We start from the raw sequence: 144,179 nt of genomic DNA, 5'->3' as shown, positions 1-144,179 counted from the left end.
TAGTATTTAATTTTATGCAAAAATAATTATTTTTTGCTCGGGATAAGGATTGAGTCAACTCGTATCGCAGATGTAGATGAGCTCATCTTACATGAGACGTACTCCATATATAAATTATCATCATCATAATTAATGTCTCACATGAGTTGTATATTTGTGCCATCTTTTTTTTAAAAAAAATATTTTCTTAGGATCTTAAACATTTTTGTAATTGGTTTGATTTATATCATAAAATAGATGTAAAAATACATTTATAAAATTTGTTTTGGTTATATTATATTTCTTCATCTCAAAAGTTTTTAACTATTTCACCACTCTTATCTATGAGATTAAGTTTATGATTATCAAGAATAACTTCTTCTTAATTGAATCATAATTAATAAATGTAAAAAAAGAGAAAAAAATTAAAATAAATTTGTTAAAAGCAAAATAGATAACTTTTTTTTTAAACTAACGACAATTATAGCAATTAGTTCATCACATTAAATAGAGCATTCAATTTCTTAAACCATATTTGGTTGAATGATAAAATGTACAAGGTGACAATATGACATCTAAAATGGAGTTTTGAAAACATGAAATAATAAATCTTTAAAATGGAAAATAAATAAATGTAGCCTATGTATGGAAATGTACATATAACTCCAATGTTTGCAAATTTGTTTAACCTATTTTGTAATTTATTTACAAATCCAAAATACACTTGAAATCATCAAAATTACACATTGTACACCATCCCCACTTCTAAAGTAGACGCATGAGGCACACTCAATGCATACGTAGAAGCTCTACTATTCCTTCTTAAGAAATCATAACCAAAATTTATCACAATTTTCTTGACCAAACTTGATCCTTGCTTTGTTTTGACATATGAATGTCCCAGAATATAGGCTATACCGCCTTCTCTAGCTTCCATCAGTTCTCTCAACTCTTCGCGTGCGCCTCTGTCCATTGTCGGGCTCTCGGGTATGACGAAGCTAACCCGTTTCCTCGGCTGAACACACCGTGGGGACCGTATCTCTCTGACCTCTGATGTGCCAGGCTTCTCAGGATCAATTTCGTTTTCCTCACGTAGCCGAACCCAGTCTAGATGAGTCGAGGGTGTTCCGACTACAACCATTTTTTCATTTTGCTGATTACCCAAATTTTTCATGGAATCGTTTATACCTGCATTCCCCGTACGGATGTACTCAGCGATGCTGCATATAAGGTCGTTCTCAAACTGTATATCATCCTTGTGTGCATCACGATAGCCATAACGAACGACACATCTATAAATACGGTACTCTCTGGGGCCAATGTGTCCAACAAGAAACCGTTCTTCATGTTTAACATGAGGGATAGGGACAGATTTGACACAAAGGAAAATAAGTACCTGGTGGAATGCTGGAAGATTGGTGACGAAATGGGAGAAAATGGCAGGGATTCCGGATACCAGTTCTGTATGTATAAGACCAATCCCTTTAACACGTACAATCCCCAAACTCGGGCCCAATTCAAGTAGCCAGTCGACAGAAACTTTGTTTTGAACATCATACTCGTACTTTTTAAGCGTTCCATAATGCCACACACACATCACAATCATGAAAATGAATGAAAGGGCGATTGGCACCCATGCTCCTTCAAGAAACTTCATCAGAGACGCGGAGAAATATAAAGCCTCGAGTGCCCCAAAGAATACAACAAAGCAAACTGCAAGGGCAACACTTCGGTGCCAACATATCACGATGACAAGAGACATCAGACATGTTGTAACAAGCATGACGGTTATAGCTGCCAAACCTAAAAGAAACATTGAAAAGGAACAGAATTTAAGATCCAAAATATCGTTTCTTTACAAGAACAATTTTTATTTTATGCAGGTTTTTAATCAGGTCCCACCAGAGGCGTTGCCTAAACGTTTCGTGTCTCTGAAACCAACAGTGACAGCTAAACATAGAATCATTAAAATCCAGTTGATCTCTGGAATGTATATCTGTCCATGAATTTTTGAGGATGTGTGCACGATTTTCACTTTTGGAAAGCACCCTAAGGAGGAGCACTGCTTAATGATGGAAAAAGTTCCAGTAATAATGGCTTGGCTTCCAACTACCTGCGGCCAGTATTGCAATCACAAGTACCGGCCATCTTAATATCTCTGAAATAATAACACTAATGTTTAGTTCATTACAGAAAAAAAGATACTAGAGAAACAATTAAGTTACATACCAGGCACAGACACATAAAACCCTACACGATAATCATTCTGAATTTCATGATGCCGGGAAATATAGGCAGCTTGCCCCATATATGCAAGAACTAGGGACGGATAGACAATGGATGTGAAAGCTATCTGTAAATTCATGAATAAAGGACGTTGCATAACAGTGACAAATTAAAAAGAGTTCCGGAGAAACTTAGTCGACTACAAAAGTGTGGTGTGTGAGTATTATACATATTACCTTTATTGATAGCTGGGAAAAATGCCCGAGATCAGCAAACATTGCCTCAGAACCTGGAATATTTTAAAACTATATTGTAGTAAATGAAAGAAAAAACTAATCTATTCTAGTAATTAAATAAACTTCATTGTACGTATAAATTATCAAGCACTTTCTTGCCTGTTATGCATAGTAGGATTCCTCCCAAGGACATCCAGCCACTTCTTTGAGTTTTCTTTAGAAATATGTACATGTAGTATGGAGATAGAGCTTGATACACATGGGGATTCCAGTGCAAAATATTGTATACACCGATGACACTAATACACAAAAGCCACAGTATGACCACAGGCTGCGAACAAGAATCCGACCCTGTGGGTGCCGTAATGTTGAAGGCTAAACAAAGCTATCAATATGACACAGGTGACTGGGACCTCCACATCTGCAAGAATATAGTGTTTTGGATAGGAAATAAGCATGTCAGCTAGTGTTATCATATCAAAAAGAAAATGCATCCGATGACCATAAATGACAAAAATTAGTAGGATCAAATGCTGCAGCTAGTGTTAAGGACTCTCATCATACAATTGGCAGCCCATTATGTTGTTTCTAAATAATCAAGATTTTACAGTCACCAATTTGTGATCATTTGCCTTCCCATCTGCAGTTAACTATCTTTGATTCGATCCCATCTCATAGGTCACATGCCCCATTTAGTTGGATAGAAATCTTCGTGAAAAGTGACATTATATTTCAAACTGAAACTTATCGCCCTTTTTATACAAAACAACCCAAGTTTAATCATTCTAGACCGAGGTGGCTAATTCTAAGTCTCTACTTAGGAAAAATAAAGGTCTTCGATAATGGTCATAATTGGCACCCTTTCCATACAGAACTCCAAGATTTTCTCAGGTCATACTCAAATCAATGTTCTGCAACCTTTCAAAATTATAGTGGATTCCTAATGTTTCCGTTCACGACTTCAAAAATCTCAGTGTGATACAAAAAATAAATTGAGGTGGTACACAGATAAAAAAAAATAAAAACCAGATTTACCTCCAGAATTTTTATTTTCTTTTGTTGCTTTTATAGTCATTATTGATTAAGATTATGGGGACAATGATCATTTGACATCTAACAATAAATTACATCTCTTGGATTTTTTCTAATTTTCACGCAGGCTAATTCATGCAACAATTGTACTAGAAATTTCAAATATGAAAAGACAAAACAAAAATAGAGTAACTGATAGGGGAAGATTGGAGTCTTACATTTGTGATGCTCTTTTGCCATCGCAAGTTCGACACCAGAAACCGCAGAAAAAACTGCCCAAAATGAAACAAAAATCAATCCAACATCATTTAAACTGGAAAACGCGGAACAAAGATTTTTGATCAAAATCCAAGAGACACTGGAAGCATACCTGAAATTGCTGGAGTTAATATACCATCTCCAATCACCATACAAGCACCCAGAAGAGACAACAAAAGCAAAAATCTTTGCAAAACTCTATATTTTTCCAAAGTAGATTTAAGCTTCGCCCCAAAGGTTGAGGGTGCATGACTTATAATATCCTTTTTGTACGACGATAAATCCTCATCTGCTAATTGAAAACTAGGCAATGAATTTAACTTAGCATGTCTACATAAGAGTGAATACAATGCAAAAGTGCCTCCTTCACCATTATCATCAGCCCTCAGAACAATGAACACATACTTCAAAAGTGGGACTAAAGTTAAAGTCCAAAACACAAAGGAAAGAACCCCAAAAATTTCTTCATTAGTCTCGGAATGTTCAATATCATCTGCAAAAGTACTAGTGTACACATATAATGGTGATGTACTCAAATCCCCATACACAACACCTAAACTCTGATAAGCCAATGTCAATACTGTTCTCCAAGACTCTTTCTGCAATAATCAGATGGAGGGAAAAAATTTTAAAACGACCCCAAAAATGCCTTAAATCCCTCAAAAACAATAATTACCAGAAATAACTCACTTTTACATGATTCTGAAAATTTCCACTTTCGGGATCCATTGAAAACCCACTCAGGACCCCAGGAAATTCATCACCGCTGCAAATTCAAGAACTTTAAGAACAACCCATTTGCCAAAACACCCAGCCGAGTAAAGAACTTTCAAGAAAACGCATACTGAAACACCCAAAACAAGATTTTATACACCGAGAAAATGGATAAATTTATTGGGAGACTGTAGCTAAAAATGTGGCACATCCAGCAGTTCGACAACCTCCATAGAAAAAACAATCAAACAAAGAATGAGGAATATTACGCTGGTCGCCTGAAAAGATACCTCAACTTTAACTACTATAAAAATGTGAGATAACTGAGAAAGGTTTACACTTTATGCGAGCAGCTAGTTTTTCTTGGGTTTCTTTATTTATTCCCAAATTGTTTATTCAGTGATTAATTTGGTTTTCTCTTCAGTTTAGTTTATTGATTGAAGTGATCTCACATACCACATCACATATATTTTGCCCCCTATTGCCAGCGCGCGTGTGGGAGAGAGAGAGAGTGAACGTGTAAACGTGTGCTCTGAAATTAAGCAGACAACTGGGATTGAGATATACAGATTGTGGCAAAGTTGTGCTTATCTAAATTTAATATTTCTTGTAATTCAACTTTTCGTTTCTTGATTGATAGTGGCTGATTATACACATTACAGGGTGTCTTGTAATAATATTTTCATAATTTGTATTTAAGATTATTTTTCAAAAGAGAAGAGTTATAGATGAATCAATAAAGAAAGAATTTTAAAATCATAAAATAGATAAGTATATATTTAGTGATTATCGATAATATTTATTTATATCCTATTATCATTTTTTAAAGAATATGGAATCAACAACAGTTATTTTTTGGAGTGCACAGGATAAATCATCGTGCGACGCAGCAGTTTAGAAAACACATGACACTTCTCAAGCAAATTGCATTAGAAAACATGTATGACAAGCTCGCTGATAAAATGTTTGTAGAGAAAATCGAACACATAGATATTAGCCAAACGCTTGCTTACTGTACCAATTCAAATATTCCAATGAGTTGTTATCTTTTTTCTTTTATGTGAAGTAACTGAAATAAATTGATTTTTGAAATAATAGGTGTAAAAATTGATTTTAAGATATTTCCAATATCATATTTGTTAGACGTTGATTATAATTTATATGATGATTTTAAAAAGTACCTCTCATATATATTTTTCTTATATAAAATCGACATTATCAATAAATTAATCGACATTCTTAATCATTTAATCACGATAAGAGACATCCATGACGGTTCAACGTTAGCAAATGGTTTCAAAAAGAGAAATTATATTTTTGACATGTAATTTAAGGCAAAAACTTGTGTGAGACGGTCTCACGGGTCGTATTTGTAAGACAGATCTCTTATTTGGGTCACCCATGAAAAAGTATTACTTTTTATGCTAAAAGTATTACTTTTTATTGTGAATATGGGTAGGGTTGACCCGTCTTACAGATTATGATCCGTGAGACGGTCTCACATAAGACCCACGAATCTTTATCTGTGATACGAGTCAACCTTACCGATATTTACAATAAAAATTAATACTCTTAGCTAGCATAAAAAGTAATATTTTTTCATGGATGATCTAAATAAGATATCCGTCTCACAAAATACGACATGTAAGATCGTCTCACACAAGTTTTTGCCTTTATAAAATAGACTAACAATGAAAATAAGTAACAACTTATATGACTAAAAATGCAGTTTAAAACTTACATAACTAAAAATTAAAAATAATTAAGTGACATGATAAATTTATAATTTTCATGTTTCCATTGGAAGAAATGTAGACAAAATAGACGAGAAAATTAGGTAAGACTTTTAGGTTTAATCTTTTATACAATTAAAATCCTGATTTTTTTTTATAAAGTTGCCCGACCTATAGAAAAATATGGTTCGAGAGGGATATTCGTTGCTTATTCTTTTATATAAAATAATTTTATTCAAATATTAAGACTTGAACATGTATTACGCACGTCAGGTTCTAGTTACAATGAGTGCATATATACATTTGTTAAAAGACAATTAATATACATGCTCATTTTATAAATTAGTTTGATATATAATCTTGTAAATTTTTTTTAACATATGATTTTAAAATTGTTAAATGTATTTTAAAATATCTAATAGATATTATTCTGCATATGACTTAGGTTATCCCAGTATTAATTGAATAAAATGACTGTCTATATTTTTTATGAGTATAGAACTCACGGTCACTATTTTTTTGTGTACGCCGGATAAATTATATGGTTAATATAATAACATACAAATCACATTAGTAAAATAAACTATATTAGAAAAATAATGCATGAGAAGATCATTCAAAATAATATTAATAAAGAAAATAAAACTTCCTACCATTGAAAGCGATGGGTTGTCTATATTAATTTTCATTTTGAGGTCTTTCGTGTTGCCCACTTAATAAGAATTGCATTTAATATTTTCTAAAGTTACTTGGAGAGATATTCATAATTTGATAAAAATACGACTGTCTCACGGATCATATTTTGTAAGACGGATCTTTTATTTGAGTTATCAATGAAAAAGTATTAATTTTTATGCTACTAATATTGTGAATATCGGTATGGTTGACTCGTCTCACAGATAAAAATTCGTAAAACCGTCTTACAGAATACCTACTCTCATAATTTTCATGTTGTTTTTTAGAAGCCATATAGAGACACTTACTTCCTCGAAGCTTCGTTGATTTTTGACTCTGTCAAAATATAAAATAAAAAAAACAACATGAAAATTAAAAAACAACATGAAAATTATGAATCTCTCTCCAAGTAACTATATAAATATATATATATATATATATATATATATATATATATATATATATACTAGTACACCGACGCACGCGTTGCGTACTTGTACGATAATTTTTTATAATTTATTTGGTTTATATTTAAATGAGGATCAAAATATATTTATAAGATATATTTAGTGATTATATTGTAATTTTGATATATAAATTAAAAAAATAAATAAAAAAAGGAATAAAAAAGACCCAAATAGGAATTGAACCTACAACCTCATGACTTAGAAACATAAACTTTATCCACTAAACTATATGTAACTTACATTAATTTTTTAACAATTTATTAATATATATAATTAGTAAAACAGACCATGACACCAAAAGTTAGTTACTCTAAGTGCCTCAACCTTAATAGATAGTATATATATATATATATATATATATATATATATATATATATATATATATATATATATATATATATATATATACTACAATTTATTTGAAAGAAAATGAAGAGGTTGAGTGATGCCTTCATCTTCTTTTTGCCTTGGTATTTGTGGAAGTCCCTTTCGGATTTGAATTCCGAACTTCAAAATCTTGAAATAACTTTTTCCCTATTGCCTTTCAGCTATGGTGGGCATTATCTTTCGAGTAGGTGGTTGAGTGGTCCCTTCACTTTCTTGAGTTGTCTTTTGTAAATAATTAATCTTGAAACATCACTTTCTTCTAGCTTTATCTCTTGGCATAATCAGTAGATATGTGTTTGGATAATATCCACTAAGATTTCATTTCCTGCTTCTTTTAATTTTTTTATAAAGATCTTTGAAAATCTTCAGTTTCTTTCTTATCGCCTCGATCCGTCTCTTGGAAACCTTAAAATATGTAAAATATTTTTTTTTGGTTCCAAACTACGTTTTAGTTTTGTGAGATTTTCTTGTTCTCAATTATGCTTTAATTATAGGTGTATTTGGGTCCAAGTCTTTTTGTATTGGGAAAATCACATGCCCACTTCTTTTGTCGTAGAATATTTAACTTTTGGTGACGCCGAGAAAAACGTTATTGTGGTCACATGTCCATCTAGTTTTGTTAGGGAATCTTAAACTTTTGGTTTCCTCGAGGAAAAGGCGACTATGCTTCTTCACCACTTGGTCTTATTTATGTTAGATGCTTCCTGTCTGATCTAGGTCTGAAACCCTTGCCAAACTCTGGCTCCTTTTGATTCGGGCATTCCGGGCAGATTTTTTCTGACCATATTCCTACATGAGCCATGTTACAAAATTTCAGACGAGTTTCTTTACTACCCGACAGCTTCCTATTCCACAAAAGATTTCTTTTCTTTTCAAATAAGTCTTCTGTAAAACTTGTTGTTTTTCCTGTCATAATGGTTAACATGAATGATCCATTTACAGAATTGTGATAAAACTTATATGGAAACTTAACTTTGTTCATTTCAGTTAGATAGACACCATGCTCTTATGGTAGAAATGTCATCTTCAGTTATTGAAGCAACAAGGGGTGTTCTTCTGTTGGATGGTCCTTGATAAATTTTTGAACATTTATCTCTAGCCTCCTTAACTTGATAAAATGAAAAGCTTCGTGAGAGCCTTTTCCTGCTGGGTCTGGTGTTATACTGAAAAAGTATAACTCTAGAATGTTTCCTCTGGACAAATAGTCGTTGTTTTCCCGTGTTTCATGAACAGCTTTCTGAATCCATTTAGGTAATCCTGAGATTTCTGGGAAGCTATGTGATGTAGTATAAACAGAGGCAAGAGCCCAAAATTCATACCAATATTTTACCTTTTTTAGATATGAATTTGGTTTCATCTATACCCTAGGATATTTTACTAGAGAAGCGAATGTTGAGGCAAACACCCTGACAAAAATGGCAGCTTCCTTGCCAGATGTCAATACCCGAGAGGTATTATACTTCTCCCGGTTGGTTCTCTCCATTGATGAAGATGTACCACTTCCCTGAGAAGGCTCATGGATGACGCCTCTGATTGAATTCATAACACATGGTAAATTACTAGAGGAGCAAGCCCAAGCTCGGAAGATCAAAAAGCAAGCTCTTAAGTTCGTTCTTCTAAATAAATTATTGTACAGGAGGTCGTACCAGGGACCTTTATTGAAATGAATTGCCATGGGAGAGGTAGAATATGTCCTCCGAGAAATTCATGAAGGGTGTGGTGGGGAACATTTCGGAGGAACAACATTGGCCCGGAAGCAATGCTGGCTAGATTCTGGTGGCCTAGCATGAGCCAAGATTCTTCCCGGATGGTCCGGGCATGTGAAGGGTGTCAACATCGTTCCAAATTTCAGCACAGCTCAGCCACTCCTATGAAGCATATCTGGGTATCATGTCCCTTTGATCAATGGGGCATGGATATTGTGTGACCTTTCCCAATCGCTCGAGCTCAAAATAAGTTTCTCTTGGTCGCAGTAGACTACTTCTCCAAATAGGGTCGAAGCTGAACATTTGGCTAAAATCACTCTGGAAGAACATTGTATGCCGTTTGGGATTCCCAGAAGATTAATTTCAGACAATGGAAGGCAGTTTTAAGGAAAGAAGATAACGGCCCGGTGCCAAGAAATGAATATCGCTCAGTTTTTCACCTCGGTTGCTTATCCCCAAGCAAATGGGCAAACAGAGGTAATAAACATAGTTATTTTATAGGCCTTGAAACCCGGACTACAAGGAAAAGGAATATACTAGGTGGAAGAACTACCTAGTGTTCTCTGGGCATACAGGACAACACCCCGAGCACCCATTCAAGAAACTTCTTTCAATTTGGTGTATGGTTCTGAAGCAGTCCTACCTGTGGAAATCATACAATCTTCTGCCCGGGTAGAAGCTTACCCAGACGATAATGATCAAAGCTGGGCAATGGAACTCGATCTGGTGGATGAGGAGAGAGATCAGGCAATGATTCAGATGGAAGCTTATCGGGGTCATATTATGAAATCATAGAATAAGCGAGTCTAGATCCGATATTTTCAAGTAGGTGATTTGGTTACGAAAAAAGTCAATACATGTGGAGAAGTGGTAAAACTTGAAGCACGATGGGACGGGCCATTCAAGATTACCCGGAAGGTTAGCTCGAGAACATTTTATCTAGAAGCTCTTAAGCGACCATGGAATATCTTTCACTCGAAAAAGTATTATGCTTGAAATGTATCTATTATTTGAAGTGATAATGAAACTCTTTTCTTCCTAAAAAGTGCGTAAAATATATATCTAAACTCGAGAGGCATGAGGCCCCGACTAGTCTATAAGTTTAGGGATCTGTACCCTAGGATAGGGGCTCCGTACCCTAGTTATTCTGTAATTTCAGGGACCCGTACTGTAACGAACCGTACTTTTACTACTTAAAATTTGCGGAAAAATTTAAAATTTTCTTTTAAACTAAAAGGAATGCGGAAATGAAATCAAATACGGTCGTCACTACATCCTTCATCAATAAAAATGTTTGAAATCGACATCACCAATAAAATTTGCTAAAAAAAAACACTTGCTCCAAAAGTCTTGAAATGAAACATAACATCAGAGTATTTTGAACTTGCATAAAAATCGTAAAATAACATGGGCGGTCCTCGGGTTTAGCCTGCCGCTCAGTCCAAGCCTGCCCCTTGGTCGCCACCTCCTGTCTCTTCATCAACATACTCACCTGGATCGATCAAGTCTAGTGAGTCTAAAGACTCAACACGTATAAACTGAATAACGAGTACTACATAATAAAATCACATGCAACTTTAAAATAGGACATACATAACTTGAAACTTGAACTTGCGTATTAAAACTTGAACATACGTACATACATACTTCGACGTGCCATAACTTAAACTTTTCATAAACATGCTGCATACTTGAACATACGTAACTTCATCATTTTGCGTAGAGGATGTTTCAAAGCAAGTGACCCATACATAATAAACGCCTGATCAGACAAACCACAGTACTGGGCTGACAGGGACGTATCCACTGCCACATACATGAGATCCCCGTTCATAATTTAACGGACTGGTTGGTCCCCGTTCATAATTTAACGCTTTTCAACCACGATCTAACCCGTTCATAATTTAACGGGGTGGAGAGGTCCTCGGCCACGTTCACCGACTTCCAAACCCATTCAATTTGGTCACAAGACATTTAGCATACATCAAAACTTAAAATATTTTCTTTCTTGCACGTCTACATACTTACTTGGTGTTGAGGGATTCGCTGGACTTCGATCGGGGCCGTTGCTGCGCATACTGACATGAAATTGCATACTTAACTTGCATCACTTAGACGTAGAAATCATACTTACTCTCAAGTTCAATCATTACTTAGGACATTCTAAAATTTCCCATAACACAACCCTGAATAATCCTTGCACTAAACCATGACCTCAAACCCCAAAAACAACTTTCAAATCTTTCCCAAACAGTGAGTACCCGGACCCCTACCCCGGGTCCGTGTATGGGTCCGTCTAGGTGCGGTGAAGGGATACTCGGAAGAAGGAGGGGGGCACGGACCCCGTGCATGGGTCCGTCAAGGGGTCCGTGTAGACTCGAGTTTTGGACGCTACTGAGGAACAAAGGCACGGACCCCGTGTGGGGGTCCGGATGAGGGTCCGTGTATTCGCGGGACAAGAAAACTCACGAAAATTCTGTAAATGTTTTGTTTAGCGCTCTCGACTCGATTGTACGGACTATGAGTGGACGCCTCGAGACCCATCCTAGCTTGCCATAACCTTAAAAACACATTCGTATAGACTCCCAAAGCAACAATGTTCACCTTACGACGCATATCATTCAAAAACGTGGCAATTGACACCGAAACGTTTCCTACGACTTTAATGTAGTCGAGTGCCTATCGACACTAAACGACCTATCAAATAACAACCCAACAACATACTAAGCATACCTAGACGCAACAACAATCACCCGTCGATCCCCAACGAAGCCTGCAACCATAAAATCTCAAGAACGCATCAATACATAATTTTCTTAAAAACGCAGTTTGAGCAGTCCCACTAAAAACGCCATAACTCACTCAATTTTTGTCCAAAAATTTCGAATTTTATATCAAATCGAATGTATAAAAAATTTCTACAACTTTTTAGTTGAAAGTTTTCTCAAATTCCTGACGGAAAAATCGCAGTTTCGAGAAGAACAGAGAAAAACGAGTTTTAGATCTAAAATTCTTCCTTCAAAATCGAACCAAGCAAATAACCGCTCAAACTACTACACTTCATACATGGATTTACGCATAAAAACAACGCAACGCATACTATGACATGATCGATGCATCAAGAACAGAATATACGTGCCTTTTTGATGATGAATTTTACCGAAACGGCGTCACCGAGGCGGAGATGGAAGCGAGGTTGATCCGGGACGATCGTGGCACCAAAAAAAAAATCTTGAAGAAACGCACCGAAACCTGCTGGATAAATTAAGGGAGAGGGGTGGCTGCTATAAGAGTGGAGAACCCTAGTTTCTCTTTCTTTTAAAATCTGAAAATAAGATGTGTAGGGCGTGTTGTGTGTTTTAGTGTGTGTAAAAACGTGTAATTGTGTGTGAGTGTGTGTAACGTGTGTGTGTTTTTAATTAGGAGAAATTTGTGCTAAATTAACTAAATTAAATATTAATTAAAAGTTAACACACACTAGTCTAGTCAAACTCTACAATTAAAATAATTACACACCAATTTTAAAAGTTTCAAACTCTTAATTCACTAAATACATAATAATACTTTAAAATATTAGAACTTGATAACTTATTAAAATACCCCATCCTCAACTTAAAATAAATACCATAATTAAAAATTGCCAAAAATCGTCACCGGGTCTTTTCCTCAATCCCGCCTCGAATGATCGCCTGAAACATGAAACTCGAAAAACATCTTAACGTGCATCACATAAACATAATTAATTTAAAATAGTGTATTTAAATAAATCATGCATGACTAAAACTCCACTTAAATTAATATAAATGATTTAATAATAATTAAATAAATGCATGGGCTTTACGTGTACTAAATTTGGGCACTACACGTACCCTGGTCCAGGCTCTGTACCTTGGTTATTTAATAAGTTCAGGGTCTCATAGCCTGGCCCAGGCCTCCGTACCCTGGATATCCAATAAGTACAGGGACCCGCACCCTGGCCCGCGGCTTCGTACCCTGGTTATGCAGTAAGTCCATGGACACGTACCATGGCCTAAGGCTCCGAACTTTGGTTATTTATTAAGCCTAAAGACCCGTACCTGGCCCGGGGCTCCTTACCCTGGTTATCTATTAAAGCCCAGGAACTATATCCTAGCTCGGGGCACCGCACCCACTCATCTACTAAGCCCAGGGATCCGTACCTTCGCTCGGGGATCCGCACCCTGGTTATTCAATATGACTAAGGATTCGTATGTAAGCCCGGGAAAGAAGAGGCCCCAACATCTTATCTAAAGTTCGGGAGATATGAGATATCGACATCTTATCTAAAGCCCGGGATATATGAGGCCCCGACACTTTATCCTATATCTGGGAGACATGAAGCCCCCAATGCTTTTATAGCCAGGACTGATCATCTTTCTGTTGGATTCCAAGTATGACTGTCGGGACAGCAAGTATGATTCTAGCCCGACTATTTAAGGAGGGACTGGTGATACCCCAGAAGAACTCGGGTCATGGTTAACCCGGGAAAGTAAATGGAGAGCCCGAATCATAGTGGGATTGCAGAAAGAGCTCATAAGTTGCCAAGCAAGTAAGCGCCCAGGAAGTCATTCCGTCAGGCAACCAGAGGCCCAAGCCTCTCGGGCGAATTCCCAGATGATGGCTCACTGCCTGGGAAGCCTCGGTAACAGTACCACACTCAAGTGCGAGAGCAGGTAATATATTTTCTCGATTAACGTACCTGACAGTATCTGACTGATTTTACACAATGGGAAAGTCAAGGGGGAGAGACAGCAAGTAGGTGGCAGCTAAAAGTGATAAGTAGACACTGAAAACAAGGAAAAGTCGTCATCTTCCTTCATATAAATAACATGTTTTCTTTGCATTTATTTCATTCAGATACATTGACACATATCCATACCAGTAACATTTATTTCTCTACACTGGTTTTCTGCATCTTCAACCTGCTGACTTAAGCATCGGAGTGACCACGTCGGACACTTCTCTGGTGCTCATTCACGAGTTCATCTTCTTGTTTGCAGGACACGGTTGCAGCCATAACGTACAAATATATCTTTATCTCAAGATATATTTCTTTGCTCATTTTTCCCTTCAAACAAAACTATTCTCAGATCTGATGGACTGCCCGACTCAGCTCACCCAATTCACCCGGATCACATCAATTCCTATCATTATTATAACCACTATTTATATTATTATAGAGATGTATAGAATCTTCTTATGTCAATGACATCTTAAGTAAATAAATGTTGCTTATTATGTAATATACACATTTAAGCAGCTCAAGCGTTATTATCTTAACAAATGTTGCACACACACATATAATTGAATAGGACGTTAAATAAAAAAAAAACAAGGAGTGGCAAAGATTATGAAGGAACGGAGATATCTTGTTTCATTAGGCGTCCAATAATTTGATAATGATTGAGTATTTCATTCTGCAAATATCTTGGCCTTGAATTTGATTATATTATTTCATCTATTTAATTAAAAAGTTATCAGTATTTACGGTTTGTATTTCTTTAATACTCATACCCTAATTAAGCCATTGAGTTAATATATACATACACAATATATATATATATATATATATATATATATATATATATATATATTGTGTATGTATATATATAAGTGCAATTCATTCCTAAACAACATAATATATACAAATGAAGATTATTGCGTTAATCTAAAAATTTATCCAATACACGTGAAAAGATAACGGATAATAGTTTTCATTATCATAAATATATATGTAATATGTACAAGTGATTAATTATATTCTTAACAAAATATGACAATGATTGTCATCCGTCAATCCTATGTATGTATGTCGTTTTACACGCATTGATGTATCTGCCCGAGAATTACATTATCATACAATTATATCAATTATTGTCTTTATATTCCAACGAAGAAAAAGCAATATGTTTCTTGATTTTTATGGGGTTCTTTTGATTTAGTTTTACTAATAAATATAAATGAATAAGCTTTCGATTATTGCGTGGGCCAAACTAGCTACACGAGATTTATTTTACATTCTTTATATTTGGATGAGAAACTTGGAATCATTATATCGGTAATTAGCTAATTAAATAATCACACCAATTGCTGATTTTTATTTAATTATTATGACTTGGATATAAATATATGTAAAACAATGTTTGGTTCTAAAATTTGTATATTTTTCATTTTGATCATGTTATCAATTAATTCAGAATTTCAGTCCACTAATTTGCAAATTTTTTGTTCAATTTTGGTTATTTTTCATCGAAATGTTGATGTGACATCGAACACGTGAGTAATGTTCGCGACCATGTCAGCGATATTTGGCGTCATGTCATCATTTTTCATTGTAACGTTAGCATTCGGATGAAAAATTAGCAAAAGTTAAAATGTGTGCAAAGATATTAGACTAAAATTGAGAATTTATTAATAATATAATCAAAATTATAAAATATACCAAAATGTTGTTATCCCTATACATATAACATGAAAACCAATATCACATGTTTGATTTAGCTTAAACTGATAATATGGTTCAAAAAGTTGAATTATATCTCTATGACAGATTATCTTTTTTTTGTTAGAATAACTTTATTTCGTCCTAAAATCGTTAGGATGGTAAAAAGATTTGTCAAAGAAAAATTTTATGTGGTTTTTTAAATAATAAAAAAATTACTCGTCGAATTTTAAAATTTCAAAACTATAAAAGATCATTAAATAGAAAATTAACGTAGTTATTAAACTTCGAATGAACTCAAAGCCATGAAGCCATTCCGAATCCGATCCGTACATATCCAAGACTTGAGTTGAAATTTCTCGTTTTATCGCCATAAAAAAAATCCTTCGAGACATGCCATCTACTTAATGAGGATATTAATTAGTAATTGTTCGTAGCACATTTTCTCGCAACCAAGACGCAACAAAAGTTTTAAAATTTTATTTTGACGTTCAAAACATTCTCGGATGTCGTATGATTTAAAAGCATTCATAAGACGTTTAGATTTGATTTAATTTTACGTATTTAACGCAGACTCTAGCTATTCCAATGTTTAGGTGGTAATAGCTCCTCTTGCAAATCTCTACGAGCTTTTTCAAATCTTTTAATCAGATTCACGATAAAAAAATTTGTGTTCCTCTTCTATATTGCATTATAAAATTATGAGAAATTTGCGTCGAGATGATCACCAATAGGCTGTGGAATCACAACGATGTGATGACAACAAGGCAGCGGCGAATGATGGCATGTGGAGCTGACTTTTTCAAATGAAGGAAGAGGTATTTTGTCAAATTTTTGGTGAACAAAATTTTTGAACAAAAGACTTGTATATCTTATCAACTTTTAACAACATGTATTTAATAAACATGATATTTTCATCCAAAGAAGATTCTCCTTTAATCAATATTTTATATTATCATTATTTAAAAACTCTCATATGATATTTTTCTCTCTTGAAAATACCATTCATAATCAACTTTTGATAATACATGATATATATAAATATACATATATATAAAATTAATTAACAATTATTTAATTACTTAATTAAGTATTAATACTAATTAATTATTAAATTAATATATTCTAAATTTACTAAATAAATAATTGTGAACTCATTATAATCTCGATCGACGATTAGATAGCGCAGATGTATCAAGAGTAAAAATCTCGTTCATATAATTAAAAATGATATTTTCGAATGAAAATTTTTCGCTGATACATTTTTGTCAACCACAAATTTTTTGAACTCATTACTAAAAAAGGTAGTTCCACTCTTCTCATTTAATTAGCAGTTAAGCTAATTCCCAAAACTTCCAATATATGGAATCAACTTATAAACTCCTTTATAAGCAATTTTTTTGATCTTTATCAAACTACAGTCGCAAAATTCAACTATCTGAATTCTACTATCTCAACAAAAACATATTGAAAGGATCGGTTAGAAGGTGATAAGTGTTTAGAAGGGGGGTTGAGTAAATACTCACAGATTATATATATTTTTCGAAGATTGGGTTTAGTTTAGTGACAAACTGACTCTCGGTATCTCTTAAGTCGATAACAATCAGTTTAACTGAACTACAGTTTCGGAAAGTAAACTGACTGAAAGATAGAATAACTGACTGACAATAATAACTGAAGTAAAATGCACACAGTTTGTTTCTGGATGTTCGGAGAATAGAATAACTCCTACGTCATCCCTTCTATCACGAAGATAGGATTTCCACTAAAAGAATTTGATCGAATACAAAAGTTGTAATGTACAATTCAGTTCGGACTTAACACTGGCAAAACTGAAACTCTTAGTTAACAAAAACTTTTACAGTGCGTGACTGAATTTAACAAGATTGGATGAATCTAACAAAGATTTCAAAGTGCTAACAAGCTCGTAAATGTAGCCTCGATTGCTACTGATAAATCTGATCAGAGTGAGCTTTTGATATTTGAATACGAGTACTGATTTTAAGCAACGTAACAGCAAGCTTGAATATAATAGTTGTTCATGTTTTTCTTTCGACTGCTCTTCTCGCCTATTTATAGGCTTCTCTTCCAACGGTAACGTTAAATAATATTTGAATCTTTATATCCATTGATTGCCACGTCAATATTCCTCTGACAACCGTACACTGCAATATCTGAAATGCGGTGTTCCACTAAGTAACAGTATGCTGTGTACTACTGTCGGTTGAATGTACTTTCCCGATAGCTGTGACGTGTTGAGCTGAAGAATCAGTTGCTGGGCAATAGCTGGTAAGGTTTACAACTGATGTTAGTTGACTGCTCGTTCAGTTGCGTAATCAGTTGCGTAGTTCAGTTGCGGCTTCACGCGTTCAGTTATTATATAATCAGTTGGTGCGAGCTTTTGTCCTTCAGTTTGTCAAACACCGAAACTTAGTTTCCAACAATTTCCTCTTTTTAGGTGTTTGACAAAACTAAGCAAGTAATAACTGAACAACTTAACTCATTGTAGATAAGATAAAAATTCGATTAACTGAACTTCTTCTTAGAGAATAATAATCTTCAAACAATAAAAACTACTACTCGAGACAGTTGACTTTTGACTGCTCTTCAATGAGATTCTGACTGCTTGGTTGATATATCTAGCTGAGCTTTAATCTCTTCCCCATTTTTGTCAAATACAACTATCTTATTTGATAACCTCCGAATATCAACTGATAAGAGGCCGACAGTAGTGGACATGTTTAAGATTGCATTAAGCACCGTGGTTTGCAGCAAATCTATTTTCCTTGAGACAGACGTTTGCTTATTGTGTATTGAGTTAGGGAGAGACTCTCAACTAAGCCTCTGTTCTTTCTAAGTTCCTCTATTGTAAGAGAGATAGAGGTCACAGCAACTTGAATTTTCTTCAGCCTCTCTGAATTGAATTCAATGAAGAGTCTAGTTTCAGAGAATGAGCAAGTTAAGGGTTTTTTTTTAAAACTAATTTAAAATTAAATTTTTTTTTCAAAAATAATGCAAAAAAAAAAGTGTTGCAAAATTACGGCAAACCGTGTTTATAAAGCACGGACGCTGCACATGTGGAGCAGCATCCGTGCTTAGTAAGCAAGGATTGAGTCCACGTTGGCTAATTAGCGACGGTTTTACAATTCCGTCGATCATAGCGATGGTTAATAAACCGTCGCCAATAGCGACGGTTTACACAACTGTCGCCAAATCAAATGTTGCGACGGTTTTAAAAAACCGTCGATATATTTTGCCGTACCAAAATTTTTCCATACTGATACCGATACCGAAAATCCGGTATGCCGAATGTGAAAAAAGTTTATACCGATACCGTACCGATAGCGACAGTTTATAAACCGTCGCCGATTCAAAAATGGCGACGGTTTTGTTAATACCGTCGCTATATAACAACACCGTCGCCATATTTGTCGTGAATAATAATATTGACGGCGTGCGATTAATGTACGCCGTTAATATCCTGACATAATGTTTTTAAAAATATTTTACTATTAACAGCGCATATAAACATGAACGTCGTTATTAGTACTATTAACGGTGTGTCTTTATTGTGCGCTGCGAAAATTGCATATATTATTAACAGCACACATAAATGCAAGCTGCAGATGGTACTATAAATGCACTCCTCGGATAGTAATATTTGCAGCATGCATTTAAGTGTGCTGTTAATAACATATGCAATTTTAGCAGCGTACAATAAAGACACGCCACGCCGTTCATAGTATTATCAACGACGTGCATCTTTATGTGCGCTGTTAATAGTAAAATATTTTTAAAAACATTATGTCTGGACATTAACGGCGTACATTAATCGCACGCCGTCATTTATTATTCACGGCTACGGCTGGGAAAAAAATATCGAAATACCGAAAAACCGTACCGAAATATCGAACTTACCGAAAAAATCGGTATACCGAAAATGATACCGTACCGAAATTTAGGTATCGGTATCGGTATGAAATATTTTTTTTCGGTATTTCAGTATATACCGAAAAATAATTTTTTTTATTATTATTTTTTAAATTTAAGTCGGTATACCAAAAATATTTTCGGTGTCGGTACGGTACCGGTATAAATTTTTTTCACATTCGGCATACCGAATTTTCGGTATCGGTATCGGATGGAAAATTTTTCGGTACGACAACATTTGATTTGGCGACGGTTGTGTAAACCGTCGCGATTGGCGACGGGTTGGTAACCGTCACTATGCGCGATGGAATTGTAAAACCGTCGCTAATTAGCCAACGTGGACTCATTCAGTGCTTACTAAGCACGGACGGTGCTCCACGTGTGCAGCGTCCGTGCTTACTAAGGACGGTTTGCCGTAATTTTGCAACACTTTTTTTTTGCATTATTTTTGAAAAAAAATTTAAAATTTAAATTAGTTTTTAAAAAAACCCGCAAGTTAAGTGTTTTGAATTTTCTTGATTTCATCCATCAACTGTGACATGTTATTCAGGATGTCCTGAATCTCTTCAAGTACTAAATCCATGTCTGAGGATGGATGAGGAGATACAGGTTCAGTCATCCTTGGTTCTTGTTCCCTGGTAGTTTGATCAAAGACCACCATAGTCCTGTCAGATACTACCGTTTCAGCATGTATTCTGCTCTGGAACATCTTGCATACTGGCTTCTTCTTGAATAGGAGGAGATGAAGATCGATTCAGAGCAGTAGATGAACTGTCCTGCTGATTAAGTTGATGATCTGTGGGAATTTCAGTTGGAGGGTCAGTGACTTGTGCTTCTGATTGTTGGTCAACTGAAACTTGTTGTGGCTCGTCAGTTGGAAAATTTTCAATAGCATGCAACTGATCCTCCACAGTGTCAACAGTTTCTAGATTTGTCACGACAGGTGATCGAATGGGCACATCAGTTTGAAAAATTTGTTCAGCAGAGACAAAAGGCTAAACTGGTTCCTCAGTGAAAGAGATAGGAGCATCTGTAGCTGCTTGATCTGTTGGGAGATCAACTGATTCAGTTGAAGGCACATTCGTATGAAATTCTTGGGCTACTGACTGAATGATTTCATTGATATTAGCAAGTGTCAAGTCAGCGTCGGAATATAGTTGAGGATCAGCAGCAGAAGAAGATTGTGGCACATCCTGAATTGGCTCTACAGTTGTAGCAACAACTTGTTCTGGGGATGGATCTTTGTGCTGTGATGAAGGTTCGTCTTCTTCTTCTTCTGAAAGGCCTTCATGATTGACTAATTCCTGATCCATTTCTCAGTACTTTATCTGCGCTTTCAAAGCAATAAGATCTGTGTCCAACTGAGTAAGCACAACTCGATCATTGTAAGGAGTTTGATTTGTAGGAATGTAGTTGCTCTTGAGCTTCTCAATCAGTTGAGCCAACTTTTTGGCTCTTACTTGATCAAATAAATATTTTCTCCTCTCCAGTGTCTGAACAATGGTAGCAGCTTTGACCACTTTAAGAATAGCTACTTTAAGTTTGCTGAATTTATGCAGTTGAGACTTCCTTTTCAACTCTTTGGCAAAGATGTGAGTTCTGAAACTCGTCCAAGCATAATAAGTTTTCAGTTTGGATTCAGCAAATGCATTGACCTATTCCCAGATAAGGTCAATGTGAGTTTGAATCGCATTTGTTGGCCTGGGATCTTCGATCAATTTGTCCCTGCCTTTCTCATTAGAGAGAATGTGCGGAATGTTCAGTCTAGAATGAATAGAACCCACCAGTTCCTGAAACTTGATTCCTTTGGGTCGAGCAGGAGCAAGGATGGTAGGGCGGTTGATATTGATCAAAGGAGATGTAACTCTAGCTGATTCATTCTTTTTATTAGCTGTGATGATGACCTTTTTGGATAGATCAATTGATGGAGGTACATGATCTTTTGCTGAAACTTCAGCTGGAATGGCTTTCAGAGAAATAGCCAGAATAGGCTGTTGGACATCTGATTGCGTAACGCTTTCAGCTGGGGTGGATTCCAATATTGCTGCTGACTTGGTTTTCTGGGTCCTTGGTTTCTTTGCAATCTTCTGAGAAGGTGTCTTCTCAGATCTGATTCACTGACAATCAATTTCTTCTTGATTGTCTTCAGCTGAGCCAAAGTTTTTCCCTTCTTTACTGACTTGGGAGCATCCTGCTGCGTCCCTATTTCCTTTTTGATTTTTACAAGCTGATCAGGAGAGATGTCCAGTTTAGTCTTGGGTGGCTGGACGTTCTTGGTGTTGAAGACTTTGAACTTGACTAATTTTTCAGCTTTATCGGCCACTAGCCCTTTGGCCTTCAAAAAATAACTGATTTGAACTGCATAACCCCTTGACTGCTTGGTTGCTTGGAGCATGTTGCGCATAACACTGAAGATGATACGCCTTTAATTCACCTTCTTTTCAGCCATAATCACAATTATCGCTTGAAATTTTTCAAGAGTAAAGGGCAGCAAAGGAACCGGTCTTAGCTAAGATCCCCTTAGCCACAATATTAGCCAACAGTTGAATTTCTGGCTTCAACTCTTTCTTGAGATCGGAAACTTTGATTTTCCGACCATCAGCTGACAACAACGATTGCATCTCCTCAATATCTGATGTATTAACCTCAGAAACGTCGTTGAGCCCATCAGTAGGCAATAAGAACAGTTCTCCAAAAGATTCTTCAAAAATGGTCAACAACTGACCATTGACAGTAGTGATGATGTTTCCATCAGAATTGACATACCCATTTGAGTAGAAATCATGAAGCTCCTTCGGGTAGATTTCCTGAGAAGATTGTCCCAGAAACGTCCTCAAACCAGCTGCTTCCAATTTCAGAAATACGCTTTTGATATCTGCCTCGTTGACTAATAGAACTGTTTCAAAGTCAATAGTCATAGCATTCAAAATGTGTGCTGGAATTTGATTTGCCATTTATGAGAATACGAAAACCTGAAAGTTTGCAAGATATAAGCTCTGAGTATGAATTTGCTCTGAAAATGGATATTCGCATAAGGAAAAACTGAATTGGGGCGGGAAAGGTACATATGTAGGTGACTGTTCAATTTCTGGACATGTGTCAGTCCACGAAAAATTTGAGTTAAAAACGTGTGTACGTGTGCTGCAAGCGTGTGTACAATTTTGAATGGTTCAAATGAGGCCACATTTTAAAGATGCTATTTAGCAATTAATAAAAAACAGTCACATCACTTGATTTGGAATATAATGTGGTTAATTAGTTAACTTATGTGAGAGGATTAGTAAAATAATCAGCTGAACGATCAGCTGAAACTGTGTCTTTTCAGTTGATGATTTACTAACTGCTGTCTTCTCAGTTAACCTTTTAAAACCAATATCCCTCCTTAATAAATGCATATATAAATTACGAGAATTTAAGCATGATATAATAATGATGAATTAAAATAAATCTGATGCTTAGTAGGTCAATAGTCTGCCGTAATGATTTCGTCCCTTCAGCTTCCTTGACCCTGGGCTATAAATGAGAATAGCTTGGTTAGTCTCAATCATATTAGCAAATAATTATTCAAAAGCTGTAATGGCAGGTGCAAGTAACTCGAAGACTCCTGATATGGCCGAAGCATTTAAGGACTCAACTCTGGAGAAAATAAATACTGCTATAGAAGATGAAGTCTTCCACAAAATTCTCCGATACTGGGAAGAGCTTCAAGGACTCCAGTTCCTCCAGGATCGTGGAGCGGCTACCACCCCCAAACTAGTGGCAAAAATGAAGAAATATCGGCAGCGCGTGCACGTTGCTGATGAGATGGACATCTTCACAGATGAAGGTGTCTACCTACTAATGCTCCAGAAGGAAAGGAAGATCCTATAACATATTGCTGAATCAGATAGTGTAACGCCCCAGATTTGATGACTGTCTTCACTGTACCAAGACGAGTCTTTCCAACGTGCTTATGTCCTCACTCACACGCACCCTAGGAAACTTCCCAGGAGGTTACCCATCCCAAAATTGCCCCAAGTCAAGCACGTTTAACTTTGGAGTTCTTATGTGATGAGCTACCGAAAAGAAGATGCACCTTCGTGATATGAGTAGTACCAATCAAATCTTTTAAGCCCTCTTCAACTGTACAGTCCATTACATTGAACAGTCTCGGAATCCCTCTCATTCTCGTGTGGGTCGGTTCATTCATGTTCCCTCCACCTAGAAGCCTGCCAGGAGCCGCTCATTGTCCGTGCAACTGATGGCACCGGCGATCACCCCCCACCCTCTTCGGCCCCGGGCCTCACATGCCCACCAGATTCCGCTTGGTTCGTCCCCGAACCACACTGTACTAAGAGAGAACCTGGCTCTGATACCACTTCCCTAGCCAAGGCCTGGCCATGAGCCGCACCAAGCCAAGCCATGGAGAACAAACCCGAAACCCATGATCCCCCATGACAGCGTGTTGCTTCTAATCTGTTTCCTTCGGCTTCCAGCGTGTGTGGTGTGTCTCTAGGACTCCAAAGTTACGTGAAGTCCATCCTAAATCATAGCCTAGATCATGGCAGCCCCTTAAACAATACCCAAACAGGATTTAGGAATCAAAAACTTTGCTTAACAATTCATATTATGATCAAAAACGAAAATACATAAAAGTGACACTTGTTTTCATGTTTTTCATGCATAAAAGAATACTATGATGTAACGGATGAGAAAAGGAGATTAAGGCGTGCCTTCGCGTAATTTACGCTCGAATATACGTTGACGACGAAGAACGGGACGCAAACGGTGGCTTGTTCTAGACTTGTTGCCTTCGAAAATTCCTCCTCCAAGTGTTGTGTGTGTGCAGCCGAGTGTTGTGTGTGTGGGGAGAGTGTTTTCAGAATAAAGAAAAGGTGTGGCCGAGACTTGATCGAGTAGACTAGGGTTTATGAAGTTTAATACATTTTAAATACTAATTTAATTACTAAGTAGGCTTTAGGCCTATTAAGCCATTTAAGTCCATTAGTTAAGTTAGGATTTAAATAAAATAATAGCAAAGTTTTTCTTTAATTAAATATGTGAATTTATTAGTCGGGTTGCCAAAAAGCTCGTATTTTAGTTGAAAAACCAACATCGATAAAATTTACGTCCCGGCGTATAAAATCACCTCGAAACCCTTATTTTCGAAAATACTAACAAGCATCGGCCATATTTTAAATAATTAAAAATAATTATTTAATAAAAACATTTTACATTTTCAGCCCTTGGTCCCCATTTCTCGATCGTCACTTGAATATTCCTAAAAATACCATTATATGCATGATGACAATAAATCTTATTTAGCATATAAACAAATACGTCACATAATTAATTAGCAACTAAAATCGATTAATTACTCAATTTTCATAATTTCCTAGATTCGCATGCAGTTGGATTACGTCGTCTAAATTTTTGGACCTTACAAATAGCTTCCTTAAGACTTCCACCGGAGTTTTAACCGGTTGGTTGGCCAAGTGGAGGTCTACTGTTGAGGAAGAATATTTCACTGTACTCCGTGATTATTACTTTTAATCACTACAAGAAAATGCCATACAACAACACACATACGACAACGGTTTTTGTGAAAAACCGTTGTCGTAGAGTTTTTCACAACGGTTTTAGAAAAAACCGTTGTCTTTTGGGGGTCAAAGACAACGGTTTTCGGGTCAATGACAACGGTTCTGTGAACCGTTGTCTATTAGCGCGTTTTTTGGGAGAATCGACAACGGTTTTAAGAAACCGTTGTCGATTAGCGTGGTTTTTAGACAAACAACAATGGTTTTGGAAAACGTTGCCAAATTTAGCGACGGATTATCAAAAAATCGTTGCTAAATATAGCGAGGGTTTCATATAACCGTCGTTACGTTCACATTTGCGACGGTTTTGTATCATTAGTCGCTAATTATAGCGACGGTTTAAAGTCAAACCGTCGCCTGCTAAAATTTAGCGACAATTTATTGACATCCGTCGCTACATTTAGCGACTGTTTTGAACAAACCGTCGCTATATTTAGCGACGGTTTAAAGCCAAAATGTCGCCAAATTAAAACATGCGACAATATTTCAAAACCCGTCGCTAACTTTAGCAGCGGTTTAACTTAATCCGTCGCAAAATACGGCGACAATCTCATCAAAACCGTCGCTAATTTAAAATTCGCGACGGTTTAAACGAACACCGTCGCCAACTCATTATAAATACCCCTATTCCAATCCATTTTCCTTCACAACACTTAAAATTTTTCTCTCTTACACAATTTCATCCCTTCACACAACACTTAAAATTTTTCTCTCATACACAATTTTATCACTTCACACAACACTTAAAATTTTCTCTTTTACACAAATTCATCCCTTCACACAACACTTAAAATTTTTCTCTTTTACACAATTTCATCCCTTCACACCACACTTAAAATTTTTCTCACTACTTCACAACACTAAAATTTTTCTCTCATACACAATTTTATCACTTCACAGAACAATTAAAATTTTTCTCTCATACACAATTTTATCACCTCACACAACACTTAAAATTTTTCTCTCTTACACTTAAAATTTTTCTCTTTTACACGATTTTAGTTTCAATTGTTAGTTTCTTTTAGATTTATTAAATTATTAATTTTTTTTATTTTTCGAAACAAATTAGCGACAGAATGCTTGATTAAAGACCGTCGCTACGTTTAGCGACGGTTTGTATATGCATACCGTCGCTAATTTTAGCGACGGTTTGTATATGATGTCCGTTGCTAATTTTAGCGACGGTGTTTTTAGGCTGACCGTCGCTAATTTTAGCGACACTTTGAATAAAACTGTCGCTAATGGATTTAGCGACGGTTTTAATATACCGTCGCAAATGCTACCTACCACAACGGGTAAAAACCGTTGTCGTTGAACGGACTTTCAACAACACCCTCAGTTACAATAGTTTTTAAAAGGCTACGACAACGAATTTTATCCGTATCGTATGCCGTTTTTCTTGTAGTGAATGAATAAAATGTTTATCTAGTTTGTCTTTGTCTTTTATCTTCCTGCAAGAGTTAATTTCATCAGTAAATCATGAACTGAACATAATAGCTAACAAACTGACAAGCTGACATCAGTTAAAAATTAAGAACTGATAGATGACACAAATTAACAAACAACTTATATATTAGCACTAAAACTGATTAGGATAAATCAATTAATCCAAGATATTGCGAAAGTGAGAAAACTTAGTCTCGGGCAATGGTTTGGTGAAGATGTCAGCTGCTTGTTGTTCAGTTGAGACATATTCCAGTCTTATGTCCTTCTTCAAGTCATGATCTCTGATAAAGTGATGTCTGACATCTATGTGCTTGGTCCTTGAGTGAAGAACTAGGTTGTAGGTAATAGCAATCGTGCTTGTATTGTCACAAAATATGGGCGATTCTTTGGCAATAACTCTATAGTCTTTCAGTTGTTGCCAAATCCAGAGCAGTTGAGCACATCAACTCTCGGCAGCAAGATATTCTGCTTCAGTTGTGGAAGTAGCAATGGATGTCTGCTTCTTGCTGAACCAAGAGATCAGTCTATCTCCTAGAAATTGACATGATCCACTTGTACTTTACGATCAAGCTTACATCCTGTATTATCTGCATCTGAATATCCAACTAGATGACAGAGGAGTCTTTAGAATACCATAACCCAACATTTTGAGTGTCTTTAAGATATTTTAAAATACGTTTGGCAGCTGAAAAATGTGATTGCTTAGGGTTTGCTTGAAATCTAGCACACATACAGACATCAAATACAATATTAGGACGACTAGCAGTTATGTATAATAATGAACCTATTAAACCTCTGTAAAGTGTCACCTCAACTGATATTCCTCCTTGATCAGTGTCTAGTTTAATTGATGAACTCATGGGAGTATTTGCAGCTGAACACGATTCCATGCCAAATTTCTTCAGCAACTCCTTCGTGTATTTAGTCTGACTGAAAATGACAGTCTCCAATTGCTTCACTTGTAGTCCAAGAAAAAATTGCAGTTCACCCATCATGCTCATTTCAAATTTATCATGCATCAACTTAGCAAATTTCTCGCATAATATGGGGTTAGTTGACCCAAATATAATGTCATCAACATAAATTTGAACGAGTAAAATTTTATGATTCTTTGAAAATTTGAACAATGTCTTATCAACTGATCCAACAGAAAAATCGTGATCAGTTAGAAATTTTGAAAGAGTTTCAAACCAAGCTCTTGGAGCTTGTTTAAGATCATAGAAGGCTTTGTTCAAATGGTAGAAATGATCAGGAAAATGATGATTGATGAAGCCTGGATGTTGTTCAACATAGACTTCTTCTTGCAACTGACCATTCAAGAATGCACTCTTTGCATCCATCTGGTAGACTTTGAAATTCTTGAATGATGCATAGGCAAGGAATATTTTGATAGCTTCCAGTCTTGCAACTGGTGCATATGTTTCATCATAGTCAATTCCTTCTTCTTGCCTGTACCTTGTGCTACCAGTCTCGCCTTGTTGCGCACAACTGGACCATCTTCGTTCAGTTTGTTCCTGTACACCCATTTAGTACTTGTAATAGTTTTTGAAACTGGTCTTGGAATTAGGTTCCAGATATTTTTATGGGTAAACTGATTATGCTCCTCTTGCATTGCATTTATCAGGTTTGGATCAGCAAGAGCTTCATCAGTTTTCTTTGGTTCCAATTGCGATACAAAAGCTGAATGATTAAATAAATTGAGCATTTGATTTCTTGTTCTTACCGGGTCAGATCGATTACCTATCACCAATTCTGGAGGATGTGATTTCTTCCATCCGAGTTCAGCGTTTGTTGCTTCTGTATCAGCAACTACTTCTGTAGGCAACTGAATGTTTTCAGTTTCAGTTGGAGCTGTTTCAGTTGGTAACTGAATATCATTTCTTTGCTCTACCAACTGACTTTCAGGAACTACTTCCTGTTCAACTGATTGATCCACAATTTCAGGTTCAGGGTGTTTGAAGGATGTTTCGATTGATATGATTTTTTTCTTCATGATTATCCTCAAAACTGATATCTGTAAATCGATCAACTAGCTCAACTGGATCAGTTGGCTTATCAGTTAGTACAGTTTCATCAAAAACAACATGTATAGACTTTTCAACATTTAATGTGTTCTTGTTAAAAACTCTATAAGATTTGCTGATTGAAGAATATCCCAGAAATATTCTCTTTGCAGATTTAGCATCAAAGGCTTTTAAATGATTTTTGCCATTGTCAAGAATAAAAAATCTGCAGCTGAATATTTTAAAGTATGAAACCACACTTTTTTGTCCATGCCAGATCTCATAAGGTGTTTTCAAATGATTTTATTAATCATCTATCTGTTCTGAGTATAACACGCAGTGTTTACTGCCTCTGCCCAAAATCTTTGAGAAATACCAGAATCAATAAGCATTGTTCTAGCAGCTTCTTTAAGGGTCCGATTTCTCCTTTCAGCTACACCATTTTGCTGAGAAGTTCTAGCTGCTGAGAGCTCATGCTTAATTCCAGTATTTTTTAAAAAAATTGAAAGAATTTGATTGATGTATTCAGTTCCTTGATCGGATATGATCCTATCAATTCCAACTGATTGTGTCATTTAATAGTCTTTTGAAAAGCTTGATCAGTTGTGCAGCAGTTTGGTCTTTGGATTTGAGAAAAATAACCCAAGTAAATCTTGAAAAATTATCCACAACCACCAAGTTGTATTTCATTCTCCCTAAGCTCATGACTGGTATTGGACCAAATAGATCCATATGTAACAGCTCTAAGAATTGGGAAGAAGATTTACGGCCCTTGTTTTTAGAAGAAGAAACTGACATGCTGAACAAATTTTATCTTTGTTAAAATCCATTTTGTGCAAACCAGTGACAAGATCGTGATTACTCAGATATTCAATAGTTTTAAAGTTCAGGTGGTTTAATCTCTTATGCCACAACCAGTTTTTAGATGATTTTGAAGCAATAAAACATACTGGTGCATAAGGTTGATAATTCCAAGTGACTTTGTAAGTGTTTCCACAGCATTTGCCAGTTAGGATGACCTCATCAGTTGAATCTCTGACTGAACAAGAATGTTTGTCAAATTGAACTGAGAATCCATTATCGCATAACTGACTGATGCTAATCAGATTATACTTGAGATTCTCAACTAATAAAACATCATTAATGATAAAGTTACCATGGATAAGCTTACCCTTACCCACAATTTTACCTTTGGAATTATCTCCGAAACTGATGTTTGGTCCAGTGTACTTGATCAGTTGAGATAAAAAGTTCGTATCTCCCTTCATGTGTCGTGCGCATCCACTATCCAAGTACCAGATTGATTCCTTGCTTGTACCTGTTACATTCAATCACACACAAGATATAATTTTGGTACCCATTTCTATTTGGGTCCTAACTGATTAGTACTTTAGGAACCCAGACTTGGATCAGTCTAACTGGCCGTCCAGATGGTCTTTCTCGATTTGTGTGTGCTTAGTGTGTAGTGTGCTTATGAGACAACATGTTATTTAGCATTGTTCAACTAATTGTTCAGCCGATATCTTTTCTGAACTGGCTTGTTGTTATAGTAATTGGAGTAGCCATTTGAATAATTCCTGCTGAATCTTTTTGACGACTGACTGCGTGAATCAGTTAAAACTTTTGGGCTATAACCATACCATATCTTCTAGCATTGTTCGTACTTTCAGTAGGTTGTTCAACCAGTTTACTTGGCTCAGTTTGTTCTTGTACCAAAACTGATTTGACAAAGTGAATGTATTTCCCTTTATCCATATTCAGTTTTGGTCGAGTATCTTTGGAAGACATTTAATCTTGGCTACTGAAACCTAAACCAGTTTTATCAATAACTGATTTCTGTGAGTTCTGTATTTCAGTTAATGCAGCAGATGATTTGTTCCAAGCCTGAATAATCCCAGTTTGCTTTGAATTTTCAAGCATCAATTTCTGAATCATTGATTGATTCCTGATTCTTTCAGCATTGAGCTCAGCAATCTCCACTTTTAGATTCAACACATCAATTGATTAATCAGTTTTATTTTTATTGTTTATGAGATCAGTTTGCTTTGCTCTGGCCTTTTCAAAAGATAAGGCAAGCTTGTGGTACTCATTAACCATGTGATGAAGAGTTGAAATGAGTTCTTATCTATTGAAATTAGTTGAGGTGAAGTCAAATACCTCTTGACTGCTTGACTCCACTTCTGTATCACCAGCCATTAGACACTTCACTTCCTCTTCACCATCACTGGAACTGCATGAGGTTTCTGGCTCTGACTCCTCACTGTTAGTTTCTGCCCATTTAGATTTACTTTCTTCAGCTAAGAGCACCTCATGCTTCTTCTTGGAAGACTTCTTATCATCTTTGGATCTCCGTTTGTGCTCACATGACTTCTTTCTTCTTTCAGTCAAGCCTTGACTGTCCTTCTTGGGTCTGGGACAGTCAGCAATGAAGTGACAGGGTTTGCCACAGTTGTAGAAAGCATTTGATTCCTCTTTAGAATTGTTTCTCTTTTAATGCTTCTAGAAGTTCTCTTGATTCTTTCTCATAAACCTTCCAAATTTTTTGATGAATAATGACAGAGCATCATTGCTCAGTTGATCAGTAACCTTCTCGACTGAACCAGTTGGTTATGTTCTGACAGCAGCTAAGGCAGTTGTGACTGCTTGAGTAGAAGGTTCTCTTTCTCGAGTTTGCAGCTCAAACTCATAGGCCTTCAGATCAGCGAATAGGTCATGAAGCTCAACCTTGTTTAGATCCTTGGACTCCCTCATTGCCATGGTCTTAACGTCCCACTCCTTGGTAAGACCTCTGATAACTTTTAATGCAACTTCTTTGTTGGTATACACTTTTCCAAGTGCATTTAGCTCATTGATGATGTAGCTGACTCTTTCATCATACCCATGCATCGATACTCCAGCTCTCATCTTGATGTTGTCAAACTTATGAACATCAACAGAAAGTTTATTCTCTTTAGTTTGTTCATTTCCTTCACAAAGCTGGATCAGTTTTTCCCAAATTTCCTTAGCTGTCTTACACATCTTGATTTTGCTGAAAGTTACTTTATCGAGCATTTTGTACAGTATATCCTTTAACACATTATCCAAATTTGTTTTTCTTTTATCCTCAGCAGTTCATTCATCTCGGGGCTTTTCAATTCTATGAGGTGCCCCGTTGGTGATTACTGCTGTGTTAGCTTTCAATATTTTCATCGGACCTTCAGTGATGACATACCACATGTCATCATCTTGTGCAGCTAAATGAGCCTGCATCCTGATTTTCCAATCATCAAAGTCTTCTCTAGAAAACATAGGGTTTTTATTGAAAGATGTCATGATAATCAGTTTGAGTAGAAATATTCTGAGACAAGATAGAACCGCTCTGATACCACTTGAAAGGATCGGTTAGAAGGTGATAAGTGTTTAGAAGGGGGGGGGTTGAATAAACACTCACGGATTATATATATTTTGCGAAGATGGGTTCAGTTTAGTGACAAACTGACACTCGGTATCTCGTCAGTTGATAACAATCAGTTTAACTGAACTACAGTTGCAGAAGTAAATTGACTGAGAGATAGAGTAACTGACTGAAAATAATAACTGAAGTAAAATGAACACGGTTTGTTTCTGGATGTTCGGAGAATAGAATAACTCCTACGTCACCCCTTCTATCACGAAGATAGGATTTCCACTAGAAGACTTTGATCGAATAAAAAAGTTGTACTGACCCACTTCAGTTTTGACTTAACATTGCCAAAATTGAAACTCTTAGTTCACAAAAACTTTTACAGTTCGTGACTGAATTTATCACGACTGAATGAATCTAACAAAGATTTTAAAGTGCTAACAAGCTCGTAAATGTAGCCTTGATTGCTACTGATAAATCTGATAAGAGTGAGCTTTTGATATTTGAATACGAGTAGTAATTTTAGCAGCGTAACATCAAGCGTGAATAGAATAATTGTTCGTGTTTTTCTTTCGACTGCTCTTCTCGCCTATTTATAGGCTTCTATTCCAACGGTAACATTAAATAATATTTAAATCTTTATATCTCTTGATTGCCACGTCAATATTCCTCTGACAACCGTACACTGCAACCTCTGAAATGCGGCGTTCCACTAAGTAACAGTCTGTTGTGTACTACTGTCGGTTGAATGTCCTTTCCCGATAGCTGATGTCGTGCTCAGCTGAAGAATCAGTTGCTGGGCAATAGCTGGTAAGGTTTACAACTGCTGTTAGTTGACTGCTCGTTCAGTTGCATAAATCAATTGCGTAGTTCAATTGCGGCTTCACGCGTTCAGTTATTATATAATCAGTTGGTTTGATCTTTTGTCTTTCAGTTTGTCAAACGCCGAAACTTAGTTTCCAACACATATAATCCAATACTTAAGTGACCTTCAGTGATTTATGGCTACAGCTAGCGTGAGTTCAAAACTTTATGTGATTCAGAACAATATTTGTTCTTTTTGGGCTTACCTTTAGTAGCCTCATCCTTTTCATCAACCCTTTGATCAAAAAAGTAGAACTCAAGTCTGATTGTGCCCATCAGATCATGGTAAGAGTGTATAGTAGCATCACCCCATAATCCACTTGATATATCTGAAGGTGCATAAAAGAACTTTAAGTTATGGTTAGCGTATAGTATTGTCCCTTCAATTCATAAATCTCAATCGGATCTGCAAACATTGGTATAGAGAGAGTTGCAAATGAATTCGATAACTATGTGATTTATCTTTGAGTAATAATAATGACATCATATGTGTAATTAAGAAAACACATTTCCCTAAAACACGTGTCTTGCTCTGACCAGAGGCTTCTTGCACTATTCACTCATCAGATCACATAGGTATCTTTACCCGTAGACGAGCAGTGAATCCTCGACTACAATGCATTGGCTCCTACGTATTTCGAAACTACACCCAATCTCGTCATCTGATGACCCTCAATGATGTCGGTAAAATGATCAAAGTGCATGCTAGTGCACAGAGCCTCCATGTTGTTCCGGATTAAAGGTCTAATGATGTACAACTATAACTGCAGACTATTCAATACGATAAGTGATAACTAATTGGACAGTTCGAAGGAGAGTTGTTCAGTACCTCATCAAATGATCGCCCATCTGTATGAATCGATATTTCTACGTCTTTACCAATGAAACATACGGTTTTCTTCACATATGTTATTAGTGTTGGGATCGGTTACGGGGATCACCGTTGAACTACAATAGCTCGGTTCTTGAAATATTGAACACAGATGAATTAAATCGAGTTTGGTGTTCAAACCAAGCGGAAGATACTCTAAATAATCCTTCGTAGAAACCGATTAAATATTTTTTAAAACATTTAAAATATATTCAAGTTGAATGAGTAAAAAATATTTTAGTTGAAGCATTTTATCACACTTGGTATCCAATATTTTGGTATTTGATGAACACAAAAAATGCTTAAACAATGCATCTTTAAAACTATGAAAATGATAATAAAATGAAATAAACAAATAGACACGAATTTGTTTATGGATGTTCGGAGATTTAAATACTCCTACGTCACCCCTTTCTTCCCCTTAGGAAGGATTCACTAGAAAACTTTGGTTTATACAACTCTTTGTACAAACCCATTCAGCTACGATTTACGCACTGCCTAAACTGAACTCCTAGCACTCAAGATTGTAGGCAGCATCTCACAATCGGCATATTGTTTAATGTCTTATATGCAAAGACTACATACACATGTTTATTGTCTTTGTGCAAGACTCACTCAACTAAACTTTGAAGTTCAACTCTCTTGTATAAGTGTTAATGATTGTGTGTGTGAGGAATTTATCTTTACAGTGTACATCTCAAATGTATCCTCACACAAGGACTTGTGCTCTCAACTAGCTGATTTCTTCATGCTAACTGTTCATGCTTTGAATCCTCTTCAAAAGCTCTTGTTTCATCTTCAATATATTTTATTTATAAGTCCCAACAATGATATATACATTAAACACAAGAATATGATTGTTTGGAAAGTTTCTGTACTGTTTCTGAAATTGCAACGGTCAAATTCGTCTTGCTGGGCATTTTCCCGACTGGTCAACTCAAATCTGGTCAACTCAACTGGTCGTTCAGTTCAACTGGTTCAGTTCAACTGATCTGGTTCAACTGGTCTTCAGCTGGTCTAGTTCAGTTCAAATGGTTTGGTTCAATTCAGTTTCAGCTAATGTGCTGAAATCAGCCTTGCTAATTTAGGTTGATTTCAATTTGTTTAGATCCAGTAACTTTATCGTCATTTATCAGCATCTTAAGCTTCGATTCAGACTTTGACGTCTGAAGATGATTTGTAGATCTTCGTCTTATCTTTCCAACGCATAATTAATCGTTTCAATTCAATAACCGAGCTGGGAGATATGACAAAAATACCGCAACTACTCATACCCAACTGATTGTTGTTTTCATGCAATCAGTTCGGTACTTCAACGATCAGTTAGACCCTGATAACGTCATATTTTACCCAACTGACGTGAAATACAACTTGTTCCAAATTGAGTTTTCTGATAGGTGAAGTTGGCAGATTGTCATTTAGATCATCCAGTTGAGAGATATCATCAAAACACTAAAGCTTGCCAGAAATTCAGTTTGTGCAGAATTCAGTTTCAGCATGCTTCTTGTGTTTGCAACTTCACACTTGAGTAAATATGTTAGAAACACAATAACAAGTTTTGTTAACATCAAAATCAAGATTGAGAACATGAAATTTTCTAACAATCTCCCACTTTTTGATGATCACAAAACTTGGATAAACAATCGATTCAATTAACATATTTCTCCCCTTTTTTGTGTGAATCAAAAAGTCATATTTTCAAAACATTTTAAACAAAATGTTCTCCCCCTCAATATTTAAAAATAATCTACTCATTAAAATTTATAATGAGTTCTCCCCCTATATTTTTTAAATTTGAAAATTATTTAAAATAAGAGGGATAACTAACCAATTTTCTCATGGCTCATTTTATGCTGCATCAAATATGCTCTGCCTTCAACGAATAAACTGTATTTTATTGTGCATAATTAGGCTGCAAATTTTATACCACTGTAATCCTCTACAAGTCTAGGTTGCAACGCAAAAAGCGGTTCGTCATTTGGACACTCGAGCAAAGAGATATGTCATTTTTTCCACGGTCGCTGCAAGCAGCGCGAAAATTCAGTTTGGCATATATTTGTTTAAAAATCTGAAATTTTTGAATTTGCAGCGCAAAAATTCAGTTTTGCATATATTTGTTTAAAAATCTGAAATTTTTGAATTTTAAACACCAATTGTTGGGATCGGTTAGGGGGATCACCGTTGAACTACAATAGCTCGGTTCTAGAAATATTAAACACAGATGAATTAAATCGAGTTTGGTGTTCAAACCAAGCGGAAGATACTCGAAATAATCCTTCGTAGAAACCGCACTACAAGAAAAAAGGCGAAAGACAACGGTTTTTAACCATTTTCGTAGGTCAAAAAAACTGTTGTTAAAGCTACTGTTGTTAAATGGTGCGCTCAAAGGCAACGGTGAAAAACCGTGGTCGTAGACTTCAAAGACGATGGTGAAAAACTGTTGTCGAAGGTCTTGTAAAACCGTTGTTAAAAGCACTATGGTTAAAAGGGTGCGCTCAAAGACAACGGTGAAAAACCGTTGTCGTAGATGTCTAAACACGACGGTGAAAAACCGTTGTCGTAGCAAGCGTTGTAAAACAAAAATTTAGCGACGATTTGTATAGTATCGACGGTTTTGTGTCCGTCGCTCATTAGCGACAGTTTGCATTATGATCACCGTCGCTAATTAGCGACGGTTTTTAATGATTTCCGTCGCTATTTATTATCGTAAAATAAAAAAAATAAATTTACGGTTATAACTCGATAAACCTAACAAAATAGACTAACAATCTTACTAAATTAATATATTTATAATCTCTAACTTCAAAATTAAGTCTAAGGAAAATCGTAGACAAAACGTGGAAGGAAAAAATTTTGAGAAGTGAAACTAACTAAGGAAATTACTTAGTGGTGTGAAGGAAATGACCAAGGAAGCGGATATTTATAGACATTTCTGCGACGGTATTCAAGTAAACTGTCGCTAGTAGCGACGGTTTACGCAAAAACCGTTGCTAAATTAAATCGGCGACGGTGTACTGAAAACCGTCGCAACATTTAGCAACGAAAAGGCGGGAACTGTCGCTATACTTAGCGACGGGTTTTTACAACCGTTGCTATATTTAAATTTAGCGACGGTATTTTATAAAACCGTCGCTAAATATTTACTGAATTTTTTAAAAAAATTGGAAACTACGACAACGTTTTTTCAAAAACCGTTGTCTTTAACCAAATAAAACACTAAGAAACGACAACGCTTTAAAAAACCGTTGTCGTAGTTAAAAAACCATCTAAAAGACAACGGTTTACACAAACCGTTGTCTTTGACCCTTGACAGAATCTTATATAGACAACGGTTTTTGAAAAAACGTTGTTATAACCCAAAAAAAACCATCCAAAAGACAACGGTTTTTGTAGTCTTAAAAAAAACCGCTCATAGACAACGGTTGTGAAAACCGTTGTTGTAGCCCAAAAAAAAACCTCTTAGACAACAGTTTTTAAAAACCGTTGTTGTAACAAAAAAAAAACGCTTATAGACAACGGTTTTTAAAAAACCGTTGTCGTAGACACATCAAAGACAACGATTTTCGTTGTCTTTTAAAAACTGTTGTCGTAGACACATAAAAGACAACGGTTTTTTAAAAATCGTTGTCTATAAGCGGGGTTTTTTAAGCTACAACAACGGTTTTTGTTAAAACCATTGTTAAAAGAAAAAGACAACGGTTTTAATAAAAACCGTTGTCGTATGAGTGTTGTTGATTGAGGTTTTTCTTGTAGTGCCGATTAAATATTTTGTAAAACATTTAAAATATATGCAAGTTGAATGAATAAAAAATATTTTAGTTGAAGCATTTTATCAAACACTTGGTATCCAATATTTTGGTATTTGAAGAACACATAAAATGCTTTAACAATGCATCTTTAAAACTATGAAAATGATAATTAAATGCAATAAACAAATAGACACGAATTTGTTTATGGATGTTCTGAGATTTAAATACTCCTACGTCACCCCTTCTTCCCCTTGGGAAGAATTCAGTAGAAGACTTTGGTTTATACAACTCTTTGTACAAACTCATTCAGCTAGGACTTACTCACTGCCTAAACTGAACTCCTAGCACTCAAGATTGTAGGCAGCATCTCACAATCAGCATTTTGTTTAATGTCTCATATGCAAAGACTACATACACAAGTTTATTGTCTTTGTGCAAGACTCACTCAACTAAACTTTAAAGTTCAACTCTCTTGTATAAGTGTTAGTGATTGTGTGTGTAAGAAATTTATCCTTTACAGTGTACATCTCAAATGTATCCTCACACAAGGGCTTGTGCTCTCAACTAGCTGATTTCTTCATGCTAACTGCCTATGCTTTGAATCCTCTTCAAAAGCTCTTGTTTGATCTTCAATATATTTTATTTATAAGTCCCAACAATGATATATATGTTAAACACAAGAATATGACCGTTTGGAAAGTTTCTGTACTATTTCTGAAATTGTAATGGTCAAATTCGTCTTGCTAGGCATTTTCCCGACTGGTCAACTGGTCAACTCAAATGGTCGTTCAGTTCAAATGGTTCAGTTCAACTGATCTGGTTTAATTGGTCTTCAGCTGGTCTGGTTCATTTCAACTGGTTTGGTTCAGTTCAGTTTCAGCTGATGTGCTGAAATCAGCCTAGCTGATTTCAGTTTGTGCAAAACCAGTAACTTCATCGTCATTTATCAGCATCTTAAGCTTCGATTCAAACTTTGACTTCTCAAGATGATTTGTAGATCTTTGTCTTATCTTTTCAATGCATATAGAATCGCTTCATTTTGATAACCGAGCTGAGAGATATAATCAAAATACCGCAACTGCTGATTGCTGTTTTCGTGCAATCAGCTCGGTACTTCAGCGATCAGTTAGACCATGATAAGATCCTATTTTTCCCAACTGACGTGAAATACGACTTGTTCCAAATTGAGTTTTATGATACGTGAAGTTGGCAGATTGTCATTTGGATCATTCAGTTGAGAGATATCATCAAAACACCGAAGCTTGCCAGAAATTCATTTTGTGCAGAATTCAGTTTCAGCTTGCTTCGTGTGTTTGCAACTTCACACTTGAGTAAATATATTAGAAACACAATAACAAGTTTTGTTAGCATCAAAATCAAGATTGAGAACATGAAATATTCCAACAGTTAGTCTCAAGCTCGAGTGAGATTTGTCTATGTTTTAGCAACTGAATCGACTATAAACATATTTATAATACACAATACACTTCCTACTGAATTTCATGATCGAATAAACTCATGGACCTCATGGTACTTATAGTATATATATTTAATGACTTTATCTATGCAGCTTGCATGAATATACAGATAAAGTAAATATTATAATTGGATAAAATTATAAAATATTATTAAAATAAATATTGTATTTATATAAGAGTCAATAAAACCAAGTCACAAATTAGCTCGTTGGCCTACTATACCAATAATAATGAAGGAATTGTTTTTATTGCCTCAATTGTTGAAGATCCCCACTTGACTTGAAAGAAGCTAGGTTCCAAAATGAGAGAATAACATGAGAGCTCTTGGAACTTTTGGACTTTTATAATCCATTCTTGAGATATTTATAAGCTATCACGTATAAGGGCAGCTAATACGGCCGCCTCCAATTTTTAGTTAAAGATATTAAAGTTTATTTATTTATGATTTTTTAAATATCCAAGTTTTTTTATAAAAAAAATTACATTAAAAATTCTGGGTTTTTAGTGAAATACAGGAATTAATTCTTGATTTTTCTGCAAATGTGTCATTTTACATTAAGGAAGTGGCCCTAAAAATAATTGTTAGTTTTTTTTTTTTTTTTGCGATGGAACAATCAATCGTGAGGTTGTTAAATCTTTCCTATCAATTCAATGAAAAACGAAAAAAATAAAATTGGATCGAGAGAATAAGAAAATAGTTACTCCTAAAATATATAGTGATCAATCACATCAATTATTGCAAGTCAAACCACGTATATCATTGCAAGTCAAACAACGTATTACGCGCGTACACACACACACATATATATATATATATGATTTTTAAAATACGATCAATATCATCATTAAGATTTTTATCTATGTTGATTACATGTGTATATAAATAAAGTAAAACGAAATCATAAAATATAAATTATATTAAAATAAAAATTATTAATTACAACCGAGTAAATGAATTCTTTAATCAATCAATGATTTATAGAATATATACTCCAACAATATATGTTTGTTGTGTTATCCAGTAGAAAATGAAAAATGTCAAATATGGGGGTTTTAAAAGAAAGCGATCGATGCCCCAAAAAAAGAAAAGAAAAGAAAACAACAGCAGCCTACTATACATTAAATTAATCATGACATGAACCTTTCTAAACAGCTAGAGTTGATGAACAATGATAACTTAACAAATGTATTACGTCAAATAATTTAACAAATGAATTATAAAAAAATTAGGAAAGATGTATAATTTTAGTAATGAAGGGGGTTTGTGGCATTTCACTCTCGACCCCGAGATCTTATATAAAATTTAATATTACAGTATCAGATGAACAATAAGTCATAAACGCAGACAGGGCCGATCCTAACAATTTTTGGGCCTGAGTCGAACTTTTAAAAAAGACCTCTGAATCATAATGTGTGTTCATATTTTTTTTAGTTTTATAACAATTTTTCAAATTAAATCAATACGTCAAAGACAATATAAAAAATTAAATGAATAAAAATATCAAACATGTCCAAAATTATCACTAAAAAACAACCCGCCTAACAGTTTTAGAGCTAAAAATACTAATCAAGTCTGTATAATCAATTTGTTCAGTAATTTTTTTCTCAATCGATAACATAGCCAATCCATTCAATCTTTCTTGTGACTTGGTTGATCGGAGAAAAGTTTTGATGAGCTTTAACTTTGAGAAACTTCGCTCTACACTTGCTACTGTAACCGGGACAGTCAACAAGATTTTATAAGCAATATGAGCATTTGGGAAACACCCATCCATTTTCTTCAAGTAATTCACTACATCAATGGCCGATTTTGCTTCTCTTGGTAATGAGCACCTCAAGAATGTCAACTCTGAAAATAGATCATCCCCATTAATATCAGAACAACCCTTATGAATCAAAGAATTTTCAAGATTCTTGCAAGACCTCAACAATGTTTCATTGTCTGCACTTTGTAACCTCTCTAGATTGAAGATGCATAAAAAGCCCAAGTCCCGAAGTATCATCAACATCTAAAAATTGCAGTTTAAATTCTTGAGGCCTTGTCTCGTATTTTGTCTTTTTTTGTCGTTCTTTTTGAAGAATTTTAGCAGTTTTCACTGTTTTAACTTGGTTTGGATTATATATTTACTTTTCGATTATTAGGATTTGGATTATTTCTTCTCTTCTTGCTTTCGGTGTTTTTATCGGTACATTTAGGGATTTGGGGACTAACACCTTGAAATTTATGTGTCTCTAAATAATTTACAGAAGAAGAATGACGCGCAATGAAATTCAACTTGTAAAGAAATTTCATTTAAATCATAAAACAATAAACCTAAATCCAATATATCAATAGAAATCAAATTATTCAAGTAACAAGATTAAGGGGGAAAAAGCATTATAATACAAATTATTACCGTACATAACATTAATACACTTACAAGGGTGAGCAAGTGCAACCGATGCTGGAGTCGAATATGGAGAAGACGAAAGATAGAAGAGTGGAGCAGTGAGAGGGAGAGCAATTTTACAGACTTTTATTTGATATTTTATTGATTATTTATATTTTAATATTTATAAATTAAATAGGCTGTTATTCATTTTTTATATATATATTAATTTTTTTTAAAAATTTTAGGGCCCTAAAAAAATATGGGCCTGAGGCCTTGGCCTCTTATGACTCTTAATTGGATCGGCGCTGAACGCAGACATCAAATTGATTCTTATGCGTGTACGAACTGCCAACTTTGACCACTTCATCACAACCTTTTTAAGTAAAATTTAAAAGAAAGCACCAAACATGATTCTTGACTTGAATAATTTTATCATGAACTACAAGTTGTTTTCAATGTTTACTTCATCTAAACGACACCTACTTTTTAATTCAGATATTATATGTATATTAAATAATTTTCTCCCAAAATGGGCCATTGAATAATTATGATTGTATAACATTAATTGCTACCTAATATTTGAGACTTGTTTTCATCTTTATCAAATTCCATGGCCTAATTTTTTTGAGTGGAACGTGACTCTTCCGCCCATTTATCCGATGATGCAAGACATTGACACCATTACCAAATATTGTTACCTCATACATTAACATTTTCATCCAACGTGGGGCACTGTCACTTGTTTTACCTCCACCCATATATATATATATATATATATATATATATATATATATATATATATATATATAGACACAAGCTAATTAATTATTGGAAGTCAAACCACGTATATATAAAAGGTGTTGGAGTTATATTTTAATTAAGTCCAAAATTGGTCGAGCATAAATCCCAGAGAAAGGAGGTAACAAGATTGGATAAGAGTTAATCAGTAATTTAAATTGATTTGAATAAATCAAAGTGCGTACAAACTAGAAGAGATCGTAGACATATAATGAGCAAAATCATGGAGTAGTGGGAAATGAGAATAACCTCCCAAAAGATCAGAAGAAAAGAAGAAGACCGGCAGAAACAGAGGAAACACACACAACTCGCATAAACTTTGGCAATTCCATGCAGATATACAATCGTGTCTTATGATTTATGGATACACAATCATGTTGATATTTTATTTCATCAAATTTCATTATCTTTTCTTTGGTCTTGGAGTTGTTATTGATGAGGAGATTATAACAAACGATCGAGTTTTATATCCATAGTAATTGTGATTTTTAGAAGTTAGATTTTATTGTTTTTTTGCAAAAGTTGGTGCATCTTTGTACCTGACACATTTGCAAATCAAAATATCGTGCAACAAATTTTTGGCCGCCCAGTGAGACTCAAATACTCTGCCAAGAAGGAAATAAAATGTCAATCAAGGGGATGAGGAGTCTTTACCAAACCAGGAAGAGATTCAAGTTCCACAGACAGAACAACCTATTGTTAAATATCCGATTAGGGAGTTGGATTTGCATCTAGATTGTATTCCAGAGGTATATGCTCACATTTCAAACCATTTGGTGGAAGAGTTGACAACAATGAAAATTAAAAAAATATCACAAGCAATGTCTAAAAGCTATGTTTGATTGCTTGAAGATATCCTTGGGTAAACCAACTCAGTCAACCCTTGAAGAGCATAACACAAGTGAAAAAGTAGGGAACCAGTGAAGCAACCAATTCAATGAACTTGACCAGATGTAGGCAATTCAAGGGCTGGCGATCCTCGCCGCCTAGATTTCATACTCCCAAATCAACAAGAAAGGATTTATACACCACCACTAAGGAGAGAAGATATCTTAGGAGGGAGATTCCATCCATATCCACGTGCTCATGGAGTGGGGAGCAAAAACAACCTGTTAATCAAGTGAATAGTGTGACAAACACTATGTATCAACCAGGAACTTATGATAACATGACACACATGGATTATCAAAGAATGGATGTGGTTTCCCAAGAGGTAATACTAGTTTTAATGTTGGGTTTCAAGATCGTGGAGCACATTATTATCATCATCATCTCCCAACCCGGAATATTATAGTGATAGACCTAGAAATGGTACGAGAAACTGTTCAAGAATAATATAGACCAGTCTTGAGACAAATAGGCCGCCAAATGTTTCACAAGCCCTATCCAGACTACATATGTGTGAATAACTCTTATCCCATGATTATAGAGTTCATGACTTTAGACTATTCCCTCGAAGGACAACCAATCTAACATAAACACATAGTTATATTTACTATCCAATGTGGGGAGTTGGCCAACTTGGAGAACTTCAATAACTTAAAGTTGTAGTTATTCTCAATTCCCCTTACAAGAACCGTATTTTCTTTATATGTATCAATCCCTAGGAATCCACTGATGAATTGGCAATAGATGAAAAGAAAATTTCAACAGTTCTACATAACTAACTAGAGGTATGTATTACCGATTTATCCAAAATCACTCAAAAGAAAAAAGAGAATCTGTGGAATTGTTTAAGATGAAGAATATGTGGAAGATGTTCTTACCTAAAATAAAATTCTTGAATATGTCACAAAAAGGTCTGGATTTCGAATTGAGGAAGAAATTCCAAGACACAGAGTTTAGTGTTTTCATTGAGTTATCTACGAAGGTTGTTGATATGAGGAATTCTTGAGGGAAGAGTGATACAAAAAGAAAACAATTATGAGGTTCTATTATCCAGAAGTAGAGGATGTTACGATGGCTGAGAACCTATCAAATGGTTGGTATAATGTTCTTTTGCTCAAAAAAAAAAAAAAACTGACACAACCAGAGAAAAATAATAGCCCCCAACTCCCCAAATATATGCAATACACTTTTGATGTATCAAAGACAGATGAGGTTTCCGATTTTATGGTAAAAGAGAAATTTATCATTTTCCCACTAGATCACAGAGAAATTTATCATTTTGCACTTGACACGCCCACAACTCAAAATATTATGCAAATAAAATGAAAATTCTATCTTACTCTATGGAGAAAATCCATCGTCCATGTGTTGGATATATGGGCTGACCAGTCTCACTCTGCATCTAAAGTCGAATTCACGATGTTTAAATATATGCATCTTTGTCATACTTTTGTGATGTACGAGAGACCGAGGATTATCAATAGAGTTAATTCTCATTTTATTATATATAAAAACTTAGAATCACATTTGTCAATTGCCTCACTCTATTATTATCTTGATAGTAAATAAAAATCCAAATACAAAATAAAATAAAGAGAGAGATATTCATATATTATTATTGTTTGGTTAAGCGTCTATGAGTAAGAATATAACTGAAATGGGTAGCCTCTGGGGAAGGTTTCATACGTCAAATTGCTGACGTTACGCCGTTTGATCTTGTTAGTCAGGTGAATCGTAAAAAAGTGACGTCAGATCTTAACAGATAAATATTGTCTCTGCTGGGGACATGCCGGCGGTAAGAAAATGATAAGATTGATCTCTAATGAATATTGAATAACATCAGAAGATAGATACATACCTCCTAGAACTCATGGTCTCAACAACCCAACTTATTAGTGTAACCCCCAAATTCGACGACTGTCCTCACTGTATCAAGATGGGTTTTTTCAGCGTGCTTATGTCATCATACACACGCACTCTAGAAACTTTCCCATGGGGTCACCCATCCCAAAATTGCCCCAATTTAAGCGCGCTTAACTTTGGAGTTCTTATGTGATAAACTACCGAAAAGAAGATGCACCTTCTTGATATGAGTAGTACCAATCAAATCTTTTAAGTCCTCCTTAACTGCACAGTCTCATACCTGAACAGTTTCGGAATCCCTCTCCTTCCGGTGTAAGATCGGTTCATTCATATTCCTTCCGCCTAGAAGCCTGTCAGGAGCCATTCATTGTTCGTGCAACCTCATGGCACCGCGCGATTACCCACCCGCCCTCTTCAGCCCCGGGTCTTACAATTAGCATCCAAGTAGGTACACTCTGTGCTGTCATAAGTATAAGAAAATAAAGTTGTGTCTGACTAACAACTATAACTTTTGATCTAGTGATAAATGTTGATCATAACAATTATACCGTTAACAACAAGCTTTTTGGTAAATAAAAATTATATTTCTACTAGAATTTAATAACATGCTTGTATCCCATGACACGACCGGGACACCATGGGGGTGTTTATTTGTAATCATGGGATATGATCGATCTTTATAACAATCTGAATATATTCATTTTATATAACAAAATGATAATATATTTCTCAATTTGACCGTCAGTCAATGAGAAGATCAATTTCGTTAAACAAATGATTTTGTTATCTTGTTCGGTTCTTACAAATAAATTGGTACCTATTTTAGTTAAACAGTCGATATTAGCAGTCTGAACCAAAAAGTTGCTGTAGATAGGCAAACGAATATTCAAATTCCAACCCAGCCACCAAATCATCCTGTATATATATATACTAGGTGAAGGACCTCAATTTTTGAGGTATTGACCCAGCTATGTGGTGTAATTTTAGAGTATTTATTGTTTTTTTCATGTTTAAATGATTTCATTAAGGATTTATACTTTGGGTTTTTGACATTGTAATTAGATATAATTTGTGTGAGAATAACATAAATTTGATTCAATATGATGGTAGGCGTAAAGTTAAGTTTTGGTAAGTGCATGTAAAAGAAATATACAAAAAGATTATAGTTTAATTGGAAGGCAAGAGGGAAAAAATATTACAAGTAAAAAAACGACATATAATTGAAACCTTTTAATAAGTTTATATGTGTGTGTGTTATAACTAAATATTTTGTGTCGTAGAAGGTCAATATTTTACTATTTATCTATCATACATCTTGATTTTGCTGCATGCTATGGATACCTAGCTCAGTGCCAATATCTATGGAAAACTCTTGTAAAAGAAAAAGCTTTGCATCCATTGTAATTATTTTTCGTAGGATTATTGTTCATACTGGGTTTGAGTAAAATCTTCTTATCAGTTCTTCGATTTCTTTTTGAAATAAGTAGTTGTAGTAGCATTGCCCACAATCGACACAAGTACAATAACGATTGACATCCATTGTTTGTGATGATGAAATGATATCTATAGTTAGTTTTTTATACCGTAAGCAAAATATGATAAGTCATCATTTGTTTTTGACAAGTGTTAAGATTAAGTTTGTCTGTTTCAGTACAATATTGACAATTGTTATATTGTAATATAATATTGTAAATATGTAAGATTAGTCATTAGAATTTGTTAGTATATTTTGCCACATGTAATGTCTGACAAAACGTAGTCACTGTTCATTTATATTATGTGGAAATAGAATATATATAGTTGTAAAAGAAATAATACACAAAAATCAGGAGATTAAGCTTAAACAAATCTAATAATTTTGAAGGTTACCATTTGCAGTTTATGATTTCGCAAATAAGTTAAGCTCAAGCTCTTTTTCACAAAAATATATTAATGAGTCACTCTTGAATAAAACTTTATCTATTCACAACAAGTTTTTTAGATAAGCTCTTGATGCTACGTTTTATAGCATCAATAACACACGCAAGCTTGTTCTAATTGGTAAAACAACAACAACACAACACAACAGTATCCCACAATATGCTAACAGCAAAAGCTAGCTGAAAATTGAAGGAATTTTGGAAATGTGAAAACGAAACCTAGCTAGGAGCAAACAACAATTTTCACAAAAGATAGCCACATATGGGTGCACCAATAGATAGGCTGCAATGAAGAACAAACAATACCTGAAAATGGAGGGTAAAAGCACTGTCAACAATGTTAGATATCAATAAGGCAAGCAAACAGATAGACACACACATATTTGAGTTAGCAAGCTAACAACAGCAGCCCGACATAACAACTTCTATAGTACATTATCTGAGCTCCAAGAAGCACGTAGACTGTAGTAAACAATCATAGCTTCAAGATTTAGTGAGGCGAAAGACTAAACAACGAACACAAACAAACAAAAATAGAGAGTTAAACTACGAGCATAAAAACATATAAATCAAACTGAAACTTCCAACCACAATTATTAAGGACTTTGGATAAACCACAATTACTAAGGAGTTTGGACAAAAATCGGAACATTGAAACCACAAAATCCAAGAGCGTTGACACCACCAATAGTCGCTGCGAACGAAGGCGCTGTTGAGCTGGTATACAAAAAAAAAAAGCACATAATAACAAAACAAAAAAATCTACACCAACAAAACATAGCAAAGCAGAGGCTCCAAATTCCAATAACCAAGGACACCAAAATACGTCTTTTATTAGTTGTGTGAAAGTTATCGTATTTTATAGTGTGTAGTTTGTAAGTACCTTAGTCTTGTTTTGAATGCTTCAAGCCTTCTTTGGTCATATCTTTCTTAGCTTCAAGTTTCCTTTTACCACTTGAGGCAATTTGATGTTCGACAAGTTCTATTGCCAGATGTTCCTCTGGTGTTTTTGAGGTGCTTTCTTGAGATTCAATCATAGCAATATCTGCCTCATGGTCTTTATGCGTATGTAAAGATGTGCTTTTTTCTTCGGAGCTGTGTGATGTTTACGATGAATCAGATGTTGGTAGACATGCGATTATTGTATGTCGAACAAAAACTCTCCCCCTGAGTTCGTTTTTTGATGTTCTGATTTGAAGTAGGAACTGTAGTTTCTTGAATTGTTCATTAATACTATCAAGACTAAATTCTCTTTCCTGTCATAAATAAGTACAATGAATCTTAACAGATATGGGGATTGTTCTATTGTAGGGAAATGGATTTTATATAAATATACCTGTTGCTCTGCTTCGATGATTTCTTCGCCAGACATACCTAATAGTATTTTTGCCTCGTTATGTTCCACAAAAGCACGTAAATTCCCAGTTCCATCGTACAAATCTGCTTGAAAACGTAACCTAAATAGATATAATTGGTTACAATGCAAGATTATTAGAATATAAATATATAGTACAAGATAACATGTTGGTTGCTGGTGTAGTTATGTAAACTATAATTATGACTTACAATGGTTTTGGGCTTGGGAAATCATTGTTGCAGTAGAAACATGTAAATTCATATTTGTAGGCTCCTCCAGATGCTCTAGAACAACCTGGACAAGCTAAAAAGTATAACCGATGTTCAGAATCAGTTATTTTCAGCGTAGCTCTGATCCAAAAAGATTTGACATGTAAATGCATATATTTATTTAGAATAGTTTATATTTTTGAGGTGTAAATGCAGGTAAAGCAATGCATGAATGAATGTAAAATTACCATTTCAGTCAAGCTAAGAATTTGACTAATTTTCTGTATCTGAAAGCTAAGAGGTGGGGCTATTGCTTGTTTTGATTTTTCATATAACTTCTCGGTAACAACACTTTCAATATATTATTTGTTGTTGTTTATCCTACAAAGATAAATCTAAATTATTTATTGGGTTTTCACTCAAAATAGCAGTTTTTTTGTATACAATTAAGGAATGGGAAGCAAATATTGTAGTAACTTAACTAATAGTGAGGGGACATAAATTACCATATCATCAGTTGTTTGGCGTGTGGTATGGGAGGCTCAAATAAAATAGTACTATTTGGCACTGTTCCAATGGACAACCCTGTGATAATATATTTTAATGAGCAAAGACTACTATATATCAATATAACTTGCTATAATATATATTTAGCTATTTATCATTCAGATTTACTTAGTAAAGTTTTTATATAATGGAATAAAATCAAGCTTATCTTACCCTAAAATGTGTTCACAGGAAGCCTCATTCCCAAAATGATGGGCATGTTGTGAACATTTTCAACCAGATAAAGAGCTTCGTTTTCTAGAAATTCCTCCCATAATGTGAGGATTAAAGGCTTGCGTCTGTATGCATAATAAAGCTGTAATATCTCTTTGAATATGATTAGGAAAAATCTAAAGTGCACCAATTGACATTGTATATTTTGAAATGAAATGACTTACTCTTCGTTGACAATGACAAAGTCCTGTAAGTATTTTTTAGTTTTCTCAACGAACCGTGGTGGAAACACATGCATAACACTGCACAATAAGTCTAAAACACAAGATCTGTTCATTAAACAACAAGACTTAGTTGGCATTTCAGGATGTGAAAGGAAAATTGGGGAAAAAACTTAGCTGATTTGTGAAAGGGGATCGGTTACGGTGGCCGGAAGCGCAACGGAAGTTTAAAAATCGAATTTTATAGAGAAAATTTCGGCCACCTACTAGTCTTGTGCAACAAATACAATAAAAACACATTATGACATTCATAGGGTGTTAGAAATAGTTTTACCTATCAATCTTTAAAATATTGATGAATGGCACCAACTTTGTTGTCAAACAACAAAGCTCTTCAAGGCAAGACAATCTACAAGCTTCCTCCTTTGAACACTACTTGTTCAAAAATCAAGCCCACCACTAACTAGGAAGATCCCCTCATATTTTGCACTAGAAAAATATGAGGATTTTTCAAAGAGAAGTGTTTTTGATCTCCAACAATTGAAGAACAAAAGAGAGAAAAATGGAGGAGAGAAAATATGCTATGTTTTCGGCCATCTCATGTTGGGAGTGAAGGAGAATGAGTTAATTTTCTTGTCTTGGTTGTGAGAAAAGCAAAAAGCAAAAGGTGCATGCCTTGCATTATTTTAATAAAAAGTAATCTCCAACCCTTCACCTCCCATGCATGCATATAATATAGTTTTTAATCAAATTAAAAACTTTGGACTAAATTTAATTATCTCAAACATATTTGAGACTAATTAAACATTACTTGAATTTACTCAAGTCCCACTAGTTAAATAATTAATTTAAATTGAGCTCTACAAGACTCAATATAATTTAATTAATTCAACACTTGAATTAATTTAATTATTTTGGACTCTACTAGGTCCACTAGTGTTTAATTAATTCAACACTTGAATTAATTTAATTTAGTCCATAATAATGTTTATGAAAATCACAATTTTCAAATACATTATTCACTTGGCCAAATTTTAATTTAGGAACATTTCCATAAATCAAAATTTACATTTCTCTCATAGAAGTCATACTTCTATTTTTTCTTACACTTATAAACTCATTTATAAGTCGTTCAACACATTGAACTATTTTCTCCTTTATAGAAGTCATACTTCTAATTTTCCTTACGCTTATAAACTCCTTTATAAGCCGTTCAACACATTGAACTATTTTTACTTCTCAACGGGATCTAGAAAGCTAGCACTTGTGTGGCCCTCAATGGTTCATTGATACGACTAGCCGTGGGTTCACATCTCCATGTGATTCGGACTAAACATGTCCTTATATGAGCATACCCCAATTGCTCCATTCTTACTTATCAACACCTTGATAACAAGAACGTCAGAACTCAAGTCTGATAGTACCCAACCAATCATGTTAAACGCCTAGCAGCATCGCTTACATGATTCCCTAGGTATCAAATGATAGTGCCTGCAAGAACCATTCAATTATGGTTAGCGTACAGTACGGTCCCTTCAACTCATATATCCCGACCGATTCGACAACCATTGGTTTATCGAGAGTTGTCAATGAATCGATACTATGTGTCATGTTGTAGTTGCATCGATGGTGTAATCTATGAAACCCCTTTCATAATTACAACCATACTCTGGCCAGAGATTTCAACCTACATACACATGATAACACATAGGATATCCATACCCGAAGGTAAGCGGTGAATCCCCGACTACAATGCATCGACTCCTATGTGTTTCGACAGAACACCCAATCTTGCCACCTGATGACCCCATGAGAGTCGGTAAACAAGTCAAAGTGTAATTCTAGCACATAGAGTCTCAATGTTGTCCCGGGTCATAAGGACTAATTCTGTACAACCATAAACCAGGACCTTTTCCACTCGATAAGTGAGAACCACTTGGAAAGTTCTTTTATGGAGGATTGTTCAGTGCACTCTACAAGGAGCACCTATCTGCATGTTCGGACATCACAATGTCCCCTACCAATGAAACATGGTACTCACATCGCAGATACTAGTCTCTAACTCGAGCGGCCTATATCCTTCTTAGTGGCGGCTGAATCGACTAGGAACCGTTTAGAATATACAGTATTACAAATATGAGTTTCATGATACTCATCATATGAGCATCTCATATTCTTTCTACTATTTGTATATTCAAGGGCTTTATCTATGCAACTAGCATGGGTATACAGATAAAGATGTGCCAAAATAATAATTTCAGATATTACTAAAATAAAGATTGCTTATACATAGAGTTTCATTGTGAACACTCGGCCAACACTTGGCTCGATGGGCACCTACTCTAACAATTTGTTTGTTATGCATGTTTGCTATTTGTGGAATTGTCCAAACGAAGTAAGTTCGTAATCATGGTCCACAGGAAGTTGTTCTTTTACGTCTGCAAGTTTCATGTAAGTGCTTCGACTCAAGATCATTTGATGTTTTGATGCTGCCATAATCGGCGTGTTTCCAATTATTTCCTTGATCTTGGCATCCCCGACATAGTAAGTTTTGTAAAGCTCAACCAACTTGTTTAGTTGGTCCACATCTTGTTCATAGATGATACTTTGCATGCTTGTATTCTGGATGAATAAAGCGTGTAATTAAACCATATGAAGAACAATTTTTTTTTACAATGCTTTAAAATAATCTTACCTCTTTATCCAGAAAAATAATTTTTTGCTGTCTTCCCCATTTCGAAAAACGGATGGGGTTTTTTTTCTACAACCAAAACCCTTACAAACCAGTTGCGAGTTTCTGGTTTAAGATTTGAAAGAGCTGTACATTTTTCATCCATTGATCTGCATGGTATAGGAAGAACAAGCAAGATATAAATGGCTATTTTCGATAATTCTAACAGATAAGTTCTTGTTAACAATCACAATAAGAAATGACAAATATAATTTATACCTTAGATATGATATCTCTTAAGAATAACACTTTAATATGGTATAAAATAATTTTTAGGGTATGTAAAAGTTTTGGGACCAATTAACATGTGGAAAAGTTGTAATAAAGAAATTGAACCTTATTGTTTTAAATAAAAATGTAGCCACTGTGAGTAGGAAATTTTCAGAAAGGACAGAAATCTAATTTGAATATAACAATGCTTTGTCTACAATATTTAACGTAATTGAAAATACCTAACAAATAGAAAAATAATAGAGTAACAGTTTACCTATATTAATGTATATTTGCAGCTTGTAGAACATCGTGATATACAATGTGTTTTGTATAATTCGTATTTTGAATTAATGATGTTGATGGTCTAATAAACACTTTTACTTGACCTATATTTTTCGCTCTTGATAAAGCAACATAGAGTTGACCATGTGAGAAAACAGGTTCTTTCAAGTAGACACCAACAAAATCCAAAGTTTGACCTTGTGCTTTGTTAATAGTCATTGCATAACATAGACGTACTGGGAATTGTTTTCTTTTAAATGGAATTGTTGAAAAATTGTCATGCGGAGCTTCTAATGTTATACGTGGAATAAATACTGGCTTTCCTGCATGAGTTCCTACTGAAATTTCAGCATATATAATATTTTTGTTGAATCCTTTACAAAGAAGACGCGTTCCATTACAGAAACCTTCGGTAGGATTAATATTCCTTAGCAATATGATTGGTGAATTTATTTTCAAAGTTAATTTATGAGGAGGAAGCCCTTGGGGAGTCAAACAGTAGAATAATTCTTGTTGGTCTGGTATGATACAATTTCTTGTGTTTTCATCACAACTAAAATATGTCTTCTCCTCGCCTGAAAATTTGCTAATTAGGAGATCATTTATTTCGTGAACGGATTCGTTTCTTGTAGTAAGTATAGCTCGTTTAACAAATGAAGATAAATCAATATTCGGATCAGAAATGTTTGGAAATACCATGTCTATCAATGCATGTAAAGAAGTAACATCATCTACAAATTGAATGTTTATTTTATTTGGTATTTGGATTTCCTCTTTCTCATTAGTATATTCGATTCCATTACCAATTCTGAGCAAATAAGATGAGAATTCAGGATCGAGAAATGCTCGCATATTTTCCTTGAGCTTTATTTTGTCAAATTCTTTCCATAAAGGTGACATAATAATTGAGGCATCTGTAATCGCATCTCTAGTGCTTTTAAGAATTACTGGTAAAGTTTGTCGAAACACAACAATTTTACCACCGAATAATCTATCTAAACCCATTACATCTTTAAGCATTTCGTTGAACTTTTCAATAGTACTACGTTTTGCCATTGTAGCTTCATCCCAAATAATTAATTTTGCTAGCTTGATTAAATGAGCTAATGTGCTTTGTTTACTAATGCTACAAGAATTCGAATCATTTTCATCTAAAGGTATTTTAAATCTTGAATGCGAAGTACGTCCTCCTGGAAGCAAAGATGCTGCTACTCCTGAAGTAGCTGTAGCAAGTGCTATATGACCATTTGAGCGAATAGTTGCAAGGATAGCTTTGTATAAAAAATTTTTGCCAGTGCCTCTAGGGCCATCAATAAAAAAAGTATTTGGTAAATCATTATTAACATGATACATTATTCGATTATATGCCTGTCTTTGCTCTATATTTAGTTGTTCAATAGCTAAGAGATCTTCAGCAGATATAACTATGTTTTGTTCATTTTGTAATTCTTTTGTCATATTATCATGACAACATCTAATTAGGTCGTCATTTGCAGGAAAGAAGTCTTCTAAATTTTTTCCCATCTGAGTACAAATAATTACCAAGAATGGTCAAAACTTTGTGTTTAGTTACATTAGGAGAAAGAGCATTGTTGTGTTTAAAATCTTCTGAAAGAAAAGTTTCAAATTTGAGCCATAAATGTTGGGGATTTTTTGGATTACAATATACAAGAACAGTAGCAAATAACTGTCGTAAAGCATGAGGCATTAAGTAAGCAGCAGCTTCTTGCATACACATATCAGCAGTGCTGTCAGCCTCTATTAAGCCTAATATTTGTGCAACCTCTCTGAAAGTTTTGAAAGTTTCTCCATTGATTGTTCTTAAGTCTGTAAAAGATGTTGGTTTCCTAACATGCATTAATAGCAACTTCAAATAAAACATTTCACCGTCTGAAGGACGACAATTAAAAATCCTACCAATGACCTCATGTTTCTTACGCGGTTCCCATTCTTTTGAATCACTGTGCCATGTAAAATATTCAGGAAACTCAACGTATAAACAATTCATTTTTTTTAGAATATTCATTGTATTTATTCATGTAGAAAAATTGGGTTAGCATTGTTTTTTTATTTGTAGGGTTATTAGCAATGTTGTATAATGATTAATTAGCATGGAAAGTTATAACTTGTTCATTCTCTAGATGAATAGGTAAACATATTAATGATGGATACACATGGTTCAGATCAAATTTGAAAATTCGCCAAGCAGCTTCAGGAGGTGAAATCCATCTTGCAGTTTGACATTGTTTGATTTCATCAATCACATGTTATTTTTCATCTGTAGCTAGTGTATATAAAATTTTATAGTGTCCTTTGTAAATATATTTGTAAATGTATTTTATAGCTTGGATTGTTGAACATATTTCAAAATTAATATGACAATTAAATTTAGCCAATAGATATTGGTTGTAAGGTACTACCCACCGATTATCTAGTCGTGAACCCATAACAATAACAATATGGTTGTCATTTCTACGATGGTATATTGGATATGAATTTGTACCATATTTTGTACACTCTGAGAAGTTTTTAGGGTAATTAAATTTACAGGAATTTTTTTTCATACAAGCGCACGATGGATTAAGCAAACCACAAGGTTCATGCATCATATGCTTTACAACTAATGAAAGCAAATATGGTTGAGTTTGTGGATCAGGTAATTCGGCACTAAAAACTCTATCAAATGCTTCTGGACAAAAGAGTTTTGATGCTTGATTGAAAATAAGCAAAAAATGAGCATGTGGTAGACCTCTTTTTTGGAACTCTATCACATAAGTATAAGCAATAACATGACCAAATATGTCTTTCTTGAACAATTCATCTTTTAAAACCTGAAGTTTTGCACGAAATATTCTAGTGATTAAGTCAGGCCTATTATGTATTTCATCAGAAGGTAGACATAGAGCTTTTATTTCTGGCCAATTTGGGTTCGAAGTCATTGTCAAAAAAATATCAGGTTTCCCATAGCGTTGAACTAAAGTTATCGCATCCATATATCTTCTATGCATATCTCTAGGACCTCCAATAAATGAAGTAGGTAATACTATGCATTTTCCAATATCAGCACCCATTTCACATTCATGTGTTATACTATCTAGTAAACCAAGATATGCTTCATTTCTTAAACGATTTTGCATGTTTGAAGTTTTAAAAAAGTCCAACCTCGATGTTTCAATTTTGATGTATATTTACTATATACTGTTGCAGAAGCCTACCAGTATGTAGCAAAAAAGATTTGTCTTTCTCTCTAATTTGTAATTTATAACAATAATATTCACGACTTGACATTGTTGATCTTTGGGTGCTGTTTTTTTTCAAAGCTACATAAACAATAAAACAAATATGTAAGTACAACTAAATGTGAAGAATAAATTTCAAAATAGAAACAAAAAGGAACAATTCTAACTTACCCTGATTTTCAATGTCTATGAGATAATTTTTATCCTTAGAATTTTGGATGTTGTAAAGGGTTTCATTATTGCATATTGGTCTAGGATATATTTTCTTTTGTTGTAGGTTTAATCTTTCAATTTTTCGATGCCAACCAGATTCTCCATTTGGAAATATAAGAGGATATTGCATGGGATCGTAACAAGCAAAGTAATGTTTAATTATATGTGGCTGACTATCTTTTGGATATACTTGTATATGTTGACTCACATATTGTTCGCTTTAATCAGATTCTAACCATATTCCCGCAACTTGAGTTACAATAGGTTTATTGAAAACTCGTTGGTCAATAGCAGGGTCAGCTTGCAAAGTGATTTTATAATAATGTAGGTTGTCAATACTATTAAGACTTCGGAAAAAATTTGCATAAGGATTTACCGTTAAAATATTTATCATTTTTTCTATAAGGGTTTCCTTAAATTTTGAGCTAATACGCATCCGGTTCAAGATTTCATGGTCAGTGTCAAAAAATATAGTTGAAGATTTTTGGGATTTTCATGATTTGATGGTGTTAGTTGTCCTATGAAGTGATAGATTTGACCTTGTACACGAAAAGTATAAATTCCAGCATTTCTTTTAGCAAAAGATTTGTCGCAATGTACTCCCATCGATGTGAATGCAAACATATTATTGTAACTACGAACACAATTATTGAATTCCTCAGCATTTTCAGCATTACCAAGATACAATTGTACCAGTTCGAAAGTCATTTCTGTCGACAAGAGATTTATTTCCCCTAATGAACAACAAAATGCAGGTGACTCTAAATAAATACGTTTAGCATCACAAAATGCACAATTTGGCACATCAGGTAGCAGATCTGGAGTTGTTGCTATAAATTTTAACGGATCACCTTCAAAATTTTGTGTCTCAAAAGTATCTAAAATTGGTATTTCATTTTGTTTTGCTCGTCGAGAATTTTTCGCTAATCTCCGTTCTTCTAGGCAGGCATATTTCCTTTTACGACATTTTCTTACACAACTGGCATCTAAATTATTGTTGATTTTGTTGTGTGGCATTGCTGCTAATTTTATGAACTAAGAAGAAGAAAAATATACAGCTTTTATTCCTGAATGTAATGCTATGGAAAACTAAGAAAACGCATACCTATATGCTGATTGAGTAGAGGAGCTGGCTATTTATTCCCAGAATATACCTCAGCGCATGCAGATCGTTTATGTTCACACAGCAAAGCGCAAATAACCTTGAGGAAAAAAAATTATAGCAATTAACGTAGGAAAATTCAACATAACCCAAATAACCTTGAGGAAAAATAAGTATTACAATCAACAGAGGAAAAGTCAGCATTTTAGTTTTACCAATAGTGTAAACCAATATGTAAAAAAATATTTATTTTTGGGCGAGGTGTTTCGGCTAAGCATCTACTAAATCGTTGGAAGATTTAAGGGATTTTTTTGCCAGTTTGTCGTTTGGATTATACTTCTTCTTTTCCTCTTGTTTTCTACGAATACATTGTTTGTTGTCAAAGACTAATATTGTATATGATTTAGTTCGAAGATGGTTTAGTAGTGTTTATGCCCTTGTCAGTTTTGAAGGTGTTTTGGAAACCCTTAATTTGGAGCCAATCGAGGAAATAATTTAGTTATATTGATTGAAAATATTATGTTATCATTATCTACACAAATAGTATTATTTTACTATGGTACAACAATAGCTATTTTCCTGCTCAAAATTTAAGCTCTTTGAACAAATACTGAAGATTGGAAAATACAATGAGGCTTTAAAAAAGTTTGAGTCAATATTAGGTTCTAAACCAGAGGCAGAGGAATCTGTTGTAGCAAGTTGATGTAGCTAACGAGCTTTGGTAGTCCGAAGAAATTCACAAACCCAAAAAAAAATCCCAAAGCTTGTTCCAGTTGATAACTTAGTTCATTAGAAGGATCGAACCAAGAAACTTAAAAAGAAACCCAATTGATAACGATGGAAAAACAAGAACAAGCAAACATATGGAAGAAGCTTAAATGCCCAAACCAACAACCAGAACAAAAAGAATGAAAAAAAAAAAACAACCCAAAAAGAAGAACAAGGAAATAAACCTGGGCAAAGCTTGAACCGAAGCAGCAGACGGTACACCGAGAAACAGGACTGGAGCTGGAGAAGTTGTGAAGACGAAAGAGAGGAGATTACTGCACTTCCTTACACCGATAAGCTTGAATGCCCAAACCAGAAATTAACACAAAAAGAAGAATAAATGCCCAAATCATAACCTAACACAAAAAATAGAACGAAAGCAGAAAATCCAAAAAGAAGAACAAGGAAACAAACCTATACAAAGCTTGAACCGAAGCAGTAGACGGTCGCTGAGCGAAGCAGCGGACGATCGCCGAGCGAAGCAGGAGTACAACCGAAAACACAAAAAATAGAACGAACACAGAAAACCCAAAAAGAAGAACAAGGAAACAAACCTAGACAAAGCTTGAACCTAAGCAGCGGACGGTCGTCGAGCGAAGCAGGAGTAGAACCGAAGAAGTTGTGAGGACGAAAGAGAGGAGATTACCACCGATTTACTACGCGAGATCTGTCCCTTTTTGCTGTGAAGAGGAGGTTGGGTGAATACCATTCAAGTTCTGTTCGCGATGTGAGAAATCAATTTTATCGATGTGGAGATGGGCATGTCACACACGTGTATTTTGCTTCACCTGCAACTGGAAGGAAACTGGCACACACCTACCGTGCACACTTATGTGAGCATCGATGAAGTGTCATTTACCCATTGGATGCAGTTTTGATATGTTGCACACCTACCGTGCATAACTATATGAGCACCGATGATGTGTCACTCACCTATTAGATGCGCAATGGATGTTCTTTATATGATAGGTGGGCCATCTATCTTAACATTAGATTTGTATTGATTTTTTTAAAAAAAAAACAGTAAAAAAAAAAACAGTTCAAAGAAGGAAGAATTTGGTACTCGAAGGCTGCCAGGCATAGAAATAGTAAATGGGCCACCATTGGGCAAAAAAATAGAAAGAAAAAGAAAATAGAGAGAAACTAGATTTGGAAGAAGATGTTTTTTTTTTAAACATTAAAAATGAATGTTCGGTCCTACAATTTGTATCAGTATCGACTTTTATATGCGAATATGATGATGGGAAAATATTTCCGATCTTGTATAACACAATCACTCCGATATGAAAACATACAATTTGCAGTTACTACAACATGGCAAACAAAAAAATAAATAAAAAATTTAAACTATTAAATTTTTTATAAGACTGAAATAGCTATAAAATCAATAGTAGTCGACGAATGCTCATTCTTACGATTATCAGTAGTGCAAAAAGATGGATTCAATTTCCATCGAAAAAGTTAGTCAGGAAACTAGTGATGTAGCGTGAAAACAATTGAAATACGAAGTGGGATGGTACATGACTTTAAAAACTTTGATTTCTATTTTGTAAAGGAAATTTTATTGGCGTTGAAAGTTGAAACTAAGGGTGTGCATAATATGATCTATATCGAAAATCGAAACAAGAAAAAACCGAAAATCAAACCGTATTATTATATGAAGTTCTTATTTTGGTTTTATAACCTAAAACCAAAATTATTATGGTTGGTTATAGTTCTATGTAACTCAAAAACAGGACTATACGGTTAAATTGTTTTGTTTTAAAGAAATATTTTAGTTATATTTAGATAATTAATAACTAAATATAATTTTAGTAATTCAAATATAAATTATTAATGTATTCGTAGTTATATATATCTCTATTAATTAAGTTTGCATAACTACTTATAATTTTACATTCAAAAATATATATATATATATATATATATATATATATATATATATATATATATATATTTAAAAATAATTTAATAATTTGTAACTCCCACAATTAGAAAATTTATAAAATAAAAAAATTTAAAAACTTAACCTTGCTTAAAAAAGTTCAAATGAAATAAGAGAATTATATTATTATAACCTGGAAAAATCAAATAAAATTATAGAAATTGAATTTAAATGATTATTTTACACATTTTAGAATGATACATAATGAATTAATAGAATTATTTTAAAACTAACATATAAACCAAACTGTAATACTATAATATCGAATCAAATCGTAATAAAATGGTTTGATTGAATATTTAGAAAACCGTAAACCTAAAAACCAAATGTTGAAACTCTGATCAAGTCCAATGCTAGAGAGAGCTTAATGGGCTGATACTTGTGTAATTGGGCTCAAAGAAATTACTGGGCCTTGAGAAGCCCATTGTAGTCAAAACCAGAGCCAATAGCCATTCCAACAAGAGCCGAGCCAAGTGATTCGATCTCTCGAGCCCTTGTTTGACAATTTTCTTGTATTTTAGGCATTTCCAGTTCCGAGGAGGGTTTTCTTTTCTAGGTTTTTGTTGATAATAAAATTTGCTGGCGGGGTGACTTCTTGGGAACTACAATATCTGTCACCTGAAGAAGTGTGGAAAATGGTAATGGCGCGCTAATTTGATGCAGTTAGTTTAATTTCGATGGTTTTGTTCAATTATCAATGCGAAGTGTGTGCTGCCTTTTGAACTATAGTTGCCTTGAGTGATTGATGAAGAAATTCGGTCACTCGGGCGAGGAACAATCAACAACAGGGAGGTACCTTAGGAAGAAGAGTCCTGTTTCTTGATGCACTTGAGTGAAGTGATTGATGATGAAATAATGTTGTAGATGCTGGACTCTGCTAATCAGCCTGAAGAATATCATTATTGCTTTGATTGAATAAATTCTTGTTCATTATAAGAGTCAAATTTAGCAGAGCGGCTGTTAGGACTTTCTGTCCTACCCTAGCTCTTATGTCCCCTTCTTTTATTCCTGTACTATCTGTTGCTTGGATCATTTAGCAGAGCGGCTGTTAGAAATTTCTGTCCAGGTTATCTGTTGATGGTCCTTGTGGTAGGCTTACCAACCAGCCTTCTTTTTAATTGTAAAGAATGGTGCTATAACTTCCACCAGTCCTAATGTTTTCCATATTACGCAGAACGTGGTGTATCGTAATGATTTTTTTTGTGATCAGATGCATTGCTATAAGCAACCACTTACATTTTTTTGCACAAGGTTGACTTAGGTGTTATTATATGTTATTATTCAATGTCTCAGAATATATACTTGTTCCTCGTCCATGCTATTTAAATTCTGAGGTGTTTCATCTAAAAAATTATTTAGTCCATGATTCACCAAATATTTTTGTTTCCAGGCAACCCTTAATGACTCTTTCCTGGCCGATCTCGATGAATTATCTGATAACGAAGATGATCTTCTGGTGAGTATGCAGCATTTTCTCTACATCCATGTGACTTTCATACATGTATTCCCGTGAATATGACAGGTTGTGATGCTAGTTTTCTCATTATGTTCCTGAATAGTCAGACTTCCTTTGTGTTTTCACTTCTCTATTACTTCCTTGCTTATGGCCCTAGTTGATAGCACTTTACTTTTAGGAGGAGGAGGATGCTGATGCAGAGCATATGGAGGAAGATGTAGACGGGGACTTGGCAGATATTGAATCACTTAATTATGATGATCTCGATAGCGTATCCAAGCTTCAAAAAACTCAGCGTTACACTGATATCATGCAGGTCAGCCGTCAGCATACCATGAATTAACATGAAACACGGTTTTGAAGTTTTCTTTTTCTGTAGGTTTAGCATATTTGTTTAATGCGCTTTAAATGTACCCATAAATATAATTCTATGATCCTTTCTTGCAGAAAGTTGAAAATGCACTTGAGAAGGGGTCTGAGAGCTCGAATCTTGGAATTGTATTAGAAGATGATCCAGAATATCAGTTGATTGTTGATTGCAATGCCTTGTCCGTTGATATCGAAAATGAAATTGTGATAATTCACAATTTTATCCGTGACAAGTATCGCCTAAAATTTCCGGAGCTTGAGTCACTCGTTCATCATCCAGTCGACTATGCTCGAGTTGTTCAAAAAATTGGGAATGAAATGGACCTGACTCTTGTGGATCTAGAAGGTCTTCTACCCTCTGCCATTATCATGGTCGTTTCCGTTACTGCATCAACCACCAGTGGAAAGCCTCTCCCGCAAGATGTCTTGCAAAAGACAATCGCCGCATGTGACCGAGCTCTTGGTCTAGATTCAGCAAAGAAAAAGGTTCTTGATTTTGTTGAGAGTCGAATGGGTTATATCGCTCCAAATCTTTCTGCTATAGTTGGAAGTGCTGTTGCTGCAAAACTTATGGGAACAGCTGGTGGTCTCTCAGCATTAGCAAAGATGCCAGCTTGTAATGTTCAGCTTCTCGGTGCGAAACGGAAGAACTTAGCAGGATTTTCAACGGCGACGTCCCAAGTTTCGTGTTGGTTACTTAGAACAAACTGAAATATTTCAGACTACTCCTCCTTCCTTGAGGATGCGTGCCTGCCGACTTTTGGCTGCAAAATCTACACTTGCTGCACGTGTCGATTCTACTAGAGGAGATCCAACAGGAAAAACTGGGAGAACTTTCCGTGCAGAGATTCATAAAAAAATTGAGAAGTGGCAAGAGCCTCCTCCTGCCAAGCAGCCTAAGCCTCTTCCAGTCCCTGATTCTGAGCCTAAAAAGAAGAGAGGCGGACGAAGGTTGAGGAAGATGAAAGAAAGGTAGTAGTTCTATAATTTCATTGAAAATGTGATTGCAATCTCCATTTAACTTAAATGTAAGAAAAATGTAATGTGATCTCCAACTTTTGTTAGATACGCTATTACCGACATGCGTAAGCTTGCAAATAGGATGCAGTTCGGTGTACCAGAGGAGAGCTCCTTAGGTATTTACTTAAAAAATATCATAAATTGCTTCAAATTGTTTCTCAAATTATTCATGTGGATTTTTTGGTATTGATATCAATTGAAGAAAATGGCGAGAAAACAAATTGAACCGACATTCCATTCCACCTACAGCAAAGTGGCATGGTGTCTACTTTACTGGTTGACGTGATCGTGCAGTTTAGGCATTTTCTTTATGTTTTGTATAGTTCCTAGAACTATTAACTTGTTTGATTTGATTTTATGTACTTTGATTTTAATCTGATATTGTGATTGATTATTTTTTATGGCCATATTCCTTTATCGTTGGTTTAGCTTGTTGCTCATTTCTCATACTTGGTGATTTTTCAAGGTGATGGACTCGGGGAAGGATATGGAATGCTTGGTCAGGCTGGAAATGGCAAGCTACGTGTGTCAATTGGTCAAAGCAAGCTTGCTGCTAAAGTAGCAAAAAAGTATACCTTTTCTGCTTTTCTTTTTTTCCGCTTAAATAATAAAGTTGCAAAGTAGTTTACTTTTTCTGCTAGTCTATTTTTCTTTGTTACCCATCCAAACTGTCTTTGATGCTAACTAAAGCAGAAGTTCATTTAGATTGTGTTTTGGTGGAAATAAATTCTAGCTTGGATGTAGGATGAGAAGTTTCTTTATCCAACTTTGATTCTGATATTAAACAATTTCGAATCATAGACAGTTAAATATAAGCAACAATGCGTTAAATATTTGGGTGATTTTCTCATCTTTCACGCTTGCATTATTCGATTATTACCTGTTTCATTTCATTTCATGGACCTTTTCTTTTCAGGTTTAAGGAGAAGCGTTTTGGAAGCAGTGGTGCAACTTCTGGACTAACTTCAAGTTTGGCTTTCACACCCTGTGCAGGTTTGATGCTTACTTTTAAAAACAATAAGCTCCTAAGAGTCAGTCTACTAAAAAATGAATGCAAAGTAAGAAATATGACTGACTGACTTATATTGTTGCTACTTGGATGTGCTTGCTCAAATTCACTATATCACCTACCTTTTTCAGGGAATTGAACTCTCGAATCCTCAGGCAAGCCTGCTTGGTGGTGGAATTCAGAGTACGTACTTTTCAGAAACTGGAACTTTTTCAAAGATCAAGCGGACGTGAGACCCCTCTATGAAAATGAGGCTTCCGTTTGATGTGATATTAGAATATGTATAACTGCTATCTAGAATGATTTTTAGCATATGTGCAATGCAGTGGTGGTGATATTAGAATATGTAGGGATGTAAACGAACCAAATCGTTTGTGAGCTATTCGAAGCTCGATTCGATAAAAGCTCGTTTGAGCTCTCGTTTAATGAGGCTCGTTAAGATAAACAACCAAACTCAAGTTTTACAATATTCGATTTGTTAGCTCGTGAACATGTTTATTGGTAAGTTCATGAGTAATTTTTTAGATGAAAAAAATAATAGTTTTGATATTTGATTTATTGATTTTACATATTATTTATGAAATATATAGAAAAATCTATTAAGTTTATTATAATAAATTTACAAATTTTAATAAAATAATATATTTTTTTTTGAATATATAATTTACTTTTTAATTAATTTAATGAAAATTTAAATATATAATTTATATTTATTAAGCTTGTTTAGGTTCGATAAAGACTTGAATAAGCTCGTGAGTCATGTATATATTCGTTAAATAAAGTTCGAGCTCGACTCGATTATAAACAAACCAAGTTCAAACATTCAAGAGTTCGGCTTGGCTCGACTCGATTACATCCCTGAGAATATGTATCAAATATGTCATGGATACTATAACTGTTGTCTATAATGAATTTTAGCATATGTGCAATGCAGTGGTGCTCAGGTTTAATTAGCCTTGTGTAACTATATTACCAACTTGAGCTTTATGGGGATTTTCATTTTCTTTCCTCTTATTTAGTCTGGATGCCAGATCGCCCTTTTAGATATTGATGAAATTCTGCCGATACCCAGTTTTCTGGTACTGTTATTGATTCAAATTCTTATCACAGAACATATGTATACAGTGAATTCGGAAATAACTTCTTTGGCAAAACACTGAAATAGCCAGGAAAATACCATAAGAAAAGTGTTAGAGATAGCCAAATGCTTCAGTTTATTATAAACCCTCATGGGAATAAGGCCACCTAATATTATCACAAGTTCAAGGACATCTTACTTTATGATTTATCCGCATCCTGGTGACTACTCTTCTCCTGTTACGAGGCTGCTAAGATAACATCATCATCATTGCACATTTTCACTAATAGTGAGGTCGGCTACACGGATATTATTTTTTCGAACTAAATGATTTTTCCACATGTCATCTCTTAAATCAAAAGATAAGATATTCTCCTTAACTAATTTTATACCATTTTTCAATGATCTACTTTTCTTTTTACTTTTCCATTAACCTGTCAATTTAAGATATGTTGGATTAAGATCATGTTTGGTCTCTTCTTCACATGACCAAACCATATTAGATGTCTCTCCCTAATCTTAAAATACTATGAAGGCTATACCTAAATAACTCATAATCATTTCATTCCTAATTATATCCTTGCATTTTGCCACACATCCATCTTAACATATGCATCTCGGCTACCACCATCTTATGCATATGTAGTCCTGTAGTGGTCCAACACTCCAATCCATAGAGCATAGCTGGTCGAACAATAATCTTACAACATTTTCCTCTAAATCTCGCAGACATCTTCTATCGCATAAGACTCTTGATGTTATCATCAATTTCATCCAACATGCTTTAATCATTATAGTCTATATCATCTGTAATTCCTTAGTCTTTTGGATAATAGATCCTAAACATTAAAAACTTCACTCTGGGACTTCTCGACCGTCAATTTCAATTGGACTACACATTCGTATAGATTCAGGACCAAAGTTACAAGCAACCATTTTTGAGCGACTAATTCTAAAATTTTTACTCTCAAGAACTTGACGTCTATCTAATTTTTTATTTACACCTTTTTTAGTTTCATCTACGAAAACAATATCATCTATAAATAACATACACCAAGGTACATTATCCTGAATATGTCCTGCCAGCTCATCCATAACCAAACAAAAGAGGTAAGGGCTTAAAGCCGATCCTTAGTGAAGTCCTACTGCCACATGAAATTCATATGACATGCCTCCAACAGATCTAAAACTAGTTACGAAACCTTCATACATATCTTTAATGATCTCGATTTAGTATTGATGCACATGCTTCCTTCTAAGTACCACCAAATTAATCATTTAGGTGCTCTATCATAGGCTTTCTCTAAGTCGATAAATACTATATGCAGACTCTTCTATTGTTCTAATATATGTAATCAAGAAAATAGATTCCATTGTAGACCTAATCGACATAAAACCAAATTGGTTATCTAAAACAATAGTGATAATCCTAAGTCTCTGCTCTATCACTAGCTCACATAATTTCAACATATCGCTTATAAGCTTAATCCCTCAATAGTTTGAGCAGTCTAGCATATCTTCTTTATTATTATTATAAATTGATACTACAATATTATGTCTCCAAGAGTCTGACATTTTCCTAGTATCTAGAATCCTATTAAATTGTGAGGTCCGGGGCCGAAGAAGACGGAGGGTGATCGCCGGTGCCCATGAGGTTGCACGGACAATGAGCGGCTCCTGGTAGGCTTCTAGGTGGAGGGAACATGAATGAACCGATCCCACACCAGAATGAGAGGGATTTCGAGACTGTTCAATGTAATGGTCCGTACAGTTGAAGAGGGCTTATAAGATTTGATTGGTACTAATCATATTAAGAAGGTGCATTTTCTTTCGGTAGCTCATCACATAAGAACTCCAAAGTTAAGCGTGCTTGACTTGGGACAATTCTGGGATGGGTGACCTCCTTGGAAGTTTCCTATGGTGCGTGTGAGTGAGGAAGTAAGCACGCTGGAAAGACTCTCTTGGTACAGTGAGGATAGTCGTCAAATCTGGGACGTTACAAGTTGGTATCAGAGCCGACATCTCCAAGTACGGTGTGGTTAGGGGACGAACCAAGCGGAATCTGGTAGGCATGTGAGGTCCGGGGCCAAAGAGGGCGAGGGTGATCGCCGGTGTCATGAAGTTGCACGGACAATGAGCGGCTCCTGGCAGTCTTCTAGGTGGAGGGAACAGTGAATGAGTTGATCCCACACCGAAATGAGAGGGATTCCGAGACTGTTCAATGTAATGGACTGTACAGTTAAAGAGGACTTATAAGATTTGATTGATACTACTCATATCAAGAAGGTGCATCTTCTTTTCGATAGCTCATCACATAAGAACTCCAAAGTTAAGCGTGCTTGACTTGGGGCAATTCTGGGATGTGTGACCCCCTGGGAAGTTTCCTAGGGTGCGTGTGAGTGGGAGAAATAAGCACGCTGGAAAGACTCATCTTGATACAGTGAGGACAATCATCAAATCTGGGACGTTACATAAATAGCTTAGTCAGTCATTGGATCCCAACTTCCCCTAAACACTTTCATACCTTAATTGATATCTCATCTGGTCCAATTGTCTTCCTCGATTTCTTCCTCTTCAGTTCCTCTATTACTTCCTTAGCACTAGCGCTACTATTTGATAAGATGACATAATCTTTCAAATTAGGAATTATAATATTTTGATATCTTGTATTTCCTTAGCTTAACTTCTTTTTTCCCTCGTCGCCTACAATTTCTTGAAAATTTTCCACTGAGTCTTCGATGTCTTCACAACCCTCTAGCAAAGCGTCAATCGAAAATATTCACGGCAGGTTGCTTCTCTTTTCGGAAATGACATGTTTGCCCTACATATTAACTCTCATCGGCATAATGAAAAAAATTATCTGTAGAGGGCACAATCTGTCAAATTTGTGATATGTGGTCTTGGAAAATTAGGGTATCTTATTGGTGAAATGAAGCCCACAAGGCAAACCGATCCCCCCTACAAGACATGGTTGGCCGAGAATTCAATTGTTCTCGCTTGGCTAATAAATTCCAAGGAGCCTAATATACCAGTCGTCACTATTTGTGTTCCAAGACAGCCAAAGAAGTTTAGGATGCGGTGCAACTGATGTATTATGATTTGGGAAATTCGTCCCAAATATTTGTGCTTCATTCAAAGCTCAAGGAAATTAAAAAAGGGTCAAATTATGTGACCCATTATTTTTCTGATCTTTAGGATCTATGGCTAGATCTATCACTTGACACCTCCATCACATGCGCTGAATGTACTGTGAAAATACTAGCCAATGTTGAGAAAGAAAGATTTTTTGTTTTCCAGGCAGGCCCTAATAGCAATTTAGATGACATGTAGTAGTTCGCGATCCCTTTACCTCACTTGAAGATGGTTTTTCAGAAGTACGACGTGAGAAAATGCTTCAAAAATTCATGCTATATGATGATAGTCATCTTCCCCCAGTAGTTTCCGAAGCTGCTCTCATGTCAAACAAATCTTCAAACCAGAATATATGTCATGTAATCGTCCATGTTGTGATCACTGTAATCGTCCAAGTCATACCGAGAATAAGTGTTGGGAAACATATGGGAAACCACCGAACTGGCAGCCTAAAAAAAGGAATAATACTCGCGCAATTCAGACTCAATCCACCCAAGAGTTGCCGTACACCTCTAGAAATTCAACACCATTCACTAAGAAGCAGATTGAGGAATATTGTCGCATTCTCCGCCAAAATTCATCTAATCCTTCTATCCCTATAGCTGGGTCGTGCTCTCTAACTCAATCTGGTAACACTCACTCTAGTTTTCATTCTAGCATTAAAAACTTTTGGATATTGGACTTCTGAGAGTCCGACCATATTACAGGAGATTCTCGTTTGTTTTGAACCTATACTCCATGTTATAACAATACTACAGTAAAATTTGCAGACAATTCTATGTCTCTTATTGCTAGTATTGGTGATGTGCGATTATCTAATCATATTCTACTGAAATCTGTTCTTCACATTCCTGATTGACATTCAACTTGATTTTCATTAGCAAACTGACCCTCGACAGTAATTGCATGGCTAAAGTTGTCTCTTTCATGTAAATTTCATGACCTATCTTTTGGGATGACGATTGGCAGTCCTAGTAATCACAACGAGTTCTACTATTTTGAGAATGTTTCTTCAAGCTGTAGTAAATCTTCGGTGTCTGAAGTTTGTTCCTGATTCTGGTCCTAATATTAGGAAGATTATGTTATTGAATTTTAGAATTGTCACCCAAGTTTTTCTTATTTGAAACATTTGTTTCCTATTTTTTTTATTAATAGAGATTTAGATTTTTGTGAAGTGTGCCAATTAGCTAAATATACTCGGGAATTTTACTCTCCAAAGTCATACAATCCATCTACCTTTTTTTCCCTACTCCATAGCGACTTATTAGGTTCCTCACAAATAACTACATCCCATGGAAAACGTTGGTTTGTAACTTTCATCGATAATCACACATGGACCACATGGGTTTATCTCTTTTAAAACAAGTAGACACTGTCTATATCTTCAAAGATTCCATAAGATGGTACTCACCCAATTTTACACTCAAATTCTCATGTTTCGTACTTATAACGGTTCAAACTGATGGATCTCCAATATTTTGTAATTCAAGTGTCCATAGTGACTACTTACAATCCAGTATTATACTCAAGGAAAAAGCACATTGAAATTTGACACCATTTTATTAGATATCATATCATGAAGAAGGACATTAAATTGGAGAATGTGTCAAACAGATCAACAAGAGACTGTCATCTTCACGAAGCCTTTACTTGAGATTAAGTTTTCTTACTTTAGAAATATTTTGGTCTTGTTATTGAATTTAATTTGTCGAACATTCTTAGGGGGAATTTCATGTCGAGATGATAAGACAAAAGTTAGACTTCTAAACTCAAGTTGATAATAAGCTTATGATCAGTCTGAACTTATCCAATTTCTTTGAATTGATGACATTAGGAAAAAAGCAATCTGATAAAAAACGGTTAGTATTTTTATCATATTAATTTCGAGATACTTTAACGCATATATTTATTTACTGTATTAAATGTACAAGTTTTGTCTTGTCATTATTTAAAAAATTTCAAATATTATCCACAAACATGCTGACATGTGGACTACCATGTTTGTTCCAATACGACCGTATATATGATCATTGTTTTTCACCACGTCATCTTATTGAATTCAGATTTTCATATTTATTCACTTGCATTCTTAATTTGTTTGCACTCACATATTTCAATGTCAATCCACGAAAATGTCTTCATTCACCAAAAATGCTTTGCGATTTGATATTGATGATGTCTATTTGTCGACAAATGATACAATGATGTGGAAACGAAATCTTTTATGAGGTCTTACTCAGTTCTTTGTCTATGCAATCATTGAACATCAGTATGTTCTATGTGTTGGATCTCGATTTTTTCGTGCCCGAAATGCAGCGGAAGTTTAAAATTTTTATTTTATTTTGGCAATCAAAATATGTTTATGTTTGGGTACTTGTATGGTTTTATCATAAACATTCATACGGAGTTGAAAATTATACTTTTGTGAATTAAATCACTTGGCTCCAACTAATTCGTTATGAACGGATTAGTTCTTGATGAATCCCTACGAACTTTCTTCGATGATCTCCTTGTTTGATCCTCCTATCAAGTCCACGACTAGATTGCTTGATCCTCTTCCAAATTGCACTAGAGAATATGAAAGAGATTTTACATAGGAGATCAAAGTTTGAGAGACGACCCAAACTTCTTTCTCAAGAGAGGTGGCCGACTTTTTTTCTTTTGGAAGAGTGGTTCTCAAAAATATGGTGGATGGGGGCTAGGGTTTTGACTTCTCAACTCTTATTTATAATTAACCCATGACCTAATACATATAATTAACATTAATGGGCTTGTTTAATTAATTGTGCTAGTCCAACTAGTTTAATTAATTTAATCAAAGTCCACTAAACTTTAGTTATTTAGTATGTTGGATTTGTACTCATACAAGCCCATTAAACATATTCCCTACCAATTTTAAATTAATATTTAATCAACTCAACTTTTGAGATTAATTAATTAAATTCATTATAAATTCAACATTTGAATTTATTATTTAAATTATAAATTCAACTCCTTGAATTTATATCACCTCCAAAATTTAATATCTAATAAACCCAACATTTGAGTTTAATAAATTAAATTCTCAAATTTTATAAATTCAACTCTTTGAATTTATTTTCTCAAAATTTAATTATCATAAATTCAACTCCTTGAATTTACTATATAATATAAATTCAACTTCTTGAATTTATTCTCTCAACGAGAACAAACGATTCAGTGCTTGTGTGACCCTCAATGATTCAGGGATACAGCTAGCCATGGGTTCACAACTCATTGTGATTCAGGACATAATCTTTTATTCGGGCTTACCCTAGTTAGCTCAATTCTTTTCATCAACACCTTGATCAAGAATGTCAGAACTTATTTCTGATTGCACCCATCGGATCATGGTAAGAGCGTCTAGTAGCTTCGCCCCATGATCCCCCTACGTATCACTGATAGTGCCTGCAAGAACTAGTCGATTATGATTAACGTATAGTACGGTCCATTCATCTCATATATCCCGATCGAATCCGCAACCATTGGTTCATCTAGGGTTGCATATTAATTCGATCACTATGAGATAACTATAGTATTGGCATCGCGTGTACTATTGGATAACTCCTTCTCTAACGTACATCTCATACTCTAGCCAGAGATTCTATGCACTATTATTTTATCAGATCATATAGGATATCAACACCCGTAGATGAGCGGTGAATCCCTGACTACAATGCATCGGCTCCTATATATGTCGCAACTATACCCAAACTCGCCACCTGATGACTCTCCTAGAGCCGGTAAACGAATCAAAGCACAACCCTAGCATATAGAGCCTCATGTGTTGTCCTCGGGTCGTAAGAACTAATGGTGTACAATCATAACCACAGACTTATCCTCTCGATGAATGATAACCACTTGGAAAGTCCGAGGGAGGGTTGTTCGGTATAATCATCATATGACTACCCATCTGCATGTTTTGGATATCTCTATGCCCTTACCAAGAAACGAAGTACAAAACATCACATATGCTAGTCTCGAGCTTAAGCGACCTTTATCCATGTTTTAGGCGGCTGAATCGACTAGGAATGAATTTAGATCATACAGTGTTTACAAACGAGTTTCAACATCGAATTACGATTCATTTGTATTAAAGTATAATCAAGGACTTTATGTATGTCTGATAACATGGATATACAGATAAAGAATTAACAAACCATGAAAATAATGAATTATAGTAAAATAAAGATTGTTTATTACAACTGACTCAATAAAATTCCCAGCCAATAGTTGTCTTGCAAGGCATCTACTCTAACAATCTCCCACTTGCCCTAGAGCCAACTACCCATAAACTTTAATCCCATTGCTTCGCGATACTTTTCAAACAATGGTCCTGGAAAGGGCTTTGTAAGTGGATCAGCAACGTTATCTGCAGAGGGGACTCTTTCGACTGATATATCTCCTCCTCCCACAATCTCTCGGATGACGTGGAACTTCCTCATGTACATGTTTGAATCACTGATGAGACCCTTGTTCATTTGCTTGCGCAACGGCACCAGTGTTGTCGCAGTACACCGGGACTGAATCAACTCCATTAGGAATAATGCCCAACTCTTGGACAAAATTCCTCATCCAAACTGCCTCTTTGGCTGCAGCAAATGCAACAATGTATTCAGGTTCTGTGGTGGAATCCTGCAACGGTGTCTTGCTTGGAACTTTTCCAAGAGACAGCCCCACCATTAAGCATGAATACAAAACCAAAGGTCGATTTCGAATCATCTACATCACATTGGAAGCAAGAATCAGTGTAGCCTTCCAATTTTAATTCTCCACCCACATAGACCATGAACAAGTTCTTAGTCCTTCTCAAGTACTTAAGAATATCTTTCACGGCCTTCTAATGCATTGGACCAGGATTCGCCTGATATCTGCTTGTAACACTCAAAGCGTAAGAAACATCAGGACGTGTCGATATCATACCATACATGATACTACCAATGGATGACGCGTATGGATTACGTGTCATCATCTCCGTCTCTTCATCATTTTTGGGACACATAGCTTTAGATAGAGTAACACCATGACACATTGGTAAGTATCCTCTTTTGGACTCTTCCATAGAGAATCGCTTTATAATGGTATCGATATAGATGGCTTGGGTGAGCCCCAATATCCTTTTTGATCTATCTCTATAGATTTGTATTCCCAATACATAGGATGCGTCACCCATATCTTTCATGGAGAATTTACTTTCTAACCATACTTTAGTTGATTGCAATAATCCTACATCATTCCCAATGAGCAGGATATCATCAACATAAAGTACTAGGAATGTCACTGCACTCCCACTAACTTTCTTGTACACACACGGTTCTTCAAGATTCTTAGCAAAACCAAACTATTTGATAGTGCTATCAAATATGAGGTTCCAACTCCTTGATGCCTGCTTGAGACCATATATTGATCTCTGAAGTTTTCATACCTTATGCTCACTTCCTACTGATGTGTATCCCTCAGGTTGAGACATATAAATTTCTTCTTTGATATCTCTATTGAGGAATGCAGGTCTTTATATCCATTTGCCATATCTCATTGTCATACCATGCTGGTATGGTTAGTAGTATTCTAATGGACTTAAACATAGCAACTGGTGAAAAAGTTTCCTCATAGTCAATTCCTTGCTTTGAGTATAACCTTTTGCAACCAGTCTTGCTTTGAAGGTCACTACCTTCCCATCCGCCCCAAGCTTTCTTTTGTAGATCCATTTGCATCCTATGGGAACGATTCCCTCAGGTGGATCCACCAATGTCCAAACTTGGTTTGAATACATAGTCTATTTCAGACTGCATGGCTTCAAGCCATTTGGTTGAATCAATTTCAGATATTGCTTCTTTGAAATTCATTGGATCACATCCAACACAATGCTCATCATGACTTTGTTCATGAAGAAGCGTATATCTTGCAGGTGGTCTAATAACCCTATTAGACCTTCTAGGAGCTTGTACTTCAACTACTGGTTCTTGAAAAATGGGTTCAACTTCTATAGTTGAGGGAGTATCTTGAATTTCTTCAAGTTCTATCATCTTGCCTTTTCTATCTAATAGAAATTATTTTGCCAAAAAGGTGGCATTTCTTGAAACAAACAGTTTTGCTTCATTGGGATGATAGAAATAATATCCAACAGAATTCTTTGTATATTCTACAAAGTAGCAGAAAGTGAATCTACTATCCAATTTGTCTCCCACTGTCTGCTTCACGTAAGCTGGACATCCCCATATTCTCATGTAAGAATATTTGGGAGTTTTTTCCCATCCATATCTCATATGGTGTTTTATCCACTGCTCTAGTATGGACATTATTTAATAACATTGCCGCAGTTTCATGCGCAAAGCCCCAAAACGATAGCAATTCAGTGAATCCCATAATGGATCGAACATGTCCATCAAGGTTCGGTTTCGACGTTCAGAAACACCATTCAATTGCGGTGTTGCTGGTGGAGTCCACTGTGGGAGAATCTCATTCTCTTTTAAGATAACCCAAAAATTCAACACTTAAGTATTCTCCACCTCGATCAGATCGAAGTGCCTTAATACTTCTTTTCAGCTGATTTTCTACTTCAGATCTGTATTCTTTGAACTTTTCAAATGCTTCATATTTGTGTTTCATCAAATAAACGTACCCATACCTCGAATGGCCATCAGTAAAGGTAATGAAGTAGGAATGCCCAAATTTTGTGCTAACACTTAGCGGGCCACAAACGTCCGTGTGGATCAAATCCAGTAGATCATGTGCACGTTCTACGTTTCCATTGAATGGAGTCTTATTCATCTTTCCTTTTAGACAGGACTCACAAGTAGGTAGAAAATTTATGTCTGACAAGTCAAACATGCCTTCTCCCACTAGCTTGTGCATTCTTCTTTGGGAAATATGACCTAGTCTAGTGTACCATATTTGTGCGGGATTTAGATCTTCTATTTTTCTTTTGTTTGTTGTTTTTGTATGCGCTTGGACATTATTTAACGGAATATCTTTTAATTTTAAGTTATAGAGATCGTTTGTTAATTCTCCAGTTCCAATCAAACATTCATTTTTGTATAAATGACAAACACCTTTAGCAAAAAACACAAGAATAACCATCTCTATCAAGCATATAAATAGAAATAATGTTTTTAACCAATTCAAGAACAAATAAAACGTCTCTACAAAACAACTTAAAATTATTGTCCAAAATTAAAGTAACATCTCCAATGGCAGTGACAACAACTCTTGCTCCATTTCATAGTCTTAGAAAGGTCTCACCATCTCTAAGCCTCTTGCTTCTTTCCATCACCTGAAAATCATTGCATAGATGAGAACCACATCTGGTATCCAATACCCAAGAAGAGGAATTAATAGAAACATTAACTTCAATATAAAATATACCATGGCCAGAACACTTCTGGGCTAAATACTCCTCGCAATTACGCCTCCAATGTCTAGTCTTGTTGTAGTGGAAACAGACTTGTTCTGACTTGTCAGGCTTTGTGAGCCCCGGATTTTGTTTCTTTTATGGCTTTTTGTTGGGATTTTTCTTCTTTGGAAGGGCAGAACGCTTCTTGTCTTTATTTGGGGCTTCCTTTTTTTCGTACCGTACGAAGAACCCACCAGAAGAACATGATTTTCCTTTTTAATTGTGGCCTCATAATTAGTAAGCATATTGACCAACTCTTCAAGGGTGGCCTCAAGCTTGTTCATATTAAAGTTAACCACAAATCCATCGAACGAGGCAGGCAAAGACAACAAGAGAATATCAGTCGAGAGCTCACTAGGAATAACCACGTCAAGCCCCACCAACTTCTCGATGAGCTCAATCATCCTAAAACCATGCTCATGGACCAAAGTCCCATCTCGCAAGCATGTAGTCATGAGTTCTTTCAGAGTAGCATGTCTCTCTAAACGAGTTTGTACATCATACAATTCTTTCAGATGAAGGTGAATGTCAGCAGCATTCACCGCCTCCTCAAACCTCCTCTGAAGTTCGTTCGTCATAGAAGCCAACATGTATCTCTTAGCTTGAAGATCATGGTCCCACCATTTCTCAAGCTTAGCTAATTCAGTCCTACTGATATCATGAGCCACCTCCTTTGGTGTCTTCTTATCAAGCACATATGCAATTTTTTCGGAGTTCAGAACAATCTTTAAATTTCGAAACCAGTCATGATAGTTAGGGCCAGTCAATTTGTTTTGATCGAAATTGATTGAAAGAGGGTTACGAGTAGACATCATAAATATATTGAAAATGAAAACAGATAATGGTTAATGATAATTTTAAAATAATTCTAAGATATAAAATATGGATTTCATTTTATAAATTTCCCTCCCACTATTTTTACATTTCCACCACCCTTTGATGAAAAAGGGAAATTGTATTTCCTTAGTGGGCACGTAGAGTCCAATTAGCCAATTATAATCCCGAATAATATCAGCCAATTATAATTTCTAAAAGGTAGGATCCAATTGCATCCCTATGCAACCTCTGCGTGTTTTGCCTCACTTTTAATAAGGACCCAATAATATGACGCCGTTTATTTTCACGTGTCAAACCAACCCATCAATATTGCATTGTCTTAAACGGTCGCCATGAGTTCCCTCAATAATATGAGCCGAATTCATGGGAGTTCCACTCAATTCACATCATATGTCCAGTGAAAGTCACATTTTTCCGGCGTCCAAGCCTCCCCAATAATATGATCCAGACACTGTATGGTGTGATTTTCACCCTTAAACTACGAGGTTTAATAATAAAGAATCACGATGAAAACAATCGAAACTAGAACGAACCTTCAAATGAACAAATCAATGACAATCCGCACAAGACGATCCAAATGCCACAAAGTTAAAAAACTTTGATAAGTATGATTTGTAACAAAGCAAAAGTTTTAATGGTTTGAGAGAAAAACTCTAAAACTTTGATAAAATATCAATAATAATCTGAATTGTATTCAATTTCGTTCATCCCCTTTACATATAAAAAATGATAACAATATTTAGTTACCAAACAAATTAAAACCCTAAAGAAAGAAAATATTCTCGTCAAACCGCCTAGTACACGGACCCCGTGTAGAGGTCCGGAAGGGGGTCCGTGTAGACACTGTCTTAGCGGAAAAACATAGGGCACGGACCCCGTGTACAGGTCCGTGCTCGGGTCCGTGTAGACTCTGGAATTCTTCATTCTTGAGTGTAATGGACACGGACCCCGTGTACAGGTCCGTGCTTGGGTCCGTGTAGCCTCGGTCCTTCAAAAATATGCTTGAATAATATTCCTTTGGCTCCCAAACATACTCCCATGCATCATGAAGCCTTCCGCACTCTGCACCTTGCTTGTAAGTTCTTCTTCTTTGCTCATAAGCCCATGTGATGCATCCTTGAATTTCTTCATTCATCCCCTCGTGATTGGTCTTTCCAACAACTCCAAATGATCTCATGCTTCCCTTGGGGCTTGGCCTACCATGATCGCATCATCCTCTCCTTCTTGAAAATGATTTGTCCTCAAATCTTTGCTACCTACACAAAAATGAGGCAAGTTAGTAATAACAAGGATTACATGACCAACATGCTTACCTTTAAACTCAAGTCTGTAGGTGCTATCGCTCACGTGCTCCATCAACGCTTTGAACTCCAACTCCAAGGTTGCCTTCACTTTCAATCACCAACCTCAACATACACCAAATAATAAATGACATCAAATGATAAGATATCATTAACTATCACAAAGATCAGATTTATCCCCTTCTTACACCTAGTTAACACAAAAATAAAATCCGTACACGTGTACGACCATAGCTCACTATAAATAACAATTATCTCATGCAATGAATATTGAATGAAAAATTTATTCTCCTTACACATATATTCATCATGAATGGGGAGATTATCATATCCCATCATGCATCTTTCAAAACCATCACCAACCAAATATAACTCATGAAAATAGGACACACTACATGTACTATTCATGCAATCATTTAATTCATCACAAGAATTTAAGTCTAACGCAAGTGAACTCTTGTAGCAAACAAATCCTAATAACTTAGTAACTCGGGGAAAATCAAAGTTCATAACAAGTACATGCATTTCATCAATAGTCTCACATCCATAACAACCAAGGAATTAAGACAAACTAACACCCGGTCCCCTAACCACCAAACTTGCAACCCGTTCTACAAATTCTTGAAAACAAAGCAACACAAGTTTAAGGTAAGGAAGAAAGTCATACCTCATAGTTGTTGTGTTGGCAACTAAACTTACCTGATCATGATGGTACTTGTATTCTTGAGGCTCGAACCTTTGGGCTCTCCCTTTAATAAGACTCACTTGTCTCCTTGGCATGACAAATCCAAAATCCTGCAAATAAGAAATAGAAATGCTCGGGATTGAACCGGCTATATCATCACAATAACAATAAACCACTTTGTACAAAGGTACATGAAAGAGTTTATGCAAGAATAAACATCTCTCCATCTCATTCTTTTGGGCCATAAAATTATTTTTCTTTTCTTTGGCATATTTTTCTTTTATCTCATTCTTTTCTTCTCTTTTTATTTCTATGGTCATCTCACTCTTTTGTTCACTCTTTCTTTCGACCATATATTTTTCTTTTTCTAAGGCCATATCACCTTTTTGAACACTCCTTTTTTCGGCCTCATCTCTTTTTTTCTTTTTCAATTGGTCCTCCAACACATGTTTTGGGAACAATGGAAGGAATAAAATTGGTTTTGTGTTTAGGACAAATGAGTACCTATTCTTGAAACCATCATGAGTCACCTTCCTATCGTATTGCCAAGGCCTTCCCAACAATATGTGACAAGCATGCATTGGTACCACATCACACAATATTTCATCAACATACTCACTAATCGAAAAGGACATCAAAACTTGCTTGTTGCACTTTCACTTCTGCAGAGTCATTCAACCATTGTAGTCTATATGGTTGAGGGTGTTTGAAAGTAAGCAAATTCAACTTCTCCACCATCTCACAACTAGCTACATTGGTACAACTCCCTCCATCTATAATAACATTGCAAACCTTTTCGTTTACAAAGCATCTAGTATGAAACAAAGTGCACACCCTCTGATTGTTCTCCTCCTCCCTGGCTTGGTCACTCATCATGCGCCTAGTCACCAACGCTTCACTTACAACTACTTCATATCCCTCAACTGGATCATCCAACTCAGGCATATTATCATCATCACCACCATCATCACAATCACTTTGAGATTCATAATCTCCATAAGTATTCATTATCATTACTCTCTTGTTAGGACATTGACTAGCAATATGACCTAACCCTTGACACCTAAAACACTTAGTATCTCTAGATCGATTAAGAGGAGTTTCAGATTTACCTTGCACTCCTTGCTTAGGCGCCTATTGTTTGGTCTCAATCTTGGGCTTGGTCACCACCTTATTCTCCTCACGTTCCACCTCATTTGATCGCCAAGAAGATGATGAACCCCCCGTTTGATTGGTGCGGCCAACTCCTCGCCTCTTGAGTTGTTGCTCCATCTTTATAGCCATCTGCACCATCTTGTCTAGATCCAAGTAGTGTCTAAGCTCCACTTGGTCTTAAATCTCCCTGTTCAAACCACAAAGAAAACGTGCTATGGTCGCCTCACTATCCTTCTCGATATTTGCCCTAATCATGACTACTTCCATCTCCTTATAGTAGTCCTCCACACTCCTTACTCCTTGCCTCAAAGGTTGTAGCCTCTTAAACATCTTCCTATAGTAATGATTGGGCACAAACCTCTTCCTCATTATCTTTTTCATCTCATCCCAAGTTTCAATGGTCTCTCATTTTACCTCCTCCTAGTGGTCACTAGTTGATCCCACCAAATGAGAGCATAGTCTAGAAATTCAACCACCGCCAACCTAACTTTCTTTTGTTCGGAGTAGTGGTGACATTCGAACACAAACTCTACCCTCTTTTCCCATTCTATATATGCCTCCGGGTCAGATTTCCCATGGAATGAAGGAATTTTCATCTTAATAATACCCATATTACCATCCTCCCTATTCCCATCGTTGTATCTAGCCCGTTCAACTTTCTTATTTCCTCCCACAATTCTCATTTTGGCTCTCCTCGTCTCCTCCCAAATCATATTCCTCATCTTCTCCTCCTCTGCCCACATCTTTAGGCTTATACTTACTCCCACTAGTACTCACTTCAAGCTTATCCAACCTCTCATGTAAGGGCTCCAACTCGGTCCTAATCATTCTACTAAAATGCCCAAACAACGCCTCTATTTGAGCCTTAGACAATCCTTGGTTTGAACTATCTCCTACCTCCCTCTCTATTTACTTTCAGATTTGTACCTGCAAGAAAACTGTTAGAAGAAAACAAAAGATATGCCCTCACCCAAATACTCACGGTCGCTCCAAAGAAAGTCGCTCGTCTCTCTTCTCTTATTTTGTTTGCTCACAACAAATACTCACCGTTCACTCCAAAGAAAATTCACTCGCACTCAAGTATTTTTCACTTAAATTTGATAGTATTCTCAAAAATGTGTTCAAGCTTTGTATTTGAATATCAAATGATCAAGTTCAACTTGTGAATAATTGTGATCGACTCACTTGGACTGCGTAGACAAGAATTTGAAGATAAATACTTTTTTTTTTTTATTGTGAGAGACAATTGAATATGACTCAAAATATATACTAGATCAAAATATCAAAAATAAATATTGGTGAATTTTTGGATTTTTGGCTTTTTTTTTTTTATTGTGAGAGACAATTGAATATGACTCACAATATATACTAGATCAAAATATCAAAAATAAATATTGGTGAATTTTTGGATTTTTGGCTTTTTCTTTGGCTAGGCCGAGTATTCTCGAAAATCCCAAGAAAAAAAAATCACCAAAATTTCAGAAACCGATGAAGAACGATATACTAAAAGATAGCATGAAAAAAGAACGAAAGGATAGCAGATCTGACAAACAAACGAAAGGATAATTGCAGATCTGAAAATTTAAGAACGAAAGATACTTACTTAAATTCAATAAACCTAAGCTCTGATACCAAATGATATGAATCCTCGTGCGAATGAAAAGCAAACATGATTAAAATATAATCGCGCCCTCAATTCAAATACAAACAAGGATCGTGTTGTGTTGTCCCGATCTTTGAAACAAGTATGATGTGATTTTCACCCCTAAACTACGAGGTTTAGTAATAAAGAATCACAAGGAAAACAATCGCAACTAGAACGAACCTTCAAAGAACAAGTCAAGGACAATCCACACGAGACGATCGACAAATGCCACAAAGTTAAAAAAAACTTTGATAAGTTTGATTTGTAACAAAGCAAAAGCTTTAATGGTTTGAGAGAAAAACTTTAAAACTTTGATAAAACATCAATAATAATCTGAATTGTGTTCAAATTTCGTTCATCCCTAATAGACGTGGTTTTTACATGTTTTATTGCACTAGTTTGTGTGTGTGTTTGCATTGTGCATGCGTACATTCATTACATTTTGTTCATTTTAGAGTAAACATTTGCCTTTGATCATGTCTCACTTGTGTGTGACAAATTTGCAGGAAAAATGACCGGAAAATCGAATCTGGAGCAAAGTGAGCAAGCCGAGAAGAAAATGGCAAAAATGCTGGCGCTCGGGCGCGAGAGGTGATCCGAGATGTTTCATTTATACCGCTCGGGCGCGAGAGGTGATCTGAGATGCAGATCTCCAGAGAGGATGGCGCTTGACGGTAATATTCCATCGCTCGAGCGCGAGAAATGCTTTCCGAAAAGTAACTTACAGAAGACTCGGCACTCGGGCGGTAATTTTCCACCGGCCGAGCGCGACTGCCGCATGCCCCAAGCAAAATTACAGAAGGTGTGGCGCTCGAGCGGTAATATTCTACCGTCCGAGCGCCACCTATTTTTGGGAAGATTTCTTGTCTGATTCCTTACCTTATTTGGGGATATGGATGATATGGAAGGGTTGAGCGGACGAATGGGAGGCATTCAGACTACATTGAACAGCCGCCACAAGTTGGAGAGAACTTTCGCGCTTGGAGTTAAAGATTGAAGATTTTCAGGTGTCGTTCCTCGCATTTTCGTCACGACTAGTATTTCTAATCTAGTTTTTATCATTCAAACTTTGTTTCGTTTATTTTTATTATAAATTCGAGTAGCTAAAATTTAATTATTTGTTGGGATTTAAGGGGATCCTACCCTGAACTTTGATTTGAATTAATTCACATTTCGATTGTTGCGTTATTCTATATTATACTATTGTTTTATCGTGTTGTTAGAGCGTAGCTAACTTTAACAACGTTTTTATATTGCGAGTGAGTTTGAGAGAATAACTTGTGATAGGAACGAGTAGTATAACCTGTGGATCTACAATTTACATAGACATATGAAATTGGATATGCGCTGATAGTCATCGTCTTAAGGGTCGAAAACTAGGGGATTTCATTGATCGACATGCGATTCACTCTTGATAAATAATTAAAGACATTTAATTACTTCATTGAGTAGAATTATTTTGGCATAGCTCGAGAGAGTATGTTCAATTGAATAGAAAATCCTGTCGAAAACATATAATCAACATCGAACGAATTAATTAATTAACGAGGTGTAGGTGAACCGATATTCCCAACAAATTCATTTCTCATTGACTTTTTAATCAACCATTTTAGGCATTCGATTTCATTAATCAATTCTTGAATAAATTTATTTGCATGTTTAATAATCAATCAATCAATTTTCGTTGCTAAAGATTTAATAACTAAAAATAATAATTGTCAAACACATTCTTCAGTGGAACGATACTCGTACTCACGTACATTATACTATTACTTGACATCGTGCACTTGCGATTAATTTTTAGCATATAAAACCACATTTTTATTAAGGATTTCACAGTGCAAGTTTTGCTGGATCAAGTTTTTGGCGCCGTTGCCGGGGACTATTAATTCAAAATTTTATTTAAGTTATTTTCTTTAGCATTGTTTCATTTTATTAAATTAACACTCCATATTCTATTAGAGATATCTCGTCCAGTGCATGCTAAAGTCATTTGACGTGGATCTTGAGCAGTTCGACCCTGAAATTGAAAAGACTTTCCGCAGGAAAAGACAGCAGCAAAGACTGAAAGAACTGATGGAGAGGCATGAGAACGATCATGAGAAGGAACATCGTGAAGATAGACATGTTGAGATGCCGCGCCGCATACCAATGTTGTAGTATGCCTGTAGAACCCGTAAATTAGACTACGTATATAAGTCATGCATAATTCATAGTATTTAATTAAAATGATTTTATTGCATGAGTATTTAAATTCCTTTTTTAAAATTTAATTATTTTAATGCAGTAGTTTAGTAGCTATCTTTTCAGTTAAATAAGTGAGGCCGGATTGGAGTTAGAGTTTTGAGATAAAATTTAATATTAAGAAAACATTCCTAGAACTTATTTAAGATAAATAATAAGTTAATTTAATGTAAAAAAATGTTTAAAGAAATTGAAGAATTTAATTAATTAGAAGGTAAGTAGTAAATAAGTTCTTTTAGGTTCAATAATTAATTTAAAAGCCTAAATTAAATACATGACCAATTGAGATAAGTTAATCTAGGCTTATTTTATAAAAAAATGTAACTTAAGATGTTAGTAATTTTTTCGAAGAATTTAACCATGCATGCAAGATAATGTCTATCCTAAACTAATTTATTAATTTACTAAAATACTTAATGAGTAGATAAAACTTTAAATATTTAAAATAAAAGATTTTAGCAATATTCCTACTTAATTTAGTGTCCAAATTTCGGCCCCTCATTATCTAATCAAATCATACTCATTTTGGCAACTCTCCATTTGATATCTTTCTCTTAACCCTTTCTTGGTACACTTAATTCCTACACTTTTAAATCCCCAATAATTAATAATTAAGCACTTTCTTGCACCTCATTAAATCATTTTATCAGCCTAGAAAATTCCATATGAGTCAGAAGGAAGGAAGGAAGGAAGGAAGGAAAATCATTCTTTGTATCATTCCATTTCCTTGATATTGCAACTTCCCTCCAAAGCATTTTTGACTCCTTTACTTTCCCAGCAGCCCCCTTCATTCCATAACACTCTTTCTCCCTCCCCCACACTCTTAAATTCTGAAGAAATATCAGAAAAAAATCGCCCCTTTCAGCAGCTAGAAATCGTGAGTAACAAGAGAGAAAACAAAAGAAGACAGCTCTGTCTCCTCCACGCCACATCGTCACTCGTTTGGGTTTTCTTTCTAAAACAAAAATATCCAGGCATGCATATACCATCCCTTGCTCTTCAATAGAGTCGTATTTATATTTTTATAAACCATTATGGGTGCATGAATCAGGAAAAACGAATTTTGGACAGCAACCTTTGTAAAAAAATTCTGCACAAATTTTTATCCCCCTTGTGCTTCACGTTTCTGTTGTTTCTGATGGTTCAGGGTTCGGCTCGTGTCCAGGCTCCCAAGGCTGCTTATGGTCATGTTCTAGGGTTTGTTATGGTCAAGTTTGATCAAGGGTTCAAGCCACAAAACCGTGAGTTAGATGCTCCAAACAACAAGCAAGAAACAAGTGTCATAGTTGGGTTTCATTTACTGTCATTGGCTTGTTTGGGGTAGAGTTCGAGTCATGGCTGGCCTAGGGCCAGTAGCCATGGCTAGTAACCTTCCTTAGCAAGCATAGGACGTGGTCAAGTCGACCCTAAGTGGCTTGAGCCATGTCCCAAGTCGTTTGGACAGAAACAACACAAGTGTCCCTCGGTATTCATTTTTCTGTTTTCCTTCGTGTGAGTTGGTTTCGGTTTTTATGAGGTTGGGTGGATCTTGGTTGGCTCTTAGCCCTTAGCCATGATTCATACAAGACCTCATCATGTCTAGATCAGGCCATGGTTGATCACATGGCCACTGGAATGAAATAAGACAGCAAGTTCAGTCATACTCCCCACGCGCGCAGCATGGTTTCTCGGGTGGGAGTTTCGGGTCGTCCTACGGTTTTACTGGGGTTTTGGCTGGATTTTGCCCTTAGCCATGGTCTGAGCCACTCCTTAGAATGTTGGGAAGAGGCTCTGGTTGGTGGTTCAAGCCACAATGGCCAAAAGTCTCACAAACGAAGCCTCGGAAGCGCAGCAGCCACTGCTGTAATTTTCTGGACAGCAACTTTAGCTTCGGTTCAGAGGTGTGTTTCGAGTTCTTTGTTGGCTTTTAGCCTATGGCCTTGGATTGGACAGTACCCCATCGAGTTAGGAAGACCATGTTTTTGACCGTTTGTGATTCGGTTAAGTTTAGAGGTCGTACGAGAATTTACGGTGCAATGTGCCAAAGTTACTCTTGAAAGAGCGTTTCATATTTTGGCCTCCATTCACTAAAATTTGAAGTCATATAATTTTAGGAGCATTATTTCATCATTTTAGGTGTATTTTAATCATGACTAAATGATGGTTTGGTATTGGTTCGGATTGGCACGGAGTCATGATTAAATACCTAGTCATTTGGGCGTAATTGTCTCGTTTTTTGATTCAATTACAAAGTTTGGTCAAGTTAAATCATTTGTATATTTTCATGTTTTATCTAGGTCGCAGCGAGCCTGGAAACGATCCAACCCATATGGTAAAAATTAATACAGGACATTTAATTACGTTATTTAATTATATTACGTGCAAAAATATAAAATATTCCTTTTTTGAGATTTATGCGATATTGCTTGTGGCTACTTCACTATCATGGTTTCACCTGGTGGTCACTTACCGGTTCAATTCAGTTCATCTCGGTGGTCACTTACCGGTCCCACCCAGTATACTGTAGCATTAGTCTGATCAGACGATTATTACTTCACCCGGTGGTCACTTACCGGTCAGTTCAGTTCAGTGCAGGGGCCACTTGCGTAGACCATAATCTCACCAAAAAATTATTACATGCTACTTCATTACAGGGCTCCATGGAGCAAACATTTTCACTATGGTGTTCAGTTTAGTTATGCACGTATTATAATTAATCATGACACGATATTTTACGTTATGCCTCATGACATTATATTTTCACTTGCATGGGATTTTATTATTTATTTACTCGTTATTTACGATATATACATGCTGAGTCTTTAGACTCACTAGACTTGATTGTTGTAGGTACTGATAACGTCTGGACTAAGGGCGGGGACCAGTGAGCTAGCTTGGGTCAGCAGTATTGGAACCCGAGGACCTCATTTTCAGCATTTAGCGTTTTTATGATCAAACATTTTTATCGTTGTTGGATTATTTCGAATTATTATTTTGAAAACAATAATTTCTTCCGCTGCTATTTTGAACATTAAACTTGATTTATGAATTTAGTTTATGAATGCGGCATTTTCATTATTTTAAAAAGAAAATTTTTAAATTTTCCGCAAATTTTAAAAACACGAATTTTCGGGCCATTATAGCTGGTATCAGAGCGATGATTCTGTATAGGGTTGTACTACTACTGACCCCAAGAAGCTCATGGAGTCACGTCTTCAGTCTGTAAGTTTTACATTTATGCATTTTATTTAAAGCATGAATTATTTTAACAAGCATGATTTCATGAAATATTTTACGTTCAGATTTCGATTATTCAGTCTTTGTTTAAATTTAAATAAATTATGGAATTATGCATGTTAGTTACGTATGTGATACGAATCTGGCCGGGCATGGCGTTCAACGGATTGGGAGGATGTTCAAGGAGGCATTGCATGAATGCATGAGCGATCGAGGAGAGCTTGCAAGCAAGGTTCCAAGCCTGGAAGGAGTCGTGATGCATGGGAGTGAGCTTTGAGGCCATAAGATCATTGTGGAAGTGTTAAATGAGCATGAAGGCAGAACGCTTCGTGCTCGAGCGGTAAAATATTACCGCCCGAGCGCCAAACCTACTGTGCGAGAAGTGAACTCCAGAACCATCTGCGCATGAGCGGTAAAATATTACCGCCCGAGCGCTAACAGTCCAGAAGACTCCGCGCCCGAGCGGTAGAAAACTCGCGCCCGAGCGTGCCGCCTGCAAAGAAATTCCTACTTACCTAATTTAGTGTTTTAATTAGTTTGGTAACTAGATTTATCATATCTTTTTGATTGGTAGTCAATATATGGACGAATTTATTGATGGAAGACACACTTAACAACTTTTGAATTATTGATTGAGTTTATAAAAACTTTGTTTGAGAATTCTCTTAAAAAAAAAAAACAAACTTAAGTTTCGTTATAACTTTTGTGTCGTATCAAATCCAACTTATCAAAAGATTTATCTTTTGTGGCGTTTGTCAATCGAATATCACGAGGGTTGCCAAGGACGGGTTCTTTGGAGGTTCTCTTGAACGCGATTGTTTCTACCGTTGATTAATTGTTGCTAGGCCGCGTGATCTAGAGGCGATTATCACACCTATCAATTAATTGTTTCAAAGATCGGGACAAATCAAAGATCTCGTGGGCGGGATCACGTCAGTATGGGTTATATATGGAACAGTATGCCTCCTAGACGCCATATTTGACGCCCGAGAGGTGGTGGTGAGCACCATCATGAGGACGGTGAGGATCAGAGGCGAGAGGAGAACGGAACCCCACCCCCTCCTCCAGATATGAATGCCTAGATGCTAGTTGGCATGAATCGGTTCTTCGCAAAGTTTGCGGAGAACAATGCCGCGGTGGCAGCTAGGCCGACAAGGCCCGAGGCTACCTACAAGAGATTCATGAAGATGCGTCCTAAGGAGTTTTCAGAGACGACGGATCCCATGATTTGCCGAGGGCTGGATCAAGTCCCTCGAGGTTATCTTCGAGTTTATGGAGCTTGGAGATGCAGATAGAGTGCACTGTGCCACCTATTTATTCAGAAGAGATGCCTGCTTATGGTGGGAAGGAGCGTCAGTAGCCCTGAACTTGGCTACGCTGAGCTGGACACCCTTCACGGAGGTATTTTACTCCAAATATTTTACTGATGAGATGCGTTCTCGATTGACCAGGGAGTTCATGACCCTGAGGCAGAGAGCTGACGGTTACGGAGTTCATCCGTAAATTTGAGAAGGGCTGTCACTTTGTGCCCTTGATTGCGAATGATGCGGGTGCCAAGCTGAGGCACTTTCTTGATGGACTGCGGCCAATATTACGCCGTGATGTTAGGGTTGCTGGCCCTACTACTTTTGAAGTCGCCATTTCCAGGGCTCTTGCCGCAAAGCATGATCAGATTGACATTGAGAGGGACCGCTTAGGGTAAGCGACCATTTCAGGTACCACAACGTCCTTCTCCTCCTCAGCAGCATCGGCACCAGAATAAGAGGCCTCAGTCATGGCCCACCCAGAAACAGAGGTCCACCGCAGCAGCAGCAGGGACGTGCAGTCCCGAGGACCTTTGAGCACTCATTCTGTCCCAAGTGCTCACGCCGCCATCCTGGAGCTTGTATGTATGGCTCAGGGAAGTGTTATAAGCTGTGGAGCTCAGACCACATGCTGCAGCAGTGCCCACGGAAGAATCTGCCTACCCAAGGCAGAGTTTTTTCCCTGCATGCAACAGAGACGGATCCGGAGACCTTGCTCATGACAGTTACCTTTAAGCTTAAGTTAATATTTGAATTTCAATGTTTTGGGAATCGGGATTAAGATTTTGGAACTTAAAAATTGTGATAGGATTGCATGCTCTACTCATAGTATTTTGGGAATTTAAGTTAGAAGAACTTTGGCGTCTGCATGTCTATAAGATAGTTTTAGTAATTATTGGGTTCAACTTGACATTCCAACTTTCAGGGAGAATTTTTATAGCGGAGTCGGCTACGAAAGCCCTGATAGATTCAGGGGCTAGTCATTCCTTTATTTCGGAGACCTTTGCTAATTTTCTCAAGGTCAAGACCATTGGGCTAGATGTAGCCTATTCAGTAGTATTGCCTTCGGGCAAGGAGATGGCAGCGAACAATGTGATCCGAGACATAGTTCTTGAGCTGCATGGAAATCTTGTTTATGCGGATCTTATTGTATTGCCGATGCCAGAGTTTGACATCATTCTGGGGATGGACTGGCTATTAAGGAACAGAGTTTTGATCAACTTCCAGCGGTGATCTGTTCTTGTCCGACCGCCAGGGATGGAGCAATTCTTATTCGAACCGGACAGGTACTTTCCTTTACCGCGCATTATACCTTATGTCCAGGCTAGGAAGCTCATGCATAGAGGGTGTCAGGCATTTCTAGCGACCTTTGTATCTGTCCCCGAGGCACCCATTCAGTCGGCCGCAGATGTTCCTATTGTCAGAGATTTCCTAGACGTTTTTCCTAAGGACGTCTCTGGTATGCCACCCGAGCGAGAGGTGGAGTTTTCTATTGAATTTATGTCAGGTACGGCTCCGATATCCAAAGCGCCGTACCGACTAGCACCGACAGAGATGGCAGAGCTTAAGAAGCAGATTCAGGAACTTCTTGACAAGGAGTTCATTCGCCCTAGTTTTTCACCATGGGGCGCGCCAGTCTTATTTGTGAAGAAGAAAGATGGCTCTATTAGACTTTGCATTGACTACGGGAGTTGAACAGGGATACAGTGAAGAACAAATACCCACTTCCGAGGATTGAGGATTTTTTTGACCAGTTGCAGGGAGCTTCGATATTCTCCAAGATAGATCTGCGTTCCGGTTATCACCAGTTGAGGGTGAAAGATGCCGATGTTTCCAAGACTGCCTTTAGGACTCGTTATGGCCACTACGAGTTCCTTGTGATGCCGTTCGGTCTGACGAATGCACCAGCTATCTTCATGGATCTCATGAATCGCGTATTTCAGTCATCTTGACCAGTTTGTGATAGTATTCATAGACGACATTCTTGTCTACTCCAAGAATCAAGAGGATCACAACAGACATCTGACCACAGTGTTGCAGACCTTGCAGAAGCATAAGTTATTTGCAAAGTTCAGTAAGTGCGAATTCTGGTTAGAGAAGGTGGCATTCTTAGACCATATTGTTTCTAGCAGCGGTATTGAGGTAGACCCAGCGAAGGTTGCAGCAGTCAGAGACTGGGTTGTGCCGCAAAATGCATCAGAGATCGACAGTTTTCTTGGGCTAGCAGGATATTATCGAAAGTTCATTAAGCTCCTCTATTGCCGTTCCACTCACATCATTGACCAAGAAGAATGTGAAATTTGTGTGGAGCGATGAATGTCAGAAGAGATTCGATACTTTGAAGCAAGCCCTTATCTCAGCACCAGTTTTGGCCATGCCATCAGGGCCCGGGGAGTTTGTTCTGTATACCGATGCTTCGAAGCTCGGTCTAGGCGCAGTATTGATGCAGCATGGGAAGGTGATAGCATATGCTTCTCGACAGCTGAAAACTCATGAGAAGAATTACCCTACCCATGATCTAGAGTTGGCCTCCATAGTGTTTGCTTTGAAGATTTGGAGGCATTATTTGTATGGAGAGAAGTGCCAGATCTTTACCGACCACAAGAGCCTCAAGTATTTCTTTACGCAGAAGGAGCTGAACATGCGTCAGAGGCGTTGGTTGGAGCTTGTGAAGGATTATTACTGTGACATTAGCTACCACCCGGGTAAAGCTAATGTAGTTGCGGATGCATTGAGCAGAAAAGTTGCAGTGATGGCTCATTTGACAGTTTCGGGACCTCTCCAGACTGAGATGCAGAGGTTTGGTCTAGAGACTTATCCTCGAGGTAGAGTTCCCCGTCTATCTACCTTGACTATTCAGTCCTCTCTTCTAGACCGTATTCGCAGTGGCCAGTCAACAGATGAGTAGTTGGCAAAGTGGAAGCAGATAGATGAGGCCAAGGGCAGTGTCTTGTATACAGTGAGCGACGGTATAGTGAGATATCGAGACAGGATGTGGGTTCCTAGCAGTGATTCTCTCCGAGCAGATATTTTATCAGAGGCCCACATGTCACCGTACTCTATTCATCCTAGGAGTACAAAGATGTACAAAGATCTGCAGCTATTGTATTGGTGGCCTGGTATGAAGAAGGACATCAGACGTTTTGTATCCGAGTGTCTGACTTGTCAACTTGTGAAAGCAGAGCATCAGAGACCAGCAGGTATGCTCAAGCCTCTCCCTATTCCCGAGTGGAAGTGGGAGAATGTTACCATGGACTTTGTTATCGCTTTGCCGAAGTCAGTCAGAGGATCAAATGCCATCTGGGTGATTGTTGATCGTCTTACCAAATCAGCTCACTTCTTGCCTATTAAGACGAATTTCACCATGATTCAGTATGCAGAGTTGTATATCCGAGAGATAGTCCGACTGCATGGCATTCCCGTTTCCATCGTGTCTGACAGAGACCCCAGATTCACTTCCTCGTTTTGGAAGAGTTTGCATTCGACCATGGGTACGAAATTGCTGTTTAGCACAGCTTTTAATCCGCAGACAGATGGGCAGTCAGAGAGAGTTATTCAGATTTTATAAGACCTTCTCCGTGCTTGTGTTATCGACTTCTCAGGGAGTTGGGAGTTGAACTTGCCATTAGTGGAGTTCACCTATAACAACAGTTTCAAGTCATCTATAGGTATGGCCCCGTTTGAAGCACTCTATGATCTTAAGCGTAGGTCTCCTGTTCATTGAGATGAAGTAGGGGAGAGAGCAGAATTGGGTCCAGAAATTATTCAGCAGGCTACCGATGTAGTAGTCAAGATCCGTGATAGGATGAGGACTGCTCAGACTCGACAGAAGAGTTATGCGGATCAGAGGAGGAGAAACCTAAAGTTTGTCGTGGACTCGTGGGCGACCATGTCTTTGTGAAGATGGCACCTATGAAAGGTGTCATGCGATTTGGGAAGAAAGGAAAGCTCAGTCCAAGATTCATTGGACAATTTGAGATCCTTGACAGAGTTGGGACGCTAGCTTATCGTGTGGCTCTTCCGTCGAATCTGGCCAGAGTACACAATGTGTTCCACATCTCTATGCTGAGGAAGTATATGGCAAATCCTTCGCATGTTCTGAACTTCGAGCCGTTGCAGCTTACTCGGAACCTGTCCTTTGAGGAGAGACCAGAGCAGATCTTAGACAGACAGGAGAAGAAGCTTTGGAACAAGCTGGTTAAGCGAGTGAAGGCCAAATGGCTCAACCATTGAGAGGAGGAAACTACGTGGGAGCCTGAGCCAGAGATGAGGAGTCGTTATCCGGAGTTATTCGGTGAGTTTTAATTTCGAGGACGAAGTTTCTTTTAAGGGGGGGAGGATTGTAAAACCCGTAAATTAGACTACGTATATAAGTCATGCATAATTCCTAGTATTTAAATTAAAATGATTTTATTGCATGAGTATTTAAATTCCTTTCTTTAAATTTAATTATTTTAATGCAGTAGTATAGTTGCTATCTTTTCAGTTAAATAAGTGAGGCCGGACTGGAGTCGGAGTTTTGAGTTAAAATTTAATATTAAGAAAACATTCCTAGAACTTATTTAAGATAAATAATAAGTTAATTTAATGTAAAAGAATGTTTAAAGAAAGTAGAAGAATTTAATTAATTAGAAGGTAAGTAGTAAATAAGTTCTTTTAGGTTCAATAATTAATTTAAAAGCCTAAATTAAATACATGACCAATTGAGATAAGTTAATCTAGACTTATTTTATATATAAAAAAAGTAACTTAACATGTTAGTAATTCCTTTTAAGAATTTAACCATGCATGCAAGATAATGTCTATCCTAAACTAATTTATTAATTCACTAAAATACTTAATGAGTAGATAAAACTTTAAATATTTAAAATACAAGATTTTAGCAATATTCCTACTTAATTTAGTGTCAAAATTTCGGCCCCCTCATTATCTAATCAAATCATGCTCATTTTGGCAACTCTCCATTTGATATCTTTCCCTTAACCCTTTCTTGGTACACTTAATTCCTACACTTTTAAATCCCCAATAATTAATAATTAAGCACTTTCTTGCACCTCATTAAACCATTTTATCAGCCTAGAAAATTCCATATTTTCGAGAGTCAAAAGGAAGGAAGGAAGGAAGGAAGGAAGGAAAATCATTCTTTGTATCATTCCATTTCCTTGATATTGCAACCTCCCTCCAAAGCATTTTTGACTCCTTTACTTTCCCAGCAGCCCCCTTCATTCCATAACACTCTTTCTCCCTCCCCCACACTCAAAAATTCTGAAGAAATATCAGAAAAAAAATCTCCCCTTTCAGCAGCTAGAAATCGTGAGTAACAAGAGAGAAAACAAAAGAAGACAACTCCATCTCCTCCGCGCCGCATCGTCACTCGTTTGGGTTTTCTTTCAAAAGCAAAAATATCCAGGCATGCATATACCATCCCTTGCTCTTCAATAAAGTCGTATTTATATTTTTATAAACCATTATGGGTGCATGAATCAGGAAAAACGAATTATGGACAGCAATCTTTGTAAAAAAATTCTGCACAGATTTTTATCCCCCTTGTGCTTCACATTTCTGTTGTTTCTGATGGTTCAGGGTTAGGCTCGTGTCTAGGCTCCCAAGGCTACTTAGTGGACATGTTCTAGGGTGTGTTAGGGTCAAGTTTGATCAAGGGTTCAAGCCCCAAAACCGTGAGTTAGATACTCCAAACAACAAGCAAGAAACATGTGTCATAGTTGGGTTTCATTTACTGTCATTGGCTTGTTTGGGGTAGAGTTCGAGTCATGGCTGGCCTAGGGCCACTAGCCATGGCTAGGAACCTTCCCTAGCAAGCATAGGACGTGGTCAAGTTGGCCCTAAGTGGCTTGAGCCATGTCCCAAGTCGTTTGGACAGAAACAACACAAGTGTCCCTCGGTTTCATTTTTTGTTTTCCTTCGTGTGAGTTGGTTTCGGTTTTTATGAGATTGTGTTGATCTTGGTTGGCTCTTAGCCCTTAGCTATGATTCATTCAAGACATCATCATGTCTAGATCAAGCCATGGTCGATCACATGGCAACTGGAATGATATAATACAGCAAGTTCAATCATACTCCCCACGCGCGCAACATGGTTCCTCGGGTGGGAGTTTCGGGTTGTCCTACGGTTTTGCTTGGGTTGTGGCTGGATTTTTCCCTTAGCCATTGTCTGAGCCACTCCTTAGAATGTTGGTAAGAGGCTCTGGTCGCTGGTTCAAGCCCCAATGGCCAAAAGTCTCGCAAACGAAGCCCGGAAGCGCAGCAGCCGCTACTGTAATTTTCTGGACAGCAACTTTAGCTTCGGTTCAGAGGTGTGTTTCGAGTTCTTTATTGTCTTTTAGCCTATGGCCTTGTACTGGACAGTACCTCATCGAGTTAAGAAGGCCATGTTTTTGACCGTTCGTGATTCAGTTAAGTTTAGAGGTCGTACGAGAATTTACGGTGCAATGTGCCAAAGTGACTCTCGAAAGAGCGTTTCATATTTTGGCCTCCATTCGCTAAAATTTGAAGTACTATAATTTTAGGAGCATTATTTCATCATTTTATGTGTATTTTAATAATGACTAAATGATGGCTCGGTGGTGGATCGGATTGGCACGGAGTCATGATTAAATACCTAGTCATTTGGACGTAATTGTCTCGTTTTTGGATTCAATTACAAAGTTTGGTCAAGTTAAATCATTTGCATATTTTCATGTTATATCTAGGTCAGAGCGAGCCTAGGAACGATCCAACCCATATGGTAAAAATTAATACAGGACATTTAATTACATTATTTAATTATATTACGTGCAAAAATATAAAATATTCCTTTTTTTTTAGATTTATTCTATATTTCTTGTGGCTACTTCACTAACATGGTTTCACCCGGTGGTCACTTACCGGTTCAGTTCAGTTCATTCCGGTGATCACTTACCGGTTCCACCCAGTATACTGTGGCATTAGTCTGATCAGACGATTATTACTTCACCCGGTGGTCACTTACCGGTCAGTTCAGTTCAGTTCAGTGCAGAGGCCACTTGCGTAGACCATAATCTCACCAAAAAATTATTACTTGCTACTTCATTACAGGGCTCCATGAAGCAAACATTTTCTCTATGGTTTTCAGTTCAGTTATGCATGTATTATAATTAATCATGACACGATATTTTACGTTATGCCTCATGACATTATATTTTCACTTGCATGGGATTTTATTATTTATTTACTTGTTATTTACGATATATGCATGCTGAGTCTTTAGACTCACTAGACTTGATTGTTGTAGGTACTGATGACTTCAGGACCGAGGGCGGGGACCAGTGAGCTAGCTAGGGTCGGCAGTAGTGGAACCCGAGGACCTCATTTTCAGCATTTAGCGTTTTTATGATCAAACATTTTTATCGTTGTTGGATTATTTCAAATTGTTATTTTGAAAACAATAATTTCTTCCGCTGCTATTTTGAACATTAAACTTGATTTATCAATTTAGTTTATGAATGCGGCATTTACATTATTTTATAAAGAAATTTTTTAAATTTTTCCGCATATTTTAAAAACACGAATTTTTGGGCCATTATAATGCCCAACCTTCTTTGTATGGAGCACACCCCAACATTGTGAGGCCTATTGTGCAGGCAAACCACTTCGAAATCAAACTAGCTATAATTCAGATTATTCAGAACACAGTCCAGTTTGGAGGATCTGCAGTAGATGACCCAAACACGCACATCGCAGATTTTCTAGAAATTTGCGACACTTTTAAATTTAATGGAGTTTATGATGATGCTGTTGGGCTTGCGTTTATTTCCTTTCTCCCTACGAGATAAAGCTAAAGCATGGTTGAATTGTTTGCCTGTAGGTTCAATCACCACATGAGAGGACATGGCGAAAGCGTTTCTAATTAAATACCTTCCTCCATCTAAGACCATGAAGTTGTGGGCAGACATCACCACATTTGCTCAATTCGAGCAGGAGTCTTAATATGAGGCATGAGAATGCTTCAAAGATTTGTTAAGAAGATGTCCTCATCACGAACTTCCACTTGGGTTTGTCGTTCAAACCTTTTATTATGGCTTGATTACTCCTAATCGTACTATGATAGATTCTGCTGCATGTGGAAACCTATTGAGAAAGACTGCTGAAGAGGGATATGAGCTGTTGGAGGAGATGGCTGCTAGCTGCTATCATCCTCAATCTGAAAGGAACAACCAGCGGAGAAGTGCAGGAGTCCACCAGGTAACTGACCTTTCTGCTATTACTTCCCAACTTGATGTTTTGAACAGGAAACTAGATGGCTTGAACATGGGTGGCACAGTCTATGCATCTTCAAGAGACTTCTGTGAAAAGTGTGGAGGTGAACATTTTGTGAAGGACTGTCAAGATGACAATCCCTTCTATGTGCAAAATGAGGCACCACTGAATCAAGTGGGAGTCCACAACCGTCTGAGGAATGATCCATCGACACATATAACCCTGGATGGAGGCAACATCCCAACTTCTCATGGGGTGGTCAAAATAGTCAGAATCGACCGCAAGGAGGACAACCATATGGGAAACAACCTATGTATAGGTATGACCATCCTAGAGAAGAGAAATCCAATTTGGAGGAGATGATGTCTAAGTTTATCTCGTCCACTCAAACTAGACTCCAAAATCAAGATGCGTCAATAAAGAGGATAGAGAATCAGATTGGACAGTTGGCAAAGATGATAACAAATAGAGAGCCGGGCACCTTTCCAAGTAACACAGAGACAATCCAAAAGAGCAAGTGAAGGCCATCGAGTTGAAGAGTGGAAAGATCTTAGAGGCCAGAGGAACAGAAAAAACACAAGCACAAGGTGAACAGACTGAGTCATCAAAAGGTAAGTCTTCCAACTCAACACCAGCACCAACTGCACAATCTAAAATTGTTATTCCTCCACCTTTTCCTGCAGCACTGAAAAAGGCAAAACTAGATACACAATTCGGTAAGTTTCTTGAGGTATTTAAAAAATTTCATATCAATATTCCTTTTGCCGATGCTTTGATGCAAATGCCTAGTTATGCTAAATTTTTTAAAGAAATATTAGATAAAGAAGTTAGAGTATAACATGACGGTAAACTTAACGGAAAATTGCTCTGCTTTGGTGCAAAACAAAATTCCACCAAAACTAAAAGACCCAGGGAGTTTTTCTATTCCTTGCATGATTGGTGATGTTGTTTTTCACAAAGCTTTGTGTGATCTTGGTGCAAATATTAATCTTATGCCCTTATCTGTATTTATGAAGCTCGGATTAGGAGAAGCTAAGCCAACAAGGATGTCCTTGCAACTAGCAGACAAATCTGTCAAATACCCGTGAGGGATCATAGAGGACGTCTTGGTAAAGGTGAACAAATTCTTATTTCCTGCAGATTTTGTGGTACTTGACATGGAGGAGGATGTGGAGATGCCCTTGATTTTGGGGAGACCATTCCTTGCAACTGGCAAGGCCCTAATTGACGTGCAAGAAGGGAAGCTGAGATTGAGAGTGGGAGAAGAGGAGATCACTTTCAATGTTTTTAATGCACTCAAGCACACACTGCACTCTGATAGTTATTATAGAATTGATGCTTTTGATGCTCTTATGTCCAACTATGTGCATGGTGCTATTGGAGATCCTTTGGAAGCCACTCTCACTACTGAACTGAGAGAAGATGAATTGGACGAAGAGAAATCCGAAATAGTGGCATACTTCAATGCCAACCAGCCATGGAAGAGACCAATAAGGACGAGACTAGAGGACTTAGGAGATCGAATAGATTTGATGCCTCAGAAGGCAAGCCTGGAGGAGCCACCGACGCTTGAGCTCAAACCATTGCCTCCATACCTAAAGTACGTATACTTAGGTGAAAATAACACTTTACCTGTCATTATTTCTGCTATTTTGACAGATTTGATGGAGGACAAACTGTTGAAAGTTTTGAAAAGGCACAAGAGTGCTTTTGCGTGGAAAGTGACGGACATAAAAGAGATCAACCCATCAGTCTGCATGCACAAGATCTTGATGGAAGACGATTACTCACCTCTTGTGCAACCTCAGAGAAGATTAAATCCAAAGATGCAATAGGTAGTAAAAGCAGAGACTATCAAAATCCTTGATGCAGGTATTATCTATCATATATCTGATAGTGCATGGGTAAGTCATGTTCAGTGTGTGCCGAAAAAAGGTGGGATAACTGTGATCACAAATAAAAAAAATGAATTAATACCCACTTAGGACAGTTACGGGATGGCGTGTATGCATCGACTATAGGAAATTAAATGATGCTACCCGTAAAGATCACTTTCCACTGCCCTTATTGATCAAATGCTTGAGAGGTTAGCGGGTCATGAGTTTTATTGTTTTTTGGATGGGTATTCAGAATATAACCAAATTATGATTGCGCCTGAGGACCAAGAGAAAACCACTTTCACTTGTCCTTATGACATTTTTGCTTTTAGATGAACGCCCTTTGGTTTGTGTAATGCCCCTGCTACATTTCAGCGCTGCATGACTGCTATACTCCATGATATGATTGAAACTTTTCTTGAAATTTTTATGGATGACTTCTCGATTTTTTGCTCTTCTTTTGATAACTGTTTGCAGAATTTGAAGGTGGTGTTGATGAGATGCGAGTAGACAAACCTGGTACTGAATTGGGAAAAGTGTCATTTTATGGTACAAGAAGGCATAGTGTTGGGGCACAAGATATCACCGCTTGGGATGGAGGTGGATAAGGCAAAAGTGGAAGTTATCAAGAACTCACCACCTCCGACATCTATAAAGGGAGTTCGAAGTTTTCTGTGCCACGCCGGTTTTTATTGGCGTTTTATTAAAGATTTTTCTAAAATTGCCAAACCTCTATCTTCCTTACTTATGAAAGATGTACCCTTTAATTTTAATTCTGACTGCTTACAGGCATACGAAGATTTGAAGGAGCGCTTGGTGACGGCTCTTGTCTTGGTGGCACCAGATTGGGATCTACCCTTCGAGATCATGTGTGATGCTAGTGATACTGCAGTGGGGGCTGTGCTTGGCCAGCGTCAAAACAAGTTATTTCATACAATTTACTACGCAAGTAAGACCCTGGACGAGGCTCAATTGAATTATGCAACAACTGAAAAGGAATTACTTGCAGTAGTGTTTGCGCTTGACAAATTTCATTCGTACCTTATTTTGTCCAAAGTAATTGTTTACACAGATCACTCGGCATTGAAATATTTACTTGCTAAAAAAGATGCAAAGCCACGCTTATTTCAGTGGATTTTGTTGTTACAAGAATTTGATTTAGAAAAAAAGATAAGAAGGGTGTTGAGAATGGCGTAGCAGATCACTTGTCTAGACTGGTGCTTATTAGTAAGAACTGTGTAGATCATGCTATCAATTATTGGTTTCCTGATGAGCAACTGTTTGAGGTGAAACATTGTCCTTGGTATGCAAATTTTGCTAACTTTCTTGTTACAGGCTCACCTCCACCCCCCCCCCCCCCCCCCCCCAATTTAACATTTCACCAAAGAAATAAATTCTCTTCGGACGTGAAATATTATTTTTGGGAGGAACCCTTTTTGTTCAAAATATGTGAAGATTCTATGATCAGAAGGTGTGTTGCGGAGGAAAAGTTCGGTCAAATTCTCAACCACTACCATGACCGTGAGGTAGGTGGTCATTTTGGACCAACAAGGACAACATCGAACATACTTGAATGTGGCTTTTATTGGCCAACCCTCTTTAAAAATGCTCGTTCTTATGTGATAGCCTGTGATAAATGCCAACGGACAGGTAACATCTCCAACCTTCATGAAATGCCTTTGAATAATATCATTGAGTGTGAGGTTTTTGATGTGTGGAGGATAGACTTCATGGGACCGTTTCCCAGCTCTTTCACAAAAAATATATTTTGGTGGCGGTCGACTATGTGTCTAAGTGGGTAGAAGCAGAAGCATATGCCACTAATGATGCTCAAGTTGTCCTGAAATTTTCAAAGAAAATTATTTTTAACAGGTTTGGGACACCACGAGCAATCTTTAGTGATGGTGGCACTCATTTTTGCAACAAACTCTTTGAAAAACTTTTGAGCAAATTTGGTGTCACACATAAGATCTCTACCTCCTATCACCCCCAGACGAGTGGTCAAGTGGAAGTGTCTAACCGAGAGATCAAGAAGATTTTAGAGAAAGTGGTAGTTGTGAGTCGGAAAGACTGGTCTATGAGGTTAGATGATGCTCTTTGGGCATGTAGGACTGCTTTAAAACACCTATAAGCACTACATCATATAGGTTGTTGTTTGGTAAAACATGTCATTTACCTGTAGAGTTAGAGCATCGAGCATACTAGGCCACAAAAGCATTGAACTTTAATTTTACTGATGCAGGTGAACAACGTTTGCTACAACTGGATCAGTTGGAGGAATTCCGGAACTTGGCATATGATCTTGCACTGTCATACAAGGAGAAAACAAAGAAGGCTCATGACAAGCGGATCGTTGATAGGGAATTCAAGGAAGGTGAAAACGTCCTGCTCTACAACTCCCGATTGCGAGTATTTCCCGGAAAGTTGAAGTCGCGATGGTCTGGTCCATTAGTGATTTCTAAAGTTTACCCATCGAGGGCTGCAGAATTGCAAGACAGGCAAGGATGAGACATTTACGGTCAATTCCCAGCGCCTAAAGCACTACATGAGTGGCATGATGGAGCCACCACTTGGAATCACCCGGTTCCAAGACAATCCGAACTGAGACTGACCGACAGTCGATCTCTCGACTATAAATTGAGAACTACCTCTCTTTCCCTTATCTTGCATTTACTTCGATATTTTGTTTATGTTAGTTATGTCCTATTTATTTTTATTGGTTTGTTTTCATTTAAAAAAAAGGGTGTCAATTTTCCAGAGAGCTCGGCGCTCGAGTGGTAATTTTCTACCGCTCGAGCACGACAACTTATTTCAAAAATTTCCAGAGAGCTCGGCGCTCGGGCGGTAATTTTCTACCGCTCGAGCGCAAACACTCATTTCGCAAAACAGAATTTCAGAGAACTTGGCGCTCGAGCGGTAATTTTCTACCGCTCGAGCGTGCCTGCGTTTAAAAAATTTAAATTCCCTTTCCCTTTTTTCATTCTGAAATCCTTCCAACCCTCACAACCCTCTCACCCCCCTTTTCGATTTTACTATGCAGGCACTTCAATCTCCACTCCATTCTCCGGCAACGAGGCGCAATCTTCATTAGGAAGCAATAACATCTCTCTCCGGTCATATTCTCCATTCAAAGCACCATCTACATCAACACCCCCATGGCTCCCAAGAAACAACGAGGTTCCTTCTCTTCATCTTCGTCCCTTGACAGACATCGGTTTGTGAGTGAGACGGCTAGGGTTAGATACGATCATGCTAAGATTCACAAAAACCCTATAGCCGAGAGGGGATTCCGTAGACAATTTGAGCACAGACATTTAGGGCCTCTTGTGGATTTGGAATGGCGTGGATGAGGATAATTTGGGACTCAACCCAAGGCGGTGGTAGTTTCAGTTGTTAGAGAATTCTATGCGAATACGGCGAAAGGGAAAGATGGTAGGGTCTTTGTTAGGGGTCGACTAGTCCCATGTGACTCTGTTACGATCAACACAATATTAGAAACGGCGGAAGTGAATGACTCTCAATTCTAGACATTGGGCACCAACCTTGATTATGATATGATCCTCGCAGAGCTGAGCCATCCCGGCGCAATGTGGAAACCATTGGGCGGACCGCCAAGCTGCTTTGACGAGAAGTATTTGAAAGCGAGGATTTTCCTTTGGTATCTGTTTGTGGCCCGCCGGATGATGCCGGTCTCGCATAAGAGCGAGGTGCAAAAAGAGCGGGCGGTGCTCCTGTATGCTTTGACTGCTGGATACAACATAAATGTGGGCAAACTTATAAATTCTCAGATGATGTTGAGTGCTCACAATAGTCATGTCGTTCTATTCTTCCCCACCATCATCTCTGAATTGTGTGCGAGGGCGGGAGTAGTTGTATTCCGTGATGATGAGGAGTGGTTGCAGCCGATGAAGGCTATTTTTGTAGATGACTTACAACGGAAGAGGGCAAAACGACACGTCGACTTCCCCACTCAGGAGGAGGAGGCGGGTGGATCAAGCACCGTCATCCCTCGTCGCCCACAACCCCGCAGGCGCACTCAGAAGAACAAAATGGACGAGAGCCTTGCCTTCATGGCTCACCAGGAGCAGGTCAACGCCAACGTGGCGACACAACTTGCCCATCTCGACTCCATGATGCGCACTATGCTCATCCACGAGGGCGTAGATCCAGGGACCATACCACCACTTCCGCAGTTTCAGTGTGACTATCTTTCGCAAGGGGATGCCACCGGAGTGCCACCACCGGATCACGAAGGGGATGAGCCTTGATCAGGGGAGTTCACTGTTTCCCCTTTTTTCGCATTTTTATTTGAGTTTCTTTTATTGCTTTCTGTTTTATTTCTTACCTGGCATTTATTTTGCATTAATTATTTTTTTTCTGTGTCTGCATTCGTGTTTGCACTTATGTGTTTTGGTCTTTTGTGCAATGGGGACATTGCACACCTTAGTATGAGGGGGTCGTGTTTCGTATTTGTCTTGCATGAGTGTCAATTGATGGTGAAATTAGTAAATTGGTAGGCAATGATGATTTTGGGCTAAATGAACTGCATGTTGCTTAGTCTTATCACTCGTTATGAATCCCCTGGTGCATTGAATTTTGTTTATGCACATATAGTGGATGTTGATAGTGGTGTCAATGACAGTTAAGTTCAAAATAATCTGTGAGAGGAACTGGAGAAACATAAGATGCGAGTAGAACTTGAATGATTACCTGTGGAAATCAGTGACTAACCAGTAGCATGAACTCAAGTAGAAAATCAAAAGTATTCCTCAAACATCCTTCATCCAATCATGCATAGGACCTAAAAATTCATTCATATGCAGATAAATAAACATACCCTATATCCAAAGCCTAAGGAGTACGCATGAGAAAACTATGCTCTAAAAAAATGGAATAATAAAGGGGATGTAAGGTGAGGGAGAGCCCAAAAGGGATGAAATCCTATCACAAGGCTAAAAGATGGAGATGTAAGGGTTGAGGGATGTCAGAGAAAATTTCTGACAAGTGCATAGTGAAAATGATCTACGTACTCCCCATCTTTCTGAACCACTTGAGCACTTATGGCTATTGACTCCCTACATTTTGTTGTTAAACTATGAAACTCTACCACTTTATGTGTTTACTGGTTGGCCCCAAATAGAAACAGGACTCAGAAAATAGAAACTTGTGTTGACTTGTCGATTCAGCGACCCACATGATTTGCAAATAATACTGTCTGAAACACAAGCTAGAAAAATCCACAGCACAGACGACCACACTTTTGGAAAAGTACAAATGTTGTGTGATGTTTTGAAGGGGATATTAATGGATGTGTGTTTTGACTAACTGGATGTGGTTCACAAACCCGCTGAGGCAGGCGATGTCAGTGTGCTACTTCACCATCAATCTAGTTATTTTAATACGTTCACTTTGTGTTTGTTTCATGTTTTAGTTGTAGTCTGTAACTTATTTTACTTGAGGGCAAGTAAAAGGTTAGTATGAGGGGGTTGATAGACGTGGTTTTTACATGTTTTATTGCATTAGTTTGTGTGTGTTTGCATTGTGCATGCGTACATTTCATTTACATTTTGTTTATTTTAGAGTAAACATTTGCATTTGATAGTGTCTCACTTGTGTGTGACAAATTTGCAGGAAAAATGACCGGAAAATCGAATCTGGAGCAAAGTGCGCAAGCCAAGAAGAAAATGGCAAAAAGGCTGGCGCACGAGCGGTGAAATTATACAGCTCGGGCGCGAGAGGTGATCCGAGCTACAAATCTCCAGAGAGGATGGCGCTCGGGCGGTAATATTCCACCGCTCGAGCGCGAGAAATTCTTTCCGAGAACGTAACTTATAGAAGACTCAGCGCTCGGGCGGTAATTTTCCACCGTGCCCGAGCACGACTGCAGCATGCCCCAAGCAAAATTACAGAAGGTGTGGCGCTCGAGCGGTAATATTCTACCGCCCGAGCGCCACCTAATTTTGGGAAGATTTCTTGTCTGATTCCTTACCTTATTTGGGGATATGGATGATATGGAAGGGTTGAGGGGATGAATAGGAGGCATTCAGACTTCATTGTAGCAGCCGCCACAAGTTGGAGAGAACTTTTGCGCTTGGATTTAAAGATTTGAAGATTTCCGGGCGTCATTCCTCGCATTTTCGTCACGACTAATATTTCTAATCTAGTTTTTATCATTCAAACTTTGTTTTGTTTATTTTTGTTATGAATTCGAGTAGCTAAATTTTAATTATTTGTTGGGATTTAAGGGGATCCTACCCCGAACTTTGATTTGAATCAATTCACATTTCGATCGTTGCGTTATTCTTGATCATACTATTTTTTTTATCGTGTTGTTAGAGTGTAGCTAACTTTAACAACGTTTTTATATTGCGAGTGAGTTCGAGAGAATAACTTGTGATAGGAACGAGTAGTATAACCCGTGGATCTACAATTTACATAGACATATGAAATTGGATACGCGCCGATAGTCATAGTCCTAAGGGTCGAAAACTAGGGGATTTCATTGATCGACATGCGATTCACTCTTGATAAATAATTAAAGAAATTTAATTACTTTATTGAGTAGAATTAGTTTGGCATAGCTCGAGAGAGTATGTTCAATTGAATAGGAAATCCTGTACGGAAGCATATAATCAATATCGAACGAATTAATTAATTAACGAGGGGTAGGTGAACCGATATTCTCAACAAATTCATTTCTCATTGACTTTTTAATCAACCATTTTAGGCATTCGATTTCATTAATCAATTCTTGAATAATTTTATTTACATGTTTATTTGATCAGAGTAATAATCAATCAACCAATTTTCGTTGCTAAAGATTTAATAATTAAAAATAATAATTGTCAAACACAGTCTTCAGTGAAACGATACTCGTACTCACGTATATTATACTATTACTTGACATCGTGTACTTGCGATTAATTTTTGAGCATATAAAACCACATTTTTATTAAAGATTTCACAGTGCAAGTTTTGCTCGATCAATCCCCTTTACATATAAAAAAGGATAACAATATCTAGTTACCAAACAAATTAAAACCCTAAAGAAAGAAAATATTCTCGCCAAACCACCTAGTACACGGACCCCGTGTAGAGGTCCGGAAGGGGGTTCGTGTAGACATTGTCTTTGCGGAGAAACATAGGACACGAACCCCGTGTACAGGTCCGTACTCGGGTTCATGTAAACTCTGAATTCTTCATTCTTGAGTGTAATGGACACGGACCCGTGTACAGGTCCGCGCTTGGGTCCGTGTAGCCTCGGTCCTTCAAAAATATGCTTAAATAATATTCCTTTGACCCCCAAACGTACTCCCATGCATCATGAAGCTTTCCGCACTCTGCACCTCGCTTGTACGTTCTTTTTCTTTGCTCATAAGCCCATGCGATGCGTCCTTGAATTTCATCATTCACCCCCTCGTGATTCGTCCTTTCAACAACTCCAAAGGATCCCATGCTTCCCTTGGGGCTTGGCCTACCATGATCGCATCAGTATGTTTGTCGGATTTATGCAACTATATTATTTAATAATATACATACATGCATACTACTATATATCGCATATATCACAATATGACATTCAACAACAAATAAGGATGATCGACTGCCAACACTATTAGATCCATGTGAGCCATACATGGATCCAGGTCCAAAAACTAGGTGAATGCAGGGATGCAAATGCAACTATTACAAGAGCTTCAAATATTTTACATGTCTTCATCTCGTTCATCGGGCCCACCATCAAATATTAACATCAATTTATTTAAACAATTTAATTAATTGATAAATCAAATATATAATAATTTTATCACTAACTACCATAATTATTAAAGAATTTAATAAATTAAATAAACACTTTTATTTAATTTCCAATTAAATCAATAATAATTGATTTCTTGTTAAACTCAATTTTACCATAAATAATTAAAATCGTATTCTAATTATTTATTTTACAAGAAAATTTTTAATTTTCCAAAATAAAAATTGAACTACGTTTCAAAAAATATCAATTTTACCCAAAAATTTGAAAAATCAGAAAATTTCACCCTGGGTCCAAACAATTCAAGCCCACCATTCAGCACGCTTCTCGAGACGATCCCGGGCAGCCGCCTCACTGCCCGCTCGCCGCCCGAACGTTTCGCGCAGTGGCGGCACTCATGTGCGCGCAGGGTGCGCACAGGCGTCCGCACGCCGTGTGCTGCCATGCGCGCTCCTTGCTGCCTGCCCGCCGCCCGAACGTTTCGTGCAGTGTCGCCACTCATGTGCGCGCAGGGCAGCGCGGCGCTCTACGGCGTGCAGAGCGCCGCGCTGAGCGTGTACTGCCATGCGTGCAGGTCTGCCCGGAACAATTTCGGGCAGATACGAAATTTTTTTTTTCTGAAAAAAAATAATTTTGATAGTGCATCAATTTTTTCTGATAATTTTCTTGTGTGGTTGAAAACAAATTAATCAATATCAAATCCATACGTTTTGAAAAAACCTGGCTCTGATACCACTGTTGGATCTCGGTTTTCTCGTGCTCCAAACGCAGCGGAAGTTTCAAATTTTTATTTTATTTTGACAATCAAAATATTTATGTTTGGGAACTTGTTTGGTTTTATCATAAACATTTATAGGGAGTTGAAAATTATAACTTTGTGAATTAAATCACTTGGCTTCAACTAATTCGGTATGATCGGATTAGCTCTTGATGAATCCCTACGAACTTTTTTCGATGATATCCTTGTTTGATTCCTCCTATTAAGTCCACGACTAGATCGCTTGATCCTCTTCCAAATTGCACTAGAGAATATGAAAGAGATTTTACGTAGGAGATCAAAGTTTTAGAGACAACCCAAACTTCTTTCTCAAAAGAGGTGGCCGATTTTTTTTTCTTTTGGAAGAGTGGTTCTCAAAAATATGGTGGATGGGGGCTAGGGTTTTGACTTCTCAACTCTTATTTATAATTAACCCATGACCTAATACATCTAATTAATATTAATGGGCATGATTAATTAATTAAGCTAGTCAAACTAGTTTAATTAATTTAATCAAAGTCCATTAAACTTTAATTATTTAGTATGTTGGACTTGTACTCCTACAAGCTCATTAAACATAATCACCACCAATTTTAATTTAATATTTAATCAACTCAACTTTTGTGCTTAATTAATTAAATTCATTATAAATTCAACATTTGAATTTATTTTTTAAATTATAAATTCAACTGTTTGAATTTATATCACCTCCAAAATTTAATATCTAATAAACCCAACATTTGAATTTAATAAATTAAATTCTCAAATTTTATAAATTCAACTTCTTGAATTTATTCTCTCAAAATTTAATGATCATAAATTCAACTCCTTAAATTTACTGTATAATAAAGATTCAACTTCTTTAATTTATTCTCTCAACAAGAACAAACGATCCAGTGCTTGTGTGACCCTCAATGGAATAGGGATACAGCTAGTTGTGGGTTCACAACTCATTGTGATTCAGGACATAATGCTTTATTCGGGTTTACCCTAGTTAGCCTCATTCTTTTCATCAACACCTTGATCAAGAATGTCAGAACTCATTTATGATTGCATCCATCGGATTATGGTAAGAGCGTCTAGTAGCATCGCCCCATGATCCCCTAGGTATCACTGATAGTGCCTGCAAGAACCAGTCGATTATGATTAACGTACAGTACGATCACCTCATCTCATATATCCCGATCGAATCTGCAACCATTGGTTCATCGAGGGTTGCATATTAATTCGATCACTATGTGATAACTATAATAGTGGCATCGCGTTTACTATTGGATAACTCCTTCTCCAACGTACATATCATAATATGTCTAGAGATTCCATGCACTATTATTACATCAGATCACATAGGATATCAAAACCCGTAGGCGAGAGGTGAATCCCCGACTACAATGCATTGGCTCCTATATGTGTCGCAACTATACCCAATCTCGCCACCTGATGACTCTCCTGGAGCCGGTAAACGAGTCAAAGCACAGTCCTAGCATATAGAGCCTCGATGTTGTCCCGGGTCGTAAGGACTAATGGTGTACAATCATAACCACGGACTTATCCTCTCGATGAATGATAACCACTTGGAAAGTCCGAGGGAGAGTTGTTCGGTATAATCATCATATGACTACCCATCTGCATGTTTGGACATCTCTATGCCCTTACCAAGAAACGCAATACACAATATCACATATGCTAGTCTCGAGCTCAAGCGACCTTTATCCATGTTTTAGGCGGCTGAATCGACTAGGAACGAATTTAGACCATACAGTGTTTACAAATGAGTTTCACCATCGAATTACGATTCATTTGTATTAAAGTATAATCAAGGTCTTTATCTATGTCTGATAACATGGGTATACAGATAAAGAATTAACAAACCATGAAAATAATGAATTATATTAAAATAAAGATTGTTTATTACATTTGAGTCAATAAAATCCTCAGCTAACAGTTGGCTTGCAGTGCATCTACTCTAACACTATGAACCATCGGAGGCCAGAAAATTTCCTTCGATCAAAAGTTATTTACTGAAACATTTGGGCTGCCTTGTAAAGGATTGATTGGACTTACTGAACTGCCCTCAGTCAATATTGAAGAAATGATTTCAAGTTCTCATTACCTGGAGCACCAATCAAGTCTTCTACAAGAAGAAATACATGAATATTGAATTCACACTACTCTATGACATTGTAGCAAAGTCACTGACTGTCAATGCCGGTTCATTTTGACGCCTTCACTGCTGAACGATTTGAACTCCATCTTTTTTGGCATCAAGATAAATTGATCCTCTTCTCTCTACAACATTGTGGCAGCCATGATCTCCACACTAAATAAGCAATACGATGAGAGAAATCACTTTAAGAATCTTGCAAATAAGAAAATGGAGAATTTTGATCCACATGGTCCAATAGCTCGAGATGATTTTGTAATAAGAGTATTGAATGAAGATTTAAAACTGCCTCTTCTTCTAACCGAACCAGAAGAAAAAACCAAATCAGTTCAGTTGGATTTGGAAGAACAACTTAATCATCAAGATGATGAACAGATGAAGGAAGCTTAAGAGCCTCTGCACTTCTCTTCAAGTTTTGGGGAATTTCCTCTAATCACAATTGTTGACATATTGCAAAATATAGATAGTGCAGTTGCTGCAAAAGATGTTCAGACCATTGTGATTCAATCTACATAATCAATTAGCACATTTGATATTCCCTTACAACAAATAAAAACATCAGAAGTTTCTCTTGATCCATCCTCACTCATTCCACCAACGCACAATGAACAAAAACATCATATAACCTCTTCTGCACCTCCAATGCCATCAATTGATGATTTAGTTTACAATTTGTTCCAAGCTCATCCTTTATCTACTCCAGAAGAGCTTCGAGATGAAGCTGATATGACAAAACTTTTTACAGATCAGTCAAGACCAACAGTTTGACGATATCCCATATTACCAACAGTTTGAACCACATATTGATTTGCACATCAGCACATCACAAGATTTGTTGCAAATTGAACCACCTCCTAACTCTTTAGTTCGTTCACATCCAAAATTCACGAATCCAAACAGGGTGATGACTCCATTGAAGTTCAGAACACTTGTGATATGAATATGGTGCATCAGTCTTGTACAATCTAAAAAACGAGATTTTCGATATGTGAGCAGATTGGATGGCTTCACCACTGGATCTTGAGTTGTTCAAAACAAAGATCAACTCGTAGATCGGCGAAGTTCTCAAAGTTTTTAATGAACATTTCAGCCAAGTGGCAGATCTTAGAAAGACTTAGATAAATTTTGTTGTTAATCACATGCCAAATAGACCAAGCAAAAGCTTCCTTGTCTTCACAAATTGAGGCTATTGACACATGACTCATTGAAGTGATCGTCTTTTTTCAACCTGGGCTTGGTGATGCCAAAAAAGGGTAAAAATTATCGGAATTTAACCCAAAAGAGCTAGAGTAAGTTACAAGAAATACTAAGGACACATAAAAGTTAAGTCCTCTTATCATTCCCACTCTTCCTCTCAACACATGAAACCACATGGCAGTGATTGACACAATAGTTCAAGCAGAGGTTACCGACCAAGACACTCATCTCACCAATCTTTCAGGATAGATTTTATTTTGCTTCATTGCATTTCTTTTTAGTTCTTATCACTTCATCTGTAAAATTTTAGATTATCTTGAGTGTTTCTTAATATTTTCAAATACTGATAAGTTTAACATTACCAAAAAATAAGAGATTATTAAGACACATATTGGACTTAAGTTTTGGTTACTATAAAACTAAACTAATTCAGTGAAATCGTATTAGCGCAGACAACTCAACTGAATTGACAGAAATGGACAACTAAACTGAACTAATCTAAATCAATATGCGATCTGACAAGACTATAATAGAAATACACTTATCTAATGACAATCAACAACCCGATGTATTAAGTTGAATCACACTAGTCTAGAGCACTTGGACTGATCTGAAAATATTCTCTGAGTGCAACAGTCAGTTAGATTCTGAACTTAATCAGTAAAGACTCATGACAACACAATAAAGCATATGTTGGTTGCATATTTCAGCTATGCGTTCAAGAAAATTTGAAATTACTCCGTACTATATTTAGGAAGACGACAGGATATGTGACACTCCATGAAAGTTTGTCTGACATCTAGTACAATTGTTAATACCAACCATATTTATGAACATTGAATGTAATCCTATAAAAAGGGAATAAATCATATGTATTAATGACGACTATTACACTAAATCTATCTTCAAGAATTCTCCAAATCAGCAACATATTCTAAAGATTTATTTCAAGTTGATTTGCATGCAATAAAGTTGTATCAGATCGATTAAAGATAATCCAATGCACTTATTTGTTCTCACTTATTTTCTTTTATTCTTGAGCCTTATTGCTTCATGAGAAATATTTTAATTGTCACAAAGTTGTTTATGAACAGACTGAGTTAAGCAAATAGTTTCTAGAAGTTTCAGCTCAATAAGGTTGGTGAATCAAGCTGAAGTGGGTTTGTACAAAGAATTATATTAACCAAATCTTCTGGTGGAATACTTCTGGAAACATAAGAAGGTGAGACATAGAAGATTTTTCTTTGAACTTTCATAAACAAACTATTGCTCATATTTATTTCAGTCACTTACTTACCTATTTGATCTAATCTTAGTATATCATTCACTTTGTATATTGAGTTGTTCTAGACTATATCAGTTTAGTTGCTCTACGTACTAAGCTTGATTGGAAAATCAACTTTAGCTATTCACATGGTTTAAAGTTTTCAAAATCTAGCATAATATTTAAAGTGTTTATTCAGCTCCATTTCTAAACACAATTTCGAATTCTAACAAAAACTCAATGAATTATATTTTTGAAGAAAAATTATCTTAGCAAAAAATAAAATGAATGGAAGAATGATAAATAAATAAATTAAGAATAAGGAAAATAAATTAATCTTTAATGTCAAAATGGAAATAAATTATAGCCCTATTTTTTTTTATTGTTTTTGGTATCTAAAGTAATTTTATCAAAACATGGTGGTTTTTTTTCTGCCACCGTGGGCGAAGTTTATGTCGCTGCATGACAGATGAGGTGTCCAAAAAAACAAAACATTTTATAAAATTTACATGTTGCTAAAATTAAAATTACTTTTGTGTGATACATAGTCTATTCGCCTCACTCATTTAGGTATATGTGTTTTTTCATATAAATTTAAAAAGTGTTTGGAAATGTAAATTGTATAAAATAATTTACTATTTTAACTTTATTTAATGAATATTTTATCCACATAAAAAAAATTACAAGAAATTGTTAGAATCAAATTTATTGTGAAGATGCAAAGGAAATACCAGTAGATGTTGGATTAGTGCAAAACCAGTAGAACCAGTAGATGTTGTAAAACCAGAAGTACTGGTATCGCGCTAAAACTTGCTTAAATAATTTCTTAGCTAAAACCAGAACTAGAAGGATACAAAATTCGAAATATACACTAACAGAATCTTGCGTATCTCAAAATATTACCGTTGATCTATTAACGTGATACCAGCATTTATTGCTTCATTAAATGCCATTAAATGCTATACAAAAACATTTAAGACGATATACCATTTTTTGTATGAACTGCGACTGATTACTTTTAATGTATTCTGCAGGGTCCATTTTAAGCAATAAAGCTGAAACACCAAAAATAAATGAGTTGTTCAGTTTTTGGAACGTTGAATCGAGCCTATATATGGAGATGAAGAATTTTGTGAAGAGTAACGCTGTATTGAACAAAAATCTGAATTGAAAAACATCATTCGAGCATTGTTAGAACTTTCAGTTATCTAAAGAAGCTCAACACTGAAAAAGGGAGCACACGCTTCATTTCATACTGTTGATTATTGAGATCATATTGTGCTAGCTACTTCATTTATATCTTCTTAAGCTATTTATTTCATCAATTCATTGATAGAAGAATTTGTAACTGGAAAAGAGTCTTTTCCAGAATTTAAGATCATTCAAAAAGTTGAGTTGTAAAGCTAAGAGTTTCAATAGGCGAAGGGCAAGTCCAATTGAAGTGGGTGTGTACAATTGTTGTTCTGTATTCACCAAAGTCTTTTAGTGATACCTTCTGGAAACAGAAGAAGGGGAGACATAGAAGATTCATCTTCGAACTTCCAAAAACAAACCTTGTGCTATCTACTTCTTTTCGGCTTTATCATTTTTCACCCACTAACCAACAGATCGTTTTCCGTACATTATCTTGTGATCTGCTGGTCTTTATACTTGAACAAGAACCGTTAAAATCTCTAACAGGATTTTAGCACATCATTCGAAAGAATTTAATAAGTTGGCCATTGAGTTTATTCAACCCCCCTTTCTAAACTCAACCCGATCCTCAAAAAATGGTATCAGAGCAGAGTTATTCTTGTTCTGAAAAATATTTAACAGACATGGATCATTTCAGCAAAGTTCCAATGGTCTCAAAAGAAGATTTCGATGATTGGAAAATCATAATGCACGCTCATCTTGCGGCTCAAGATGATGACATGTGGTATGTCATCACTGATGGTCCATTAAAGATCCTAAAGCCAAATCCAGCTATTGCTATCACCGAAGGTGCACCTCAGATGCTTGAAAAACCAAGATATGAATGGACAAGTGAGGACAAGAAGAAAGCCAATCTTGACAACGTTGCGAAGGACATTTTATACAAGACACTCGACAAAAATGCCTTCAGCAAAATCAAGATGTGCCATACTGCCAAGGAAATCTGGGAAAAATTAATTCAGATCTGTGAAGGAAACGAAGAAAAAAAGGAAAACAAACTGTCTGTAGCCATGCAGAAGTTTGAGAATATGAAGATGAGGGCTGGAGAAACTATGAATGAATTTTATGAACGATTCAGCAGTCTCATCAATGAACTCTCAGCTCTTGGGAAAGACTTTGGCAATAGAGAAATTGCATTAAAAGTAATGAGAGGCCTACCCAGAGAATGGGACGTCAAAAAAATGGCAATGAGAGCTTCCAGGGATCTCAACAAGTTAAAACTACACGAGTTGTTTTCGGATTTAAAGGCATATTAGTTTGAACTTGAAGTTCGAAGTGGAGAAGAGCCCTTAGAAAATCCACCAACCAAAGCTACTGCTAACTCTACTGCTACAGTTGCTCCAAGCTCATCTTCTGCTACTGCTTTAGAGAACACTTCTGAGAGAAGTGCTGAATAGATAAGCAATGACGCAATGTCATTATTTGTTAAGAAGTTTTCCAGATTCATGAGAAAGAATCATAGAACATTTCAAAGTCCCTATCGCAATTTCAAAAAGGAATCATCACCTAGTGATATGGCATGCTTTAAGTGTGGAAAAGTTGGACACTTCATTGTTGATTGTCCAAAACCAAAGAAGGATGACCAGAGAAAGAAAGGTGTCAAACGCAATGATAAAAAGACCAGAAGAGACAGGAAATCAATGATTGCAGAAGAAAGTAAGTCCAAATGGGTAGAATCAAGTTCTGAATCTTCTGGTTCTGAAAGCCATTCGAGTGAAAGTGATGAAGATGAGATCAAATGTCTGATGGCAAATACTGATTCAACCTCGACATATGGAGAGGTATTTGACTTTGATTCAGATGAATTTACACGCACTGAGTTAGTCAAAGCATTACACGACATGGTAGAAGAGTATTCTAGACTTTCTCAATCATTCGAGGAAGTTAAGATCGAAAATCAGGACTTAAAAGATCAGAACAGTAAGTTAACTTGCTTGCAAGTAGACAGATATAATGATTTACAAGTTGAGATGAGTAAATTAAAAACGGAGAATGAAAGAGCAAAAGCAGATTACCAGAAGATGCTCTCTGAAAACCAGAAGTTATCACTACTGGTAAATGCTTGGAACAAGTCCTCTATTTCACTGGAAAAGATGCAAGAGTTACAAAAACAATCTGGAGACAGGAGTGGTCTCGGATTTTGTAATAATGAAGGCACTTCTGAACCGAATACTAAGCCAAAACTGGATATGTGCAAAGGGAAGTATATTCACTTTGTGAAATCCAGTGTGGTACAGAAACCAGAAGTACCTACTGCTTCAGTAGAAAGGAATGTAAATCAGATGAACAAAAGGATGCATTATGGTCTGGGTTATGTTGAACCTAAGGAAAAATTTGACCAGAGTTCTAGAATCAGAAGAGGATTCAACTCAGGAAGACAACCGCCTATGAAGGTTAAAAACTATCAGTACTACAATTCTAGACCTGCTCAGAAGAGATACAGGCTAGACGACAGAAACAGAAGGGAAGAACAACATACTAAGATGCACAATGTTAGAAACAACAGACCTTTTGTTGCACACACCTCCATGGATACCCGAAGTACAAAAATTGTACAAATGTGGGTTCCAAAGGGACTAATAAGGCTTGGACCTAAATAGATTGGGTATCAGATACTAAAATTTGTGCTTGCAGGAACAGGTGAAGAAAACCAAGATCAGTAGCTCAACATGGTATTTGGACAGTGGATGTTCAAGACATATGACTGGACAGAAAAGTCTACTATCAGAAGTAGTAAGTTGTGCTGGACCAGAGATAAACTTTGGGGATAACTCAAAAGGTAAAACCGTGGGTAAGGGTAAGATTATCCATGGTAACATCACTATTAAGGATGTGTTCTTAGTTGAAAATCTTTGTTATAACTTGATCAGTATTAGTCAATTATGTGATAATGGATTTTCAGTAGCATTCCAGAAGCACACTTGCACAGTTAAAAATGCTGATGATTTTACTGTTATAACCGGAGTAAGAAAAGGCAACACCTATAAAATCTCATGGAACATAGATCATATTATTGCTCCTACATGTTTAGTTGCATCTCTAAGTAATAAACACTGGTTGTGGCACAAAAGATTTAATTATCTAAATTTTAAGTCTATCAACAATCTCAATAGGCAGAACTTAGTCGATGGATTGCCAGACATAAAATTTATTAAGAATCATGTATGTTCTGCATGTCAACTTGGTAAGAAAGTAAGATCTAGCTTCAAAAATAAAGGCAGCAGATCATCCTCAAGATGTTTAGAATTATTACATATGGACTTATTTGGTCCAATCCCTATCATAAGCTTAGGGGGAATGAGATACACCCTTGTTGTTGTTGAAGATTTCTCTAGAATTACTTGGGTAATTTTTCTTGCTGGAAAAGATCAAACCAGTAGCCTCCTAATCAAACTTCTGAAAAAGATTCAAAAGAAAAAGATTCAAAATGAAAAATCAGTTTCTCACATTAGAATCAGAAGTGATCGAGGTACTGAATTTACTAACAAGACTCTTGAGATATATCTAGATGAACAGGGCATTCATCATGAATATTCAGCTGCCAAGAGGCCTCAACAAAATGGAGTAGCTGAGAGGAGAAATAGAACACTTAAAGAAGCTGCTAGAACAATGCTAGCAGATGCAGACATCTCTCAGCGCTTCTGGGCAGAAGCTATTAATACAGCTTGCTACACACAAAACAGAACGATGATCAACAAGAGAAACAATAAGACTCCTTATGAAATATGAAAAGGAAGTAAAACGAACGTATCTTACTTTCATGTTTTCGGTTGTAGATGCTTTGTGAACAATAATGGCAAAACTCATTTAGCTGCTTTTGATTCAAAATCTGACACTGGTTTATTTCTTGGATATTCAGCAGTTAGTAAGGCTTTTAGAATTTTCAATAATAAAACTCTTAATGTTGAAGAATCTATTCATGTTGTCTTTGATGAAGACAGCAGTATTCCCGAGATTACTAACATATCTAATTTAAGTAAAAGATTAGACAGGGTTCATCTGGAATTAGGCAGTGAAGATTATGCAGAAGCAAGTGTCAAGGATATTCAAAATCCAGAACCAGACATTCACATTCCAGAACCAGCAGCTGATACTCCAGAACCAGCAGCTGACATTCCAGAACCAGCAGTCGATACTCCAAAACAATCTACTGCCTTATATGAAGACAATCTAAATCCTTTTATTTGGAGAAAATCTCATCCTCCATCTTTGGTAATTGGAAATCCAGCAGCTCCACTAAGGACTAGAAGACAGATGATAAATGAATACATGCATGCTGCTTTTATTTCTCGAGATGAACCAAAGAAGATTGAAGAAGCTCTTCTGGATCCCAGTTGGATAGAAGCTATGCAAGAAGAGCTAAATCAATTTGAGAGGAATAAAGTTTGGTTTCTAGTACCTAGACCTTCTCACCAAGCTGTCATTGGAACTCGGTGGGTATTCAGAAACAAACTAAATGAGGAAGGAACAGTTGTAAGAAACAAAGCAAGACTGGTTGCACAAGGATTCAGACAAGAAGAAGGAATAGACTATGATGAAACCTTTGCACCAATAGCTAGGCTCGAAGCCATCAGAATATTCTTAGCCTTTGATGTTTTCAAAAACTTCAAAATATATCAAATGGATGTAAAGAGTGCGTTTCTTAATGGTCTACTACAAGAGGAAGTCTATGTTGAACAGCCTCCAGGTTTTTCTAATCATTTGTTACCAAATCATGTTTTTAAATTATATAAAGCATAGTATGGTCTGAAACAAGCACCTAGGGCTTGGTACGACAAACTTTCACAATTTCTCATTAATCATGGTTTCATCGTTGGTACTGTAGATAAGACTTTGTTTACCTTAGCCAAAAACAAACACATATTGTTAGTTCAGATTTATGTTGATGATATCATATTTGGGTCAACTAACCCCTAATTATGTGCAAAGTTTGCTAAGTTAATGCAGGACCAGTTCGAGATGAGCATGATGAGAGAATTAACATTTTTCTTAGGACTTCAAATCAAGCAACTTGATACTGGAATCTTCATAAACCAAACTAAGTATACAAAGGAACTACTGAAAAAGTTTGGGATGGAAACATGTTCTGCTGCTTCCACTCCTATGAGCTCATCTACTAAACTTGATAAAGATGAAGGGGGAATTTCAGTAGAGGTAACTCAGTATCGTGGTTTGATTGGTTCATTGTTATACCTTACTGCCAGTAGACCAGATATCATGTTTGCTGTTTGCATTTGTGCTAGATTTCAATCAAACCCTAAACAATCACATTACATTGCTGGTAAAAGAATTTTAAAATATCTTAAGGGTACTCAAAATGTATGCCTCTGGTATCCCAAGGACTCGTCGTTTAATCTTATTGGATACTCAGATGCTGATTATGCAGGATGTAAACTGGATAGGAAAAGCACAAGTGGTTTTTGTCAATTTCTTGGTGATAGGTTGATCTCCTGGTTTAGCAAAAAGCAGACTTCCATAGCCACGTCTACTGCAGAAGCTGAATATCTTGCTGCTGGAAGCTGTTGTTCTGAAATACTTTGGATACAACAACTCAAAGACTATAGAGTTCAAGTCTCTGAATCACCTATATTTTGTGACAATACCAGTGCAATGCTATATCACATAATCTAGTACTCCATTCCAGAACTAAGCACATTGATATCAGACATCATTTTATCAGAGATCATGTGCAAAAGAAGGACATTCATCTGGAATACATTCCTACTGATCAGCAAGCAGCAGACATTTTTACAAAACCTCTGCCTGAGAATAAGTTTTCTTACTTTCGAAATACACTTGGATTGATAGATTTAACTTGATTATTTAACATCATCTGATATTTTGGCTTAACTTTTCCTCTGTGATTATTCAGTTTTTAATTTTGCAGAAGGTAAAAGCTGAACGATAGAGACAATCAGTAGACATAAAATTTCATTAAAGATAATAGAAGCGGGGGCGTACATTTCTCACTTCTGTTTTAACATAAACTCTCCAGGATGCCAACCAAGTGGTCAGCTCTCCAGTAGAGGTACGTAAAAACTCCTCTGAAAAAGCAATCTTTTTCAGAGTCTTTTGCTCCTTTAAGAGCATGAGAAGGTAGAAGCCATCATCAGAGACGATGTCTGCACTATCAGCACTGTAGAGACGTCGATAATATTTCTTCATCATTAACAACTCCTTGGTGGAAGATGTTCGCCCACTCTCGAAGGAGGACTTAAGCTCCTGGATTTTAGTCCAGGTAGCAAGTGTCTTCTTCAGCACCTTGTCTTCTATTGCCTTCTTTCTTGCAGCGGTCACCTCCCTCATTAACTCATCAGCCAAATCAGGACTATTATCTCTTGCCATTTCTCTTAAGAATGATTATCTGGTTTAACCCATGTTCATATTTATAGATGAAAATCAGGCACCAAAGCTCGAGAAAATCTTGACTACAGTAGATATATGAAACATCCCATATCAAGCTATCATCGGTTCAGTTACCAAGTATTGCACTAATTTAGGTAGAACTTTATTCTGATCTTCTGTGATTTGTGTCAGATGCAAAAGTTATTTTGTCTCATTAAAAAAACAAGGCTTTCTTCAGTTTCCAGTAGAAGCTATCTTAAGACGACTTACTTTTTTCTGAACTTAATCATTTATTCATTTTATTCTTCTAACATTGAGTTGTTTGCAGAAAAGAATAAAGGAATATCAAGTACTTCAACTGATATTTTATTAGAAATTTTCCAGTACATTAAACAAAGCAAAAGTTACAGAGATCTCAAGGAAATCGAAACGTCTTCTGAAATTCTAGACTAATCAAGCTTATGTCTTCAGTAATATCAGCAGCTTGTAGTATTTTTGCAAAGTACTTCAGCAGAAGAAGGAGAGTCTTTTTCGAAAAGAATCCAGCAAGCTTAGGTCTTGCAAAGAATCTAGCAAGCTTGGGTCTTGTTAGCACTAATGTATAATCAGATACTTTACAGGGCATCATAGATGATATCAGCATTATCGATCCACCAGCACTCTCTTATTGCATTAGCATGCTTCTGGAAGGGATCGATGCTACATATCAATATCAATGAAAGCAAACAATCTTTTTGATTGTTGATATTACAACTCCAGGAGTATGATCCATGGATCATTATGTTCAGAACAACTTTTTCCAACATCTTCTTAGTAATCGCAGCAAGCTGTCTTCTGAACATTCTTGCTTCTGCTTCTGGATCAGTTGTTACCTCTTCTTTCATTTGATTTTTATGTTCACTTAACCTTGTTTAACTCTTGCAGGTATTTATAGTGATATTCAAAGGAGATAAAGATCCTTGCGACTGTTCAAATTCAACGGTTTAAATTGAAAGATTGCCAAGAGTCGTTTAGCATTTAATATCCATTACTACTGCATTTATTGAGGGGGAACATCTTTATGCCATTTATATTAGAAACTGATTTGTCTTTTCGATAAAACAGTATACCTACCAGAAGTTGTTGAAGTTCTGCATTTGTTTCAGCACCTTATCCACTTCCAGTAGATATTATCATAAAATGACAAATCAGCTTCTGTTTATTTAGCAACCGCCTCGGACATCCCGCCAATTTTTAAAATATTTTGAAATGAGTAGAGTAACTGACACTTTTGTCTCTCTCTCTTCTAACATATCGACACGTGTCCCTATGTTCACTGACGGCTGTATATTTTGCTTTAACCGTTCATTTTCATTTCTTCTTCACTATGCTTTACGAACTCAGAATATTTCCTTGTCTCTACTGCTTTTTCGCATCTACTGCTAACATACTTCTATTCTCTCTCAAATTTAGAAATGGCCGCAGCGTATACTTTGAATGCTTATCAGGTGAATTTTGATTCTGTTCTCACTATTAAGGATGAGAATCTTGTCAAGATGTTCAAATCATTGGAAAAGTCTGGGCTTCGAATATTCTTGGAATCGCCTGCCATTATCTACAAGTCTTTTCTTCTGGATTTTTATGCCAAAGCCGAAGTTGTGGAAGGCAAGATTACCTATACACAATGAGATGCATCGATCTCTAATGATGCTGCACTTCTGGGTTCAACTTTCTTCCTACCGATTTCTGGACTTTCCGAGCTCTCGGACATTTCAAAGGAAAACATGTCCATCGCCTTGACAAATTTTTCAGCCACTGGAGAAGAACTTTCACCCTCTTGCTTCAAAAAGCTACTGAAAATTGAGTACCAGGTACTCGCTGATATAGTAGCAAAAGCCTTGTTAGTTAAGGCTGGAAACTTTGACAAACTAACAAAAGAAAATGTTCAAGTGATGGTGGCCATCACATCAGAAAAGAAAGTGGATTGAGGACGATTTTTGTTTCGCATTATGAAAGATATGATTCTCAGGAGAAGTACTGGATTTGCTGTACAAATCAGTACAACGTTGAAAGATGCTGGTTTTCCTGGAACAGCAGAAGAGGATGGCTCTTAAGTAACAATGACTGATGCTGATAGCGTGCATGCTTTAAGGCCAAAGCTAACCGTTGGTGAGTTTGTGGCCATTAAGAAGGAGATTGGAGAGTCTCAAATTGAAGGGCAGAAGAAAATTAAACGAAAAAGAGTTGTGGTCTTGTCTGATTCTGACAAAACAGAATCTGGAGAATCAGCAGCACCCACTCAGCAAGCCTCACTGCCTCCCACCCCAGCTAAGAAGAAGCCTCGCACAACAATCCGCATCAAGAAAACAGCGGCACTTTCTGAAATGGAGAATGTTCATCTCCGCCAAGTTTTTCCATCTGTTGTTTCATCCACCAAAGCCAAACCTATTAAAATCAAGGCCTTCACCTGCTCAAAGCCTCGACCAACTTCTAGTTTGGTCATTCGAGAATCAGCTACTGGTTCTTCTGCTTTTAAACCAGTAGTCTCTGCATCTTCTGAAAAAGGGAAAGGTAAGATTACTGACGTGTCTGAATCACCGGTGGCTCCCTCCTCAATCCAAACAGCAATAAACCTTCATCTGGAAAAAGTTGAGATCTCAACCAGGGAAAAAGTTGAGATCTCAACCAGAGAAGATATGAAATTTTTTGACGATTGGCTTAATGTACGAGTCTACCACCCAATCACATTTTTGAAAACTACTGGTGTTTATGTTCAAACAGTAGAAAATGAGAAAAAGGTTTTTGATGCTACCGGGACACGAAATGTGATAGAAGCTATAAATCGCCGCAATTACATTCTGGAAAAATTCAAAATGCAGAAGATGGACACTGTTCTGAAAACCTTAAAGTCAAATTTTGACTATGCAAGTCCTACTGCTTTTCATGACCAGAATGTCATTCAAATTTTGTCGGAGCAGCTGACAATTCTTTCTGAACAAATTGTTAATAAGGAAAAGGCCTTTTCTCGGCCTCCAAATTTCAGTCTCACTTCTGTCCCCGCAATTTTGAAGAGTCAGACAGTTGAGGAACCAACCAAAGCTTCTCCTGAAGTCAAGGTCTCTAGTACTCCTGTACCAGTAGAAGTTCCTACTCAATCTTCATCTCTGATCTCTGTACATGATCTGGCCTCTGTTGATGAGGTAATCGAATCGATTATGCCAACCCAAACAGCAAAAGATGAATTGCTTCAGGATATTCCTACTACTACTGATCCTTCTCCAAAATCTGCTATTGCTACTGCAACTGCTGCTGCCAGTGCTACTGTCATGACTACTGCTTCATCGTCTCTTCCAGCACTTGAGCATTTTTCAGAAGCTCACCAAGCTGATATGGCAATTTTGTTGCATACTTCACCCTCTGTTGTTGAGCCACAAGCTGTATCTGTACCTGCTGCTGATTTGCAGCAACCCGACGAAGGGCCAATAGAACATTTTACTGCTTCAGAAGGACCTTCTGCTGAACCAGAACCAGCTGTTACGACTCAAGCAGAAGCTGCACAATTCTCTATTCCTTCTTTGCAGTCTCCTGAGCGCATTGCTCGAATGGAGGAAATTAGACAAAGATTGCAAGCAAGGACTCCTTCCCCAGCTGAGGAACCATTTGATCTAGAATTCCAAATTGATGCTCTCCAAAGGGATCTTGTAAATCTTTCAGACTTAGTCAAGCGGATATCTTATGAAAATGTCGCCGAAATTCATGATGCTCAATCATTCCAAGAACGCATGTCTAAGGAAATACAGACCACTGCGGAATCTCTATGTAAAATGCACGCTGAGACCATCGTCTTTTGACAGGTCATAACCAGAAATTCCAGTCAGATCGCGCTTGCTCAATCTGATATATTTACCAGGATCACCGAGCATGATGAAATGTTTCGATCAATCTCCACCACCATGGACCTGGTGGATGCCAAGATTGATTCTCAATCTCAAACGCTCACTGCTATTAATGATCGGGTTTCCAATCAGACTCCTTATCTGGAGATGCTGACAAATGGCATTCACATCTTATCTGGGAGAATGGATGAATTACTTGCTAGGGTCCTTCTTGATGATGCCAAAAAGGGGGAAGATGATAGAACTAGAGCAAGTAGCAGTAGACCAACTGGAAGGGATCAAAATCCAGATCAAGCTACCTTCAGGGATATTGGAACAAACTAATTTTTTCTTTATGTTTTTATTAACGTTGATTTTCTCTGGATATAAATTTTTTTGATTATCTAATCCGTTCTTATCTCTATTTTACGAACACAGAACATCTAGGTTTTTGCATCACCACAAAGGGGGAAATTGTTAGAATCAAATTTATTGTGGAGATGCTAAGGAAAAACCAGTAGATGTTGGATTAATACAAAACCAGTAGAACCAGTAGATGTTGTAAAACCAGAAGTACTGGTATCGCGCTAAAACTTGCTTAAATAATTTCTTAGCTAAAACCAGAACTAGAAGGATACAAAATTCGAAATATACACTAACAGAATCTTGCGTATCTCAAAATATTACTGTTGATCTATTAACGTGATACCAGCATTTATTGCTTCATTAAATGCCATTAAATGCTATACAAAAACATTTAAGACGGTATACCATTTTTGGTATGAACTGCGACTGATTACTTTTAATGTATTCTGCAGGGTCCATTTTAAGCAATAAAGCTGAAACACCAAAAAGAAAAGAGCCGTTCAGTTTTTGGAACGTTGAATAGAGCCTATATATGGAGATGAAGAATTTTGTGAAGAGTAACGCTGTATTGAACAAAAATCTGAATTGAAAAACATCATTCGAGCATTGTTAGAACTTTCAGTTATCTAAAGAAGCTCAACACTGAAAAAGACAGCACACGCTTCATTGCATACTGTTGATCATTGAGATCATATTGTGCTAGCTACTTCAGTTATATCTTCTTAAGCTATTTATTTCATCAATTCATTGATAGAAGAATTTGTAACTGGAAAATAGTCTTTTCCAGAATTTAAGATCATTCAAAAAGTTGAGTTGTAAAGCTAAGAGTTTCAATAGGCGAAGGGTAAGTCCTATTGAAGTGGGTGTGTACAATTGTTGTGTTGTATTCACCAAAGTCTTTTAGTTATACCTTCTGGAAACAGAAGAAGGGAAGACGTAGAAGATTCATCTTCGAACTTCCAGAAACAAACCTTGTGCTATCTACTGCTTTTCGGCTTTATCATTTTTCACCCACTAACCAATAGATCGTTTTCCGCACATTATCTTGTGATCTGCTGGTCTTTATACTTGAACAAGAACCGTTAAAATCTCTAACAGGATTTTAGCACATCATTCAAAAGAATTTAATAAGTTGGCCATTGAGTTTATTCAACACCCTTTCTAAACTCAACCCGATTCTCAACAAAAATGATTTTAAATTAATTAACTCCAAAATTTCCACCACCTAAACTCCAAATTACCAAATTTTACCGTCTAAAATTTCAATGAAACACAATAGATTTCCATAGCCTAATGAATTTTGAAATGTTTATATATTGAATTAATCCAAGTAATTCCACCTACTAGAACAATTCAATTCATTGGATTTTTTAAAATTTTTGCATATGTCGATATTCATCTCTTCAAATTATTTTGGACCATATTTTCATGTAAATGGACATCTAGTCAAGAGAAATAGTGGGTTTTTCCAAAACTAAACTAACAAATATAATAATTAAAATTTTACATTTTCAAAATTAATTTAATAAATTAATAATAAAAAATAAACTAAATAGGAGTAGAATGGTAAAAGAGAGAAAAATAATATTTAATATAGAAATCTTACTTTGCAATTGAGACGGATGAAAAAGATTCAGTCGAAATGAATGAGACGGTGAGTTCACTTTGTGTTTTTTGTTTCATATTTGAAAATCAGAATATTTATCTCTCATTGATTTATGATTTAAGAAAACAAAAAAATAAAGTTTTACTTGCTAAAAATTAAAATAATTATTTTTTTTACATATCAACACAATTTTAAGAAAATAAATTAATAGATCATGTTCTTACATATACGCCTTATCAATCCTTTTCATGTCTATGTTCTCTTAAATGATCTCGCTAGGAAGATATTTTACAATATTATATTGTTCTAGTATATATTAATCAAACAACCCATGTTATCTCACGACGTTATATTTTGTGAGACGTATTTTCAACCTCAACTCGACCTATGAAAAGTATTATTACTTTTATTTGTAAAAAAATATACTTTATATTGCATGTATGGATTGATCATCTCACCACACACGCATATTGAGGAATGTCTCACATGATACATACTCATAATTAATTTAGACATTCATTATTATTGATAAAGTTAGAGTTGTATCCATTTTTAAAAGGTAGCACTACTTGGCTCGTGAGATTAGACAATGAATGATAATATGATACATGAAATATAATGATGACATGACTATTTTTGAACTTAAATTATTGTAAAATCCGAACACAAAATAGGATATATAAGGATGTTTAATCTCATTTTTTTCATAGCAAACCACGTAATATGACAAAATTTATGAATCTGGATATGATGGAGATGAAAATTAGAGTCGTCAAAACAAATCAGACTTGTTGAGCTAGCCTGCCTCTTCATGAAAAATGGTCGGGTTTGTTTTAGTGGCTCGTTTGGAGGTGTGCCAATATGGCCACCATGTTTGGGTTGCGGTTTGCAAGTTGCGGGCCGTGTCGAGTCGGCCTCCAGTTTTTTTAAAAAAATAATTTTAAAGAGTGTAGATGAAGCACTGGCGACTAGGCGAATCACGAGTTCCCAAGTTAAAGAGAGGAGACTAACCAAATAGAGAACTTGTTCCATACTAGGTGTTTTGTAAATGAAAATGTTTACAATCTTATCATAGATGGAGGGAGTTGTACCAATGTAGCTAGTAGTGAGATGGTACATTGAAGCATCCTCAATCATATATGTTACAATGGTTAAATGATTATGCGGATGTAAAAGTAAATATGAAAGTTTTGATTGTGTTTTCAATTAGGAAGTATGTGGATGAGATATTGTGCGATGTGGTGTTAACGCATGTTTGTCATATTTTGTTAGGGAGACCATGATAATATGATAGGCAAGTGAAGCATGATGGTTTCAAAAATAGATATTCTTTTGTTCTCAAGACAGAACCTACAGTATTAATTCTTTTGTCCCCAAAGCAAATATTGGAAGACTAATTAAAGAAAAGAAAAAGAGATGAGGCCGGAAAAATACCGAACAAAAAATTGAGATGACCTTAGATAAGAACGATGAAGAAAGGTTAGAAGAAGAGGAGCAGAATCAGTTTTGGTGTTGGTGAAGAAGACTGTTATTTTCAGTTCTAGATTATGTTTTTTCCGCTGCATATGTAGAAGCATTGTTAATTCTGATTTTACATTTCCGCTGTAAAACATTTGTCATTAAGTTTGTATCAGACAATGAATTAATTCGTATTATGAATAAAAAGACTGGTTTCTGAATTTTGTACTTCTGAGGCTTGGTATTTTCGAATGTAAATTTGAGAGCAACGCCGGTGTCGACCCACCCCATCCCGAGACGAGACATTGAAGTGGTATCAGAGCAAACCAGGTTTCATAATCTGGGAAAGAGAAACTAGAAATAATGAGTTCTGATAGACTTCTGAAAATAAGTTCTGAAAGTTACTGAAATAGACTACTGAAAATAAACTATTGTAATATACTACTGAAAATAAGCTACTGTAATAGACTACTGAAATGAGAAAAAAAATATTTCAGTAGGCCAAAATCAGTAGATCGGAACCAACAGATGACCGAAAAATAGTAGCATCAAAACCAGTAGTCTGGAACAAGCACCAGCAGATAGAAATCAGCAGATCAGAATGCATCAGACTGGTTTTAATACTGCTGGAAAGCAGTAGACTTGACTGCAGTAGCATCAGAATTTCAATAGGAAGTGAATTACAGTAGACGCATGCAGTAGACCTTGCAGATTGTATGGAAGTTGGGGTGTTTTTCGTGCAAACTTCAAACGGCCATAACTTTTGATCCAGGAGGAATTTTGACTATTAAAAGATACGGTTGGAAAGCTCTTGATGAGGAGAACCTAACTTAGAACCGCCAACGAACCCCAAAATCCTTCGTTTAGATAGTGATATCATCATTCCGTAAAATTTTCCAATTTTTCGAAACTTTGAAGAATTTTCATTTCCAAACGACTCAATATTTTTGCACCAAATTTGGTACGCTTCATGTTCATGATGTGAAGGATTTTTAGTAAATTTTTCACGGAATTCTGAGATCGAAAAATTTTGAGCTATTTATTCTATTAAGTATAGGCAGTACTGATTTTTTTAATCTAGTATTCGTCTATAACTTGATCCTGTATTTTTGATATCATTTCTGAACATTCACTTCCATATTTTGGATGTAGGATATGACTGACCAGAGTAATTACATTAAGAGCTTAGAGAGGAAGCTATAGAAACTCAAGGAACATAACTACTGCTTGGAGTTAGACAAAGATGGGTTACAGCGTAGAGCAGAACACTTAAGAAGTGATGTTCAACGTTATGCTCACTATCTACATGAAGCAGAAGAGAGGAATAGGAAGGCTCAAGAAGAGTTTGAAACCTCCCAAGAGACTGTTGCAGAGTTCATCGAGTTACGTGATACATTAGTTGAGAATATCCAAATACTTAAAGACCAAAATCACCAACTCGTGCACCAGCATAATCAGTATAGTGAACAGACTGATGCTTAGATTCAAGAGCTGCACAACACTGTTGAAGTTCTTAGCGACCAGAATGCAGTTCTGCATGGTCATATTGAACATATGGAAATAGTGATAGCCAACCATCAAGACGAACCTGAGGAGGATCCCGAAGAAGATGAAGAGGTCGAAGAGGATCCTATTGATTTGAGATTAGGAGAAGTGATAGATTAGACATTCAGTAGTATTTTTTTGTAATAGCACTTGTTCTATTTGCATTTTGTTAGCATTTTCAAAGGTTATTTGTAATTGCGCTTTCTTGATAAATCAATAAAAATTTATTTCTATCCGTTGGTTTCATATTTAATTTTTTGAGCAATTACTCGATCATTGTGATTCCTTTGTTTAGTCTCTATTCTGCCATCAACCTTAGAACTTTCATAATTGTAGGAAATGGACGGACGACCAGTTAGAAACAATCGCAATCCTCGCTACGGCAAGCGCAATAACAACCGCAATGACGAAGACGCAAAACAACAACAACCACCACCAGCAGTTTGCCTCAGTCAGGCAGATCTGATGGCTATAGCCATAATTGTAGCAACCATGCTACAAGGGTTTGACAACCCTAATGCTACTCAGCCACCACCACCGCCTCCAACTCAGAATGAGACTAAGTAGCACTATGAGTCCCTCCGAAGAGCAAGAGTCCCGAACTTCGATGGAAGCTCCGATCCGGAAGTCGGACATAATTGAATGAAGGAGGTGGAGAATCATCTTCGACTACTTGAGGTTCCACAAGGGATCAAGGTAGATGTGATTACACCTTTTCTTGTGGATAAAGCAGCCAAATGGTGGGAAGGAGTCTCACCAGCTATGGTAAGGGCGGGACCTATAACTTGGCAAAGGTCCCGAGAGGCATTTCTGAAGTAGTACTTCCCGACAGCAGTTCGAGTGCAGAAGCTGTCAGAATTTGAAAGCTTGGTTCAAGAACCAAACATGAAATTAGTGGAGTATTCATCTAAGTTTCCCTCATTGGGAACTTACTCCCCAATCATCATGGGAGACGATTCCTTGAAGATGCATCGCTTCTAAAAGGGATTGAACAGCCGTATTTAATCTACCGTTGCCGTTATAGAGCCCAACAGCTTTGATGAATTTATGGGAGCCGCCATCAGGGCTGAGAATGACATCAAGAGGCGTGAAGGTGAGAACGAACTCAAACGCCCTCAGTCAAGCCAGTACCAACAGGGCCAACAATTCAAGAAGCTTAGGTTCTCAAGCAATCAATTCACCAGTACTCCAGCCAAAGGAACCACTTCTTCTCAATCAAGCAGAGAAGGAGAAGGAGAAGGAGTCAAGTGTCAAAATTGTGGATTCACTCACACTGGTGAATTCCATAATAATTCTGGAGCTTGTTTCCGTTGTTGAAAGATGGGCTATCGCATTGCTCAATGCTCTTTTCCAGATCCAAGGAATGGTTCAGTATGAGGAACAACTCCAAACAAGCCTAAGGAGAACAAGCCAAATGCTCGAGTCTATGCTATCACTCAGGAAGAGGCTGACAACTCAAATGATGTCGTAGCTTGTACCACTATAATCAATAATATACATGCTTATGTGTTATTCGATTGTGGTTCTACGCATTCATTCATGTCTAAGAGATTTGCCAAGAAGTTAGGAGCTAAGCCTGATAACATAGAAAAACCCTATAGAGTAGCAACTCCTGCAAATCGAATTTTAAAAACTCGCACTCTATTTCGGTATATTAATGTACTCATAGGAAATCATAGTTTCAAGGCCAACCTAATCCAACTAAACATGGTGGAATTCGATTTAATTCTTGGAATGTGTTGGTTAGCCAATAATCATGCTTTAGTAGACTTTCATGGAAAGACAGTAACCATCCAACCTCCACAGCAAGAGAAACTTTTATTTTATGGTAAGACAAAAGAACGAAAGACTCTTGCTTTCTGATTCTCAAACATGGAAGGCCATGAAAAGTGGAGAAGAAGTTTACCTAGCCGTGTTAAGCAAGGTAAAGGAAGAGACCACAATTGCACTAGAAGAAATTCCGGTAGTACAAGAGTTTTTGGATGTATTTCCTGAAGAACTCCCTGGCTAAATTCTCAATCGCGAAGTGGAATTTGAGATTAATTTAGTGTCCAATGTTACACCAATCTCAAAAGCACAGTACTGAATGGCTCCAACAGAGTTTAAAGAACTCAAAGAGTAACTTCAAGAATTGTTGGATAAAAAGCATATTCGACCAAGCGCATCCCCGTGGGAGTTCCTGTCCTATTTGTGAAGAAAAATGACGGAAGCATGAGATTGTGTATCGATTACAGAGAACTGAATAAGATCACAATCAAGAATAAATACCCACTTCCAAGGATAGATGACTTGTTTGACCAACTCAAAGGAGCTACGGCGTTTTCCAAGCTCGACTTAAGGTTAGGCTACCACCAACTAAAGGTCAAAGCAGACGATATTCCGAAGACAAGCCTTCAGAACAAGGTATAGACAATATGAGTTCATGGTAATGCCGTTCGGGTTAACAAATGCTCCGGCAGTATTCATGGATCTCATGAACAGGGTGTTCAATCTGTTTCTTGATAAGTTTGTTGTGGTATTTATCGACGATATTCTGGTATATTCGTCAAGTGAGGAAAACCACAAAGAACATCTTCGTCTCACCCTCCAGACGCTGAGAGAAAAAAGCTTTCCGCCAAATTCAAGAAATGCGAATTCTGGCTAGAGAGCGTCACATTCTTGGGACACATAATATCAGCAGCAGGAGTATCTGTGGATCCTAAGAAAGTAGAAGCAATCACAGATTGGCCTAGACCAAAGACTGTAACAGAAATTCGAAACTTCTGGGGATTAGCGGGCTATTACCGAAAATTTGTTGAGGGATTCTCTTCAATAGCAATACCTCTCACCAAACTCACACAGAAGAACTCTAAATTTCAATGGAGTGAAGATTGTGAGAAAAGCTTCGAGACTTTGAAGAAGAAGTTTACATCCACACCAGTTCTGGTATTACCTATGGAAGGCAAAGACTTCACCATCTACAGTGATGCATCTAAAGGAGGTTTAGGATGTGTACTCATGCAAGAGGGAAGGGTGATTGCATACGCGTCGAGACAGTTGAAGTCGTATGAACAAAACTACCCAATGCATGATCTCGAGCTAGCAGCGGTTATGTTTGCACTAAAAATTTGGAGACATTATCTTTATGGAGCCAAGTGTGAAATTTTCACTGATCACCAAAGTCTCAAGTATTTGTTCACTCAAAAAGAATTAAATATGAGACAAAGACGGTGGATTGAACTCATGAAGGATTACGACTTGAAGATAAGCTACCACCCAGGCAAAGTCAACAAGATAGCAGATGCTTTAAGTCGAAAGAATATGAGTAAGGTGATCCTGACATCACTTTCAGCACAACCATGCCTTCGAGAGACAATCAAAATAAGTCAAGATAGAGATTCCGCTTTGGTGAAACTAAAAGAGCAAGCTAAAGAAGGGAGATCACCAGATTTCGAGACGGATAACAAAGGAATCGTGTGGATGAAAGGACGATTGTGCGTACCAGAAATCGATAAACTTCGTCAAAAAGTAATGTCTGAAGCACATAAGTCGAAATTTTCAGTCCATCCTGGCAGTACCAAGATGTACAAAGATTTGAAGAAAAATTTCTGGTAGAGTGGAATGAAGAAGGACGTGGCAATGTTTGTTTTTAAGTGTCACATGTGCCAACATGTGAAGTATGAAGAACTGAAGTATGAAGAACTGGAAGCTGGACCACTTCTAGTTGAAGGAAATCTAAATGAAGAAATGAAGTATGAAGAAATTCCGATTCGAATTGTGGATAAAAAAGACCAAGTACTGAGTCTACGAACTATTACATTTGTTAAAGTACAATGGTCCAACCACACCGAAAGAGAAGCTACTCGGGAGTTGGAGAAAAGATGCGAGATCAATACCCTTGCCTCTTTGATAATCATGCATAGCCAAGTTTCGATGACGAAACTTTTCATAAGGAGGGAGGGATGTGAGAACCCTGAATTTTCAGCATTTCAGCAGTAATGAAAAATTTACAGCAGGAGATAACATTTTAGAAGCTGGTATTTTTTCCGGTAGATTAGAATCCAGCAGCAGACAACAGATAAAATCGAGCAGCATAAGAGCGTGATTCCAGCAGACAGTTACTGATTCAGTTTATGACTTGTAACTGAAACATTTAACTTGGAATAAAGGCTGTTAATGACAGATTATGGCCATTAATTGAGAGGCTAACAGTAAGAATTTTTGCTTATAAATAACACCCTCAAACCTCTTAATTGGATTACACAAATCTTGAGATTATCACTTGAATTTTCGAGCTAAGAGAGTGCTTATTTTCGATCAGTAGAAACCAGTAGCAAGAACAAGCAGATTCCAAACTTCTAGCTAAACCTTATAGCAAATTACGGTAAGTGGGCTTATGTATAAATATCTTGAATCCAGTTTGATGACGTATGTTTTAAAGCAAAGTTTTTGTATGTTCGATTTCTGATATCTGATTTTTGAAGCACTGAAACCTAGTGAACTAATGGTAGGAATATATATTATGAACATTACTGAATTCTGATTATTGATTACTAGCATCACCCCTTAGAGAAGAGAACATATAGGGGACTGATATCAGTTTAGCCATGAAATTCACAAACGTGCTCAGTGCTTACTTGCTAAATTTCTGATTTCTGTTCTGAATACTGATTTCTGATTACTGATTATTGATTCCTGATTCCTGTTCTGAAAATAAGAGTTTCTTTAAATTATTTCTATTACTGTTTCTGTTAAAAATGAGTTCGAAAACTGGGAATTATTCATGCCCCCGCTTACTGAGTGACAACCATATCACTCACCCACCAAAACATCTCAAATAAGAACAATGAATAAAGGTTAGAAGAATAGGAGCAGAATCAGTTTTTGAGCTGGTGAAGAAGACTGTTATTTTCAGTTCTAGATTATGTGTTTTCCGTTGCATCTGTAGGAGCATTGTTAGGTCTGGTTTTACATTTCGCTGTAAAACATTTGTCATTAAGTTTGTATCAAACAATGAATTAATTCGTATTATGAATAAAAAGACTGGTTTCTGAATTTTGTACTTCTGAGGCTTGTTATTTTCGAATGTAAATTTGAGAGCAACGCCGATGTCGACCCACCCCGTCCCGAGGCGTGACAACCTTTGTACAAAGAGGTTTATTCACATTGTAATAATATAGCCGGTTCAATCTCGAGTATTGTTAATTTTTCTTTGCAGGATAATGGAGATGTCATAATGAGTGAGCAGACGAGTGTCAATGATGGGAGAATACATGGGTTGATCAATATGATGTTGAGGGCTATCATTGTGAGTAAGAGTAGTTGCCAATGCAACGACTATAAGGTATGATTTGCTTCCTTAATTTAATTCTTTGTTGTGTTATTTTCAAGAGTTTAGATATTGTGTTGCAGATGTGATAGTTAAGAGACCGGATTTACATTTGACTTTTGTCTCTAATGTTTATGGACATGAGAACTAAGAGAAATTTCTTGCATTGAGTTTAAACTTTGTTGTTGTTGTGATTTTTCACGAGATGATTTATAAGGATTTTGTGACCATAATGATTTGTATGTATTGGGGTTTAATTCTTGTAATGTGTTAAAGGGCTGCATGGATAGTACATTATCATGTCCTATTTGGATGATTATTATTATTTGGTAACAATTGTGAAAAGTGCATGGCCGAAAATGAGAATTTCAATGTTCATGATGAATATGTTTTGTGAGAATAAAATTTTCAATCTATATTTATTGCATAAGCTAGTTGATAGTGAACAACATAGTTTTGGTTTGATAATTGACATATTGCATAAATATATGTGTTGTTTGCATAGGAAAATGTGTGTTAAGTGGTATTGAGATACATGCGTTTTGTAAAGAAAAATGGCATCTGAACTAGATTCTTATATATTGTATGAACTAATTCTTATACCTAGTGAGCTATGATCATGCATTTGTATGGATGGCATTTTGGTGTTAACTAGGTCTAACAATGAGGGAACTTAGTTTTCTTGATTCTCAGTGAGATTTTGTGGTATTATTTGATGTCATTTGTTATCAATCATGGGGTGTAATAGATGAAGATGTGGTAAAGGCAACCATGGAGTTGAGATTTCTAGGGCTGATGGAGCGAGAGGATGAAAGCGTGTACAAGATAAATTAACAGGTAAGCATATTGTTGATAATATCATTCTTCTTCTTACTAACTTGTTTTTTTTTTTTTTTTTTTGTAGATAGCAAAGATTTGAAGACAAATAATTTTCAAGAAAGGAGGATAATGCGATCAAGGATGCTCCTAAGAAAGCAGCGTGGGGCCTGTTGGAGTTTCCGGCATGACTAATTACGACAGAACGGAGCAAGAAGTTCAAGGAATCTCTCAAAGGGTTCATGGCAAGCCACCAAGAGCATACTAATCAAGTTTGGAATCACTATAATGTTATTCAAATGTTGAAGGACCAAAAAGAAACCATTCATGCCGAGACATGGGGCCCAAAGCAGAATTCTCCACCCCTCATACAGAACTTCAAAAATTCAGAATTTTGGCGCATAATTAATTATGGAAACACAATTTTCGAGTTTTGAAAGATATTTTGCCATGTTTTTTTTATTAAATATACCTTGTAACATTGGATTATGAGAATATTATAAAGAATTTTATTGAATTTTGTGAGTTTTCTCTCAAATTCAAAATTTTTTTTCCTTTTTATTAATAAAAAATCAAACTAATCAAATATTCAATCTTTGTGGAATTTGTTGTTTATTTTCACGCGGATTGTTAAAAACAAGTTTTTTTTTAAGGTTCGTTTGAATTTCTATTATTTTATATCGTGATTGATTTTTATTAATAATTTTTTTTGTAGTTTAAGAGTAAATATAATAACCAATTACTTGTTTTAAAATATCGAGACATACAATGGTTCTTTATTTCATTGAATGAGGGCGTGATTTTTGTTTTAAATCGTGCTTTTTTATTGTTTTGGAAAATCATATCATATTTTGAGGATTTAAAACTAGTATTTGATGTATTTTTAATGTTATACATTTTTTTTGTAATTACTTTCTATTTATATTATTAATATTATTTGGGTAAGTGATTTTTAAATTAAAATATAATAGCTGAAATTGAATTATTATATGATTTGTTTGATCATGACATTTATTACTTGTTATTATGTGACAATGATAATATTTTTATTTATGAGAATCAGTGTTTCTTCCATATTTTTTAGTTCTTCTTTAAAAAAAATGATGGGATGTCCGCGTAACCCGTAACTTGTGGCGTGCCGGGTTGAGATTTTTCCAACCCGTTGTATTGGCGGCCGGCCGTTGACAGCACTGATGAAACTCCACAAGCCAAAATAACATACATGAAGTAAAATAAGCTTACGCTTGAATGTATGTATCAAGTTACCCTGCAACTTCCTCTTTATCTAAAATCAGTATCCAAGTCATAAAACATGAAACCAAAAAGTAGTTACGAAAATAAATACAAGCATGAAAGCTTCAATACAATGCTCCAAAACTTACATAAAATCAAACCTTACTAGTTTTTATTTTTGTATCTGCAGATATTACTCTGATCAGATGTGGTTCTGGCTTATTTGCTTGTTCATCAGCAACAAGAAATTAGTACCAACTCCTTGAACCTGCGGAATTCAGCCAGTATTGAATCTTTCGTGTTTATTCATCACACAATCAAGCATACACGTTAAGGTTTGTTTAATTTCTTACGTCGAATATTCCCACGAGGGATCTGCTGTATGTAGTGTTACTCATGATAGTACTAGTCGATCCACATTCACTTTCCTTTATTGAAACGTTTGATCTATCGAGCTTCACAGAATACGAGTTCGGATAGTTCTGAGCCTTTGGCCTGACATGAGATGATGATCTTTGCATTCTAACAGCTTTTGGGACGTGACTTCTTCCTTCTAAAGACGGCCTTCTCGTCCTGCTCGGTTGCCTTTCAAATGTCTCGAGAGGGCGTTGCTTCGGGGCACTGTGGGATCGGAGTTTAGCCTTGGAAGACTCTGTGTTGGCCATATAACTTGGGTAGAATGAGCATTCGTCGTAAATAGGCTCGGCACATTCTGATCTGGGGTAGGAATAAGGGAGCCTAGCTTGATCGAGTTTGGATATTATTGGTGTGTAGCACTGGGCGCTGTTTTGTGTTGTTTCGAAAGAGTATTCTTCGAAATGGTTGCTGCAGGCTCGTGGGCTCGATTCGGTTATGGCTGATGGTGATGGTGATATTTGGCAGGGCCCTTCTTGTAACTTCAGTGATGCACGGGGCGTGGAAATTCTGGGATCATTAGGTATGTGGTTTGGGGTGTGGTTTGAGTAGCTGTTTCTTGGTTTGGCCATTGTTTTGTTGCCTCCGAGATCCATCTCCACAATCTTGATGTTTTCTTCATGGTTTTTATCGAAATCCTAAAGAAAAAACCAAGATGTCAAGTGGGAATTAAGGTGGCATGAATACATGAACTTGTGAAGCAAACTAATCATTTTCTTTGCTACAGAAAGGACCCAAAAGGGCAGAGCAGAGTACTTATGAGTTCCAACTAAAAGTACATACATTCAAACTTCATGAGATTTTTATAAAATTCTTAACTTCAACTCAAAAGTTTCATTCTTTTTTGTTTTCAAATTCTACACGTGAAAGTTGAAACGCATGAGCCATATTTCTAGTACCAAGACTATAACTTGCAATGGCGAAGGTGAAAACAAGCTAACTTTTGGAATTTAGTCGAAAACTTCACTCAACTTACTTGAGTAGAGGTCCGAACCTTGGTATCCTGCGGTGACTTTCTGTGATTAAACCGTGTTTGCGAGATCAATTTTGTTTCTTCAGCGGCCATTCGAAGCCGTTGGACTCGAGCTCGAACTTGAACATTGATCAGTGCCTGCATACACCTAAGTGTAGTGGCTGCCTGTTTTCTCACCAAATGCCCCCTAACCAATGCCTGCAACTTCACTAGTCCTTTTAGTGCATTCAAAGCCTTCCTCGCCTGCAAAAAAATGACATGTTCAATTATTATGGAATTCAGGAAATGGGTCCATTTCAAACAATTAAACCAATAAATGACAACTGAATCAGGGCCTTTTATTAAACAGATCAAGACTAAAAAATTTATATGAAAATGACCCCAAAATTAACTGCGTGGAGATATTGACCAATTCCGACTTGAAAATTTCAAGAAATGCATACCAAATAACCTCTAAAACAAGACTGAATCTTTATCGCCGCAGCTTCTTCAACCGGAGCACTTCTCCTGCTGCCGGAGGCTGCTGCCCTCGTCTGAATCACGAACGCAGCCGACTTGGCTTCCCCCGCCGCTCCATCAGCGGCAGCCGCAGTAGCCACCGCCAACGCACGTTTCTTCTTGTCAGATTCAAATATCACAGGTGGGGTGGTGTCGGCGGCAGCATTCTTCACGGCATTCGTCTCCTGCCGCCCCGGCGCCGTGGCTGAAGAGCGGCGGAAGCTCCATCGACGCTTCTCCCTCGGTGCCGTGGGCTGCGGAACCGACATGGGAATCGTGTGACGATTCTCATCTCCACCACCGTTGGAAGAAATTTGATTGTGATTTCTCGGATTCTCTCTCCCTTTCTCCTTATCTTTCTTCCCTATCAAGAAATTCTTTATCCACTTGCCAGTCTTCCCCATATCTCCTCTCACTATCAAACAGCGCTCCCCCCTCGCATTCTACATATATTCTTTAAAAAAAAAAAACCAAAACGAAAACAACAATTAACGACACAACTCTCCTCCTACGATCAACAGTACCTTCCAATATATTCATACAATCTTTCAAATTACTGATGAGAAGTTTCAAGAAACGAAGAACAGAAAAGAAGGAATCTTGAAAGTGGGATTGATTCTTTACCCGTCGGAAGAGCTAAAAATTTTTTTTCTAATCTGACAAATTTGGAAAAGAAAATGGCGACTTTTGGAGAGATGGTGGGAGATTAAAAAAAGGGTATCTTTTAAAGTAAAAAAAAAATATTGAATGAGGCCGCCGGGGGTGATCAGAATGCATGTGAGATTGGTGGAAGAAGATGCCTTATTCTTGTACAATACTCATGCAATGATGGGGATATGTTATCCCACATTAAATTGGGGCTGGCCAATTTTAGCATGCCTCCATTTCTTTTGTATGTCTATTTTTTATTTTTTTTGGTGTGATTCTATTGGCACTTTTCTATCTAATATGATAATAACATTTCCATTAAAAAGTGGTTCATTACTTTATTTCAATAACTTATTTTTAAATCTTTTATAGGCTTTGGAATCGGAATCTTGTAACATATATCTATCACCACCTTATCTTGATAATTGTTTTTTATTATTTTTTACTTGTATTTTTAAAATTTTAATATTAATATATATAACACATGCATAGCTTGTTAAGAAGGTTAATGAGACACTACCTTATGGTATTATCACGATTATGGATATCAATTTTCTCCACGAGTTTACAGATGTGCGAGGAAAACCCGAAACATGGACAAGAATCCTCAATTTTTTTTACAGTTGCGTTCGTGTTCGAGGATGTTTTAAAATCCCCGAAATAATTTGGGAAGGGTATGGGGATATTATCTTCATCCCGAGAGTAGGTCTCTTGTGAGACGGTCTCATTAATCTTTATATGTGAGACGGGTCAGTCCTACCGATATTCACAATAAAAAGTAATACTCTTAGCATAAAAAGTAATATTTTTTCATGTATAACCCAAATAAGATATTTGTCTCACAAAATACGACCCGTGAGACCGTCTCACACAAGTTTTTGCTCATCCCCGAACCCGTCTCGAAAATAATATTAATAATAAAAATATTAATGTTATTAGTATTAATAATATAATAATAATATTATCACTAATAATAATAAATAAATATAAGTTTTGGTTTGAAACGGGAATGAGGATTTGATTCCCGCGATTTTGGGATTCGGGATTCCACAAACTCGAAAAGACGAAGATCAGGGTGGATATGAGGGTAAGGATGAAATTCGAGGACAGAAGTGGGATGACAAACCTGCCACATCTCATCTCATTATCATCTCTAATCACAATCATATAACCATTGATTCATATTAATATTAATGTCGATAATACTAACAATTAAATCACCCACTAAGATAATATTTTTAGAATAACTTGAACCCAACTCATCCAAACACTTATGACTTAACACATACACCTATATTGGTACTGTAATTTTCTAATTATCACGACGTATAGTTCAGTACTCAAATTGCAATGTCACACATGGAGTTACTTGAAATTTCATTCTCTAAGAAATAATCTTTTTCAACTTTCATAAAATAATCCTTTTTTTAGGGATTTGTGCCTAATAAAATATCATTCTCATTATATTTGATCTCAATTTATTGATTTTTATATATTGGTAAATTAATTCACAAAGAAGAAGATGAGTTGAATACTCCCACTATCTGGAATATAATATGACCTCATTGGGAATAGTAATATTTTAATATTGATAATCATAATATTTATTCTTTGTTTTTTGTTTTTGTTTTGTATAAGATTAATATCATTCGATCATTTCGTTTTAAAACGAAAAATATGTGACACGCACCCATATTTTTTTCCATTTATTTTGAAGTATTTTTTAAACATTTTTATGATATTGAGAGATCCATGTATATTTCCTTTTTAAAAAAAAAAAATATTACAAATGGACCCAAAAGCATTTATGAATAGAATGGTGGACAAACAAACGATTAATGTAAGATTTACGTTTATGAAGAGGACATATTTTGTGTCGCTGTATGATTCGTACAGATAAATTCACATTTGAAACAAAAAATGACGATTGTAAAAGAAGTGAAAATTACAATTGAAAAGACTTAACAAAAATAAAATACAAGTTATTTTTTAAAAATAAGATCCATTTTAAGAATTGTATTTAATATCGGTCTCAATGTTTATTACGAAGTGTGTGTATTTTATAAGAGTGAGTTTCATGTGAGACCGTCTCACGGATCATAATTCGTGAGACGAGTCAACCCTACCCATATTCACAATAAAAAGTGATACTCTTAGCATAAAAAGTAATACTTTTTCATGGGTGACCCAAATAAGAGATCCGTCTCACAAATATGACCAGTGAGACCGTCTCACACAAGTTTTTGCCATTTTATAATTGTATCTTTCAGAGCGATTCCGATTATTTTATTTTCTTTCGTTGTATTATTTGATCTATATATCGAAACTGAGAACATTAGATATTATGATATTTATTCGGAAAAGATGTCTTATCTTCTATTCTCTTCTCTTGGGCTTACTACTGGGGCAAAATTTGGACTGAGTTTTATTGGTTTATAATTCATTGTTTCGCCTTTGAATCAAAATTAATCATCTTACTTATCATTATGTGTTTGCAAATACTTAAAAAAATATTATGATTTTTATTTTACAAAATTTTGCAAATTCATAGAGAAAGAATCTATAATCATTTTTTTTTAAAATATTTGCAAAAACTACCAATATAAATAAACTATAACTTTGAGTAATTTTTTGTGCTTATTTCACCAAACCAATCTTGATAGACCGATTAGTGAATTAAAAAAAAAAAGAAACAGAAATAATATTTTATTGCCATTAAATAGTTGTTATAATTCATTGTGAAGAAGTGGAATTGAAGGCAATAAACTTAATAGTTGCCCAGTGGGCAATCACGTGATTTCTTCATATGCTTCCTCTTTGACCAAGGGCTGGTCTTTGGGAAGCATTCGCTAGTGTTAAATAAATAAAATAGTCATGTTAATCACATTTATTTGGGGTTTTCATTTAATGAGAATATGATTTATATATACATATATATATATATATAATAAAATAGTCATGTTAATCACATTTATTTGGGGTTTTCACTTAATGAGAATATGATTTATATATATATAGAGCAATGATACCCTGCACACTCTTTTCCTGCATACCTGTGGGCGTGCCACGTATATATATAGAGCAATGATACCATGCACACTCTTTTCATGCACACCTGTGGGCGCCTGCCTACGTGGCATGCCCACAACCACACAAATTTTTTGTTTTGTTTTTTTAAAAAAATGCTGACCAATCATGCATCGCCACGTAGGCGGTGCTCATGATACCCTGAACACCTGGTGTTTATGAGCCTTTATCAAATTATAGTAAAAATATCGAAAACTAAATTTTAAAAAAACTTCGGCGATATAATATTTGTCTCTTCATCCATTTTCTATCTTGCTTACTCTTTCGTTTACACCAAAAAAATATTACAGTTCTCATCAATTTTCCTCGCTTAAAATTTTTTATCTTGTTTCATCATTCTTGAAAAAGATTATACTCTTACAGGATCTCAGTATCTTGTTGTGTCTGCTTCTATTTCAGTGTAACTATTATTTTTAAATTTTGTTATAATCTCATATAATTAAATACCGTTACTGCTATAGACAAGTCTGATTGTGAAAGACCTATTACTGGATAATTCAGGGGTAGAGCCAAAGAGCATGGTGTGAACCATACATATTATTCAATAAACTTATAAAAAATTGAAACATTTCTGAGGTATGAAAATAAAATCTAAATTAGAAATCACATGTCATATCATATTCTATTTCTCGAAAGAAATAAATGTTTGTGTTATGCTAGCAAGTAGAAGTAAAAATAAAATAGACAAGATTTCTGATTTTGTTCTTTCACTATCAGTTGAGAAGGTACTCTAGAGGTAACCAATAATTTTAATTTTTTTTTACAATTATGATTTCTTATTTATTTTTATAATTTTCAAATCATAATTTTAGGTTACTATTATTCTCTCAATTTTTATTATATTATCATTATTTGTCATTATGTTATATTTACGTGAACATATATTTTTCAAAAGTTTTTCTTGGTATATAATTTTTAAATTTATATAGTGTTATAATAAAATTGAAGTGATTTTATTTATTATATTTAAAATTTTCATTAATAATATATTAGCTATTATTTTGTTTTTATAGTTGTATATTTGTTTTTATGCAAAAATATTTTTGTAGTTTATATTTATTTTATTGTCAATATTATTGTTATATTTATCATTTATGTGAATAATACTATTAGAATTTCTAATTTATCAATAATATAATATTTATTTATTATAGTATGTGTTTGAATATCTTATGTTCACAATCTTAATTTTGATGTTAACAAAACTTGTGTAGGAACGAGTGCTTATCGTTTTACCAAAAACTATAGCTGATGGTAATGGTGCAACTCAAATCTTTAAAACCGCACAGCAGCTCAAGCACCACGGTTCGATTGCTATACCAAACAGGGACAATTATTGCACCAACAATCTCTCTCCCAATAATTGCACTCCTTGCAATCAATGAAAATCGAACCCGTGATCTTGGCTTTGATACCAGTTGTAGGACCGAGCGCTTGCCGCTTTAGCAAAAGCTATAGCTAGTAGTAATGGTGCAACACAAATATTTTAAACCGAACAACATCTCAAGCACCACGATTCAATTGCTCTACCAAGCAGAGACAATTATTGCACCAAAAATTTGTTACTTTGTTTCTAACAAAATTACATAGAGCGCAGAAAGCTGAAATTGATCGGGTCGCAAACTGATCAGTTTCAAAATCCAAAACTGAAGCTGTCGAGCGCCAATTGATTGTTCAGCTAATAGGTGATTCAACAATAGACCTTCAAAAGCCCGGCCAGCTGATGAAGAGCTCAACTGATGAACTCAGCTGAACAAAAAAAAACTGATACACTGGAATCAGTCCAAACTGATTTCACTAGACCAGCTTAGAAAAACAGTTCATCAGGAAAGTTCAGAGCATCTGTGGTAACTGATCCGTTCGCATGTTACGACAAAACTATCTAATGGAATCCAGCTAAACATGATTATTCAAAGTACAAGCTACAAGCTATCTCACATAAGAAGGTACAATAACGGATGTTGCAACAAAACTGAAATTAGAAAAGCTTTCAGAACAGTTGTAAGAATGACAAAATATGTCCAAAAGAACCACATGCAAATGCAACATACATTATTATAAAGTCTTCATGTACGGTTAGCTGAGCACCTATAAATACTAGACCAAGACTACTGAAGATGATAACAACCACATCAACAACAATAAGAGAGGAACTACAACCGAATTCCCGTATGTGAAGAAAACTAAGGGCACACTCATTTCATATCATCTTAATAGAAGCAGTTACCTCAGTTGTGTGAGAACACCTTCGTGTTGTATCGATTAGATCAGTTCTCACATATTCATACACATCAATCACATATACAGAGGGTCAAGCTTATTGTTTAGCTGAGTGAATCTTTACACAAAGACATTAAAGGTTGTGTTTGTAGTCTTGGCATAAAGACGTTAAATATTATACATATTGCAAGGTGATGTCTGCAATCTTAATTGATAGGAGTTCTAGTTGGGTGTTGTCCTTCTGGAGTGAGTTTGTATAAAGAGTTGTATAAATCAAAATCTTTTAGTGGATCCTACCCTAGGTGGTAAACGGGGTAACGTATGAGCAGTTAAAGTCTCCAAACATCCAGAAACATATCTTGTGTCCTAAGTGTTTAACTATTGTTCTCAAACTTATTTGATCAGTTCAAGCTGATATTAGGTCAATTCCTCATATAACTGAACTGATACAAGCCAGAATTGATCTCCCTTACTTTCAGTTTAAACACAAGCTAAAAGCTTTAAACTGTCCATTTTTCTTAACGAATAATTATTTCGAGTATCTTCCGCTTGGAGTGAAAACCAAACTCGATTTTATTGATCGGTGTATTCATTCTTAGAACACAAACTATTATAGCTTAGGAGAATATTGTGTTTGAACACCTTCAAAGGTGTCAAAATTTATCCAACAGTATGTATTATTAATTTTCATTTTAATAATATAAGAAAAATCAATTTGGATATTAATTTTATTATTCTTAAAATTAAAGAGTATATGTATTAAAATTTGAAAAATAAAGAAGTGTTTTTATTCATGTTATTATTATTAATTATTTTATAATGCTATCATAATTGTTTTTTATTTTTAAAATTGTTATTATATCATTTAAAAAATTAAATAAAAATTATAGTATAAATTAATATTTTTTTATTTGTCATTAGTTAATTTTTATATATGAAATGTAGGATGAAATTTAACATTGGACCAATAGATAATAATGTTTTACGTAGACAAAAAGTTCATATATCAAGTTTGATATTCTTGCAAATAATTTGGATAAAACTTTAAGGGCGCGCCGATTTGCCAATATTTTATCAAAATTATGTGAAGATAAAAATGTTACATTATCGTGTTCTTGCGCATTTAAATAATATGGAAGTCCATGGAATTATTTTGTTTAAGATTTCTCAAATATGATAATCATATGATTACGGCTCTCGTTATAAGCTGACGTTGGGAGACACATACACTGTTGACCAAATCTTTAATTTGTAATCAAATCTATTCATGACTAAAAATTACGAATGATTTATACGAATTTTTTTTTAAGTTGCATGTAATTTTTTTTTTTCAAATTATTCATGCCATTAGATTCAGAATTTTTTATGGATGGTTTCTTTATTGATGACCAATTTCTCATCAAGTTTAATTTTAAAAAAAACAGTTTATTGATTTTGTATCTAAGTTAATAGATATTTTTATATAATAAACCAAGAACACTGAATAC

The 144,179-nt window shown here is 36.2% G+C and overlaps 2 protein-coding genes, 3 long non-coding RNA genes, 1 other non-coding gene and 2 pseudogenes across 9 annotated transcripts; 2 read left to right on the top strand and 6 right to left on the bottom strand.

Moving 5' to 3' along the window:
* Positions 1-573: 573 nt before the first annotated feature.
* On the bottom strand, positions 574-4,966 carry LOC140833867 (potassium transporter 6-like; annotated as a pseudogene).
* Positions 4,967-47,303: 42,337 nt separating this feature from the next.
* On the bottom strand, positions 47,304-48,738 carry LOC140833365 (uncharacterized). Of its 2 annotated transcripts, none has more exons than XR_012118443.1 (4): positions 48,579-48,738; positions 48,349-48,469; positions 47,896-48,268; positions 47,304-47,318 (listed from the first exon to the last, which is right to left on the bottom strand). It is a non-coding gene; the product is annotated as an uncharacterized lncRNA (long non-coding RNA). The 2 variants fall into 2 exon arrangements; XR_012118442.1 differs by lacking the exon at positions 47,304-47,318 and adding an exon at positions 47,504-47,518.
* Positions 48,739-48,824: 86 nt separating this feature from the next.
* Positions 48,825-49,699, bottom strand: LOC140833366 (uncharacterized). Its single transcript, XR_012118444.1, has 4 exons — positions 49,523-49,699; positions 49,299-49,423; positions 49,085-49,163; positions 48,825-48,959 (listed from the first exon to the last, which is right to left on the bottom strand). It is a non-coding gene; the product is annotated as an uncharacterized lncRNA (long non-coding RNA).
* A 2,204-nt stretch (positions 49,700-51,903) lies between these two features.
* Positions 51,904-58,636, bottom strand: LOC140833866 (uncharacterized). 2 transcript variants are annotated; one of them, XR_012118594.1, is made up of 5 exons: positions 58,482-58,636; positions 58,253-58,365; positions 57,303-57,399; positions 52,215-52,360; positions 51,904-52,141 (listed from the first exon to the last, which is right to left on the bottom strand). It is a non-coding gene; the product is annotated as an uncharacterized lncRNA (long non-coding RNA). The 2 variants fall into 2 exon arrangements; XR_012118595.1 differs by having other exon boundaries at positions 58,622-58,636.
* Positions 58,637-60,474: 1,838 nt separating this feature from the next.
* LOC140833865 (U4/U6 small nuclear ribonucleoprotein Prp31 homolog) lies at positions 60,475-64,298 on the top strand (annotated as a pseudogene).
* Positions 64,299-95,789: 31,491 nt separating this feature from the next.
* Positions 95,790-95,895, bottom strand: LOC140835572 (small nucleolar RNA R71). Its single transcript, XR_012118896.1, has one exon. It is a non-coding gene; the product is annotated as a small nucleolar RNA R71 (small nucleolar RNA).
* Positions 95,896-112,944: 17,049 nt separating this feature from the next.
* On the top strand, positions 112,945-113,577 carry LOC140835377 (uncharacterized). The gene has a single exon (XM_073200869.1). The coding sequence runs from the start codon at positions 112,945-112,947 to the stop codon at positions 113,575-113,577; it is 633 nt and encodes a 210-aa protein (XP_073056970.1).
* Positions 113,578-134,927: 21,350 nt separating this feature from the next.
* Positions 134,928-137,554, bottom strand: LOC140833864 (protein IQ-DOMAIN 19-like). 2 transcript variants are annotated; one of them, XM_073198346.1, is made up of 4 exons: positions 136,683-137,554; positions 136,261-136,482; positions 135,206-135,904; positions 134,928-135,120 (listed from the first exon to the last, which is right to left on the bottom strand). In XM_073198346.1, the coding sequence occupies exons 1-4, from the start codon at positions 137,139-137,141 to the stop codon at positions 135,055-135,057; spliced, it is 1,446 nt and encodes a 481-aa protein (XP_073054447.1). In that variant the 5' UTR covers positions 137,142-137,554; the 3' UTR covers positions 134,928-135,054. The 2 variants fall into 2 exon arrangements, with proteins under 2 accessions (XP_073054447.1, XP_073054446.1); XM_073198345.1 differs by having other exon boundaries at positions 136,243-136,482; positions 136,683-137,549.
* Between the last annotated feature and the right edge of the window lie 6,625 nt (positions 137,555-144,179).

The sequence above is a fragment of the Primulina eburnea genome, chromosome 6, assembly GCF_022965805.1.
Source record: "Primulina eburnea isolate SZY01 chromosome 6, ASM2296580v1, whole genome shotgun sequence".
NCBI lineage: Eukaryota > Viridiplantae > Streptophyta > Magnoliopsida > Lamiales > Gesneriaceae > Primulina > Primulina eburnea.
The sequence above is the reverse complement of the archived record's forward strand: the minus strand, read 5'-3'. Positions and strand labels throughout refer to the sequence as shown.

What these genes read in the sequence shown, in the direction of transcription:
- LOC140835377 (XM_073200869.1), top strand. Translation starts at nt 112,945, where the DNA reads ATGGATCATTTCAGCAAAGTTCCAATGGTCTCAAAAGAAGATTTCGAT.
- LOC140833864 (XM_073198345.1), bottom strand. Translation starts at nt 137,141, where the DNA reads ATGGGGAAGACTGGCAAGTGGATAAAGAATTTCTTGATAGGGAAGAAA. An exon ending in CTTGTTTTAGAGGTTATTTG is followed by an intron (nt 136,483 to 136,682) that starts GTATGCATTTCT and finishes ATTTTTTTGCAG; the next exon opens with GCGAGGAAGGCTTTGAATGC. An exon ending in CCCTCGTGGGAATATTCGAC is followed by an intron (nt 135,121 to 135,205) that starts GTAAGAAATTAA and finishes TGAATTCCGCAG; the next exon opens with GTTCAAGGAGTTGGTACTAA.